This window comes from Manis pentadactyla, chromosome 10 (assembly GCF_030020395.1).
Source record: "Manis pentadactyla isolate mManPen7 chromosome 10, mManPen7.hap1, whole genome shotgun sequence".
Taxonomy (NCBI): Eukaryota; Metazoa; Chordata; class Mammalia; order Pholidota; family Manidae; genus Manis; species Manis pentadactyla.
In genome coordinates, this window is record NC_080028.1 from 25,878,860 (window position 1) to 26,023,038 (window position 144,179).

Sequence of the window (144,179 nt, forward strand, 5' to 3'; positions counted from 1 at the left end):
AACTTACTGTCCATGCGGATACCAACGGTGCTTAGTAGTAAAGAACATTTTGCTAAGTTGTTCTATCATGGGTCCTTGCTCAATGTGTTCATCTTTTTCTTCTAATCTGGTTTTCAGCACTTGATCATGTGTCTCTTCAGTATTATGCACAGGATCTAGCCGAGGGATAGGCTACAAAATAATCAATAATGAACAGCATCAAAATGTAGCAATTTTAGGCAGCATTTGACTGAGTTTACAACACTCAGAAATTCACGACAGTACCTCAAGGCGGGTAAATAAGTTATCAAAAGGGAGTCACTTGGTTGCATTACACATTAAAAGAATCAGAAATATTTTTCTTCTCATATGGTTTTGAGTTTCTTTGCCAATAACAAATTCCTATTTAAAGCTATTTTTCCCCCATAATAAAGTATTTAGTTTCTATTTCTCAAAATTATAAATTGTGCTCATTATATTTTAACTTTAAAGTTTAACTTAAAAGTCTCTACCCTGCATATCATTTGAGATAGAATGAAAATCTTTTCATTGAAAATGATGTTTCTTATATCCAAAGGGAACAGGAAAAATTAGTGTTTTCATTTTAGGTGACTTGAAATGCCACCAAATGATGCTTTTGGCAACGTGAGTAGTTTTTTCCCCTAAAGACATTAATTACTAAAAATCTCACCTGCTCCCCAATACATAAGTTATATGACACATTCTCATTAGTAACAGTGAGTGGCTCACTAAAGGCCTTAATAATCACTGTCTTGGAAAGTCAGATTACCTATATTTTTAATATAAGTGATAATGTATGTAACTCAAGACAGTAACATTGCCTTGTTTTATCAATACCATTTATATGTTTTTGATACCATGAAAATCTGAATTTACAACCAGAAAGATGTCTTCTTTACTTTTACATACTATTAATGACAAACACTACGTTCTACCAGTATATTAAATGTTGCAGCATATACTTACATGTACATGAAAAAATAAAACCTCTTTAAAAAGCATGAAGTGCATGAAGGTGGCACAATTGGTTATGTACTATAGAAATGCAAAGTAACAAGTAGTGGAAAGTAGTACAGGAGCCAAGTTAGAGCTTTGCCACAGGGTGTAGAATGTATTCTACAAGGGAAACCAAAGATGAGTAAAGGAAGGTAGGTAAGCACACACAATAAAATGGTAATCTTAAAAATGATGCTGAGAAACCAGATTATCAAAGGCCTTCAAAGTTAAGCCTCCTAAGTAGCAATTTGACAGAGGTAGAAATAAGGAACCACTCACTTAGTGTGGGTAGAAATAAGGAGGAATCATATTAAAGAGGTTAAGAACTTACGTTTTGGTCTGCTTGTCACTTACTAGCTTTGTGACCTTAGGCAAGTTATTTAAGTTCTTAATTTCCCCTTCTGTAAAATCAGAGAAGCAGTATCTATATAATAAGTGAATTAAGTGAAGTAATAATATATAGTATGCTTAGCTCTAAGAGCTCAATAGTAGGTAGCTACTAGCATTTCTTTAAGGCCTTTATCAGGAAAAAAGTGGTATCAACTCATTTTAAAGAAAAGTGCTTCTTAGCCACTTAATTTAAAAACATCATCTCTTTTATGTAAAATGAAATATTCATAAGTGTCTTTGAAGTTACTATCAGACCCTGATGTGTATTAGCAAACATGGGATGAGAGCCTATAAATAGTTTCCTGTTTTAGGTTATTATACTTGTTGCTAATGATCAAAGTGTTTTAAATATTATCAGAAAGTTATTTTCAAATGCTAATAAATGTTCACTGTCTCTTTTCCTATTCCCAAGCATGCCCAATTCTAATATACTACAAATTCTCTCTGCTTTGTATGATTAAAAACTTTTTTCCAGGCACACAGATAAAAGACATTGGAATTAATGGATTCTTCGAAGACTGTTATGAGCACCTGCAGTATCACAATTGATTTTTAGGTTAGTATTTGATCTCCTTGATCCAACTTCAAAGAAAGGGTTTCAGTAAAAAGGAAAAACGAAAATAAAACTGAATGTCAACTTTAAGAAACATTCATAACTGTCATCCTGAATTTCCCTTGTTTTTCTTAAGAATTTTCAAGCTATGAGTTTTGAAATTTTCCACTAAATCAACCACTAAAAAGAACTGTCTAGTATTTAAATTTTTACTTTATTTTTCCAAGTCATTATTTTTTTGGCCCCTGGCGTAGTATCTTTATTCAGTTAAACTAGAAATCTTAAATTCTAGAAAAACATTTTTAGAATATCAGTACTTTTAATACAACATATACCTGAGAGAAGTGGAAAGAAGGATCTTTTTACCTGGATTTATGAAAATGAATCAACATGTTTTAGATTTAAATGTGAACTACCAGAAAACCAAAAATGCAAATCATCTTAACTTTCTCAAAGCCAGTCTCAGTAGGTATTCCTATATATGGCTAGGATCTTTGTATGCAATATGCTTTCCGGGGCCTAGAGAATCAAAGTGCCCACCAGAATTGCAGCCCTACTTCCTTGGGAAAAAAAAATCAAGTAAATTTTAAGTCATGTTTGAGAATATTTACTTAATTTTATGTACTCTCTTCATAAGATTTGTAAATCTGGATTTATAAGAACATACTTTATTCCAACAGTACTGTGTTTTGATGAATGTTTCTTATTGTATAGCTCAATGTACAATTTATTACTTGAGAAACAAATTCCATCCCTCCCATGTCAATTCTATTAGCCCTAGATCAGAAAACCCTTAAGCATGAAGAGGGAGGAGCAAATCCATTCATGTAATCAACAAATATTTACTGTGTGCCATCCAAGTCCCAATGTTCCCCAAGGGAACGAGAGACAAGGCCCTGTCCTCACAGAGCTTACATTTTAATGGTGGGAGACAGAAAACCAGGAAAATATCCATATGCCAGAAATGATAAATGCTATTGAAAAAAAGTGAAGTATAAAGGATACTTTATGTGCAAGGGTTTATAGGTAACCAGATAACAAATAAGGGAAGATCTAAAGGAAAGGAATCAACTTTGAGATTTCTGGGGGGAAAGCATTCCAGGCAGAGGAGCAAGAACTACAAAGGCCCTGAACCAGGAGCTTGACTAATGTACAGGGAGGCCAGTCCGGAAGCAGTGGAGTGAGAACATGTACACTAATGGGAGTGAGCTTATAGACTATAGAGAGAGGAATGCTGATGGTGTGAGAGAAGACACAACTGCTACAACAAAGGGAGAACAAAAGAAAAAGAGGAGGAAGGGAGTTGGGCATGGATGCAAGGGAGTGATTGTAATGATGGACCGTGGGATCTATGCTAGGTAAGGAGAAAAGTGAGAATATACTATACATGAGGAGCTGTGAAAAAGTGGTTCAGTTGATGCAGGTCTCAATGAGGGGATGAATAATTCTTGGAGTGGGAGACTAGGGGGTGCTGGTAGTAAGCTGGTTGAATTTTTGGTATCTCAATTGTCAGGCAGGAAGAGCAATTATTTGTGATAAGAATATCTCTAGGGTATGACAATGGGCGAGGAAGCTGAAATAGGGAGAAAAGATCAAGAAATGAGAGACCAGGGTATTAAGACAGATCATCTACATGGGTACTTAAAGAATTAGGACAGAAACAGTGTTGGAGAGCTTGACAGTACATCTAAAATCTTCAAGAGTGGAGTGATGGTGAAGTAAAGCAAAAGATGGCAGATGACAACAAACAGGATGGATGGTATAGTTTAATAACACAAACTATAAAGCTAGAAATTATTAGGGAGGAGGAAAGAAAGGGAGAAGCTACAGGGACACCTACTCTACTTCTAGGCCTGGTACTAAAAGAGATACAGGAGAGAAAACAGCAACTATTTAAAAGACTGCTGGGGAAGCAATGGCCCTAGCCAGTATTCCTTCTGGTTCTTTCTGTTAGAACCAGAGGTGAAGGCAACACTCTGGAAGTTAAGGTCATGAGAGATTTTAGTGATGGCACTAAGTTCTAAATGTAGAGTGGAAAAGTTTTGAGAGCTGAAAAGGATAAGAAAAGCATCAGATTCAGAGGGATAAAGAGCCACGTGGGGATAAGGGTCTTGATGTTGAGAAATGACATCGCAGTCTTGGTTTCTTGGTATAACTGCTAAAAGAAGGCTCAGACATGTAACCAGAAATATAATACAAAATAGTAAGGGAAGAAGAGACAATATACTGTGAGCTGGAGGGTTTACAAGCCAAAAATCAATGACTTTCACCTATTTTCTGCACAGTGACCAAAGAAACCAAACACAAGAGGTACTGGATTATTGCCTACAGTATCTGGCTAGAAAACAAAACAAGCAAACAGAATGGTGAGGTTAAAAAGGGAATAGAAAACAACTATCAAAATAACACTAATCTATTCTGTCAAGTTAACCAGTACTCTGGCCCTAAAGATGATTTTTAAAAATAGGTACCACTAGCTGCATCACATGATGACTTGAATTATCGAATTATTTTCTCCTTAAAAAGCAAACCAAATACTACCAAATATAGCAGAACAAGCCTTAAAGAAACAGGAGGAAGCATTTCAAATATAAAATAATAAACAGACTTAGGTCAAGCTAAGATAAATTGAAAACAAAACAAAACCTCCTCTGTCTAGTGCCTGGCCTTTGAAGAAATATGGAAAATGTTAAACTATGCCACTTAAAATGTATACCCATGTGGCACTTTAGAAAAAAATAACTAAAAAAGAAGAAATCCACCAAACATTAAAAGGATTATCAGAATGAATACAATATAAAAGAAATGAAACAGTACTCTAAAATACAAGTTTTCATACTATCTTAGAATACAGTCTAGGGTAGATGGGACAATGTGTTTTATAAATTTATACTAAATGTGTTTGCTTGATTCCTCATCAGAAATCTACCAAGTTTTAGACCAGAAAACTGATGCCATAGTTATATTTAAAATGTTCACCTTGTGTATTAAAAAAAGCCTTTTAGAAAAGACGTAGGCTCCAATCCCTGAGCTGTGGCCAAGGACTCAGCAGCCTCCCCTTTGAGTCCCCTCACTTCCCTATTCTCTGTGCCCTCATCTTCTCCCACCACCACCTTCTGCAGGCCATTTCCACCAAGGAAAAGGAATTGTATCATATGTCCACTACCCAAAACCACTCTTTCTACCCCTGTGCTGACGCAAGTAAAGGTGATGATGTGCTTCCTGCTGGCACTGAGGATTATATCCATGCAAGAATTCAACAAACAAACGGCAGGAAGACCCTTAACTTCTGTCTAAGAGATCACTGATGATTATTATAAGAAGGAACTAGTGATGGTATTTAAGAAAAAATTTGCCAGCTATGGTACTGTCATTGAGCATACAGAACATGGAGAGGTAATTCAGGTACAGGGTGACCCGCACAAGAACACATGCCAGCTCCTGGGAGACTAGACTGGCTAACTACCACATAAAGTTTCCTGGGTTTTAATGTTTTTGGCTGAAGCTTAAGTGAGGATTTCCTTGCAATGAGTAGAATTTCCCTTCTGTCCCATGTCACAAGTTTAAAAACCTCAGAGCTTGTATAATGTAACATTTGGGGTCTGCTTTTAACTTGGGCTAGTGTAACTCCCTCATGCCATAAACTGCAAAGAGCCAGGAAAAAAAAAAAAAGAAATAAAGATGTAAAAGAAATAAGGGAAAACAGAAACAGTAAAATTAAAAAGCCTAAAGATTTTAACTAAATAAAGGAAATCCAACAACTTCCTTCTCTTCAGACACTGTAAGGAAGTGTGAATACTTCTAACAGCAAATTAAAAATCACAAGAGATGTTCTCATACATACTTTGGTATGTTCATATGGAATGTCCACAGAAGGGTGGTAGCACACTATTGTCCTGCCATCAGATGTCAAAGCCAGCTCTACCTTGCTAAAAACAGAAAGTTTAGAAACAGAGTTAAACTGTATTCAAAGAAGGATGATTATTTTTAGAGCCAAAATGAACTGATCATGAATCCCTGAAGAATAAATGCCATAAGACTGCACTGGCAAACCTGGCACCCATATCATAGGAGAAACTCAGACTATCACACAAAAATGGTCACTTTAACTACCACAACACTAAATCCTTAATGCACCATCACACATTATTTTACCTAAATTATTCTTTAACTTATTTGTTTTTAGACTATCCAAATCTTTGGAAAAGATCTTTGCATTTACTTATCACTATTATAAAAACTTCCTTATCTAAAAATGATCTTCCTAAGGATATTACTTGGTTGAACTATTAAAGTTGAAGATGAGCAAAGTACATAATCTTCCAGATAAAAAATCACTTGAATTTCCAATCTTAGAAGACTGCAGCTGAGCACTTTTTCTAAGATCGGCATTTCTCCGAGTGCCTTTGGCAGAACTGTACAACTGTTAAGACTCCCATAAAAAGGGTTCTGTGGTCAAACACATTTGCGAATTACTGAATATTATCCCTTCCCTCCATTAATATCCCTCAAGAGAACACATTTTGGGTAATAGTCCTCTATCTACTTCTTCCAGGAATGCTCTGGCTGGATCTCATTCCTTCAGGTACCAACTAACCAAGCCTGTTTTTCAAAGATTCTGGCAACTACTACTGTACTTAGATCCACATACCCTCTAAAGAACATGACTTTCAGCTTTTATTAAACTTATATGTTCTCTAAATGTCTATAAATTGAAATTTCTAGGATTTCAACACCAACTAGATTTGAACTAGACCAGCAATTAAACCATAAAGTGTATTTTAGCTAACACAGGATAAGGTATTAAGTTGTTTCATTATGATTTGAAGACAAGATACTGTAATATGGCTACAATGAAAATTAAACCTTTCTGATAAAGGATGGAGTTTTATGTAATGCAAAGCACTTATAAGACTCAATCTCTTCATGTTTAAAAAGTGTTACCTATTACCTAATTTCATCATTATCTTAGTACTTACTAAATATACAATTAAATCTAGTATAAAAGGGAAGAAAATGTTTTTCTAAAATCTGCAATAAAAACAACATAGCTTAAGGAAATATGTTGCAGTTTCTGCATATCAGACTCTGCTACAGGGAATAAAACAGTATCTTAGTCATGTTTTTCTGAGTTCTTAGCATAGTTGATTAGGAATGAGTAAATACCAAATCAATTATGGTTGAATTTAAATATTTGTAATTTAGGATTATTCAACATCAAATAAAAGATAGATAACTGCTTAAGCTAAGAGATATGAACCCCAAGAGAAAATTATAAAAACTAACTTTTCCGAAAGGCTAAAGAATGCTTCAAGAAGAAAAGACAGTATTTCTAACAGCATGTCTGTCTCACAAAAAATTAAGTATTCACTGAAACACAATAATGATTTTTATTTAAAATATTTATAAGTCCAAATAATGGGTAAATAAAATCACTAAAATAATTCTTAAAAACAAAATTAAAGAAAGAATAATCAGAAAAGAAAGCAGAAAATACCAAAACAAGAAATAAAATTAAACCATTTCAGATACAAAGCTAACAGACTATTATTTTTTCAATTGAATTTTAATACATACCAATTATAGTCATCTGGAAGAGAAGAATATGTAGATTTATGACTAACACAACATAAAGCTCCATCTGCAAAAACCCAAAAAAGTTCAATGGATTTAGTTAATTTGAACATACGTTCTCACATAAGTATAAGGCTAGTTTTACTCATCCAACCAAAATTTACTGTGTTTACTAGTAAACAGGGCTGTTCTAGGGGCCAGGGATTCAACACAGAAGATTCAGTCTCTGCCCTCGAAAAGGATACAACTATAGTGAAAGATAGACAAGTAAACAAACAATTCCAATATAAAAGATAAGCTCTGTTATAATGGGTAAGCACTGGGAGAAGGAGGGGCACATGGACAGGTTACAAAACACAACCATGCAAGTTCAAGAACACCTTTCTAGTGGTAATGACGTCCTCATTCCTAAAGGATGAAGGAGTAAGTAGGAGTTGATGGGGCGGAGTGCAATGCTCCTTGAAAGAGTAACAAGTGCCAAGAACCCGAGGTAAGAAAGAACATGAAGTATTTGAGTATTGTTAAAACTTTTGTGTGACTGGAGTACATAGTTCATTAAGGGGTAGTGTTAAGGGATGGAATACAAAATAAACTTTCAAAATTAACTTGTCTTAATCAAAATGCTCACATTTCAAAGCTTATTTCCCTTTTTTAGAATACCTGCAAATTCAAAAGCTGTAATTACTTTTTTAAAAGTTTGTGAAAGATTTTCCTATGTTCAGTGAGAGGGTGTTCTTTTAAATGTAAAGAAAAAAAAAAACATAAATGTAGCTTGGTATAGGTTTTCTAAAGTAGTCCTCCCTCATCCAGTTACACCTTCTGGGTCTCAGTTACCAGAGTCGGGAAGCAGATGATCCTCCTCCTGAAATAGCATCAGGTCAACAATAGTCTAATGCTACATCACAGTGTCTACGTCTCTCACCTCACTTCATCTCACCACCTAGCCATTTTCTCATCTCGCATCATCACGAGAGGTGAAAGTACAGTACTTTGAGAGAAAGACCATATTCATATAACCTTTATTACAATATAGTTATTGTTTTACTGTTTTTGTATACAGAGTATTGTAATTATCTTATTATTAGTTACTACTAACCTCTTACTGTGCTTATTTGTAAAATAAACTTTATCATAAGGTATGTATGTGCAGGAATAACACAGTAGAGGGTTTGGTACTATCACTGGTTTCAGGCATCCACTGAAGGTCTTTGAATGTATCCCCTGTGGATAAGGGGGTACTATGTGTATCCTGGCTAAAGCCAAGGATCATATTCTCTCAACTGAGCCTTTTGCACCTCAGTATGGAACACCATCCCCATTTTGCTCAACTACCACTCACCCTTCAAAGTCTACTGCTACTCTTCGATAAAATCAGTGGTAAGAGTTGTCTATTTTACATGTCCCACAACCAGTGTTTCATATGACATTGCTATACCTTCTTTGTGGTCTTTCTTTTTTTTTCACTTATTTCAATGTATCAAAGACATATTTTCCATCTTTTTATACCTCTCCTTTTCCCAAGGGTTGCATATACTTAGAAGTCTAGATATAAATTCTTACTTCAAAGCATAAAAAGTATCCTAACAAAATTCACTATTATCATAAAAGATTGCTCAGGAAAATATCAATTCCAAAATTCTACTGATGTAAGATAACAAAATACAAAGAATTAGAAATTTAACCTCATCTGTCAAAAGATTAATTTTCAATTATCTGTGCTAATACAGAGGAGCATTCAGTAAGAAAAATCCAAGGATAATGAAAAGATCATTTACATGTATTTTATTTTCTTGTTTGACACTGTTGGAGATTTTCCTAATTACACATGTTAAAAGAAGTTTTTACTCTTTGAATCCAAACCAGCTATGTAATGTACACAGTGCTGAAAGAAACAGGTGGCAGAGGCAGGACTGCCAGAATTAAGTGTTCTTAAATAGGCAGGAGGGAAAAACTCAAGACAACAGTATTTCCATTCAACAAGAAACTCTGTAAGATTTCCACTGTATACTTACATAGACATTTGTCTGTACCCTCAGGACATAGATCACATTCTACTTCATATTCTAGGTATTTCGTATTTCCATAGATGTCTGTTTCAACTATAAGTCTAAATAAGTTCTTTAAGACCAGGAACCAAATCCTGTTCATTAATGTGTCCCCATATTGGCTACTAGTAAAAAAGTGACTGCCAAGCTGCCTCTAAAATGTTAATTTATGAATAATTAATATTTGAAAAACTCACCTGACATTTTATGAAGAGAAAAATTCTCAATATGGTAGCAGAGGTTCTAAATATAGAATTAGGATTAATCCCAAAGTTAACATCAACTGGCCCAAGGCAAGGCAATGCGCCAAAAAGAATTTCAGTGAGGGTCAGCTCTCCATAAATAAGTTCTTGTTTTATATATATGTTTAACTGCATTTTGATAAGATCTATAAAAACTGATAGTTCCACTTAATTTTCAAATGCTCAATATTTTCAGTTACTACAGGAAAGAGGTATAGCAGAAAGTGTATTGGACAAAATTAGATGGGGAGACCTAGGTTTTGATCAGAGCTCTCATTTACCAGATATGTGACCTAGGTAGGGGAAATTTCTGAGGTCCAGAGAACGCAAGTTTCTTCAACTTCAGAAACAGGATAATACCATGTGGCATTATCCAAAGTTATAAAGATCAAATGATTTACTATGCTTAAAAAACTAAAATAGTCTACATTCCCATGTTGACTATGTATTTTGGAAGACTTTTAATGTTCCTTCTGGAATATAGGGAGGCTTTTTATTTTGCTCATTGAACTTCCTCCTTTAATCATTGTTTTGTTTGCCTCTAATCTTAATGTCCCTCCTTTTCATGTAAAATACCAATAATAAGAGTAATAATAATACTTTGCCATCAATAATAGCAATAATAGAAATCATGCAGAATGAGGAGCTTCAGGATGCAAGAAGTGAGGTAGTCATATTAGGATGACAGAGTGATAATGGAATAATTTTCTGGGGAAACCTCAATTAATTATTAGTTAACTCTAATCCATTCAATTCAGTTTAACATTTATTTATCAGATATCATGTCTGAGAGGCAGAGGAAACCAAAATAAATTAAGACACTGAACAAATTTGCGATCTAGTAGGTAAAGTAAACATAGACAATTTTCACTTATTCAGAGGCTAACTTGTTTTCAGATTAACCTGAGTGCACACTAATGGGTGTTTCAGGACACTGAAAAGGTAAAAACTGATTAGGTCTGATTTCCTATCAGCCTTGCAGGTGAATGTCTGTTGTGGGTAAAGGGTCTCTCCCCATTCTCAACACAAAAATGCTCCTAAGTAATCAAGAGCTGACTGCAATTTTATTTTGTTTTCACTCTGATTTTAGTTTATATCTAGTCTCTTAGCAATCTCCTCCTCTATTTACTTAATTATACTCTTATACTTTTTACCCTAGTCTTGAAACAACTCTCTTCCCCATAACTCAATAAACAAGTGTTCAATTACAAATGGTAATAAACAGGAAACATGAAGGAAGAGATTAAGATCAGGCAGAGATGTGTAAAAAAGTTGGCTGACATACCTAAACATGAAAAAACAAACCTATTGTAACTCTCTACCATGTCTGGGAGAATAGAGAGTTCACAGAGCAAGATCCAAGTGAAAGCAAGGTTAGTTGGGAAAAAAAATTTTAATAGTCTATTTATATGGGTCAATGTTTTGACTATCAACACATATTAACAGGCTTTGAAGGAAATGTTAAACTATATATGTTTCTTTAGAAAAGAAAGGTGGAAATTACATTTTTAAAAAATGACTATAGAAAAACACAGAAAGAATACACTAAAATATTAATAATGATTATCTTTGTAAAATGGATTATAAATTTGCTATTTACTGATTTTAAGAACTACTAAAAAAGTAATATATCAAAACAGTAAATATAGGTGATTTAAACCAGAGGAAGTTCCTCTTTATCAATCTCTCACTTGCTCTCAGCTAAATCCCACTTGTGGTCTACACAGATAATCTTGCCTACACCTTTTACTCTGCATTTATACATATATACATACACATTTATAAAATAGATCTTTTAAATGCACAAGTGGGAATGATTAGATACTGTGTGATAGATCATGCAATATACATCTGCGATATACTTTTTTCACCCTTGTATTCAGAGATATTTCCACATTTGTATGATACTCATAGTAAAGATACAACCATAACTGATTCATTCCCCTTTTGACATTCTTTCTCTCCTTTTCCACTATTGCATACACTTCTGTTATTAACAGGCATATACAGTAACCAAACACATTAAATTTTCTACAGTGAACATGTACTTCTATAATATTTGGAAAACTTTAAAGTTTTTTTAAACATTAAAAAACTCACTTACTTTGAATTGGAATTAAATGTTTCAAGACAGTCCTGTTTGATATCACCCATTTTGCTGCTGCTAATGCCATGGTGAATCAAGATGTTTATCAGGTGAGAGGAAAGATCATTTGAAGAGAAACTGCTTTTAAAATCTGCTTGTAGGCATACCCATTTTCATCCCTGCATAAGAAATCAAGAAAAATCACGCTACCTGTGGTGAATTAAGGTGACACGATACAACGAACACTGCAAGAACAAGATAGGAATTACTGCCTAGAACTACCAGCACCTAAAGCAAAAGTTTTCAACAACTTTCCATTTCCATTAGATTTAGGACAATGAGCAACATCATATCAAAATATAAGATCAAAACCCTGGAACTATGTCTATTACTATTTCTTACAAATTTCTCAGCACCTGGTGTAGTTCTTTCCACTCAATGAGTGCTCAGCAAATGTGTAATTACCCTAGGAAACAGTCATTCACACGATAAATAGAGCATCCTCATTCATAATGCTAATGTCAGGTACGAGGTACAAGGTCTTATTACGTCTCTTAAAGCAGTATCAAGTTTCTGCTTAAGTAAAATACTAAATAATGCCTATCCTTGTCCGATTAAATACTGATTTGGAGGAACATATATGAACACCTGAAAGTCCCAACTCTCACTCTCTCATATATGCATAAGGCTTTTAAACTTCCAAGGTGCTTTCACTACTTTATTTTACTCTTACATTAATCATTAAGAGGTATTTTTATTTTGATTCATAAAGAAACTTAAGTACAAATTTAAATGACTTGCTTCCAAAAACTTAAGAGTCAGTCAACTACAAACTGAAACTTTGGAAGTCATTAATTAAACCACCCTGTTTCTTCCATAGTAAAAAGGGGAAAACAACCACAGCCTCCATGGCTGTTGTGAATCCGTGATATGTAACCATTGTTACATCCCTAGTTTTTAATTCGCCTCGACGACTATTCATTCCCTTCCCTCAATAAGGCCTCGGGCCGCACAGTCTTACTTGCTTCCTAGTGCAGGTTGATTGCTCCCACTGTCAGTGTACTAGCAGTGATACCCTGAGTTCATACAGTGTGCTTTTTAGAGTTTATAACCCCCTTGCCTATACATTATAGGCTCTTCCACAGATCTGTTTAATACCGTTAAGAACAGAGGTTCAGAGAGGTCAAACGATTTACGTGCCCACTACACCTATACTTAATAGATGGCATGGGTAGAACGCAAACCCGTGTCTTCAGACCACGAACCGAGAAACAAAACATTTGGGGAGGAAGGCAACAGGTCCCTTCTGTCCGAGGCCCAGAGGCAAGGATACCCTCCTGGGGGTTAGGTTATTCACTCCAGGGAGAGAAATAGAATAAAGCCCCTGGCCCGGAATCAAATTCCAAATCAAAAGCTGCGGACGGACTCCGAGGGCGCGAGGTTTGAGGAACAGGCTACCAGGAACGCGGGAACTAGAACCTGGGGACAGAGCGAAAAGACTTCGACACGTAAGGGTCCCCTAGCGATGGGCGGAGGCACGAGGGAGCCCCACAGGTAGCGCGCGGCCACGTGCCGGCCCTTCAGTAGGATGCACCGGGTCTGGCGACGCCTGAGGCTTTATCCTGCCGCGAACGGAAGTTAAGAGACCGCGACACCTGCCAGAAGCCTGCCCAGCTTCTAAGGACTCCCTAACCGGAGGAGAGGGTAGCGGTTACCTTCACCGCTGCTCACCACGAGCCCGCCATCTTGCCTCAATCCGGGTCCTAGGAGACGCCGCTTCACGCGTCTTCCCGGTCCGCGGGGAACTCTGGGAAATGTAGTCTCCACGGAAAAGAGCCGCAACATACCCTACTGTTTAGTTGCAGCAGGTATCCTGCAACTGTACCTAAGTTGCCCCAAGAAACAAAGTCACAGTTCCACACACACAATCTTAGAAAGTAACAAGCACTAATTTTTCTTTTTAAAGTTTATACTACTATTTAGAGGAACTCGAGATCTCCCCTCGGTAAATGTAACGTTTCCTAGGGGAAGAGGCATTTCAGGAAAGCACGGATGTGAGGTGGGGTTGAATTCCAACTCCAAAACCCAGCACTGGTCCGAAAACTGTGCTGGCTATTAATCATGGGAGGAAAAAAAATGTGCAGAGCCCTGGACCTCGCCTTATACAGGAGAGAAAAGACCCCTGTACCTTTGCACTTACCTGCTGTCATTGCCCCCAAAACTCCTCTCCCCTCTTTCCATGACCACTGCCCTGCTCCATACAGGTGTTGCTCAAATTTCATCTCAGAGAGGACCATACCATTAAAACAGCCTCACTCACGCATAGCTCTCCTTTAATTTTCTTCATAACATTTACCTTTATATGACATTATATTATCATTTGTTTTCTTGTTTAATGCCTCTCTCTTATGCTAGAATACAAGCTCCATGAAGTCAGGGGCAAGTATCTGTCTTATTCTATACTGTATGTAAACCCAACTTCAAGAGCTATATTCAGCTTCATCGGAGGGCTCCAGGATTTGTTGAATGAACGAAACAAATAACACTACAGGTATCCCAGATAGTAGAGAATTGACTGCTACAGCAGCAGCTTAATCTGGGAATTCCTTTCCCCTATGATATGCAATATTTTCTGTTTATGTACATTTTTCATACCATTTATCATATATTCAAGAGGGTCAATAAACCCCTCAGAAAGTTAAGGGCCATCGTCCTGAAGTAATTAATACTGAAAATAAGCGAACATAAGTTCACAATAAAGAAAAATAAATGCAGGCTACTGTAGTGTCTCATTTCCCACAGAATATCAGGCTTATTCTGCTGGTAATTGTTGCTCTTGTGGAAGCTCACATTGAGGGCCCATCTCTGTCTTTTCTAATCTTGTCCATCCTTCAAAGCCACCGTTGAACAATCAACGGGTCATGTGAAATATTCACTGTGCATGGTGGAAGATGGATGGATCAAAGAGGACATGTCTTGATGGCTGTGATCAGAGTAGGGACCACTGATCAACAGGGAAACTCACTTAGTGGGGCCAGGAAAGCTTCAAAAAACTAAGAACAGAAAAGAAAAGATACATGTGCATGGGAAAGGGAGTAGAGACTGCTATCGGCTGAGGGAACAGCTTAAAAGTCTAAAGAGGGTGGCAAGAGTTTACCATATGCTGGGTTATAATGTGGAGAAGAGTGGCAGGAAATGAGGTGATTAAGAGCCAGATCATGTTGGGCTTTGTAAATGTTAGTGGTGATAACATGGAATTAGGATGCAAGCCATATGTGTAGATGTCATTCTAAACGCAGTAGGGAATCACTGAAAAGTTTTAACATAAAATAAGCAACATGATATGATTTATGCTTTAAAAAGATGACTCTGGTTGCACTTGGGTGGAGCAGTTTGGAGAATGGAAGACTGCAGGCAAGTCTAATGAGGCTATGGCTGTACTGCAGTCATGTTAAGAGATGGCGATGACGTGATGGAGGGTGCAGCAGTGAAGATGGAGAGACAGGAAGGGAGGTACATTTTGAAAGTGTAAAGAAATGACTGAACTTGCTGATGGGTTGATTGGATGTGGAATTTGAGAGAGAGGAGAAACTCTTAAGATGACACTTTGATGACTAGCTTGAAGGTGGTGTGGTTCATGACAGGAAAGACCAAAAAAAGGAGAACTTGGAGAGGAGGGGGTCTTACAAGGGTGGAAAAGAATAATTTCATATGGGAACTGTTGAATTTGAGATACCCAAGTAAAGATATAAAATGAGGCAGATGGTTGGACAGATGTATCTGGAAAATAAAGGTTGGGCTAGATAATAGATTCAAAGCCATGCGAATGTTGAGTGCCCATAGTAAGAGTGTAGACAAAAAGTAAAAGACCCAGAACCTGGCCCCAGGGAATTCCAGCATTTAGAAATCAGGTGGAGGAGGATAGCCAGCATGGGCCTCTCAGAAGTGGCAGAGAAAGAACCATGGTGTGACAGTAGCTAAGAGAAGTGTGTTGGGGAGTGTTTCATAACTTTAGAATTCAGTGCCAGCAAGTGTAAAACTATAATTTCCAAAAATACAAACTTGAAACACCAGCAAATAACTTACATTGGCCTACATAAAATCAGTTTCAATTCATGCCAGTAAAATGATGAAGCAGACAAAATTGTAGCACTTCAGAGTTGGCTTCAAGTGGCTTCAGTTGAAAGGAAATTGCCTTTTTTCTTCTCTAACTTCACAAATAATCTCATTCTTTATATCAATCAGAAATTAAAGACTCCAGAGAAATCTGTCAAACTATAAGGGATAATCTTTCTAAAAATTTTTATTTTTCATTACATAAAATTAACTACCCTTTTGAGCAATTACTATGTGACAGGCATTGTTCTTGACTGTGTCATTTTTTTTTTCCTATTCCTTCTGATAGCCTTCAGAAATGGTATGTTTATTGTGATTGTCATTGTACAAATGAAGTAGTGGAAGCACAGAGGTTAAATAACTTGTTCAAAGTTATGCAGGATACAAGTGGTACAACTGTGATTTGAATCCAGGAACTGCTGATTGTTTATAGCACCCATGAGCTTAATCACTATGTTACACTGGGCCATGCTCGTGTCCAAATAGTAAATGTAGATTTAAAAAAATAAATACTAATACAGATTTTAAAAAACAAAACCCAAGAGGTAATCACTGATAACATTTTGGAGTATAATCTTTCACTTTGTATTTCTTCTTCTTTTTTTTTTTTTTTCAAGTGAAAGTTGGTTTTTATTGCTTTGAAAGATATCCCAAATACAAATTTATCATAAAATTCCATGCCAAGCTGACTCTTCTTCTGGTCCAAGGAAGAGTTGGACTGCCATGAAAAACCAGTAATTCTATAGTGTTGACATTAATGGGTCTAGAAGTCCCTAACCATGATATATGCCAGATATTTGGTGTGTATTACATGTTGATCATTGAAGTGAATATATATATAAGCTAAATCTGGTTATTTGGTATTTTGTAAGAATCATTCTTTCCTTGATCTTTTGGAATAATGACAATAGTATTGTTTTTTTTAAGGACTTGGGAAAATAGTACTGACTGACATTCTCTCAGAAGAACAAAGACCTAGTATCAGGTTTTCCTTTGGCCAGCTGTTATCATACAGTTGATGTTTCTGACTTTTTTTTTCTGAGAGGGCATCTCTCATATTTATTGATCAAATGGTTGTTAACAACAATAAAATTCTGTATAGGGGACCCAATGCACAATCATTAATCAACCCCAAGCCTAATTCTCAACAGTCTCCAATCTTCTGAAGCATAATGAACAAGTTCTTACATGGTGAACAAGTTCTTACATAGTGAATAAGTTCTTACATGGTGAACAGTGCAAGGGCCATCACAGAAACTTTCGGTTTTGATCACGCATTATGAACTATAAACAATCAGGTCAAATATGAATATTCGTTTGATTTTTATACTTGATTTATATGTGAATCCCACATTTCTCCCTTATTGTTATTATTATTTTTTTTAAATAAAATGTTGAAGTGGTAGGTAGATGCAAGATAAAGGTAGAAAACATAGTTTACTGCTGTAAGAGGGCAAATGTAGATGATCAGGTCTGTGCCTATAGACTAAGTATTAATCCAAGCTAGACAAGGGCAACAAAACATCCACAGATGCAGAAGATTTCTCTCAAAACAGGGGGGGTGAGGTTCTAAGCCTCACCTCTGTTTGTATTTCTTCTTATATCTATATTGTGATGACAGCTAAGACTTATTAGATACCTTACGTGTACTATTTTAAAGTCCTATGGCCAGTAAATGATGGAGCTGAAATATGAAACAGACAGCCCTGTTTCAAACAAACACATTATATTTAGATTTTCTTTTATTCCTGTATATATGTATGTGTATGTATGTATATATACACACATACACATTATATATATGTGTGTATGTAAACACACATATACATCACATATAGATTTTCTTTTCATGAAACTACATAAAATAGGCATAGTCTATCTTTTTGCCCCACTTAACAATGTACCATGAACTTCTTTCCTACGAATAGCCTAAATACTGTCAGTTTCAAACCCCAAGCCTCCTAGAGATTATGAGGGCTTCTTTGGACTATTAAAGATCATTACATAATATAGTTTTAATTTTAAAGTATTTCATTATTAAGTGCTTTCCTGCAGCTCTTACATTTTAAATTTACTTCACTAATTCATCCAACAAATATTTATTGAGCATCTATGAGATGTACTAGGCACCAAACTACAGTTCCTGTCTTCAGAGATTATACATCAAGTGGGCACAACAAATATTAAATGTATAATTATGTAATTAATTATTTTTTACCATTGTGCCGAGTGTCTCAGAGGAAAAGAATGCCGTGGAGCATATAACTAGTCTCTTAGCATCTGATTAGTGTGTTGGGGTTAGGAAAGGCTCCCCGAGGATATGAATTTAAGCAGAAATCTGTATGAAGGTAGAAGTTAGGAGGATGAAGATGGCCAGAGGGCAGCCTGTGTGAGAACCCTAAGGTCGGAAGTAGTATGATTCTTTCAAGAAACAAAAATAAGATCCATGTGACTAGAATACCGAGTGCTGGCAATAATAATGAGGCTGGTGATAGCCAGATCTGCTGTTTGTTTCTAAGAAATATTTCACACTTGACAGGTAACACTTTCTAGGAGACTATACCTGCTTGCAACTTACTTAACCAAAAACAAGACCCTGTTTTTCTAGTAAACATTGAATATTCTCCTTAAAAGTGTTTGCTTTGCACTTTCTCATAAAAGCGTATAGCGTGTGCACCATCTTCCTGCTCTTTGCCCTGTTAGAGACCACAGGGCAGCCTCTGCTGCAGTGCTAACTACACAGCCACCTGCAGAGGCCGAAACTAAGTCATGAGGTTTGTGTTTAAGGGGCCCGTTGAGAATTCTCCTAGGAACTTGCAGTTGGCCAGCCATAGTTTTCAAAAGAGTGAGCAGTTTTCATACATCAGATGCAAAAACCATGGATTGCGATGTAGAAACTGAGTTGAGTGAGGGTGAAGGTTGGGGTGGAGGGCGTGAAGAAAATTAAAAGGGGAAAAAAAGGTAGAGGAGATTGTAGTAAACATGGACACTTGGGTAAAGGTTAAAGGTTAGAGTGTTTGCGGCTATTTCTAGAAACTATGTGGTCTTAAGTATCCATGCTTGAGTATTGTTTTCCTGTTAGAACTACTACCAAGTCTACCAGAGAATAAATAAACATAGGGCTAATTGCTCCCATCATATAATGAATATAATGATTCAGACAAAGGAGAAGCAGGAAAGGAATCACTGAAGACAATGTCAAATTAAAAAATTCAAATACACATAAATTGATTGTAAAAAAAAAAGTGTTTGTTTTGCTTTAAGATACATTTATACCTTTAATCACATTGATAAATGATCCCACCAGAAACTGAGAAATTTATAACAGAAACAGCTAGTTATTCTCCAGTACATGTTTCTCTCTTTCCTCCATATTAACAGAACCTCTCATCTTTGCCTGGATATATGGTTACTCAGAATTTAAAACAGCACATTTCACAGCCTCCAGGACAAACATGCGGTCATGTGACTAAGTGCTGGCTAGTGAGATGTAAGCAAAAGTGTCTTGCCGCTGCTTCGGGGCTCTTCATTAAAGACAAGTAGTCTCTTTACCCCTTACTCCATTCCTTCTCTGGAGTGTGGGTGACACAGTCACCATCTTAGAGCACTCGGATGAGGGCCTTGACTTTGGAATGATGAAACAGTCAGCAAGAACGAGTCTGGGTTTTTGATATCCTTGTGGACCAGAGCTCCCAGCTCCTGGACTCCCTACTTAGTGGAGTTTTACAGAAGGAAGCAGTAAAATTTCGCCTTGTTCAAGTCAATGTTACTTTGAGCCTCTTTTACTAATAATGGAATCTAATCCCCACTGAAATGACAGAATGAAAATAATTCAAATCGTGAATAAGTCAAGAAAAACATACCTAAAAATATATCTAAATATATATATATATATATATATATATATATATACTGTATACATCTAAATATATCTAAAGAATTAGTACTTTAGATATATAAACAATATATCTAAAGATTAAAATATAAAGGCCTCCATAATACTAAGTACCATACAGAATACAAGTTACAAACTACTTTTCCTTTCAAATCTCTCTTATGAATGCTCCAAATGATTTTTATATTTATGTCTTCTCTAGTCCTAGGCTTCCTGCATGCAGGCCCACCTTATTTCTCATCTGTACAGCTCATATGTATAGCATAATGTTAAGGAGACAATAGAGTACAGAAGTTGACAAGTGGATTTTGAGAGTCTCTCTGCCTAAACTTGAATTTTGACCCCCTCACTTCCTATGTTATTTGGGGTGATTTGTTTTCTTAATATTTTTGAGTCTTATTCTTTATACAAAGGGGATAATAATGATATTCCCTACTTTATAGAAGGGGGTGGATTAAATAACAGAAGCTAAATAAAATGCTTACCAAGGTAACTGGCATGTAAAAAGCAATCAAATTTATCAATTTCTGTGCCCTGTAGATTCTTAATAAATACTTGTATAATAAATGATTATAAATATTTTGCCTCAGGAGATTACTTATTTCTTAGGCATTAAAATATTATCCTTCCATTGTGACTCCAAGAATAATGTAATGAATGTAATTATAAAAGAAAAAAATGGATTTAGCCTAAAATGGACAGTAGTGATTTCTAGCTTTAAATTGGTATATCACTTAAGGTCTCAGCAGAAAACAGATGACATACTCAAATTTCTATAATTCTAGGAGGGTTTCTTTACAGAGGTATGAGTGCAATCACAAGAATAGTAGTAGTATAAGCCAGGCTTTGTAGTGATGGCTATTCCTTCCAGGCCAGAAAGGACAAACAGAGGGAGGAGATACTGGACCTCAGAAGGAGAGAGTCCTGTAGTTGACTCCCTTGAGGAGAGCAGCAATCTTCTGTTGAAGAGTATATCCAGCTTAGATGACCTTGCCAGGAACAACCTGGGGTAATAATCACTCTGACCTCCTCATCTTTCCCCTTTCCAATCTCCTGCTGGGGCTCCTCATTGGCCCAAACCAAATAGAAACCAGAAGGTAAGGAACCCTCTCCATGTAGTGTAGACCATCCAGGTCTACTTCCCTGGGCAAAAAGCAGCATGGGCAAGGTAACTAGTGGATGTGGAGGAGCAAAAGAGAGAGAGCTAGCACCATGTCAGAATAAGTACTATTGGCATGCATTTGGTGTTGTGACTGTAAAGCCAGAGATGGGTGCAGAGTCCAAGTGGGTGCCATTTAAATATAAGCAGTGTGACCCTCCCATACTGATAAAATGTGAAAAGAATTCTGAATAGCTTCAAATAGTAAATAGCTTTATTGATGATGTTTATAAGTCAAATAGTGAAAACAACCTGGATAGGAGGTAAGTGGCTCAAATCACACTACAGAATTAGGTAATGTGTAACCTAAATTCAGGTGACATGGGCAATGAGATCACACCATTAGGAGAGTATGGACTTAGAATTCCTATTGATCCAGCAACCATAAAAGAGGGCTCTGCTCCTTCCTCCAAATCATTAAGAAGATGATCCTGGAAGTCTGCATTTCCAGACCTCACTCTCACAGCTAATCTAGGAGGCACCCTCAAATTGCTTGTGTGGGTAACCCCAGATTTACTTGGTGACTTCTAAATTGTTTCCTTGGATATAAGTGATTTTTAGCTCCACAAAGATTTGGAATCAAGTTTGGAAATGATGAAGTAAATCAAACCCCACCTAGTAGTACTGTTTTCCAGTTAGGTTTGAGGCTATAACACACTCACAATCATGTGTGTTCTAGGTTTATATTTAAATATTTAGAATATATAAGAATTTGGACTATTATATTTGCTTTGTAGCCTTTTAAATTAGCTTTGTGATTGCAATTTTAGAAACTTTTTATTGCAGAAAATTTCAAACACACACAAAATTAAAAAGAATAATATAATAAACCACCTTGTACTCCTAATTTAGCTTTGACAATTTTCAGCTCTTGGGCAATTTTGTTTCATCTATACTCCCCTCATGTACCTTCTTCTGTGTTATTTTAAAGTTTATCTCAAGTAGCCTGTAATTTTATCTATAAATATCTCAGTAAGAAATACTAAAAGCTAAGGTCTCCTTTTTTCTAACATAACCATAATATCATTACACAGCTGAACAAACTGACAATAATTACTTTACATCATTCAATATCCAGTTAACATGCAACTGTCTAAATGGCTCTTAAATGTCGTATTTTCTGCTTAGTTTGCTTGTTTGGATAAGGATCCAAATTAGATGCATACCTTTCAGTTGTTCAGTAATGTTTCTTTAATTTGTAAGTTCTTCCTCCATTTGTTTATCTTTTTCATGGCATTTATTTGTTTAAGAAATCTGATTGTTTGTCCTGGAGAGAGTCTCACGACCTGTTATTTGCTGAGTGCATCCCTGGGGCAAACTTTAACACATCTCCAAGTCTCCTGTGATTTCTGTACATTGTGATTCCAGTTTGAACTTGTCATTAGGTAACAATTTAGGCTTATGATTCTATGCTAAAGGGTGTAAAAGAATTGTATTAGGTTTGGAAGCAGTATTAGAATATTCAATAGAAAACACTATATTTAAACTTTTTTATGTATAAAAATTATTTAGGTACTTGAGAATATTTGTCCATCAGGGAATTGAAGGGCTGGAAAAGAAAATGGAATATGTTAAGTTTATAAGTGCAACTTAAAATGTTTAAATGTATTTAATTAATTTTTATGAAAGGTTTCCTTAAAAGAGCCTTGTTTTAGTTGTTAGTCTAATCAATAGAATAATAAGACTTGTAAGTTGAAAGCTTAAGGAAAAACCAGACTTTACTATTACTTCAATAAACTGAATGTTAATTAAAAAATAGTCTGTGAATAACTTTCTTGTGCAGAAAAGCTGCCTCAAAGACACCAAAATACTCATGGTAGCATAAAAGAATCACACCAAACAACAATAGGAACAAAGATGGAAGCCAACAGATGAGGAATGGCACCTGACTTAGCAGAGAGAGAGAAGCTGGGCTGCAGGTTATACCATGACTCAAATAGGTGGGGCCAAGTGCTTAGGAAGAGGAAGTGAAGAGGGGGCTGCACACTGATGGAATAGTTGAAAGTCAGTATAAGGTGCAATTAGAACCCAGACTCCCATACCTATCAGCCCACCCTAGTCAGAAATGGAAATCTGAATCAGAGTCTCTGGACTCAGGAACACCATATCTGGAGGAGGGCAGGGGAGAAGTGTCCTACAGAAAACCGGTAAGGTGAATCCCCTAGCTCCCTTCTTTCCCAGCTCTGGAATTATGTAACCTCTGTTTTCTGAGCCTGGTCTGCAGCCTTCCCTGTAATCATATGAATCACCTGATCCTCCCAATGAATTCCTTTTCTATTTAAGTTCGTCTGAGTTAGTTTTTGTGTCTGCAACCAGGAACCCTGACTAAATTAACATTTCACACGTATCTCATACTAACCTCACTGACATATGACTGCATTCATTCTCCCTGAGGGTAGTTCCATGTCTGATTTGGCTCATCATTTTACTTGCAGAATCTAGTATTGTGCCTGGCACTTAGTAGGCACTCACTAAATGTTTATTGAATAATTGAGTGAATGAAGTCTTCACTGTATATATCTCATTATCAATTTATCACATCAAATATATTAGATTATTTAAAAGACTGTTTCCCCTAGTAGAAAGTAAGTTCAAGATAAAAGATTGTGCTTTGCTCATTAAAAGAAAAAACAATTCCTAGGGGAGGGCTGAGTGTGTAATTGGTGGAGAATGGAGGAGGGCAGAAGGAGGGAATATGTGCCAGGTGTTATATTACTGTTGGACACACAGCAAAGAAAAATATGTTGCTCCTTGCCTTAGATGGATGGACAGTGCGGTGAGGGATATAGGTAAATAAATTATTACAGTGAACATTTGTTAGAAGGTAACATGAAAGGTGTTTGGGGGAGGATAGAGAAGACTTCTCCAGGAGGGCAAGAGACCAGTGGGCAGATGGGGTAGGGAGCCACACATGAAAATTACGGTGTTAGAGTATAGGTATGATTGACACAAGATACTCAAAGCAACGATGAGATTGTCCAGGCTGTGGTCTGAAGTTGCCTTTGGACAGTTGCAAAGGAAAGCAGGCAGAAGGTTCAGGAAATATCAAGTGGTTTTGTGATTAGAAGGTAAGAGGAGTAAGTTTTCTGATACGTGAGTTTAAGATAGAGTTGGATCTGCTTAGCCTTGTCTCTCTCCTTTCTTTCTCTCCCTCCTTTTCCCCCTCTTTTCCTTTCTCCCTGTCTTTCTATTTCTTTCTTCTTCCTCCTTTCTTTCTCTCTTTCCTTCTTCTTCTTTTTTTCAGTGGCCTATCCTCTGCCCTCATATAGGTCGTATCTGCTCTGTTTTGGGTTAAGAGGGCTGCTGTGCTGTGACTTGGGGATCCGGTGGCAGGGGGAATATTAGCCCAAATTACTGCAGACTTGGGGCTGTGTTCTTCAGTCAGCAATGTTTTGACTGCCATCTCTTTCAATTGGTTATAATTTCAGGAGGGGATAGAGAGATGTTATTTATTGGCCTCCTCCAAACCCAATAAGATGGAATACTGAATATTTGGACTAACGGAGTTAGAACAGGCAGGAGGAAAGATATGGGTGCTGGGTCAAAAATCTGGAAGAATAGGAACAAGAAAATTATAAGTCAAAGTTGCTGTTGCAATCTTTGTGTTTTCTTGAGCATATCAGATAATATGAGACAGTGACTCGCAAGCTTTGCACCGTTCAATGGTGTCTGTGGAGCTTGTTAACAACACAGATGCATGGGGTCTGTGACTTGCACTCAGATCTTGGTGGGGCCCCTGTACCTGTATGTTTAACCAGTCTCTGGGGGTGATCAGCACTCCCAAGTTTGAACACCTCTGCTCCAGGGTATATAGCATCCCAAGTCCCTGTACTCAAAAGCAAAACTAAGTTTTCAAGATATTTCTAATCATACCGGGACCAAGAGGGCAGTTTTCTGTAGAAAACAAATTACACAACTGAGAAGCACAGGAGAAATCATTAGGATTTGAGAGAGACAGGTAATAGTTGGGGAAGAGGGTGATGGGTGGGTACTGAAAAGAAACCTGGGCGGCCATGCGAGGTGGGAAGAAGTGAGAGAACCATGTGGACTGGATAGGCTGAGTATGCAGTCATCACAGGTGGGGCTCTGCAGCAACTGAAGCTCACAGACGTGGAATGCAAGCAATTCTCTTGGGAGTCTGAAAGGGTGGCACACAGAGGCAGGGTAAAGAACCCTGCTTTCAGAGTTCCTGTTCTAGCCAGGCTTCTGGCCAACTGTCTTGAATCACCATCCTCTGGAATCCTGTGTCCACTGGTAACTGGTCCATTGAAAGGAATCCCCCCTCTGTCTACCTTTATAGAAACATGGTGGAATCAATGATGGGCTGGCTCTACAGAATGCCTCTAGTGGTACATGCACTTTAAAGACTCTCCTTGGGTGAGATAACATGCTCTGAAAAGTATAAAGCACTAAACAAGGGTAAGCCTTATACTCTGGTTCTCCTCAGTCTGGTCTCATCTTTCTCAAGGCCTTCCATCTTAAGATAGTGCTCCTATGACTTTGGATGACTCTTACTCAGATCCTTTGTACAGGCTGGTATTGTGTTGATTAACAGCTTATAAGTGCTCAGTGATTTAGGCTGAAGTCATGAATATGAGGCGGCAGGCACTTCTTTTATTCTTTTTTAAAAAAATTAGTATGCAGCCTTTTCTTCCTCCCCCACCCACTTCCTCCCTGAGTCAGTGTTCATGAACCCTCTTCCCACAGATACTTCCGTCTTCATTACGCACGAAACAGTTTCCTATGCTGCAAGTAATAATAGGGATACTTGTAAACAAATTCTTCTGCTTGATGACTATTGCTCATGAATTGAAACAGGGTCTCTATTAAAGGTGACTGATCTACCGTTTTCGCAACTTAGCTACTCTGTTTTGTCTCTTCAAAGCACAACGAGAGTTTGTGAAAAAGTTCTGTTGTCCTCCAGGAAGTTGACTTGAAAAGTTTAGGGATGAACATAAACATCCTGTGCTTTCTGTAAGCATTCGCTTAGGGAGCATGAATCTATGGCAACCGTTCTCAAACAGGTGTTTATTTTCAGCCTGCAGTATTCATTCCCTTGACAAATATTTCTGAGAGCTTTCATGTGGCAGGCCTTGCACTAGGCCCCAGGGATACAGTGGTGACCAAGATAGAAGAGATCCATGACTTGAGGAGCTCAGGTATGGATGTCCTAAGGTATTACCTCCATAAATAGTACTTATGCATCTGCTATTTATAGGACCACAGCGGCAAACCTGGGATATTTGGGGCTGAGGGGTGGGGAAGGAACAGGAAAGTACCGTTCTTGGAGTTAGAGGTTTGTATAGTAAAGGATTCCTATAATTTCACCAACACAGCATTCTTGTTCATACTTTCCTCATATTGTAATGCAAAGATACTTGCAGTTTGAGTCCTGGAAGGAGCAGAGCCTAGAAGAAAACAGGACTGGAGGAAGGCCTGATGAAGAGCCAAATAGGACTAATTAGCTGAAAGTTCAGCTTAGTGAAGCTATCTGGTCACTATAATGTATTCAATACCACGGGCCAGCATCTTTTTGCTGTGTTTTGAGAGTATAGTATCATTCTTGATCAGTGGTGAAAGAACTTTCAATTCCTCTTAGATGGAAATTAGAAAATTAAATCCTTATTTTATATTTTAAATAGGGAACACATCACATGATTCAAAATCCAAAAGGACCAAGAGCATAGAGTGAAAAGTCCTTGCCTCTGTTCTTCAGCTGCCCAACACCTCTCCCCTGAAGGAATCGATTCAATTAGTTTTGTGGATATCCCTACTTTACCCATATTTTATGGCTATAGTAAGTAGGATTCTTAACCAGCTTTCTAACTTGAGAATTAAGCTCATCTTGGTCCTGTAGCAACCTGTCCTAGAATATATCCTGTTCTACAGGACTTAACATGAATCAGAAGTTCAGATTTTATTTTCTGGATAACTATAGAGTGAGCTGTTCTACAGGGGGAAAAGATTGGGAAAAACAACTAAAAGAAACACAAAAAAATATATTTTAAAGGTGTTCATATTCTAAGAGAGTTTCATGCCATCAAACCAATCTGTGCCAAACAAAGTTACACTGTCTAGTTTTGAAAATCTCCTGCAGAAAACTAAATCTGGCCTTATAACAATTACAGAAATAATAGTCCTTGGTAAGGGCTATGTAGTGTTCATTTAAACTTCACAACAATCAGATGAAGTATGTATGTTTTATAGGTGAAGAAAATGTAGGGCAAATTAAGCAAACTGTAAGTTTTCAAACCTGGACAGTTGGTCCAGAGTGCTCACCCTTAATCTGCATGCCACTCATTATCCATTCTAGCAAAGAACAGCCAAAAAGAAGGCACAAGGCAACACTTTCTGTTTATACGTTTTTATTCTTGTGTACTCAAAATCTTTTCTCAAATTTTAGGAACTATGAAAATCACCCATGATCTTTAAATGCAGGTCCCCAGGTCTCAGCAATGACCTAGAAAATTAGAATCTCTGAGGGAAGGGCTCCAAGAACGCTTATTTCAACCAGCACTTAGAGTCAGGTGATTCTAAGGTGGCTGGTTTATAAGCACACTCTGACAAATGTCTTATCTGTGGCAGTCTGTGTTTTCCAAACTTGCCCCCAACGATATCTTCCATTACATATACTCTGCGAGTTTCTAGAATCTCACCACTCCCCTTTTAAGAGGTGGAGTCCATGCTGGCTATCTTTTTTTTTTTTTTGGTATCATTAATCTACAATTACATGAACAATGTTATGTTTACTAGACTTCCCCTATCATCAAGTCCCCCTGACATACCCCATTACAGTCACTGTCCATCAGCATAGTAAGAAGCTATAGAATCACTACTTGTCTTCTCTGTGTTGTACAGCCCTCCCTGTGCCCCCCTACATTATGTCTGCTAATCATAATGCCCCCTTTTTTTCTCCTTATCCCTCCCTTCCCACCCGTCCTCCCTGATCCTTTTCCCTTTGGTAACTGTTAGTCCGTTCTTGGGTTCTGTGAGTCTGCCGACTATCTTTTAAACTTGGGTGGGCTTCTGGGACTAGTTGACTAATCGAGTATGGTGGGAGTAATGCTATGTGACTTCCAAGGCTTGGTCAAAAAGATGGTTCTGCTTCTCTTTTGCTAGTTAGAAAACTCACTCTCAGAACCCAGCTACCACAGAGTGAGGAAGCTGAAGCTGCCCCAGGGAGAGGCTCACTTGGAGAGGAACTCACAGCCCCCAACCTAACAACTGTGTGAGCCACTTGGAAGTGGACCTGGCGTCAGGCTGCCCAGGCTGATGCAGCATGGAGCGCAGATTTGCCTTCCCTGCCAAGTCCTGCGCAAATTGCAGATTCAAGGGCTAAACAAATGACTGTTGTCATGTTAAGCAATAAGCTTGAGCTGCTTTGTTAGGCAACAATAAATATCTTGAATAACACATTCTGACTTAATATTCGCTGTGCCTTTTTTCTCCTGGGCCCTTTCTAAAATATTCTGAGAAGTATCCCTGTCCAGTACCATTTCTTTTTGCCAGATTCTTCTGATCACAGAATCACTCATTTCAGATTTCTGGTTATTTGAAGTTCCCATTATAACCTCTGAGGCTTGGTTTCTCAACTAAAAAGCACTGATAATAAGAGAGCCCGATTTATATGCTTTATAATAAATGAGATAATCCATGTAATCTTTTAGCATCAAGCCTGGCACATAATGTTTTCTAGTATTTATTCTTACTAGGTTTCTCACATTCATATTCTCCATTTCTTTAATAAACATTTTTCCCCTTTCTTGGAGCTCAGTGCCATTTCACAGGCTATTTCCTATGCCTGAAATGCTCTTCCCTACCAAGTCAGTTAGACTCTTACTCATCCTGTAGGACCCCACTTCTCTTTGGGGAACCTTCTCTGACTTCTCAAGCACTTATGGCCTCTTCATGCTCAAACAGCACCTTGAAGGAACCTCCATTATAGCCCTTAACACATTGGATTGTGATTGTTTCCTTGTCTCTCTTCTCCACTGGCCTCTAAATTCTTGGGAGGCAGGGTCAGCATTTTTGCATTCTCATCCTGTAACAGCACATGGCACACCTTCCTTCACCACCTATTGTCTGTGCTACTGTGCTAGGGAAACACTGTGGTGAAGCAGTTCAGGGATCCATGTTTTGACAGATCTGCCTGGGAACAAAAGAGTTCACTTTCTCCTGCATAATTTTGGAGAAAGTTAACGTCTCGGCCTCATTTGTAAAGTGGAGACAACACCTTGTTCACGATTGCTGTGAAGATGAAGTAAAATAATTCCCGCAAAAAGTCAGTCGAATAGCAAGCAATCAGTCCTCAGGACGTCAGGATTTGCTTCCCCAATGATCCCATTTTCAGACACTGCCACTCTAATCCTCCTTTAGGGCCCGCACTCTATGGTAATCCCTCTTTCGGGGATTACTCTGGTCTCTGATCTTCTCCTTGGCCATTCTTCTAGCTAGCAACTCTGCGCCTGATCCAGGCACTCATAAGACATTCTCCCCGCCCCCCTTTCCACTCCCCTCACCCCAAATGGTAAATATCTGTAGATATAACCTGCATAACAAAAGCTCTTTGTAATCCTTAATTTTTAAGAATTCAAAAGGGTCTCAAAACCAAAAAGTCAGAATTGGTGGTGAATGATCTGCTGTCCAAACCCTTCCTTTTAGCCTTCCCCAATTCTAAAGGGTGTGTCAAAGAGGCCCGATTTATGCGAAATTTAAACGTCAAAACTCTGGCTAGGTTTTCCTGGATAATTTGCAAGAACCACAGTAGGAGCTTTGCTACTGAGTTTCGGTCTTCCCCTCCCTTTAAGGAGCCAGAAGACGAACTTGGACGGAGTTTCCCGCAGCGCCAGCCCCAACCGCGCGCAACGCTGGAACGTTGAATGAACGAACGAACGAATGAATAGGCTACGTCGGCTGCCGGGCCTCTGTTACGTCGCCCACGAGAGCGGGCGTGGCCGCGGATAAGGACGCCTTCGGGGAGCGAGCCGCCCAGTCCCACCAACGCACGGGAGGCTCGGCCACAAACGCCGAAGCCCAGCGCTGCCTACTCAGCCTCCCCCAAGTTCCTGCCCCGCCGGGGCGCGTCACTTCCGCCGCCTACAGGCCGGGCTGGAGCGCGCAGCGCGGGGGAGGGGGCAGGTCCGAGGAAAGCCCGCCCGCGCTCGATCAGGGACTACATTTCCCGAGGGGCCTCGGTGGCGACGGCGGCGGCGGCGCGGTAACGTCCCCCGGAAGTGGAGCCCGGGACTTCCACTCGTGCGTGAGGAGAGCGAAGCCTGAGACTAGACGAGAGGCCGAACTCGGGATCTGACAAGATGGCCGGGCTGCCCCGCAGGATTATCAAGGTAACCGCCCAGTCCAGCCTCCGGCTCTCTGCTCTGCTCTTCCCGCTCGGCGGCTCGGGTGGCTCAGTCTCTCGTTTCCTACGGTCCGCGGCCCGCGCTGGGAGGCCGGAGGCAGAGCGGAGAGGGTCTGACCGCGCCGGCGAGGGAAGTCGGTGCTGGGGAGGGGGCTCTGGGGAGACTTCCGGCCGCGGGGGGCAGCCGGGCGGTGGGCATCGGGGGCTTCCCGGCGGGTAGGGAAGGCCTGGCCTGCGTCCTGGCCGAGGGTGGGGCCGCGGGGTTGCGGGACTGAGGTCTTGGGCGCGGGCCTCCGCGGCGTCTCTGACCACCCCCGGGCGGAGGCCGAGGACGCGCGGGTATCGCGGCAGGGCCGGAACTCTGGGCGGGGGCTGTGGCCCGACGTGGCCCCTCGGCCCCGGAGCGCTCCCCCGGCGCGGGCAGGAGCGCGGGGGTGCAGCAGCCCCGGGTTCAGAATGAATGAACCGGGAGGGTGAGGTCGGGCGGGGCCCTGTGCTCCGGGAGGCGGCTCCAGGAGGGCCGCGCGTCCTGCTGCCGGTCGCACAGCTCGTCCCTGGCTGCCGGTGCCCGGGGACTTGGGGCGCCTTGTCCTGCCGTTTCTCGCTTCCGCGATCTCTTCTCCCTTAAATACATTTCCGCTGGTTATCTGTGCGAAGTGATTTACTCTCGTTGACACACTCTTTACGAAGTGTTTATGTTCCGGGAATGGGGGCGCTGGTATGGGGGACCTTGTGAAATCTTTTGTCTCTTGATTTTGTGCGCTTTAATTATTAAACCGTTCTTCGGCTCTGTGTACACTGTACTTTGACACACACATATGGAACCATGAATATTCTACATCTTGGTTTTGTAAATTCTTTACATAATGTCAAGTTCTTAGATGCGAAATTTCTTGGAATCCACGAAAACAAAACCTTGACGTTTTTTTTTGTCAGTTTTAATGAAGGTAAGATTAATTAAACCTCTGTGTTGCTCACTGTGCGAGTTGAAGTGACTAGATTGCAGCAGCATTTTGTTCGCTCTAACCTTGTGAATGTATATTTAATGTAGTTCTGAGGTTTTGAGGGCGATGCATACTAAGTGGGAAGTGAATGACCTGTTGAATGAAACATGAAGCGTGTGCTTCGTGTAGTTGCTATTAAATATATCTGAGATGGGGGTGTCTGACCATAAGGTGGCTTGACGTAGAGAAATAAGATGTTTTGTAAGGTGGAAATTCTTAGAAGTTAGAGAAGTAGAACAGATTGTTATTGTGTGCTGGAATCTAATAATGTGAACCTTACATAGAGTGAAATATGTTGTATTGTGGATTTATCTCGGATTCTGTCCAAAGCAATTTAATTGCTGTATGCTTTGGAAGGTCCTCACAATGTGATTTTAGTGACCCCAGTTTTCATGTTTATTGAGACCACAGTTGAACACGAGAGGTGGAGGATCGAGCTGTACACCAAATTTCTAATAATTTTATTTAGTGTTTTTCAGGTTATTGACTGCATAGTGCAAACTGACATTCAGGATAATTCTCCAATACATAATGAATTAAAGATTTCCCATTTTCCCGTTTTTGCTTGGTTCTGAAGATGCTCTGCAGTAATGTGAAAGCCTTGGATGGAAAGGTTTTGTGAAACCTTGTTTAGTAAACGTAAGGAAATGATATAAGGCAGTAAATTGAAGTTGTATTTCCTAATTTCAAAATAACCTTTCATTCGGCACATAATAATTTAGTTTACACTAGGTGTTTACAGTTTAATGTTTAAATCAAGACAGTGATAATTCGCATATAATCTGAATTCTACAGTATCTTGTTAGCATCTTTCTAATGAAAGATGCCGTATTTTGGGATTTATCTTATAAAAGGTGGTTTTACTTTAATGCTAGTTAGAGCTTAAAATAGCTGTTTTCAGTACCAAGGAAGAATTGTTTTTTCCCCTAGTGCCCATGCTTTTATATATAAAATAAAATTTTAAAAAAAGTTTGCCATTTCCTCTGTCAACTACAATGCAAGGTTCTGTGTGGAATATACTGGTAATGTTGGTGTGGTAGCTGTTCTGTCCTGAATTATAGGAACATACTGTCTTTGGGCAATTATGATGCTGTGTACCTCAAACTGGTCATTATTTACATTTGCAAATTCTTCAACCATTTGATTCTTGAAGAAATCTTGTGGAGGACACAAAACCCATTCAAAAAACTTTCCTAGGGTCTTAAAACTTGGATATTATGTTGTGAAATGGCATACTGTATATAAAAGTACCTTGACAACAGTGAACAATACAAATATAAAATTTTTTGAATTTCTATTCACTCTTCAGTTGCTGTCCCAATCAGATTCCCATATCTAATCCAGTAGCAAATTCTCTAGGCTCTACTTTGAAAATTGGTCCTACATCACATTTCCCATCTCTCTGAAACCACTGTTTATTTCCATAATTTGTTGCCTAGCCTACTTGGACTAGTCTCCTCCTAAGGAGTAGCTAGTGTTACTTTTAAGAATATAGATCATCACTCTCCTCAGAACTCCATCACACTTAGAATAACACTGTGACTTTTTCCTCCCTACCTAGCTACAAGACCCTTCATGCATCTGGTACTGCCTACTTCTGAGGTCATCTCCTGCACCTCTCTCGTTGGGTTCCTCCACTGCAGCCACACTGTTGCTTTGTTGTACCCTGAACAATAAGAGGCTAAGCTTGTTCCAGTCACAGGGCCTTTCTCCTGGTCATTGCATTGCTTTCTTTGTCATACTGTTCAGTTCTTGGCTCACATGTCATGTCCTCAGAGAGGCCTGCCTTAACTATGGTACAACACCGCTTCCCGCTTCCCCTCCCTTCTTTATAGCACTTATCACTGCTAGAAGTTATGTGATGAACGATTTCTCTTTATTCCTGCTCCATGAAGGCAGAGTCTGTTGGATGACTTTGGCATTGCTCTAATACCTAGGACACATAGAAGGCACTGAAATACTGATTGAATGAATGAATGTGTTTCAGTCTCCTCTGAAGAAAGTTTTAGGGGAGTTGAATATTATACTTTGACATTGTTACTACTTAGTAGATTATCTCTAAACCAATGAGCTAAAAGGTAATCCCTAATTCCACCCATAAATTCATTAAAAAACAAATCTATCTTTTATTTTGTTAGAGAATACATACATACATAGCGCACAACATTTGAAAGATTCTAAAGGGTACATAGAGAAAATTAAGTGTCATTTATTTATTCTAGTTCTCTTCCCAGACAGCCACTATTTTTAGTGTGTGTCTTTCCAGAAAGACCAAGGAGACTAGTATACATGTGTATATATGTTAGGCTGTTCTCCTCCTCCTCATGCAGATACCTTGATCTTTTCCCCCTCCATTACCCCCAACATTGATTAATCTTTTGAGGTGACTCATTTTTTAAAGGGCAGTTTTGTGGAACCTTGTGGTTAGACCTTAATTTTATTAATTGCTAATTGATGACTTTTAAATTATTCCCCAAATTCTGCTATAAAAACAATGCTTTAATGAATAGTCTAATAGTGGTATTTTGCACGTGTGCGTTATATTGACTCTTGCCAGTTCTATATTTACCTAGAATTTTTAGAATTCTCTTTTTTCTCTCTTCTGGACTGAGAGCTCTTTTAGTCTGTAAAAATGAGCAATTAAGGCTTAAGTTTACATAGGTTAAAAGGTACATCAAATAAGAGGTCCTTCCTAATCCATCTGTCATAAAGAACCAGAGTTATTTTGGGGAACAAATAAATGTAGTTGTGGCTTGTCAAAAATAAATTTATTTCAGCTTTACATGTTACATTGACAGTGTGACATTCCTTTGTCTTCTCAAAATTAATCATGAAAACAGTAAAATAAACAGTTTTAAGAAACAGTAGTTAACTTACTCAAGGAGTTGATTTATTTGATTAAAACCTAGCAAACCAACCTGCTGAGATGAGAATTTCACCAGTCTTTCATAAAATTTATTTTTGTTTTGTAAGGTTTAGTTCCAAATTCATAAAAACCTAATGTGATCTGACTTTGCATTGAGACATGAGTTCTGCTTATTTTTTACTTTAATATAATAATTTTGATTTTTAAAAATACAGGTTCCACTTTTTCCTATTAATTATTAAAAATACAAGCATTTGGTGTGTGTTCTAGTACAGAAGGTAGTTTTTAGTAAGAAAAGTGATTGAGAAAACTGGTCTTTTTGAGCCCTGTAAATCTTTGACTAATTATTTTTTCCCCCTGTTTAAAAAAAAAAGGCATGAAGGTGGATTGTAATTAAAGCATTATTAGTAAACTGATAAACTCTTATAGTGTAAATTTGACTAGAAACAGTGTGGTTCTTAGTTCTTTTGATTGTCCTGGTTTAGGAATTTTCTGACATTCCTAGGACAATTAACCACATTTTTTGCATGTGACTTCTGGGGATTCAGGTTCTTGACAAACTTATTTGTGGACCTCCTTGGTCTCCGTGGATTCCAGGTTAAGAATTACAGGACTGTTTTTGGTAGTGATTAAACTTTGAGGCTATAAGGATACTGTTTAATATACTACCTAACATTTTGATTATGAAATGGCATAATTGAAGGAAAAGTTAAAAATAGCCGTTGGCTGAGTTATTTTTTAAGCTGCTCTGGGTCAAGCACTGTCTTCAGATTAATCAACTCTCACATGACAAAAATTGAGTTTTGGCAATTATCAAGCACTTCCTAAGTATCCACCATGCTAATAATGATGTCAGAAATCTTATGTATTTGCTTTGTGATAGTTCTGAGTCTTTTCACACTTGTGACCATTTAGAGCCGTAGAGTTTTATGCAACAGAGAGCACTGACCTTTTCCTTGTCTGATGAGTCTGTGGGTCAGAGAAGTTGGATGACTAGGATTCCTGACTTGCAAGTCAGTACCTTTGCTTTTTTCCCCGTGTACCTTGTAGAATGGTTTACTTGTGTGTGAGTGGATTTAAAAAGAAGGTAACTTGCACTATAGTTTCATGTATGGATTCTGGATGTACATTTAAATCTCTTATCATGAACTGTGGATGCATGTGCACTATGGAAATAAATACCAGAAATAAGGAAATGGAATAGCATCCAGCAGGAACTTTGGACATTACAACTGTAGTCATCACAGTTCTGATATAGGTGCCTAATGACTGTATTACATAATTTTCCTTTCTAAAAACAATCTGAAAGGCATAGAATATGTAAGAGTGTTATATCAAGAAATACTTTTTTGTATGAAAGATGAATTGGATAGATTTTACACCATTGAAAGTTTCTTTGTAAATGAAGAACACCAGTATGGATATACAGATTAGAAGATGAAATCTTAAAAGATGCTTCCCAAGTGAATATTTTTAAAAAAGTTAAATACAGTCACCTTTAATTTGTAGGTTAGATAGGATGTACTATTACCACAATCTTAAGAGAGTAAGAACTGTGGCCTAGCATATTTGATGGCAGAAATCACTGTTGTAAGTTTGGGAGAACTGGGTAACTGATAAAGAGTCCTCAGAATCAGTGGAAAGAATTCTTTATTACCCATTTTTTTGAAGAGCAATGACATACCATTCAGTGCATTGTATATTTGTTAGAATCCTGGCTGTAGCTATTCTAAAATCCCCTAAGGATACTTAGGCATAGAAATCTGTACAGTTCTGAATTGGCTTGTAACTTAGATATTTACAGATAATTACGATTTGGCTATAATTGAAAGTACTTTTAGACACTGGTTTCAGAATCTTAATTTCAACATTCTTGATTTTTTCTTCCCCTAATTGTCTATTTCCTCTTCAGATTTTCAAACTCCTTTAGTTTTCACTACCAATGGCAGTATCTCTCTCACAGTAGTTTGATCTCCGTTGGGCATATCAGTGTTTATTTTCAAGGTCTTTGCAATCTCATGATTGAAGGCATTGTAGTCAAGAAAATTCTGGAAAGATATATGAGAAATGTTGTCTTTGTGTCTTGAGACTATGGGTGCTTTTTATTTCTTTACAACTTTGTAAGTTTTGGTAGTTTATACTAAGGCAAATGTTATTCCTGTAAAGCCACTGTGTTCTTAGTGACCCTTACGGACAGTTGGGATTACCATTCCCCTCACCCCCTAACTGTGGTGCAGGGGCAAAAGTGACTCTAGTGATCTAATAAGAACCCAAGGCCAAATTTCAATCTTTCCTAATATTGCGATTTGTCTGCCTTTTATTAACCAGCCACAAAGCATGTTTCAGTCCAGTTAAATGGACATTTATTGAATGTGTAATATGTATTCAGCACTGAGCCAGGTGAACAAGAATAAACATCCCTGTATAATAGAAAACAGTCATGAAACAAGAAATTACAATGAAGTGTGTTTTGAAAGAAGAAATGCACAGGGTTTACCATAGCCCAAGGTGAAGGAAAGGTATCTGTTGAGGAAGTATTTTTAAACTTGAAGAGGTAGGAGAGTGAGTTTTGGGCAAATGGAGTAGCAGATATGAAAGCTGGAAGGGGAGAGATCCAGTGTGTGAAAGGGTAGCATAGTACATACCTCCAGTATGAGTGATGAATAGTGTTTTATATAATTATTAGGGTTCTGTCAAGAACAGCTGTTTAATTACTAAGTTCAGAGAGTTGGCATCAAGAATTGTTGGGCAAACAAAGAATTGTTGAGTTTTGAATTGTTAAAATCAGAGTTAGTCTGTGAATCATATTCACCAGTGTTATGTAGAATTGCTCATCAAGTGAAATTGGTCATACAGTTTTTATTATGTAAATAACAGACATTTTTAATTGAGCACTTACTGTGTACTCTAGGCACAGTTCTAAGCATATTACATGCCCTAATTTGTTTAATGCTAACAGCAGTCCTGTGGTGTGGCTATTAGTAGTAGCCCTGTATTACAGAAATGGGAACTTGCTCAGAGGGGTTAAGTAGTTGGTGGAGCTGTGATACGAACTTAGCAGACTGATTGTATAGACTGCAGGTACTGTAGATGGAATATGCAAGAACATATGTGCCCCTAGATAATACTGGCAATACATTTATTTTATATTTTATCATTTGAACAAATGAAGTAGAAACATGTTCATATGCAGGGTTTAAGTGCTTAGCTCTTGTTTTTTTATCAGAAATCTTTTATTGTAGTTTTATTAGATGCATTTGCATAAATGAGCCTGTTTAGTAATATAGTTTGCCATAAGAAGCAATGCCTCTGGTCTGGGGTAGCAAAGTATTCCTTTATTGCCTTCCTGGATTCCTCTATTTGGGAATTTTGGAGTTCTAGTGAGAAGGAATTAAAAAGCAGATAGCTGGTTTCTCTTCTCTGCTATTTCTCACCAGCAAAATACATTTGTGGTATCACTGTATCAGATTATAATCTCTCTGAAGTTAATTTAAAGAATTTTCTTACTCAGTAAGCCTAAAATAGATAAGAATTCTCTTATACTCATTTGTATATTATTAAATTGAATTTTGGGTTTTCAACTCAGGGGAAGGATATTTGTACCTGACTTAAATTTCCTCACTCTCATTTGGAGAGAATAAGGAAAAGAGGTTTTCTGATATAGCTCTGCCTACACCTGTACATATCATAATTCTTGCTTTGGCTTTTAAAAGAAATCATTCCTTTGCATAGTGATTTACAGCTACAAAGCTTTAAGTTTCTTACCTTTAGCTATAAAAGAGTTACTGCCATTTAGTAACTTTTTTTTTTCCCAAATGAAGTACTCTGTCCACCCTGTTTTTATTGTCCTTTAGATAAAGGTTAAAGTAAACTTGCTGCAAGGTCCATTCAGTTACCTGCCACTGGCTGTGATTAGAGATCAGTGAATACTTAGCCAAACCTTGCCTATTTCTTATCAGAATCTTCTCCCAGTTTAATCAGGCAGACTGCTGATATATCGAGTGGTAGAAACTAGAAGATATTTTCTGTGAACACTTGTTTATAATTTGACTACTTAGTTCATGGTTGTGCATCACAATTATCTGAGGCATTAATAAATCTATTACCAACTATAGTGTGTTTTTTTGTTTTAAGATCTCCAGATGATTTTAGTGTGCTCTTTGCAGAAACAATGGCCTTGTGTGTGCTTGACTTTATCGCAAAGATGGGTAGAATGTGGGGGATAGGAGTAAAATCATATAACCAGTACCGCATCAATGGAAACACCAAAGACCAGAGCCTCTGGGTGGGGAAACCCTCAAGGTTGGTTTAGAGAAAGATTTTTAAAGGGGTGACCTTTCAGCTGTATTTTGAAGAATAAGTAGAAAAGTGGGGTGGAGGGGAGTAGCATGTTGTTCTGGGTTAGACATACCAAACTGGAGGAAGATATTTGAGCAGTGCTAAACTGTGACATGAGTCAGCATTGCTTTGCTTGACCCACAGACACTTCAGACGAAATCTTCCAATAAAAAAAATTTTTTTTCTTCCGAAGTGTAGTTTATGAGTATATATTTATTACTAAAAATTCAACTAATATACTAAATATGTTATGTACTAAGAGTAATCAAATAATACAGGTAACTATTTCTCCTTCACTTTCTTTTGCTATTCCAATCTCCAGTTCATAGGTAAAATACCAAAATCTTACTAAAAATGGAAGGAAAACCTAAATCTTCATTTATTTCTTTGAGATATAATTCACACACCACAATTTAATATATTCACAAAGTTAAGTGACTGTCACCATATCTAATTCCAGAACATTCTCATCACTCCAAAAAGAAACCCAGTACCCATTAAGTCGCTTTCTACCCCTGGTCCCTCAGTCTCTGGCAACTACTTACCCTCCTTGCTGTCTGTGGATTTGCCCACTCTGGACATTTCATGTAAGTGGAATCATATAATATATGGCCCTTCGTGTCTGGTTTATTTCACTTAGCATGTTTTCAAGGTGCATCCATATTGTAGCATGTATCAGTACTTCATTCTGTTTTACATTTTTTTAGCTGAAGTTTTCTAAGTAGATACTTTAAAGAAATGCTGCTGCTGAATGAAGTAAAGCAGAAGTTTTAGCAGTAAATAATCTGTACTGATTCCCATAAAACTAGTCACATTTGAAATCTGCATTGCTTTAGAATATTTAAGAAATAACCTTCAGCCTTGTGAGCTGCTATTAGTTTTTGTAATTGTCTAGTGGTAGTTAATTTTAATCTTTAAAGATTCGGTTTGAATCCTGAAGCTGTGAGAAATTTGACCCAATTCTGGTGAATAATGGCTAGGAATCAGCACTCACTTTTATCTCAAGGATTAAGAAATTTTGTGATCTTGGCCTAGTCACTTACTCTCCCTGGGCCTCAGTTATTTCTATTTTAAAACTTGATGATTATATGACCCCTTTGGGCAGAATTTAAAACAATGAGAAGAAGCCCTGATCATATATATATAGTCTTGGAACTCATTTTCCCTTTTGGCTTTTAAACTGGCTATTATACAATTCCAAAAAAAATTGCACAAATGCTGAGTAGTAGCAGTATTTTGAAATAAATGTATAGCTTTCCAGTATAATATGAAGGCTGTATCCTGTAGTTATGGGAGTTTAAAATCTTAAAATGTTCCTGTTCTCCTGGAGTTGAGATTTTGGATCTTTTCTCCTTATGTATTCTCCTGAATACACTTACTCAGTTACTTGGCCTTAGTCCACACTGATCAATGAATCCAAAATCTACCATTGTTTCAGGTCTCTCCAATTGTCTACTTTTTATTTCCTCTCAGATGTGTTGCAGACCTTTTAAAATCAACTTTTTTTTTTTTTTTTTTACAATGGAACATACTCATTTTACTGTCTCCCCTCATGTGCATCAGCACTTCTAGTGTTCCTTCCCTATATTAATGTCAACATTTACCCAGCTTCCCTCTCTCCTCCCTTCCACATTCAGTTTGTTACTAAGCCCAATTGATTCAACCTCAGAAATGCCTCTGCTTCTCCTTAACCCATTCCTATCTCTCTCGTCCTCCCAGTTATTTTTGTGTGGGGGCTATGGCTTTTATCCATCCTCTCCTGGATTTTTTTTTTTTTTCAATAACCTCAGAACTCAGCTCTCTGTTTTCACTTACTCTCCCTCCCTTCCCCTTCGCATTTTCCACACTGCCACATTATTCTAAAAATACATATGTGATCAGTGGCCCTCTACTGTGTATAGAATTGAGTTAAAACTCCTTAACCTGACATATAAAGCTTTTTCACAACCTAGCCTTTTCATCTTAATTATTTCATTGACATCTCCTTCCTTATCTTTCCTCTCCTGTACAAACTTTGATACTGCTTCTGTTGCCAGCCAAAATGATGTGTTTTCCAACTTGTGGATTATGCCATGTTTGCAAGAGAACATCCCTCATGAATGTGACTGCTCAGCACACTCTGTTAGTTGGGTTTATTTCCTTTGCTCTCCAAGGAGAACCTTGGCTGTAGTCTTGTTTATATCCTAGTATCAAGGAGATTGTGGTTTAGGAACTGGAAATACTATTTTCTATTATTGCTATAGATGACATGAAAAGAAAGTCAGGGATAAAATTTAAGTCACTTGCTTTATTTTCTGGGAAACTGTTAAGGCACTCTGGGGAAGAAATGTTGGTCCTATTGTTAATTGAATCATTAATTATAGTGAAAAAATTTTAATTTATTTTTGACAAATGAAAATTGTTATATATCTAAAGGTGTACAATGTGATGTTTTGATATGTGTACGTGTCAAGTGATTACCACAAACATGTCTATGACCTCCCATAGTTACCTTTTTTATTGTGGTGGTCAGAACACTTGAGATCTACTCTTAGGAAATTTCAAGTGTGCAATAATACACTATTAACTATAATCACCACGCTGTACATTAGGTCTGCTGAACTTAGTCATTTTATAATGAAAGCTTTTACCCTTTGATCAGCCCCTTTCCCTTCCTCCTACCCTCCCTTCTGTCAGCCACCATCCTACTCTGTTATTATGAGTTTAACTTTTTTGTTTTAGACTCCACACATAAGTGAGTCCATGCATATTTGTCTTTCTGTGTCTAGTTTATTTCACCTAGCATAATTTCCTCCAGGTTCATCCATGTTGTCACAAATGGCAGGATTTCTTTGTTTTTTAAAGCTGGTGAAAAAATATTTTAATTTGCTCTTTGTAACCATTGGAAAAATATTTGGTGCTCCTGGTCAAAGTTTTGAGCACCAATCCTACACACTATCCTATTGTTTTCTAGTGCTTAACTGATAATAGTGGATTACTTGTAACAGGGCCATAAACAGAGGTGTTGGAGAACTCCAGTGTTATCCCCCTTCTTTGTAGTGATTGCCCTTGCAGGTTTTCCTGTAGTAGGGTGCAGTGGGGCCCTGACAGTCAAGAACCCAGTCCTAGTCAATGAGCTGGCCTTTGCTCCCTACGTCCCATAGGTGTGTATGTTCACTCTTAGGAGTGGTGGAGTTAACGGCAATTTTAATATTCTGAGAGTGTGCATGCACATTCACTCCGAAGTGCTATTTCATTTCTTGAGTTGAATTAGGACAATTATGGTTATGTAGTTATGTATGTAAATATGACCAATCTTTTAAACATTGAGTACTAGCATGTTGAGTATCTACTGTGTTCCTTGTACCGATTATAGACAGTGCCTTCTGTGTTTGTGGCCAACTGAAAAAAATACTAACTTGATTCTTTCTGTGTTGTATATACATCAGCCACTTCATTTTTGCCATTAGCTGGCATATGTAGTCAGAATGATTTAATTGAAATCTTTGACTTAGAAAAATGAAAGAAAATGTAAGATTGAAATAGGAGGGGAAGGATAGTGTAGAAACAAACACACTACAATAGATTGAAGATTGTTTTGAATCCCCAAACGTTGCATTCCAAGTCCAAAGATTCAATTCATAATTACACAATTGTAGTCATTTTACATTATCATGCTGTTTATTCTCTTTTATGTCAGAGTTACTCATACAACTTCTGTTGGAAAACAGATGTCTTAAAAAATGATTAATCACAAACAGAAATGTTGCCCATTTTGCTCATTATCAAGAGTCTTACTGTTACCACATCTTGATTGAAAAGCTTTATAATAAAAGTGAGAAAGATTGAGAAAAGATATTCATATTCTATGGCAGAAGATCCCAAAGATTGTCCCTTTCCTTAATCTTGATTTTTGCAGCTTGCTTTTTTTCCCTTTTAGATTCATTTGACTCCCATGTATGTGAAAGTGTTACTTTAGTATTATGTAAGCTGTGTGCCAAATTGCTGGACCCTAAATCCTCTATTGATTACTGGAGAAGGGTGCTTGGGGAGAAGTTGGTTGTGTTTGGTTGGGAGTCTCACAAATCTTCCCAGAGTATGAAATTATTTTTGGTTTATTCATACTTGGGTATGGCTTGCTTGAGCATTTTATCAGATTGTTCTCTGAAGAGCATCTAGCTGAGGTCTGCTGCTCTGAAAAGTGAGGAAGGGGTAGATCATAGTTGGTATAGGGTTGCTTTGGAAGTACATGAAACTCCCATAGTGATACCAGTAAGCCACCTTTTGAATCCTGAATTTTATTATTTTTAGTTGTTGGATACAGACGTCGTAGCTTCTGCCTATGTTATGTGGAAGGGCTCCCAGAAATCCTGGGGGCCAGAAGTGCTTGTATGGGCACCCTCTAGGGTTGGTATTTCCTTAACTGTCATAACTGCCCTTCTACTTCCCAACTGTCCTTTGTATCTTTTGCTGAATGGAAGGCAAGAGGGGGTGGGGTGCAGGCAGCTGGGCAGATCCTTACACTGACAATTATGTCGGTAGCACAATTAGTTGAAAAGGTAAATCTGGGCCAACTGTAACTTGTTTTTGTTTGCTTCACTGAAAATTTCAACTGTTCGCTTCCATCAGTTTTCTTGTCTGTTAATATCAGCATAGGCCTTTCCTATTAGTGGAGTCCTCAGGCATTTGGCATTTGAATTTTGATTACTAAATTTGAAACCTGAAGTAACTAGTGATCAAGGAGAAGGATTAAGTAAGTAATGGTAGCTGTAGAATCCGATAGCTTGTAGGCCAGGAAAAGTGCCAGTTTATGATGTGGTTTGCAAAAATTAATTTACCCACAAAGCAACCTGGGAATCAGGGTGGACTGACATAGTAGTAAATGAAAAAATGTATGCATATTAAACTGCTTTTAAGGGCTTTTGTTATTATCAGAAAAAAATGTATAAACATATTAGAATATTAACCAGATTTTGATTATTGGGAGAATGGTTAATTTTAAGTTGATTCCTTATTTTCCCTTAATGAGCAGATGGGGAAAAAAAAGACCTTGGGAAAAAAGCAGGTACCATTGGCAACAAATTTCTTCCTTATTTAGATATTGAGCATTAGGAAAGATGCTGGACATACAGTCTGTAATATCCTTCCTTTCAATAGGGAAGATGAAATATTGAACAGTACAAGGTTAAATAATATTACAAAAGGGAACTGTCCACTAGAAGGAAGCATATAGCAGTAAGGTTTAATCCATTCCAATAATAAAATGTCATTCAATTTTAGTCCTAGAGAGAATCTTTGAAATGTTCAAGGGACTAAATTTTTGAAGGCTGGGAGGTAAATGTGTATGGTTGTATAACAAATTAGTACAATTAGAATTGGGATTATATTCAGATGTCCTTTGCTCTGAGTTTTTTCTCTGGTAGGTACACTAGGCTGCCTAGTTGAAGTTAGCTTTCTAGTAGGAAATTAGCTCCCTCTTCAAAGGCTCTTAAAACTAGGTAGAGTTTGATAAAGAGGTTAGCTGACTTTAGTTCTCAACTCCTTTTGAGCCTGTTTAATCCCAAAGAGATATTTAGCTTTTTAACCTCTTTCTTCATTTCCTCTGGTCTATTAACTCTTTCCTTTTCTTCACTTTCTTCCTATTTAATTTAAACTTTGTATTTTTAGCAACTTAGTAGTGGAAGCCAACTCTGGCTAGTTTAAGTAGAAATAGTATGTATTAAGTTATTAGGTACCTCACAGAATCTTCAGGAGCACCAAAGAAAGAGACAGCCAGGAACAAGGCTCAGAACTGCATCACAGTGGAGCCTTCACTGCCAGCTTTGTGCACAACATGCTGTTGCAGTGTGACTGCTGATTGTGGCTGTAGGAGGCGGCACTGGAACCGCTGCCGTGGCCTCCTGGAGGTAACTGCTGCAATCCTTTGCACAGTGGATCTTTCCTTCATATCTTAGCCTCTGATGAACAGGGTTTGACTGAGCCCAGGTCTCACATGCTTAGTTGCAAGAGAGTTAGGAAATAAGACTTATGTTGAGGGAGGTGGGGATCCATAATAGTTGGGGGGTGTTATTCCCAAACAAGGGTGTTACAGCTGTTGGGTGGCCAAAAGGAGTGACAAATGTCCACTGTGAACCTCATTTTGCCTTTCGCTGCCAGGCAGTCCTTTCATGTAAGTACAGATAAGTTTTCTATTTTCTGCAACAGTTACTTCAAATTTTCACATTCTTCTTATGCTCCCAGTCCCCAAATTACACTAAGGAAGGGGTGGGACGATATGAACAAATGGGGGAATTATTACCATTGCTTAATAGTAGACAAATGGCCAAAATTATGCATCAGGGCCTTCAATGGGATTATCAATATCGAATACATTTTAAGGAAATTTAAAGGAAATGAAAATTTAAGGAAGAAAGAAACCCTCAATCTAGGTAATTTCTGATTTAAAACTGAAGTCTTAAAAAAAGTACAAGTTCACTGGTTTTTGCTAATGTATCACTCATAATTTTTCAGGACGAATACAGAAGAGCTTTCCTCTCCACACCTGCTACTAAGTTACATATTCCCTCCCAGAATCTAAAATATGCAAGTTTTTTAGATATGTTTTTTTGATGAGTTTGTTAACAGTACCTTGATGTTGGCACAATAGCAGTATCAGTGAAGTGTTACTAAGCTAGGTCCTCTCTTCATTCAGAGTTCTAAGACATCGTTCCTAAGACACAAAATTTGTTAAGACAGTTAAATTATTCAAATTACTAAAGGCTTATTTTTATTTTTTGAGCTGGTGCTAAAGAAAGTCCAGGTAGTGAAGTGTTACACTACACCATCTATTAAATCAGAAACAGAGAAAATGGGGAAGCCTAGCTTCCATGAGTTTACTAATTATAGTGCTGGGTATTCAAAGGACATTTTTACCATCAAGAATTTCATGAGTGTTTTATGAAGGAGTAGTTGACATTGTCTTTAACTATGATGCCAATATTTAAAATCTTTCAAAAAACAAGGAAAAGAGGGGCTCTCTTGTCCCCTCCTGGTGTGTCCTCTCACTGTATCTCTAAATAAAAGCCTCTCCCTGGCTCTCCTACCTTGGGTGTTTGCTAACTTCATTCTTTGACTCCGCAGACAAGAACCCTGGCATCAATAGCATTACACCTACAGAAAAAAATGTACATACTTTAATTAAAAAGAATCTTGTTGCTGAAAAATGCTAACCATCAATCAATAAATTTTTAAACTTTTAAATCAACAAAACCCAAGATTAAAAAAAAAAAAGGAAAAGAGATGAAGATGTAAAGTTCTTTTATTTCCAGAAAAATATGTCTCTAGGAATAAGAATGTAATATGCCCGCAATCTAGTCCTGTTCATATAGTATCCCTAGCTCACACCTGTACCTTCTCTAAGACCGTGACATTCTAAAGTGCATCTTTCAAAAACTGACTTATATGAATACTATTTATATGTACAGTGAAATAAATTCCTGCAGGGCAAGGGACTCTGTTTTACCCTAATTTCGAGTTCATTTATAACACATTGCCATGTACAAAATAAGCAGTTAACAAACATTTTTTATACATTCACACTTCAAAATCACAAAGACATTTCAGGGCATAATGGCTTAATGCAATATCAAAAATGGGCAAAATGGCTTACCATATACTAGATAATTCTGGGTCAAAATGGTATATACCAATTTTTCAATCAAGTCAGACTTTTTCCTACATCATTATGTTAATGAGACCTTGTACTTTCTCAGTTGCCAAAAGAAAAATGTGACATTATGTCTTAATTTACCTCTTTCATGAAGTACTTCATCATGATTTATGGACTTAAAATAGCCCTTCCTTAACGTCTGTACTATTTACTGTCATGCCAGGCACCTGATGTTTACTGCTTGTACCATTAATTGTCTTTATATATTGAGATTAAGAAAACAGGCTGTGAAGCCAGACTGAGTAGAGCCCAGTAGCCTGGATTTTGATCTTGGCTCTACCACTTGCTAGCTTTGGTTGTACTTAAGTAGTCATTCTTAGTTCCTCAGTTTCCTCATTTGTAAAATGGGTATAATGATTAAGCGAACACTTAAATTGGCATTTGGCACAGTTTTTTTGGTATCTTGAGCTTTTATTGATTCTTTGCCACTCTGGGAACAGTGCTGGATAATTGCATAGAGTCCCTGCCCTTAACGGAATTTTCAGACTAACAGTGGAGGAGGAAAGGAAACAGACTGCTTTGATTATGTTTAGAGGGGCAAAAGAAGTGGGAGGTGGTAGACAAGGAAATCAGGAATTCAGCCTAATGGTTTTCCTTGATGTTGGCACAGTTTTATTAGGACTTGCAGATTTCTGTCTGTTGTCAGTGATTGCCATAATCTTAAATGACATTCCTGGGATGCAAATTACCAATTAATGCAGCAGGTATAAAAAACCTTTTCGTCAACTCTATATGGTACCTAAGCATGTGTATTTATTCATTGAATGAGCGTTTATTTAGCATTTAACCACCACCATTTGCTAGCTGGAGTTCCCATCTTCATATAGTTTAGGGTTTGACAAGTGAACTAACAGTAATTGTGCTAGTTATAGTAAGGCATAGGAAACTGGAATTACAGTAGAGATGATTCCAGACTAACTCAGAGAAACAAGTCGGTCAGATATACTTAGCCTTACAGAAATCCCTCTTTGTCTCCCAGGTTTCTGTTCCTTTTCACTAACGTTCTCAGAAGTATTGATCTGGTATTAGATTGAGGGGAAAATTTAGATCATGGAGATTTCTAGCCCAAGTCATCCTACCCCATCTCTTGGATACTACTCCATGTGGAATACTGAGTACTTCCCTGTTACTTATCAGTCCAACTGGAAATAAAGCTTTTAAACAGGGATAGCTTGGTCTAAGATCTTCTAAGATTTAGTCCTTGGTATCCAGAAACTTTGAAACAGCTTCCTCCAATTTTCCTTGTCTGAATCTGCCACCTAGGAAATTGTGAGGTTTAAGTGTGGGGGAGTAGAGGGAGAAAAAGAGGAAGGAGGAGGGTGTGCCCTGAAAATCATCATTCTCATATGACTTTAGGATATGTAATTTTTTAAAATTTAGTAAATTAGGGTAAAATAATTAACTTTTATGAGTGTTCTTTCATTTGCAAATGAAAAGGTGTTAAATAAGTAGATGATGTCTTATGGCCACTAGGGGGTAGTGTGGACTGTAAAAATTAAAATTATCCCTCATCTATTAACCCTTATTTCATCAAGCAGTTTGCCTTGTTAGAATTAGTTTTTGTTCACTTAGTGTTTTTTTTTTGAAATTGTTACAAGTCATCATTTCCAAACACAGTGGACTGTGTCCAGAATTTATGACTGTGAAAAGAATAATACTTAAACACATTCCTGTTGTTAGTGATTGAGATGTTCTGACATTGCTTTTTGTATAGAATTTTTTGAGGGGAAAATAGTGATGCTTAAGTGTCTCTTCCAAATTTTACTCAGTATATGAAATAAGTAAAATTACTCTTAATGACCTGTAAGTAACACTGTAACAGGAGTCTTTGTGTTTCCCTGTCCCATGGTAGCTACTAGTCCTGTGCAGCTACTGAGCAGTTGAAATGTGGCTAGTTCAGGTTGGTATATGCTAGAACTGTAAATCACACACTGGATTTTGAAGACTCAGTATGAAAAGAGATTGAAAAAGATTATATAATTAATAATTCTATATTGATTACAAGTTGAAATAATGCTGTCTTGAATATATGGGTTAAACAACATTAAAATTAATTTTACCTGTTTCCTTTTACTTTTTTTTTTGTTAAGGTATTATTGATAAACACTCTATGAAGGTTTCACATGAAAAAACAATGTGGTTACTACATTTACCCATATTATTAAGTCTCCACCCATACCCCAATGCAGTCACTGTCCATCAGTGTACTACGATGCCACAGATTCACTGTTTGCCTTCTCTGTGCTACACTGTCTACCCCGTGACCCTTCACACCATGTGTACTAAACATAATACCCCTCAATCCCCTCCTCCCTCCTACACCCCTTCCCTTTGGTAACCGCTAGTCCCTTCGTGAAGTCTGTGAGTCTGCTCCTTTTTGTTCCTTCAGTTTTGCTTCATTATTGTACTCCACAAATGAGGGAAATCATTTGGCACTTGTCTTTCTCCGCCTGGCTTATTTCACTAAGCATAATATCCTTCAGCTCCATCCATGTTGTTGCAAATGGTAGGATTTGTTTCTTATGGCTGAATAGTATTCCATTGTGTATATATGTACCACATCTTCTTTATCCATTTATCTACTGATGGACACTTAGGTTGTTGCTTCCTTATCTTGGCTATTGTAAATAGTTTTGCGATAAACATAGGGGTGCATATGTCTTTTTGAATCTGAGAACTTGTGTTCTTTGGGCAAATTCCAAGGAGTGGGATTCCGGGTCAAATGGTATTTCCATTTTTAGTTTTTTGAGGAACCTCCATATTGCTTTCCAGAATTGTTGAACTAGCTTACATTCCCACCAGCAGTGTAGGAGGGCTCCCCTTTCTCCGATCCTTGCCAGCATTTGTTGTTCTTAGTCTTTTGGATGGTAGCGATCCTTACTAGTGTGAGGTGATATCTCATTGTGGTTTTAATTTGCATTTCCGTGATGATTAGTGATGTGGAGCATCTTTTCATGTGTCTGTTGGGCATCTGAATTTCTTCTTTGGAGAATTGTCTCTTCATATCCTCCACCCATTTTTTAATTGGGTTATTTGCTTTTTGGGTGTTGAGGCATGTGAGTTCTTTATATATTTTGGATGTTAACCCCTTGTCGGATATGTCGTTTACAAATATATTCTCCCATACTGTAGGATGTCTTTTTGTTCTGTTGATGCTGTCCTTTGCCGTACAGATGCTTTTTAGTTTGATGCAGTCCCATGTGTTCATTTTTGCTTTTGTTTCCCTTGCTTGAGGAGATGCGTTCAGGAAGAAGTTGCTCATGTTTATATTTGAGATTTTTGCCTGTGTTGTCTTATAAGAGTTTTATGGTTTCATGACTTAACATTCAGGTCTTTGATCCATTTTGAGTTTACTTTTGTGTATGGGGTTAAACAATAATCCAGTTTCATTCTCTTGCATGCAGCTGTCCAGTTTTGCCAACACCAGTTGTTGAAGAGGCTGTCATTTTCCTATTGTGTGTCCATAGCTCCTTTATTGTAGTATTTATTGACCATATATGCTTGGGTATATATCTGGGCTCTCGTCTGTTCCATTGGGTTCTGTTCTTGTGCCAGTACCACATTGTCTTGATTACAGTGGCTTTGTAGTAGAGTTTGAAGTTAGGGAGCATAATCCCCCCAGCTTTATTCTTCCTTCTCAGGATTGCTTTGACTATTTGGGGTCTTTTGTGGTTACGTATGAATTTTAGAATGATTTGCTCTAGTTCATTTAAGAATACTGTTGGTATTTTGATAGGAATTGGCATTGTATCTGTAGATTGCTTTAGGCAGGATGGCCATTATAACAACATTAATTCTTCCTATCTATGAGCCTGGGATGTGTTTCCATTTATTGTTATATTCCTTAATTTCTCTCATGAGTGTCTTGTAGTTTTCAGCGTATAGGTATTTCACTTCCTTGGTTAGGTTTATTCCTAGATATTTAATTCTTTTTGATGCAATTGTGAATGAAATTGTTTTCTGATTTCTCTGCTAGTTCATCGTTAGTGTATAGGAATGCAAGAGATTTCTGTGTATTAATTTTGTATCCTGCAACTTTGCTGAATTCAGATCTAGTAGTTTTGGAGTGGATTCTTTAGGGTTTTTTATTTATAATATGTCATCTGCAAACAGGGACAGTTTAACTTCTTCCTTGCCAGTCTGGATGCCTTTTATTTCTTTGTGTTGTCTGATTGCCGTGGCTAGGACCTCCAGAACTATGTTGAATAAAAGTGGGGAGAGTGGGCATTCTTGTCTTGTTCCCAATCTTAAAGGAAAAGCTTTCAGCTTCTTGTTGTTAAGTATAATGTGGGCTGTGGGTTTGTCATATATGGCCTTTATTATGTTGAGGTACTTGCCCTCTGTACCCATTTTGTTTAGAGTTTTTATCATGAATGGATGTTGAATTTTGTCAAATGCTTTTTCAGCATCAATGGAGATGATCATGTGGTTTTTGTCCTTCTTTTTGTTGATGTAGTGGATGATGTTGATGGATTTTTGAATGTTGTACCATCCTTGCATCCCTGGAATAAATCCTACTTGATGATGATGGATGATCTTTTTGATGTATTTTTGAATTCGGTTTGCTAATATTTTGCTGAGTATTTTTGCCTCTATGTTCATCAGGGATATTGGTCTGTAATTTTCTTTTTTTGTGGTATCTTTGCCCGGTTTTGGTATTAGAGTGATGCTGGCCTCACAGAATGAGTTTGGAAGTATTCCCTCTTCTTGTACTTTTTGGAAAACTTTAAGGAGGATGGGTATTAGGTGTTCAGTAAATGTTTGATAAAATTCAGCGGTGAAGTCATCTGGTACAGGTCCTTTTACTTTTAATGTGCCTACTAGAAAATTGAAAATTACATATGCAGTTCGCATTGTATTTCTGTTGGGACAGCACTGCTGTAGAGAAGAGCATTCATTGACCATTTTTATCAAGGTACCTCTAGCTGACCTTACAACTAAAGTAGTACTGTAGTGAGGGAATTGAGTACAGTGTTGGTTCTGTTTCTAATCCCAGTTAGAATATAGTAAGCAAAATCATGTGGTAAAAGCCACAAGGCTCATGGATAAAATGTTAGGGGCATGACACTTAAAAATGTTATAGATAACAGTTTGCAAATGCCCACTTAGATGAAGAGGGTGAGCTTGTAGATGCCCTCAAGTAGTTTACAATTGTGTATGTAATGAAAAACTGATTTTTGCTTTGTTAGTAATCTCAAAAAAGGGGCCCCTGATAAAAGACAGAGGTTGGAGCAGAGTAGGTGTTACTGAATTATTTCCCAGTGTTAAAAAACTTACTTTGAGTAAAATGAATAAAGTTATTAAGTACAGTCACATACAAGATGTGCTAAAAGAGCCTCAGTTGGCATTGTAGTCTGTACTTTGCAGTTTTGTGTTTCAGAGATTCTAAGTGGTGGAAAACCTGATCGCTGTAGATAAGATATGTTGGGGGTCTGTATAGATAGTAACTGGGCCACTTTTTCCACGTCAGATTACCACTCTTTTTCTGAGAATGTTGTTTAATTTATTATGTAAAATTTTTACTGTACATAGCTCAATTGTCTTACAAAATCTATAGTAAGACCTTACATTGCTTCACACTGAGCATAAATTATTATTGAACCTAAAAGTGGAAATGGTCCTAATTAGTGGAATTTTGTTGACAGAATGTCAAATATAGTTTACTGTGCCATAATTCTGGGATTTGCTGTTTGAGCCCCAATAGATCCGTTGATAATCAGATCAATTTGATGTTATTTAATTCCTTCTTAAAAGTATGAACTGTTGTACTCATTCTGTAAGATGAGTGGTTTTCTTGAGACATAATCTTGTTTCCACTTAAATCCATCCTCTACTTTTATGTATTTTTCTACTTTTTAGTAACTAGTTTTCTAAACATAATCTATAGTACTTTCTGTTATGCAAGGACTACGCCCAGTTGTTCCTGGGATTCAGTTCTGGGATTGCTTTTAACCAAGTAGGATCACAAAATGCAACTTAAAGAGTTACTCTGTTTTCTTTAAAAACAAATGCTGTTTAATAAATTTTGAAATTTGTTACTGTGTTTTGTTCTTACCCTGCATTCTTTCTGAGTTGGTAATGCATTGACCATGGTCTTTTTATGTGATCTTATTTGTCAAGTCCTCTTATAGTGTTTACCCCATTTAATCTTCTTAGCAACTCTGCATGAGATGTACTGTTAACTACCATATAGATGAGGAAACTGAGGCTCAGAGAACTGTATAGTAGTTGCTCAAAAATATAGTTAAGTGAGTGAGTGCTGCAGTAGGAATTTTAGCCTTTTATTTCTAGACTTGAAGAAGTCACTCAATACTTCACTCTTTTTCTATGAAACAATAGTATAAAACTAGAAGGTGTTTCATGGTTAACTATGTATGAGTAGTAGCTGGAAGGATTATATTTCCTATTCAGATTTTGCCTTTTTAGGGGAAGAAATTGAAACTTACTGTAGATGAGACTTGTTCCATTTGATTTGGATTTTATTATTTTTCCTCCCATAATTGATGCTGTGGGTTTGTTGTATAATCAATGCAGTATAGTCAGACACCTACTCATCTTTTCATTGTATCAAAATCCACTAGAACTTGAGAGCATATGAAAACCATTCCAAAAATTTTCTGTACCTAAAAGCTTATTCTAGAATGTGTTCTGACTAAATCTTATAATTAGGCCACATGATATGTTTAATCTGTATGTTCTTTAGAAAGACTTATCTGATTTTGAGGGTGAACTGAAGATGAGGAAATGAATGTGTATCTCTGATAGTGTGTGCTGAGAGTGATTTTCAAGCTATTTTGGGATGTGATCTTGGAGGCCCTCTGGCAGCTTTTTATAGCTTTGAAAAGAATTGCTACTATTTTGTGTAACCAGGGAGCAGTGTTTTGGGGCTCTTGAACCCCAGCTTTCTCTTTTTCTTCTAGTATCCCTCTTTATGGCTTTCTAAAAATAGGAAGACCTGAGGCAAAATGAAGTAAGAATGGAGGTGAAGAGAGATCAAAATTCCAGGAATTTTACCATCCAATTCTATTCTCATTTCTTTACATCTGCTGTTCATCCTTAATATCTTCTATCCTAAAAATGAAGATCAGCCTCTTTTGTTGTAGAGTAGTTATGTTTTGGAAGTCTTCCCAAGATGGGAGCCTGACTTCTGTATTGCCTCTTGAGAACATTTCATTGAAAGTAGTTTACAGTGTTTCAGCTTCTGATTTGCCTTTGCCATGACTAAAACAGAATAAAACGGAACAAAAAACAAGTCTCAAATTCAAGTACTGAAGTCATTACTTTAAATGGCTATGGGTTTAACATATTTTGGGGAAGGATGATTTTTTATCTGCATTTTACGACTATTTCAGTATATGACTGTGCTTACAAATCTTTTTTTTAGTATATGCACTGTAGGCTGTAGAATGAAATGGTGTAAGATGTATAATTTTTCTTAAGTGAAGGCAGTATAAATACAACATTCTTTTTCATTGTTTTTCATACCTAAAAGCTTAGACATAGCAGTATTCTAAATGTTTTTGACTACCCATACCTATTCAAAATGTTGAAAATGTATTATTAATATATAAAGTTGCACACACTATTGTCAGTTTGTATATAGAATATTACATTTTTCTGACTAAAAATAATTTATAAATAGAAGTTAGATTATTATCTTTCCACATCTGAATGGATCCATTTGTTTTCTTTCTGTGATATGCACATCCTGCTTAAGTAGCAACACTGCTTTAATGTTAAAGATGAAATTCTGGTAGTTTATTCCTTATTCTTTGTAACATCAAATAAATTCATAGTTCAAGTTTTTATTGCTCACCTCTGGTGCCAGGAACTGTTCCAAATGCAGAGTATATAGTAGTAAATAAAACAGATGCAAATCTATCCTTTTATGGCATTCCATTCTGAGCAAAGTGAGATAGGTAGTGTGTCAGTGCTGTGGAGGTACAGTAGGGGAGTGGGGATAGGGAGGGTGTGGGATAGGGTGGAATGCGGTATGTAGTTTCAATTATGGAGGCTTCACTAAGAAAACGCACTTGAATAAAGGTGTTAGGATCTTAGGGAGCAAGCCATATAGAAATTTGGGGGAAGAGCAAGTGCAAAGCCCCTGAGGGTGGAGTATGTCAGGTTGAAGAACTCTGAAGAAGATAGCTAGTCAGGCTGAAACAAAGTGGGTGGGTGGGACTAGGATGGCAGAAGCACAGCTGAAGATGGGTAAAAGGTAGGTGGAGTGAGGGGGTCGTATAAAGCCTCTTTTGAGGGAGCTATATTATAAGGACTTGGGCTTTGAAATGTCTGCGGAATGCAGACCCTGGAGTGAGGTAGCAAGGTTGGAAGCTGGGAGAAAAGCTAGGGGCTGTTGTAGTACGCCAGGTGAGAGCAATTGTGACTTAGATCAGAAGTGTAGCAGTCCAGTCATGGGTAGAGAGAAGATGGGGTAGTTTAAGCAACAATTTCCTGATCAGGTTAGATGTGCAGGATATGAAGGAAAAGGTGGATCATTTGGAAGGATGGATTTATATAGTTAAATGACATGAGGAATGCTTTGGGGAAGGAGCAGGTTGAGAGTGGGGAGGGTTATGCTAAGTGTGGGGTGCTTATTAGACATTCAAGAGATGCTGATGAGCAGGCAGTTAAAGATAGAAGATGCATGATAATAGGGGAAAGATCTGTTCTGGGTATGAATTTGGGCAGACGTTAGCATATACAGAATGTATTTAGTGTTTAAATGCACTGGACTCGATGCGATCGCAGTGGAAGGGTGTATAAAGAGAAGATGCCCTAAAACAGAGCCCTGGTGCACTTCAGTGTTGGGGTGTTGGGGAGTTACAGAGGAACCAGCAAAAGGTTGCTGCCAGAGGAGTAGGAAGAGAGCCAGGAGAGTGGCTGCAGGAAGCTGGGTGAAGCCTTGCAAGGAAGGCGGGTAAGATGTTGCATTTAGGTCAAGTAAGATGAAGATTAAGAATTGGCCATTTGATACGGGACTCATTGGTGACGTCAACAAGCAGCTTAGTGGCTAGGCCTGATGGCAGAGTTGTGTTTAAGATAGAAGGGGAGGAGAGAAATGGGAGGCAAGCAAGTATAGAGAACTTTCAAAAAGCAGCAAAGCAGTGGGGGCAGTAGCTGCTGGGGGAGGGTCAGGTCACAGTCAGTTTCTTTTATTGGGAGAAATGAAAGCAGGTTTGTACAGCCTGGGCAAAGAGCTAATAAGGAGGGGGAAGCTGGTGATTCAGGAGAGGAAAGATGCTAGAGGAGTGTCCTTGAGTAGGCGAGGAGAGAAGATCTCACACTCCAGAGCAGTGGTTGGTTGGCCTTAGGCACGAGTGGCGGCCCTTTCATCCATAGTGACAGGAGACAGACAGAGCACATGGGCACAGATACCTGTAGGTGTACAAATACTGTAGAAGGAACTAAAGGAAGTTTCTATTTTCTCATGAAATAGAAAGCAGAGCCCTCAGCCAAAAGTGAGGATGAGGATGGAGGTGTTGGAGGTTTGAAGAGAGAGAAAGAAAAATGTTAGCTATTTAGGAGAGAGGGAGAAAGATGGAGAGAACTAATGATGTGACTGTTGCGGAGCAGTAAAGGATCTGTTTGAAGTTCAGCATCAGCTAAATGAGTCAGCATAGCTGTATGTGTTTCTCTAGCCGGGTTTAGGTGCCTAACTACTTGTCCTTCCTTCATTCCATTATATTTTTCAGAGGGAGATTTTCAGTGGCTTTAAAAAATTTAAACAGTTTAGTTCAGTAGAATTTCAACAGTAATTTTAATTTGCCTTACCTATGTGGTAATCCTAGTGTTCTTTTCTTCTTGAGCATAAAATCAACTTCATTAGTCTTCGAACTTTGTATTTTATAAGCTAAATAAACACCCATCAGGAGATTGGAGAGGTTCTGTGATGTCCAATTCCAAGAGATGAACCTTCTAATTTTTATTTTGGTGTTTAGTGAAGTGACATTTGTTTCACAAATGTGTTATGTTTTTCTGTTGTAGGAAACCCAGCGTTTGCTGGCAGAACCAGTTCCCGGCATTAAAGCAGAACCAGATGAGAGCAACGCCCGTTATTTCCATGTGGTCATTGCTGGTCCTCAGGATTCCCCCTTTGAGGGAGGGACTTTCAAACTTGAACTATTCCTTCCGGAAGAATACCCGATGGCAGCCCCTAAAGTACGTTTCATGACCAAAATTTATCATCCTAATGTAGACAAGTTGGGAAGAATATGTTTAGATATTTTGAAAGGTAAGTGTTACCTTTACTATTTTATGCTACTAAGATTTTTCCTTTTCCTCAAACTCAATATTGAGAATCTGAACACTGTAATCTTTCCCTTATGTAAAGACCACAGAGCTTTTTGGGAGGGAAATGCAGCAGTTCTGGGGCTGGTATTTCATGCTTGATCACTCTGGGCCTGTTGCCTTTATAGATAAATGGTCCCCAGCACTGCAGATCCGCACAGTTCTCCTATCGATCCAGGCTTTGTTAAGTGCTCCCAATCCAGATGATCCATTAGCAAATGATGTAGCGGAGCAGTGGAAGACCAATGAAGCCCAAGCCATAGAAACAGGTATTTAAAATTCATTCTCCTTCATACTACTACTATTTGTAAAACAAATTTTTACTGTCATTTAAAAAACTTCTTGTAGGGTCTTAACAAGAAAGGTAAAATGTATTAAAAGGAACAAATCAGATCCTTTATGGTACCTAAATACCTGTTAACAAAAGATGTTCAAGTTCCATCTTATGGTCTGCTAGGTGACCCCAAATTTAAAGCCAACCTATAATTCAGAGACCTGGAACTCTTCTATAACCCACATCTGATTTATCAAATGCTGAGTGTCTGCCATACATCTAGCAACACATAAAGACAGTGGAAAATTTGCAGTCTATTAGATTAAATTAAACCATGTATCAGTTTATAGCTGGGGAATGTGAAATCAGTTGGCCTCTTCCTGCTACCAATTTTAGCAAATTTAGTAGGGAACACTATGTATATATCTAGAAATGAAGGTGACAAAAGGAGACAACTTTTCAACTTACTAAAGCTTCTGAATTCCATTGTAGTGGTTTTGGTAATTAGTTGTATAGATGATCTTTCTGGCCTGATCCAGGTTATAGGAAAAGCTTTGACTTTAAGAGATTACAGCATAACATCTCCATGATTAACTATTTAATTTTTATACAGTTTGGAAAGTAACATTTTGAACTAAGTAATAATTGTATGTTTGTTTTTGTCTCCAGCTAGAGCATGGACTAGGCTATATGCCATGAATAATATTTAAATTGATCTGATCGTCAAGTGTGCATCACTTCTCCTGTTCTGCCAAGACTCTTCCTTTTTTGTTTGCATTTAATGGACACAGTCTTAGAAACATTACAGAATAAAAGCCCAGACATCTTCAGTCCTTTGGTGATTAAATGCACATTAGCAAATCTATGTCTTGTCCTGATTCACTGTTGTAAAGCATGAGCAGAGGCTAGAAGTATCATCTGGATTGTTGTGAAAAGTTTAAAAGCAGTGGCCCCTCTCTGCTTTTATTCATTTCCTGCATCATGGTTTAAGTACAAAGCACTGTGAATGAAGGTAGTTGTCAGGGTTAGCTGCAGGGGTGTGGGTGTTTTTCTTTATTTTTTGTTGGGGGTGGGTAGTTCTAATTGTGATGGGCTCCTGTCCCCCCTTTATGGTGATCTAATTGCATTGGTTAAAAGCAGCTAACCAGTTCTTTAGAATATGCTCTCTAGCCAAGTCTAACTTTATTTAGACGCTGTAGATGGACAAGCTTGATTGTTTGAACCAAAATGGGAACATTAAACATCACAGCCCTCACTAATAACATTGTGACTTTGCTGTCAAGTGTAGAATCCTCCCTTCAAGAAAAAGCTTGTGACCATTTTGTATGGCTTGTCTGGAAACTTCTGTAAATCTTATGTTTTAGTAAAATATTTTTTGTTACTCTACTTTGCTTTTGTATAGTTTATTTTACTGTGTTGATTCATTTTACCAATGTGACAATCGTATTTAAAGATAAAACTGATGGAACATTCTGTTTTGGTCTTCACCATCTGACAAATTGAATGGCAAGAGGTGGATTCTGCCAGTTTCTTTTCACTGATGCAAATTTGTGTTAAGATATCACTGGATGGAGTATTTGTAAGCTGGCCCTGAGCATGCATCAGTATCTGACATATTTTTACCTCCTAGAAATTTGAAATAAATGTTTGTGTTGTCTGATTAGTTAGATGATGATTGGTGTCTTGACACAATGTCTGAAAATTACTGTACAGGAGGAGAGTCACAGCAAAGCAGCAATTGTGACTTGACTTTGTGTAGGACTTTCACATGTGCCACATTTGTATCTGGCATTTGGGTTATGACCTTTTTCTTGGTTCTTGTCTGAAAACTTCATGTATGACCATTAGTATGTGCTATTAGGAAACACTTGGGGTTTGCTGAGGCATGTATGAGTCTTCCTTATGGACCTGATGAGCATATCTCAAGCAACCAGCTTGTGTGTCATCAGAAAGATTTCTTCCTTTGAGAGCATCAGACCCTCAGTTAATGGTTCTTACTTTCATCCCTCTAGTATTTTCTGTGGAACCTCCTTTTATTATTTCATTTGATATTCAGCAGTTTTTTCTGCATTGACAGAGTTCCTTCCCTCCACCCAACTGTTCTTTGCTACCTTTCTCCATATATAATTCTTGATTCTTGTTATTTTAAAGTCATCAGTGTAGCCATCATAAGTATGTAAATGTTAACCTGCAGGTTGGAACCTTTGTCTCTTGCAGGTTTTTTTTTTTTCTTGCAGTTTTTAAGGGAATGGATATTGTAGCCCATCTGAATTTTCCCCATTCTTATTCTCGTAACTTCTGGAGTTTCTTCAGAATGTGGTGTTTTTTATTGTGCTCCTATGTAAGATGAAGAGTTATCTATTAAAATTACATTTTCAATATAAAAAAGTTTTGATGACTGGTAACTGGTATCCTTCCCAATAAATTCATTGCTTGGAAACAAATGTTAGTTTAATTCAGAATGAAATTGTTCATAACCCTAAATATTGTAAACTAAAACCTGTTAACAGCAGTTGCCATTTATTACACTTACTGGGCTGTTTTAGAGAGTATCTTGGAGCTAAGGAAACAATCTCATTCTGGGGCCAAAATGAATGAACACTCAAGCAGTTAAGTAGAGATCACCTTTATTTATTTATTGCAGGTGGCACTGCTCATGATGATAGCTAAGTATTACATAGTGATTTATGTTATAAAATTTCCAGATTTAAGTCTTTTGCACTGCAAAAATGTGTTTAAAATACGACTCCAGTGCCTACTGAGTTCGAGTTATAAAAGTACTGAAATGGAATAGTTGTTTTCATTTCAAATACATGAATTCCTAATTTCATGGCATTAGGTTTTTTTCTTTTTAAATTTTGGTAAGAGTCCTCATTGTTTTGATAGGACTTGCTTTCTCAACCAGTAGGTTGAAATGAGCCAGTATGTTGACTGAGCTTGCTTAGGATTTAAGGGGCTATGGGAGAGGCCAAGGTAGAGTTTGAAAACCGGCAGCTACATCTGGCTTTTGGGCCAGTTTTCCTGGGCCCACACAGTGCAGTTGGTTAAAACATTCTTAATTCAATGCCAACATTTTAAAAGTTGGGCAATTTTCATGAAAATCCAGGATTCTGGTAACGTGAATGATCTGAAGTCTGACACCAGTGGCCATGACCCATCTTTGTACATGGCATCTGCTAGGAGGGTAGCAGCCACCCTAAGGAGAGCTGTTACTCTCTTCTTATCCAGTGACTGCAGTTGGCTAGAGTCTCCTCCCACCCATCCTGCTCCATTATTGTAGTCCTGTTGCCTTGTAAGCCTTTGACTTTCTAAGCTTAAGGACACAGTTTATTTGATAAAAAGTGTTTAATATGTTCCCAACACTGTACTACTTGTTGGGGGCAATTAGGTAAATGAGACTGGCCTGGGGTTTTCCCCTGTGGACCTTGCTATCTAATGGGGGAACAGGCATGGACAAACACAACTCCTGTCACGGAGAAGGGAAGTAAGTACTTAGGAGAGGGGCTGCTCTTCTGGATTTAAGCCAGATGCACACCTCTAGGCAGGGGAAGAGATGTGCAAAGCCCTGGGAGAGAGGGAAAGAATCTGAATATATTGATGGATACGTGGCTTGAAAATCGGCTTTGCCCACTCAGAGCTGAGTTTTTCGGAAATTCTGACCTGTTAGGAGCTTTATGTTTTCTATTTGTTTTTTTATTTTACTATAGTCCACTTGGCTGTGATGTGCTTCCACATTTGTTTATCTTGGTCCTCTCAGAGACTGCCTAATAAGATCTTGGATCTGGAATATGTAGAACTTAAGCCCTGATCTAGATAAAAAACATACTTTAATACAAAATTTCAGAAGCATTTGAGATTAAATGCAGATCTATACATAAAAGGTATAGGTGCTATGTATGGTCTAGCACTGTTAAAGAACAGTGCAGGGAAGGGAATACAGTATAGTACAAAACAAACTTTCTAGCTAAATGGAACTAAATGGTGTCATGGGAATGATAGGAACTAGTTTTGTTTTTATGTTTGATGGTTCAAGAATCTTTTTTGGCTATTCTAGCCACATCAGTTTTTTTGTTAGTTGCAGTAGAATAGAGCCCTATCTAGAAAAGCTAGCCAAAGAAGATAAAATGCCATTATAGGACATCTAGTTCATCAGTCTATTTAAGAACAATGTAATATTTCATTGGAATAATGTATTTTGGGGCTGGGGACATTTCATTTTAGCTATTCAGCATGCCGCTTAGTTTAAGGAATTATATCAGGGGTTTATTTTTTAAATGATTTAATGATCACAAAAGCAAAACATGTTCAGTGTAATAACTTGAAATAAAAAGAATAAAAATCTGTAATCTGCCACCCAAACTGGTGATACTTTGTCTCCTTAACTATTCCCCTTGCATTAATTTCCATTTTTATCATTGAGGTTGGAAATTGGATGTGTTCCAAGAGTAGCTTTGCTACTACATCTTTTTATTACAGACAGGACATTGGCTACAAAACTGGAAGTTGGCCAAGAATTTTCCTTATTAAGTATAGAACTCAACATGAAGAGTTTTAGTCCTCCATCCTCCCCCCCGATTTCATCTTAGCCACTCCAGCCGATCTCATTGCACATGTGCCTGTTACTGTGGGGTGTGCCAAAGGTATGAATGTAGACTTGCTACTGAGCTGAGTTTCTACTACTGACTTGATGTAATTGTTTCAGTTGCCAATTGGGTGTGAAGAAGCATATCCATATTGACTGAATATTTATAGACCTTGCTTTCTGCTTTTGTAACAGCAACAACTGAAATTCCATTGTTGTGTAAAAGTACATTTTAGTGTTCATTAGAACTTTAACATTTCTCTGCTAATCATTGTGTCTATAGGACAAAAAATGTTTTAGAAGTTAGAGAATATTATTGATAGCCTCATTTTCCTACTTTGTAATTTTCTTTTTACAAACTCCCAATCCATTTTCACCTGCCACATGACTCCTTTTGAGGTAGTTCCATGATCTAGATTAGTCAAATCCTAATAATTCTTAAGTTTCATTATAACCTAGCAATTTACAAAGTATTTTGGCTTAAGTTCAAAAGTAGACTACTCAAGACTTATTCAGAAGTGTCAAAAGCAGCTTAGATATGATAGATGGTTGCATTAGATTTGAACTTGGTTTTGGCAGGAAGCATTAGAACTTTGAGTAACTAAAGGAGTAGGGCCAGATTATTGCAATCGTATTTTTTCCTACTAAGACAGTAAATATTTGGGGCTTTGCAGGCCATGTGTCTGTCTGAAATACTCGGTTCTGCCGTTGTGAGAAAGCATCCATAGACAATTTTGCTAACAAATAGCATGCTGTGTTGATACGACTTTAATTTTCACATGTCATGAAGTGTTTTTTTTTCAAGCACTGAAAATGTAAAAAATAAGCTTGTGGGCTGTACAAAAAGAGGCTGGGGTTAGGTTTGGCCTGCTTCTAGGCTCAGTTCACCCCTCCTGCCTTGGCAGTGAAGGACTACTACTCACTGCCTGTGTTACAAAGTGTGCCCCTCCCACTCTTAAGACGTTATACTTCATTATTCTAGTAACAATTGGAGAAAAGATGTGTGGTGTGGGTTTCCTTTTCCTCTCTGATGCTACTATATACATACTATGATAAAAGGTATAGATTGAGCATTCGTTCAAGCCCAATTCTTTCATGTAAGATTACTTGACACTTTTACATTGAAAACTCAGAATGTTCTTTTTAAAAGTACAGAAATTTAAGGAAAATCTGAAATCTGTGTAGTGACCTTTGACAGGTTGTGCTGTGCAGTGTTCTTTTTTTGGTGTTACTGAAAGGATGTGGACCTCCACCTATGTCAGTACATTTCTTTGGTAGCAGTATTATTATATGTATTAGATAACCATAATTTAATCATCCTGTCCACTTAAAATGATGGCCAGTTTTAGAAATTCTGAAATATATATATACATCTTTAGCCATATTTTGATTGTGCAACTTTGAAGTATTTTGTTTAGATTCCCACAAGTGGAATTATTGGGTGAAAGGGTTATGTGCATTTTAAGTTTTGATAGGTACTAATCAGTTGCTCTTCAAAAGGCTGTACCAATTTACATGCATAGGTCCTTACCTGAATGTCATTTTTTATGTATAATATCCCATTATATGAACATATTGCTAATTAACCATTACTGCCATAGGCCTGGGCATATTATTTGTATCTCACCACTGTAGTTGCCATATCTTGGTATGTAAGTCTTTGTCCCCATTGCTGGAGACTAGATTCCTGGTGAACTCATCCAGGGCTGTTTATATTTGAGGTTCCTGATACACATTGATAGCCAATACTTTTATCAGTATTCTTTTTATCTAAGGAATTTCAGTATATTTGAGAAAAGCAGGAAGACTTACAGTACTTAATGTCTGTCACTGGTGGATAATAACCAGGAAATGTGATAACCGGAGAGTAATATTCCACACAGTGGAAAGGATAATGAGTTGAAATCACATGAAAGTAGGGGAATTTAAAACTAGTTTCTGGCAAAAAGACGTGGAGCCTTTGAGTAAATTTAAGTCTTTGCTTTAATGCAGTGCTAACAGATAGATCTTGGAGGCCTTTGCATCTTACTACCAGAATTTAGCCAATGGCACCAGTCAGGAAGGTGTTAAAAAATACAGCACCAGGGATGAGATCACTCTCTAACATGTTTGCTCTACAGCCCTGTTGCTAAGTATTTGGCAGGGGATCACATTTAAGAAAAATTTTTTGCTTTGAAGATGGTACATAAAAGTCTGCACACACACAAAAAAGCTGTAACCCTTTTAAAGACTAGCTTCTCATGTATAAGCACCTAGATAAAATCACTTTACTCCACTAGAATGTAAGTTCGAGGTTCTGAAACTTGTTCTACACTGTAGCCCAATGCTGGGGAAAAAGTTATCACTAATTTCATTAAACATTTTACTTGAATAAACTCAGTGTTTTAACTAGTCTTCTGTTATTTTGTCTACACGATTCTTGCCTGTAGGGAATTCTTTATTTCAGTGTGAAGACAGCACTGGAACATGCCAGGTTTTCTCTTCTTTCAGTTTAGCAGTCAAACCAAATGTAACTGGAATATAACTTTTATATGATGATTTTAAAGTTGGTCTGTCTTGGGTTAGAGTACTTTGTATTTTGGGAAAATACAATGGCATGGAAGTGCTGAGCCTGCTAAACCTTTAAACTGAACAGCAGTAAAGTGGATGGCAGTTTATAAAGCACCTATGACATATTGCACAAGGCTTACTACGTCAAGAGCTCTTGAAAATTAGTAATTAGAATACAAAACCCAACTAGGAACAGTGATATGAACCACAGTGGTACACCTTTAGACTGGAATCTAGGAAGATAGAAAATAAGTCCATGGGGAGAGTGATGGCAGCACCTACCTGGTGAGCAACTCCTTTTAACACAGTTACTTCCACTAGTAAGGCTCATAAATGAGAAAACAGGGAAATTGTTACTGTGGAATGCCAGACAAGTTTTCACTTGGACAAAGTGGTGGTCAGTTATGTTTAAAAAAATAAAACAAGATAATTTGTTTCCATTTTTATTTGATGTTTCAAATATAAAAAAATGTCAAGATTCTTACACCAATTATGTCAAACAAGACCATGCGAAGCAATTTAAGTGTATACAACAATCATCCCTCCCTTCAGTTTTGCTGCTTTATACAATTGTGTGATCGACAGAAAATTGAATGGCACTTGCCTGGTTGGAAATTTTTACTTGTTCACAAACAAAACAAAACCACCGAACATGCAGGATAGTGCTGTGTTGCATCTGCAAGTCAATTTACAAACTAGTTATCTTTATTTTAGGAGGCACATGGGACAAAAGTTAGCTGCCCAATTTTATCCAACTACTCCACAGAAAGCACAAGAGTGCACAAGAGATAGTAGACACTATTTGTTAGATTGAGCTGTAAAGACTGAAGATGGAGGCTTTCTCTCTTAAAGAAATCTGCTTAGGACCTTTCTTCTAATTGCTAGACTGGGTTCCAAAATAATGAAGACCTGCTTGTGTGAAATTTAATGTGTGACAACCATGAAGTATTCTGTCGCATTACACGAGTTTTTGCTAGTTGCATAGACTGAAGACAGTTGGTTTGCTAAATGGCACTGAAGAAAATCCTGACCCTGGTGGCACTACTTAGTCCAAATGTTTCTGACCATCAAAGAAAATCATGACATTTTCTAGGCTCACTTTCAGGAGATGGCTGATATTAATACTGTACATATTTTACATGTCAGATACATAGTTCAAGACTTTATATAAAATAAGTTCATGCATTATTACCTCTAATACCATGTACAAGATAACCCCCCACCACCCCCATACTTCTGACAGCATTTCAGGTGGATGCAGTCTTATATACAAAAATCCAGTTTCTCTGTATGTTAAGTATATAATTTAAAGAAATTGTATGGAGATTACTGAGAAAAATTTTAGTCCAAGATTGATAGAAAGTGTCAATCTGTGGGATTTAAAATGTTTCCTTAAAAAAAAAAACAGCCTGGAATACATAAACTCTGTACAAAGAAAAATACAAAAATTCTGGATAATCATGTTTGATCACATTACATAATTTAGAGTGAAATGTCATTGGTTAAGTTTTTAAAAATTTTACCCCTTCCTTTGACAGCATTAATTTGTGAACTAAGTAGTTCAGCTGCATTTACGGTATAAGATCTCATTTTCAAAACTGGCACCAATTTTCCTTAAATGTAACAGCACTATATTTTTAGCAGCATTATATTTTTCAAAGGTTGACAATCTGTAGAACAAATGTATAACTACTTATTTTTCTACTTTATACTCACCGGTTACAATATTTACAAGTCTAGTGTCTACACACAAGATGACGTTTCACTCATTCCCCACCCAGCCACATCTTGCTTTTCCTCCCACCTCATTTCTGACTTGATTGGGCAAAGTACAGGAGTTTCAGACAAGGTGTGTTTAAATGGAATTCTTGATTTTAAGTGAGTTTTAAGAATAAGACAAAATAATTCTTAGTCCAGGTATGTTCCAGTGCCCCAAAAGTTTCTTATAAATAGTACCTATTGACAACTTATAAATGATGAGACATTCTAAGGTGCCCCAACAATCTATGTAACAGCTGAACAGGAAGAAGGCCACTTTATTCAATTTTAATGTAGTGACTGGCTGGCATTTGAGGTTAGACTCCAATTCTGTGGTTACTGGTAAACCAAAAAGTTAGTGAAGAGGTGTTGCTAAATTCAAAAACTGAAAATGTATTTTCATTGAGGGAATTATGGTTCTCAAGTATTCTGTGTGAAGCGAGATTATGGATGAAGGGAATTGGCAACTGAAACTGAGCATGCTCACTTAAATCCCATGAATACAGTTTTTCATGGTAAGATGTTACTACCTGCATTTTGCATACAATACACTTCCTTAAAAATCACCACCTCATAAAGAGTTAAACTTTGTGTTAAAGGACTTAAGTTATAGGGGAACTGGCCAGCTTGGGTAGCTAGTGACATACCAGTTGTGAAAATTGAGACATATGTTGACAAATCCTGAAAATAGCAAAGAAGTCCTCTGTCAAAATAGCTATTGGGCCATACAGAAATAGCCTAAATCTGGAATTTATGAATTAAAATTGTGATCCTATGAAGCAAGTTTTCAGATCAATAGACTTAATATCAAGATTTTTGTAAATTCCCACAACACATGCTGTGAATGAGAAAACAATTTGGGGTTGGGGGGGGGAAATCTGCCCACAAGTTGATACAAGAAAAACTATAGACTGGCATCAAATGGACAAAAAAAAAAAAACACACCAAAAAATGCTGTGGGAGAAAAATGACAAAATAACACAGAAGGGGTGAGGAGCACAGTTAAGGCATCTAAAAAAAATTCTACATGGCTTTGGCTTATTAAAATATTTTACACTTAAAAAAGAAAAAAAGATTTGAAAGCATCTGAAGAACATGCAAATTGTTTGAAAACCCTGCATGGCAAATTCAGACAGTTTGCAAGCGTCATTCAGATGTTTGCCAAGGAAAATAGAGAAATCTCTCCCCATGAAATTGCACATGGTGAGAGGTCCTCCCAATTCTCTCTATCTTACACTAGATGGCAACCCAGAGGTCTGTGCAGCAGTTACAAACAAGGTGGTGGTATCTGGAAGGGAAGGGACTGTGGAATTTCCATTGGCTGGAGAACAGCCCAGCTTTAGTTTTTCCAGATATTCTGCATGTACAGGCTTGTGACACTGGAGAACTTTGATGGCATCTTCTACTTTGAACCACTCTCTCTTCCTTCCTAGAAAACAGTAAGACTTTGGTTACTATACACTAAAGTCAATTATAAAAGGTAAGCCATAACAATGCCCCTCACTCCTCCCCCACAAATGATTGTTTTTTTGGGAATAGCTTAGACAAAAATACGTTGGGGGGAAATGTTGAGATAATTCAATATATGTGTGTGTGTGTGTGTGTGTGTGTGTGTATATCTCCTCTAAAAAAAGATAACCAAAAATAATTTAAGGTGTAAACTGCTTTTAAGTATGTAGTATTTTAATTAAGATGAACCAGATAGCAAAAGGAAAGGGAACTTACCTATATTAACAGAATCTTCCCAATCTTCTAATATTTCGGTGACAGTAAGAACATAAACATAAGTTCTATGCTTTCGGTCTTGATTCTGCTTGAATATAAAAAGCAAAGCATTTTATAATAATAATAATAATAAGGGAGAAATGTGGGATTCACATATAAATCAAGTATAAAAATCAAATGAATAATCATATCTGACTTGATTGTTTATAGTTCATGATGCGTGATCAAAACCGAAAGTTTCTGTGATATGACCGCCCTTGCACTGTTCACCATGTAAGAACTTGTTCGTTATGCTTCTTCAGAAGATTGGAGACTGTTGAGAATTAGGCTTGGGGTTGATTAATGATTGTGCATTGAGTCCCCTATACAGAATTTTATTGTTGTTAACAACCATTTGCTCAATAAATATGAGAGATGCCCTCTCAAAAAAAAAAAAAATTCTTTTCTAGCAAACTCCATATCCAAAGTGTTATAAGATGTTAAGATAAATATGTGGCAAGAAACTACATTCCCAGTCTGAAGACCCTAGGGATAACATAGTTCCTGATCAGAACTAATAAACTGAGCAAGTGGGAAAAAAGAGCAAAGCATTTTAATCTACAGGAGCCCATTAAACGTTTTTGAAAAAATACAGTAATGGTATACCATGACATTTAAATACTATTTGTAAAGCAGTACTATTACCTTCCTATGTTATATAAGATTTATAATGTGAGTTTTCTTCAAAAATCCTGTCAGCATTATTGACAATTGTGCTATTTGTACTGTGGCTACTCTGAACTACAGAAAACCCTCAATGGTTTTCAGTTTAACCAGGAGATGGTGCTATTCAACTGAGTAAAGCAAGTGCTTAATTCTAGAAAAGTTTGAATACCTTTAGAACAATTACTGTATTCTGGGAGTCAATTCCACCAAGTGCTGTCCAATCATAATTTTTCTGAATTCCTGTAATAAGTCTTTAAAAATAAAATTTATATGGTTCAACCAAAAGAACCCTTAAATAGTAACCTAAGAAGTCACAATGTGTCTGGTACACCTGGGTCTGTATTTTGGCTGAAAATATATTTGAAAATAGCTTGGGCCTCATGACCTGGTTCTCTTTTTCCCCTACTTCCATATAATACCTGTCACTTCCCAATTTCCACCCACAAATTCCATTCTGCCTTTAGTAATAACAGATTATGTAAAGGAGAATTCTATCCTTTTAGCATCTATTTTGTGTACCTAAGTTTTGTAACTTCCTTTGTATCAGTTCTCTAAGGATAAAGTCATTCTTTGTATCATTTAATGTTGGGTGCTGAAGGCAAAGGGTACATTTCCAGACAATAAGCACAAGAGACCTAAGCCCTTAGGTAATATTGAGGATATTGTGCCTCCTAAAAAGTCTATACTTAAACAACACAGTGAACCCAAGAGTAGATCTTTTATCAGCTCCACTGTATTATCATATAAAGCAACTGATACGACAATAAAGCTGTGTAACATTGATGATAGATGAAAGTTAACTACCTTTACTTCCCTTCCTCTTACTGCTTATAGACTTACATCCCTATTCACAGTTTTTGAGAAATGTCTAGTTAAGGCTGTTGCCAGATTATGTGGATGGTTAGAAAGGAATTTTTAATATTTTAATCAGCAAGGCGAGAAACTGATGGTTTTAGAGAAATGTCTAGTTCAGGCTGTTGCCAGATTATATGGATGATTAAAAAGGAATTTTTAATTCTTTAATCAGCAAGGCAAGGATTACTTCTATAACTCACCTCAAATATGCCCAGGAGTCTGCCTAATTTTCCCTTGACTCCAGCCTATTAAAAAAAGAGGAAATGTAAAACTTTGATCTTTTCATAACAAAATTTATATGAAAGTTATTTTCTGGCTATTTCAATTTTTAGATCTAAACATAATAGGGCTTCCCATACCAAGCCTGCTTCTGTGAAGTTTTTTTTGGGCTGTGGCAAGATTCACGACATAAGGTTTGCTATAAAGCAGTTTGATTGGTACCACATGCCACTTCTGATTGATCAGATTTATTGTCACTTAATTTCAAAGAATTGGCAAGAAATGACCAAAACTTAGACTTTCTACCATTTGGGACAAACTTCATGAATGAAAAAGCAGAGTTTTCTATATGAGCTGATAAAGTAAATAATCTTCTTTCTTAAGGGCCTTTCTCCTTTTTTCCATGTGGCTCGGGAGGTGTAATTCTTTCTATATGCTACCCTTCTGTTGCACAGTCCTCATTACTTTCACCCATTAATTAATAGACTGGCTGGAACTTCAGTGTGTACCTCATTCAAATCCACACTGCCAACCAACACACTGGCGCCTCCTCTATTAGAATGTGTTCTTCCCCCAGGAAGCTGCTCATCCTTCAAGACCTAGCTCTGTGAAACTTTTCCAGCTACATACCAAGACCCAATGAGAGCTTTAGCATTCACTTCCCACTTACATTCTAACTGCTTTTCAATAACTATTTACAGCATTAAACCTGTGCCATTTTGCCAAGTTCTAACATCAACTGTAAAGACAGGCAAGCTGTGTGTACTTTTGTTCTTGTGTATGCACATTTTATTGAACTTTAAGATAAAAGTAGTGAAATGTAAATAATTTGCTTCTTACTTGTTTGGAAAAGAATTATAGCACATGATTAATGTCTCCGTGCAGTACTAACTCTACTCTGGGGCAAGGCCATCATGTTATGTATAGATCACTGATCAGACTTACTGTTTTATATAACTGCATGTTTTACAATTCTGGGGGGACCTCCACATTGATTTTAGCTCTGTTTTACTAGGCAGAAGGTTATCTGCTTATCAAAACACTAGCATAGCACATGTTAAAAATGTTGAATGAAAGACAACAAAAAAAGCACCCATGTGACCTGTCTTATCTTCTCCTTCAGTGTATGTAGCAAAGTGCCTTGTTTGTGAACCTCACACAGAACACTGTCCTGTAAAAATCCCAAAATACAGTGTGTGTGTGTGTGTGTGTCTGTGCAAGGAAACAAGCTACTAGTTATCTCACCTCTTCATAAACCTCCCTCACAGCAGCGCCGCCAGGCTCTTCCTCTGGCTCCATTCCTCCTCCTGGGACAATCCACTGGTCTGGGTACCGACTGCTACTCACCAACAGCACCTGTAAGGCCAGCCACCAATGAGTACTCCCAGCCTGGGAAGCACTAGATACAAGCAACATTCCCAAACCTTTACCAGGCTAACCCATCTTAAAATTTCACTGAAATTATTGAGTACATTGTACAACAAGAGGCAGTTGTCAGCCTCTGTAAACACATCTTTCTGAATTCAGAATTCAACAACATATCTCATCACTAAATCATTCTATATCTAATGAAGTCATGTCAGTTACCAGATTAAGTTAGTAAAGCTTTCCAACTTCTTGGATATTAACAAAAGATAAAAGCAGAGAATTGGTTTACTAGCCCCAGCACAGTATGCACTGAGGTTTGTGGTCACATGTTATTCTTTAGTTACAGAATCTTCTTATTCCTCCAAATTTAAGGGTATGTGTCCTAAGGCAGGTCACCCTGTTCCTTCACCTATAAAATGTAAGGATACTTAGAAGATAACAGATGCTGTGAGAAAGTATAGGGGGATTCATGTAAAGCTAATGCTTGGCACGTAAGACAGCTTATTTTTACACTCACAATTAAGAGGAGAGAGGCACCCTTTATATTCCAAGCATATATATATATAAATGAGCAAAAGCCACTCCATGTTGATAACTGGCAGGTATAATTTATGATCTAGAAGAGGTTAGCAAGCAATGATTCACTGCCTGTTTTTGTGCAGTATGTGAGCTAAAAGTGGTTTTTATATTTTTTAATTGTATGAAATTCAAGTTGCAGTGTTCATAAATAAAATTTTATGAGAATCCAGTCACAGTCATTCACTTTTTACATGGTAACTATTATGGCTGCTTTTGTGCTACAACAGTAGACCTGGTTGCTGGGACAGAGACTGCATGGCCCACAAGGCCTAAAATATTATCTGGCCCTTTACTGGAAAAGTCTGCAGACCTGGATCAAACACAGCATTAAGCCTGAAATGTGCACACTTTTAAAAAACAAACTATACTGTATTATCAAAAAGCATCCTAGAGGTCCAGTATTTAATAGTACCTGAAACAATGAACAATTATTCCATATTCATCTTATAAGTGAAAATCTGTGGGCTAGGTTTGGTTGAAATTCACCCAAGTTAAAAAAAAAAAAAAAGGCTCTGATAAATAACCGAGTGACAATTATGAAGGTAATAGGTGTCTTAACCAACTGGAACAAAAATGCTTCCAAAATTATCTTAGTATACTGCCTTCAAGTAAACGCAAACAGTCCTTACTAGATAAATTAATCAATTTAGAGCAAAGTTTAATCTCCAATGTCTACTGTGTTTTTGCTGTGCATGCCAGCAGTTCTATCTGCCCAGCTCCCTCCCTATTGCCAGAGGAACTGCTGGCCCTTCAGAGTTCATAGCCAGCACAGAATTCATATCCTACTTGAGGAAGCTGCCAGGGCTCAATATTCCCCAACTGGAAAGTTCCAGACTGACAGTAAGTAGTTCAGCAATGCCCATCTTTTCCTCAAACCTCTAAAACATTGAGTTGGAATAGAAGGAAACCCTTATTCAGGCACATAAATCTCTTGGTTTGAAAAAAAGAGGCACACCTTTGCCTGTGCATGCACCATCACCACAGAACAGTGATCAATTAATGCTCATGGGGGTCTCAGCATGATTTCTCTTGTTGTTGGTCTGGATGGGACTATTGCTCCCACTAGCAAATCCAGAGAAAGCACTGTAAATCAACACAATGGTTGACAAAACCTTAGCTAAAATACTAGTGGCTGATGTGGAGGGTGCCATGAAGTCCAAACACTGCCAAGTTTGGTGATATGAAATATAAGACAGCCTTAAATTGATTTATTTTTTTTTAAGTATTAGCAAATAGTGCCTACTTATATCAAAATTAGGAACTAAAAAGCGAGAATAAGCAAGTCCACCAAGAACTGGAAAACAGGTTTTCAACAGTACAGATGATGACAAAGATGTGTTTCATTCCTTGACACACCCAATGATGGACTAATAATCTACCTTTCAGTGCACCCATTTTCCTCTGTAAAAAGCAACTACTTTGTAGGATTGTTGTGTTGACAAGTATTAAGTATATTTGACCTTGGCCAGCACTCACTGTTGGCCATTACTAGTTTTTCTGCTTTCCCTCTGAGTTTAATCAGCTGACCAAAAATTAGGTTTGATCCCCAGATTATTAGTTGTATTGGTTTTTTCATTACTGAGTTAATGATGAAATGAGAGCAGAAAGGAATTATAAAAGACTACAAAGATTCATTAAAGATGAGTTATATCAAATTAAACATGGATAATTACTATTAAAGACTAGAAAAAGGAAATAAAGTCGAGAAAAGGCCTGCAGGAATCTAAGTTCACTTTAAACAAAGTGAAACTGCAAATCAGATTTCACCATTGTATTTTATTCAAAAGAGGGCTTATCCAAGGATATATGATATTTAAAGGCTTTGGCCCTATATCAAGACAGATTAAAAAAATTAAGTTTTTAAGTTAAAACAGAAATGTTTAAAAGTGCAAAAGCACTGTATCTTGCCTAAGGGAAAAGTAAACAGTAATTACTGGTCTTAACCGGAGAGCTGGAGATCTCTTCCTGGTTACCAGGTGTGGTTTCAGGATAACACAGCTTCTATTGCCTGGATGAAATTCTTACTACACAATTCAATGCTCTCTAAGCAACTTCCTTGATTACCTTCATAATGGGACAGGATAGTTCAGGTGGCTGGGCACCAGAAAAGTACATTCTCATTTTTTTAAATAGGGTATTTCAAAACCACCAATATTCATAATGTTTGAGTCCTGAAAAAATGAAATTCAGTACCACGTTATCTCTGTCAAAAACTATTATGCTCCCATTTGTCCAAGATAGTTTTTAAGAACTAAATTACATATGGTCAGTAATGTAAAAAAAACTCAGTAAAGCTTCTGATTTAAAACCAAATTATTTATCCACAGGACATATTAACATATGACTAAACTTCTTCCCCAAAGTCAGTGACATGGAATCCCTGCAAGGTTCAGTATCTCTCTTCATAAATTACTTTTTTAGACAGCCTTGTGAAGAGATTTGTGTTTTGGACAAATAATTTAGCTGAAACCAAGAACTTACTATACAAGAGTCTCTTGACATTCCAAAATGACTAAATTTGATCAAACCATTAACATCAACTGTATCTTTCCAAAAAATGATCAATTTAAATAAGTAATACTTGTGGCATGGAAATGATCAGGATCTGAACTATTAGCCTAAGAGATGTGATCATCAGCCTTTGGTGATAGCACAGATTTGAAGACTAGTGTGTTTCATTAAGTACTTGCCTACTCATCTTGAGTACTTCACTTGGAGTTCAAATGAGATCAAGGCCAGACTGGGGTGGGGGGAAATAAGGGGAAGAATGGTGGTTAAGAAAGAGCAAGAACTGAGGGATAAACTCCACAGACAAGAGTTAATAGAACTATGGCACAAGTGTGCCAGGGTAGAAGAAATGAATCTGAATAGCGTAAGCAGAGATAGACAATTAGAACCCCTCCTACACACTGGAATCTAAACCTGTAGAACCACATCACAAAGCATATTATTTAATTACCACCTCCCTCCCACTCCCCCCACACACAGTCATTTAAATATTTCAATAATATCCCCCAATCTACCAGATCTGTAATACAGCTTTAGCATGCTAACATAATCTAAAAATGGTTTTACTTAAGTAGAAAAGACAGGCTATAAAAATTCAGTGAGACAATGCACCAACAGCTGACAGAGCATCCACACATGATCATTTTGTAAGTTTTAAATTCCTTTTCAACTACTTTTCTAGGTATATTAGATTTGTGTATGCAACAAGATGACAGTCTATCACATGAGTGACAATAAGACAGATCACTGTTGAGAAGTCATTTCTCACACTTGTCTTTCTCTTAGATACCTAATGTTTCAAGCATGTGGAATAGCAACAGTGTAGTGGTAGTGGTCCGTTTGGAACCAGCCCTGAGTCTTTCCAGACAAAGATTTGCCTTTGGATTGGAATGATCTACAATACAAATTCTATATCCTACACCACCCAAGTCCTCCTCACTGGGGATGTGTAAGAAAGAGCACGTAAACTAAAAAATGCTGCTCAACGTCTATGCAATGCAGGTTTGCCACCAGAGGCTTGAGGTACGTGGGATTCTTAATCTGGTACACCAAGTGGCCCCCAGTTGCACTTTGTGTTTCAGCTGTTACCCTTATAAAACTGTTTTTGGTCATGTTCCTCTGAAATGACTCATTACTACAAATTACTACATCTTTCCCAGAAAAGATGAAGCTATCCAGAGATCCTCTCAAGTGATCCCTAAACCTAAGAATGAAGTTTTATTTTGACAAGTGTAGCTATTTAGAAATTGTTTTGGGGTTTTTCTTTCACACTATCCATATCATGAACCAGGATAGCATGAATGGTTAAAACTACCTCTACCATCATTAACTATTTCACAGGCTAACAAGTCCAGCAGTGTATGTATCAGGAATACCCACTATGCACAATGCACACATAAGTTTTAAAAAGATTGTGAGTCATAACAATGGCTACTGCGTCTACTAACCAGCTACCTACTGCTATTAAGCAAATTAGTGCTGCTTTTTTGAACTACAGAGGCATAGTTAGGAGAAGAAATAACAGCTCATTTTGTAAAAAATGTGTTTAACCCAATTATATTACCAATTTTCCTCAACTTTTGATGGAATAGTATCATGATAAACCTTAAATTGAAAATATCCTAAGTCAAAAATGCATTTAATACTCATAACCTACCAATCATAGCTTAGCTTAGTCTACCTTAAACATGCTCAGAACACTTCTATTACCCTACAGTTAGATAAGATCATCTAACACAAAGCCTATTTTATAATACAGTGTTGAGTATCTCATGTAGTACACTGAACACTGTTATGGAAACTAAAAAACAGAGGTTGAATGGGTGTAGAACGGTTGTTCATGTATTGGTCATTTACCTTCCTAACTGCGTCAGAGTATTGTACTGCATATGGCTAACCCAGGAAGAGATCAAAATTAAAAATCTGAAGTACAACTTTCACATATATTACTTTCACACCATTGTAAAATTAAGTTGAACCATCATGAGTCGGGACTGTATATGGGATTGATAGGTGCATTCCAACAATGGTAAAGGAAGTTGGGTTGATCATGACTTTTCTCCAAGCATGTCATTGTTTTGAAGTGATGGGGTAAAGCTTTCACACAATTAGAGAAAGCCTGGGAGGTATTCCAGGTCCTTAAGATTAAACAGATAAAAATTCTATAGAAATGTCTTCCCTTGAAGGAAGGGGCTGGTGAGTGGCCTAAGAAACCTTTAGGTCTGGGAGAGCTGGAGGCACAAGGACATTTCCCTGTGTTTAGAAAAGGCTACTTTTGGATAGTTACTTAATTTTGATTAAGTGGTCTCCATCTGAAGCAAGTATCTTCAAGGACTTAAATAAATACCTGAGGAAGTACAACACCCAGAGCATATACCTGAGAAAGGTGGACTGCCTGTTGATTCTAAGAGCAAAAATGCCAGCAGAGATTTAACTACTAATATTTCTTATTTAGATGTTTTTGTTTATTAAAGCTCCATAGGTTTTGAGACTACTTTTCTCACCACATGTCAGCTTTAGTGCATGATTTTGTAAACTCAGAGATTCCAGGAATATACATTTAGCATTTAGCACATTACCTGTAGAATGCAGCCCCTGGTCAGGGAGCTTCAAAGCTCATTACAGTAGTAAGTCCAAATGGAAGAGCAGGGGTCAGTTCTGGAGACTATTTTTGCCAATGTTTCTCAGACACAACTGTGCCCGATTCCTCTCAGGATCAAGCCACTTCTATTTCTCCCCGTAGCACATTCTATCCTATTTTGCTGCCATGACATTCTCAAGCTTGAATACATCTAAAATCTAAATGCTCCTTGTTCAAAACAAAAATAATTCCTTTTTCGCCTAGCAACTTCTTAGCCTTACATTTAAAGTGCTCTGTGCTTTTCAACCATTACTTTGTCTATGCTATCCTGTGCTGCAGCCCCACCAGACCACAGTCCCATGTCTTGCTCTATTTGTGATGCTTGGTCCTTCCTTTTCCACTCACGGAAATCCAACTCCTAATGACTCACATTGCCTCATCACCTGGAGCACCTGATGGCACCGTTCCCTTCCCTTCCCTTCCCATCAGTGGCTTTTCTAACCTGCTACAGAGTATGTTCCTTAGGAGCTGATGCTTTTCATCTTTGCACCCGTTTCAATCATATATGCAAATATGTTCAATGGAATCTGGTTTTCATTACCTTTTTTGAATGTACTGTCCTCTGATTTCACTGTACAGGCACAGTATCCTGGCTACTGGATGGGACACTTATCTGCTGAACCTGAATGGTTCCCCACAGAAATGACTAGCTGTAGAGAGGATCAAATGAACATGAGATTTAGAAATGAAGGACCTGGGATCAAAAACATCTGCCAGCTTCTGTGACCTTTGGACAAGTTAACTCTGCTGCCCAATTTCTTCCTATGTAAATGCTAATGCTTATTATTTACCACACAGGATAGAGAAAGATAGAATGGGAAAAAATATAAAGCCACTCCCAAAAGAATAAAGACTGTTCTTAGAACAATGTTCTCTCCTACAGTAACATGTTCTAATGTATTTAAGGGCCACTGAGACTCCTTCAGTACAGGGAGAACCAGATGGGAACAGTGCATAGTTTTTTGGAGTCAAACAACAATTACTATTTCAATTTATACTTAAAGCATAAATTTAAATCTCCCAACCAGGATCTAGAGGTGTCCTAGGGGAAAACATTTCTTGCCTATTAGCTAAAAAGTTGGGTTCAGGCTGGTTTATAGCCTATCCTTATAAGCCTAAAGTGGCTGTGCATCTTAGAGGATTCCAGAGCTTTCCTGGCAGAATTTTCTCTAACAAACTAATTCACTTGGTTTCTCAACCTACAGGTTGTCAGATGAGCAAAGTTTTACATGACCTATTTCTCTAATAAATTCTCCAAATCTTGCTCGTTATATTTCATTTTATCCAATGGCACTAGTGTCCTGACTCAACTACAGACTAGGAACTTAGCATTTATTACAGCAGAAACAATTTTCAAGCACAAAAATAACTGATTTATCTGCTAAAGTAATTTATGAAGCTCTCCTCAGACTTTGCATTACCATTCATATAATACAGATCATTTCAATTTCCTCCCATTTCCCGTATTTTCCCCTGGGAACTTAGGTTTTTACAAAGCCTGAATTCCAAGTTCATGTTATGGCAAGACTTCAAAGTCACCGCTTTCAGAAAATCTTCCAAGCTCAGCTTCAAAAATCCCACTCATTCAGCAAATAGTGTGCACCCAATTGCTATGGGCTGGCCCTGTGCCAAGAGCCCAGCATCAGGAGCAGGCACTGAATCCTGAATTCGACTCTACCACTTCCTAATTATGTCATTTGGGCAACGAACTTACCCTCTATAACTGTCTTCTCACCTATAAACCAGCACTAAAAGGATTAAAAGAGCAAACTTAAAGGTCTTCAGACAGTGCTCCATACATTTTAAGCACTCAACATTTAAGATTATGATTATATAACGGTGAGCAAATCAGACTAGATCCTTGACCAGATTATCTTGATCAGTTTTGGCAGTCAGTCTTTTATATTCAGTGTACTTTGTCCTAAGGTGGCCCCTTCCCTCAAGGACCTTCTAATCTTTTTTAAAATAGAATGCACTCAATGCTTGTTGACTCTGTTACTTTGTAAACGTTGAAAACCTTTCCCTCCTACTTTCTAGCTATCCTAAATAGTTCCAGCTCAACCGACACAGACCAATTTGCTCTGACAACTTCAGAATTCAGGTTTAAACTTAAAGGCTCCCAACTGAGCATTTATTAGCACTAAAGGGCCTGGTTTCTTTAAAAAAAAACAAAAACAAAAACAAAAGCAAAAGAAGAATTTGAAGAGCACCATTTTGAAGCACTTTGATTTTTGTTAGCATAATAAGAACTAAATCATTGAGTGTGCACTATGTCCTACTCATTCTAACTACAGGGACTGGCAGTAAAGAAGCTATTAAATTTTCGTCTCCAGCTTTAGCCTGTTATTTTATTGGACACGGTTGGCTATGGAAGCAGACCTCACAATGTTAATTTTTTCCTTGTCTAATCATTTTAGGAATGGCAGTGCTAAAAGATTTTCATCAGCTACCAATCAACTTACTGCCTTAAGTTTGCATTACATCTAAAAGTTAGCTATTTTTAAATTAAATATAACAAGTAAAAACTGCTCTCCACGCAAACCTCAAGGGCCCCACTATCAACTCAATGCAGATGGATAAATTACAGATTGACTGCTTGCTCTTACAACAAGGACTGCTCCTGTCCAGATGTCACATCAAACACAGCAAAGCAGCTTTGATAAGTAAATATGCTGACAGATTACTGTCTGAAAATGGCAACCTTGCCTAGCTCTATTCCATCTTCTCCCTTTTCTGGTGCTTTTCTACATTTTTCACTAACCATCTTTCTGCAGTCAGAAAACTTTTTAAAAGAGACCTTTTTTTTTTTAAATCAAGAAAAATCAGATATAATTATTCCAAGTGCTTTTGAGTTAAAGGATCCACTTAAAAGTGGAATTGACAGAACTGGATCGCATAGGTTTTTGTTTTAGAGCACGAGGACTGTTCTGGCTATTCCACAAACATGCCTAGATTTAATCCTAAACCGCAAACTGCTGTAACACGGAAGGAAAATGTAAAGGCAGAAGGGCTTGGGCTGCAACACTCACGCCATTTCCACCCCGTTAGCACTCAAGGTTTCTGTGGCTTTACGCTCAATTCGCATGTTAAGATGGTGACTCCCGATAGGCGCGACCTGTACGACCCGGACCTTCCCGGGGGCCAGGAGGCGTCTCGGTCTCCCGTCCTCACGACGGCCCAGGGGAGAACGCAGGGCTGGACGAGCCCCTTTGTCTCCATCAGCCCAGCGACAGGAAGGAAGGAAGGGGGTAAGGGAGGAAGGGGGCTAACCCCCAAGCCCTGCGGCCGGACAAGGGTCCGGCGAGGGCAAGGACCCCGCCCCGCGGGCTGCGCCGGGCCCCCCTCACCTCGTCCTCCTGCTCGCTCCGGAAGCACAGGCACGCCGCCCGCTTCTTGAAGCCCTCGCGGTCATAGGTCCGCGTCTGGTTGGGCTTGAACTTCATCATAGAGGCGGGCTCTCGCGGCCGCTGCTGCTCCGGCCGCCGCCGCGGGGGCCCGGCCGCCGCCACCCCGCCGGGGAGTGGGGGCGCGGGCGCGGGCGGGTCCGGGCGCGAGGCGAGGTGGCGAGGTCGGTCAGTCCCGGAGCCGGGGGCCGCTCGGACGCGGGGCAGGGCGCGTGCTCCGGTCACTGGAGTCCGGGTGCCGGGGAGGAAGCGCCGCCTGTGGCCCGGCGCCCTCCGCTCTCCATGGAGCCCGCTGCCCGCTCGCCTCCGCTCCCTGCTGCCGCTGCCGCCGCCGCCGCCGCCGCCGCCGCCACCGCGGGGGAAAGAGGCTCGAGGCTCGAGGATCGCGCCACGAGGACACAGTTGTATGAACTCGCGCCCACTAGGCAGCAGCGGCGAGGCGGCTCCGCACCGCCCCCTCCGCCCTATTTAAGAGGGGCCGCCCCGCCCCGCCCCTGCGCCCCGCCCCCTGCGCCCCGCCCCGCGCGCTCCATGGCGCCTGCGTGCCTGACGGCTGCGGCGCGGGAGGGAAGGCGGGGAGGCGGGGCGGGGCCTCGGCCGCCGGAGGCGCGGGCGGCCGGGGGGCGGGGGCCGAGCCCAGCGCCGGCTGGAGGAACCCCGCCAATGGGCCTTTGAATGGGAAGAGGCAGGCCCCCGCTCTCTCCTTGTTGACCAGTATGCGACTTTCCCCACGCGACCTAAACACCCTTTCGGTGAGGGGGGCTCTCGCTGCACCTGACCGCAGCAGAGTTGCCCCCTGGCAGGAAATGCCGGGGGTGCCTCACAGCGATTGCAGTCTCCGCAGTGGCTGTGAAGACACGTCCCGAGCTGGCCCGTGGAGTGCGCAGAGAGGAGAGTGAAGGCCTGGAAAGGTGAAGACGTTCGTTAAGAGGATTTCTTTTTTTGTTTGTTTGTTTACCAGAGGAAAGAGAGAGGGCGAATTTCCTTTCTAAAAAATTTGGGTGTCGGGGGGGTGTCTTTCAAGAGTCAGTCCAAGCTTAAACATTTCTCTGAAGCTGTGCGTAACATCTCCCGTTTTGCCCCACCGTCCAGGATATGTTCTCTAATTTCGGTAATGGTAATATTTACTAAGAGTTTTTCATGTGTATCTCATGCTAAGTAACCAAGCACGACTCTGGGCACAACATTTAAATATAATGGGATTTCTGCTATCTGGGAATTCGGGCCAACATTTACATTTCAGAGAGTCATACAAGGGCTGAGATGGGAGCCAGAAGGCCTGGTGTTGAAGAAGCCAACCATTCCATCCTGCCCTTCCTTGGAGAGGCCAGGCTGCTGGGGGCCAGGCACATATGACTGGTTTTCGTTCCTGGAGGGCCCAGAAACCAGCCCTCACCCTTCCAGGATCTTAGCACCTGAGAGCACAGAATCAAGTATTAAACAATCACACAAGTACGTGTAAAAGTGCAAATGTGATAAGGTTGAAAGCGGTAGAGGATTTCACAGGGAGATATGACCAGGTCTGCCGGTCAAAAGGCTTCCTGAGGCAGCAGGGCACCACTGAGGGCTTTAGGAGGAGGAGGGGCTCAGTAGCCCCAGGCCTGGTGAACTTTCAGTGCTGAAGGACCTGGGACTGACACAGAGTAAAGTAGAAGGGGCAAGGTAGAAATGAAAGAGAAAGGCCAGTGTAGCTGGCAGGGGTAGAGTGGGGTGGGTGGGTGGGAGACTGGCTTCCATCTCTGGTCCAGAGGCTGTGAGGCCTGACCATTCAGAGCTGGGGGCCTTGGGAGGCTCAGAGCAGGGCACTGGTCTTTGTGTTCTAGACTTACCTTCTTAAGCCAGAGCCTAGCAGATCCGAGTGTACAATGGGTTAATATTAAATGACATTTTACCAAGGCACAATTGTAAATGTTATCAAGCCTATGCAGAGACATTTTCTTAGCCTTAGCTTTCTTATAGAAGCCACTTGAAGTTTATTTCCAGATTTACAAACAAGGACAGACACATCCAGCTAGAAACTGTTATGGCTAATATGGGAATATTATTTTTAGATAATTGGTTCAAATTGATAAAGTAATTTATCTTACTTCATCTTTCTAAATGACAAAGAAGATGAAGATACCCTGCTTAAAACTCTTTAAAGTTCTGGCTTCTAGTTGGTGTTCAATAAATACTAATTGATTGAATAAATACTAGTTGATTGAATGTTGAATCACTCAAAGCTTTCCCATTTAGTAATTACATGAGGTTGGGCAGAATTAGAATTAATTGAGAAGGAAAAGAGGGAGATGCCTATGTTAAGATGTCTAGAGCCAACTCACTGTTCAGAGGAAAAGCAGCAGCCCAAAACTAGTGAGCATAAGCATGGGTCCGCTAGTTTCATGTTCTAGACCATTGATTGATTTGGTTGAGATATCTTGAGTTCAGGTCTCACTTGTATCAATTTCTATGTAGCTATTCTCACCTCTCGAGTAGGTATAATATGACTTCTACCATCTTGTACAAGAACACAGTGGGTCTGAAAGTGCTTTAAAATTATAAAGCCTCTGAAAAAATACAAGATGTTATTAACAAGGGAATTTTCCCTGGAGATCCCCTCCCTTCCTTCCACAAGGAGTAGAGGAGTAAGGGAGAGCAGAGAGTGCCAGGTTCTTGGAGAGGGCTGTGAATTTTCACACTGTGAGGGAGTGGTCTTAATTTCAAAGGAATTCTGTAATAAGTAATTTAAAGTGAAGAGTGCTTTGATAATATAAATCACCCCTCCCCACCCTCACACATACACATTCTTTCATTAGCTTGTTTATTTATTTGTTTGCAATTATTTGAAAAAGACCTAACAGAAAAAGAAATATGTGTAACTGAAATGAGAAATAGAGAAAGGCCAAATCACAATTCTAGGTCTGCATTTTTCTGTGTCTGTTCCTCAGCATTAGGGTGCACACCCCAGCCCAAAGCTCCCTGCTTAGTATTGTCTAACATGTATTATGCATCTAAAATTCTCTTAAGCCTTGTTCAAAGCTTAGATCGTATCCAGCCAGGTCACAGTTGAGATAGAAGCAAGCTTGTTTTTCCTCTGCAGGGCCAGTAAGGACTGGGCTACACCGGCCAGTTCCCTTGGGGATCAGAGTCCAATTTCAGGTTAATCTCTGTTTAGTTCACTTACTACAGTATTGTCTTACCTAGAACTTGTTATACGCTGAGCCATTTCTTGTCCTATTTTCAAATATTTGAACCATCAGAGAGGGAAACAGTTTAACACCGACTGTGTAAGGCATGTCTTTTCCCTGGGTCGGTTTAACAATGTAGTAGAGTATCTGGGAGGCAGTTGGGGTAGGGGTGCAGTGCAGGAAGTTTGTTGCCCTTTTTTATAACTGTCTCACAATGTTGCCGTAAAGTTAGTTCCTTCTCTCAATGTAAAACTGCTCATGACAAATAATCCTTCCCTATGTTTTTCAAATGACAATAATAGCTAGTCTTTACTGAGTGTTAGCCAGGGCTGAATGCTTTTCATGATGTCATTTGAATGACACCATCATCAGGCCTCTGAGGCAGCTATATTGTCACCACTTTATTGGCAAAGAAACAGGGACAGCATTCTCTCTTTGCAGCCCACATTCTTAATTCTTACACTATATTACTGTGACCTTGCCCTGCTTCTTCTGTTATAGTTGACACTTAAACAACATGGGGGTTAGGGGTGCTGACCTAGAAGTCGAAAATCCACATATAACTTTGACTCCCCCAAAACTCAACTACTAATAGCCACCTGTTGACCAGAAGCCTTACTGATAACACAAACAGTAATTAACACCTATTTGTATGTTATGTGCAATATATACTATATACTTACAATAAGGTAACCTAGAGAGAAGAAAATTTTTTAATTGTTGCAAATCTTCAAAAGTTTTTCCAATATATTTACTGAAAGAAATCCATATATAAGTGGACCTATGCAGTTCAAACCCATTCTGTTCAAGTGTCAACTGTACGTGGTAATTATTATTTTTTACATATTTCATACAAAACACTGAGGTTTCTTTCAATTTTAGGTGAAAAAAGAGCTTTGGGTAAGTTTGGATCTGTAAAAAGCTCTTATGATGATAAATGGAAGTGGAAGTCTTGATTACAATTCCTGGTCATCTGAAGTTATTATTTTTTTAAATAAAGACTAGAATGGAATAAGCAGAGTTTGAAAATTAAAAGTCCTTAAATTAAACTAAAGCTTTAGGATTAAAACTCCTTAAAAAGATTAATCAACCCAACCAGCATTTCCAAAAGTTTAAAAGCAGATTGGTTTGTCTGTTTATAAACTCTTTCAGTGAAATAAGAAATGATTTTCAGATTTACAACTCATTTTCTATTTCCTCAATTCCTATTTCCTGCAGAGCAGTTTGTTTTACAAGCATCATGTTCATATGCAGTTCTCTGTGGCTGATGAAAATGTTACCCGGGAAGCTGAGCTTCTCCCTCCCTTGTTTTATCATTCAGGGAAAGGTGCATGCCACTTGGTTATCTCCTCTGCAAAGGCAGTGACTTGACATTTTCACCGACTTCTGCAAGACAGTATTTGGAATTGCTTCATTTGGAGGTGGCTGTTTTTGCTACATAACAATTCTGTGTTGTTGTTTGAGGATAAAGGCCAAAAAAAAAGAGGAATGTTTGCCCATTATAGGTTAATCAGTTGCAATGTATGGACCTTGTTTTGATCTAGATTCAAACAAATAAATAAATAAATAAAAGGCTTTTATAGGATATTTAAGGAATATGAACACTGACTGAATATTTTATGGTATTATGCAACTATTGTTCCTATGGGGGGGCTGCAATGATGTTTAAAAAGGTGAATGCTTACTTCTTAGAGATACATTTTTAAATACTCAGAAGTGAAGTGGTATGATGTCTGAGATTTCCTTCAAAATAATCTGGATTGTTGGAGCAGGGTAGATGGATGGAAGTGTGGAGGACACTAGGTAGGCCATGACTTAAATTGGAGAGAGGAAGGGGAAAGGATGAGATGAGAAACATTCCATATTTCTTTTTAATTTTAATTTTTATTATTTTTTTATTGAAGTATCACTGATATATAATCTTATATTGGTTTCAAGTATACAACACAGTGGTTCAACAATTACCCATATTATTAAATCCTCACCCCCCACTAGTACAGTTACTATGTGTCAACATCGGAAAATGGTACAGAATCATTGGCTATATTCTCCATGCTGTACTACTATCCTTGTGACCCATTTGTATTTTGTTTGATAATTTTTATGCCCCTTTGTCTCCTTCACCCTCCTATTGACCCACCCCAACCCCTTCCCCCATGGTAACTACCAATCACTACTAAGTGAGTCTACTGCTATTTTGTTCATTTTGTTTTGTTTTGTTTTCATATTCCACAAATAAGTGAAATCATATGGTATTTGTCTTTTTCTGCCTGGCTTATTTCACTTAGCATAATACCCTCCAGCTCCATCCATGTTATCACAAATGGCAGGATTTCTTTTTTTTTAATAGGTGACTAATATTCCATTGTGTATGTTTACCACATCTTCTTTATCCATTTATCTATTGATGGACAAGACACTTGGGTGGCTTCCATAACTTGGCTATAAGTAATGCAGAAATAAACTTAGAGATGCATATTATCTTTTTGGATCAGGCATTTTTGTTTTCTCCAGGTAAATTCCTAGAAGTGGTATGGTATTTCTATTTTAGTTTTTGAGGAACCTGCACACTGCTTTCACCAGTGGCTGCACAAATTTACATTTCCTCACCCCTCTTGCACCCCTCCTGCTACTGTAAGACCCTTCAAACTGCCGCCTCTGCTTTGGGTCTCAGTGGGACCAGCGGAACGTGCCTGTCCCCCACAAATGGCAGGAGTCTCATCCTTACAGAGTGCTCCAACTCTCTCTGGTGTCCAACCCCACTAAGCACCAGAACCCAGTGCAATGTGGGCTCATCCAGAGCAGATCTCCAAGGCCAGGTGTGCAGAGTTCCTGAGAGCTTATTCCTTCCCTGCTCTGTATCTCCTCATCCCGCCTGTGGGCTGGGATGGGAAAGGGCTTGGGTCCCACTCCATTGCTCTGCCCCTTTACCCTTCTCTGTCTAGGCCTCTTTTCTTCCCCAGGTGTAGGTGGTCTGTTCTGCAGCCTTCAGGTCATTTTGAGAGTCAGTTGTAGTTGCTGTAGTTGCTTCCTTGGAGTGTGTGTGGGAGGAGGTTTCTGCCTTGCCTTCTGCTCTGCCATCTTTCTTCCAGCAATCAAGAAATGTTCCATATTTCATGGGGACATGGAAATGAATCTGCACTGTTAGAGCAAGTTGTACATAGTCACAATACAACTATTAGAAGCTTGAATGGTTGGAATAACCAAAAATGCAATCTATGAATTATACAATCTTTTAAATATAAAATATAAAATATAAAAATTGCTCACCAATGCATATGGTTTTAACTGATATTAAGCCATGAATTGAAAACTTATTAACAGTCATTTTCTATGTAAAAAATGTAATGGTGTTTGATTTGGTTACCAGCATTCATCCTTGCCTGGTGAAACAAAATTTCATTATTGTAACTACACTACAAGCCATAGAAGGGCAGGGACTCCCCACTGAGTTATAGGATGGGACGCAGTCCATGGATGTTTGTTGCTGATTTCTTACCCTGACATAGTAACCAAGTCATGTATCATATTCCTCCAGAGCCAATGCAAACACAATTTCTATCTCTGTCTTACTATTTATGCTACTTAAAAAATCTCTCCTTGATTTTTGCTTATTGTTTTTATTCTGTGTTGGGGAATTCAGGTGCCAAGGATTGAGATGATTGTATTCTTTGGATTAATTGTATATATTTTTTGTTCTTATATATTATTGCAAAACTATGTGTTGTTTTATGTGGATGCATTTTTAACTTATGCAAATGATAATTACATATCTTAGTTTTATCACCCAATGATATAATGAATTTAGTTATTTCCTGTTGGTTTCGTTTCTTGCTAATTAAATTGGCTTTCCCTTTCTTCAGTGAAGGATTCCCAGAGAGAAAGGAAAAAGCAATACGTATTCATATAAAGAGGGAGTAGTGCTTAACTGTTCCTAAATGATTAAGTCCCCATTAAAATATTACAATAATCCTAGCTTCCTTGAAACAGAAGTAAAACAAGTTAGAAAAAGGACTTGCATCAATCTTTTATTTTTTTCAGATTTGGCTTAGGAGGATTTTTGCTTCCCTGTTCAGAAGTAAAACAGGCCCTTATATATAGGTCACAGAGGTAGGTGCTCACTGGTGAGGTCTAGGCAACATTAGAAGCAAACTATTAGAAGTATTCAAAGCAACATGGAATAAAAAAAAAAGCAACATGGATAAATCTTAAAGACAGAATCCTTTTGAGAAACCTACAAAGGAAAGTAAGATACATAATTATCATTTGCATTAGTTAAAAATACATCCACCTAAAACAATACATAGTTTGTAGATATATATACAGGAATAAAACATCTATACATTTACCCAGAAGAATGACTGCTATTTGGGTGGAAGAGATTTGGAGTGGGCTATATGGACATAAATAAGTGGGGCCTCTAGTAGACTAGTGAAGACAATGTGGTTGTCTTTGGGCTGTTATAACAGAATACCATAAACTGGGTGGCTTATAAACAACAGATATTTATTTCTCACAGTTCTGGAGATTAGAAAGTCCAAGATCAAGACACCAACAGATTCGGTGGCTGGTGAGAACCCCTCTCTGGTTCAGAGATGCTGCGGTTTCCCGTGTCCTCTTGGTGGAAGGGAGTGCCCCCTAGACTCCTTTACCGGCACTTATCCCATTCACGAGGAATCACCTCCTAAAGGCTCACTTCCTAATACTATTGCCCTGGGAGTTAGGATTTCAACATACAAATTTTGGGGTATCACAACCATTCAGTCTATAGCTAATACCTACAGGAAGAACTCTAGAATTTCTCTGTAGGTGAGACTTTGGGCTAGTGATCTGGTTGGAAAGAGGGACTTTCTAGAAGCATAATTTTTATAGCTTTTGACATAATATTGAAATAAACATCAGTTGTACATATAAAAGAAAGCAGTATGGCTACTCTAGTGAGCATTAGGGGCAGCTGCTTCTCTCTCCAAAATTACCCCTTCTGCTGTTTCCAGCTAAATCACATTTGGCAGGGTCTTGGGCCAGGGAAGGAAGTGGTAGGAAGGGTTAGATGGATTTCACTAATCAGATGGACAGCAGAGTCTTACAGCTTTTGAACTAGAAGGGATCTTAGAGATCATAGTCAAATCCCTTATTTTATGAACACAACCTCTCTCTCTGGCTCTCATCCTCTTTGGCTAACTCCTGCTTCAGGACTCAATTTAGAGAACCTTCCTCTAGCAGCCACTTCCCACCTCCTCCTTCAAAGTCTGGTCGCAGTCCCCCTGTTTATGGACCCTGTGCTTCCTCCATGGTCACACTTATCACTTGGTATTGCAAATACTTTGCATTTTATTTTCTTATCTGTTACTCCTAAGAGACTCCAAATGCTTGAGGGCAGAGGCCTCTGCTATATCCAGGGCCAAGTGTGGGGCCTACACATAGTGTCAAAGGATATCATCTGAATAAAGGAATGCACTTGAAAATATCTGAGGCAGAATCATTTAAATTCAGGGAGAATTTGCTAGGGAGCAATGGCCTAGGTGACTGGCAAGAACCAACAATGACAGCAGAACTAACAAAGCGCAGAAAACATCTTGGGAAATGATAGCAACAATAGAGAAACTAATAATGATAGCTAGCATCCTTTGAGTGCTTATACTTTACAGGTATGTGTTCTCCATCTTCATTCCAGTGTCCCGATGAGTATACTGAGTCACAGATGAGTTAGGTTACATGTCCAGTTCACAAAACTGGTGGCAGTGGAGCCAAGAATTGAACTCAGGAAGTGGGATTCCAGAACTATAATTGTCATCTTCCTGCCAAACACTGATGGCAGAGCTGACAACTAGAAAACAAGAGCCATTTCTGAGGGGTGCCTTGCCTTTAGCTAGAGTTCATTTTGTGTGTAGATGAAGAGGCTGGTGAGTGAATTTGCAGTCTGAGCTCAGAAGTATGTAGGCCTGGGGCAAGTCCTGGGCAACCTGGAAGTTCCTTTAACCCCTGCAGATTGAACTAAGTCTTTGAATGCACAACAGGTTCTTATATAAAAGTGAAGGAAAACTTGAAGGAAAGATGTTCTGGAAATCTAACAAATAGAAATAAAAAAAAGACTAGAAATTTGTACACTAAAATATTGCCAACTGGGTATCTTTAGTGCTGGGATTGTGGGTGATGTAAAAATTCTCATTTATGCTTTTGTTCACTTTCCAATATTTCTATAATGTAGATCTATTACTTTGGTGATTTTCAGAAGGAAAATATTGGAAATGATAAAGATAAGCATAGCTTTTCTCAAGCTCCACTGAGGGTTAATAACATCTGTTTGTAGTGACTAAAGCAGAGGATGTCTTTGAACTTTTCTGGCTATTTAGAAACTTATTTGATCAGGATTAGAAAAGAATCATACAAATTTATTAATTTGGTTTTGGGTAGCTGAGTTTCTTTCTTCCTTCTATTTAGAAGTTGAAAGGAAGTTATTCATTGGTAGATATAAAAATTGATCCTAGATTATATAGGTGTGCATTGTTTTTGTAATTTAAAAAAATACACTATAGGTTACTACCAGCAAAAGCCCCTCAAAAGGGGCTCTAAAAGATCACGAACCCTTTGAAATTATATACAAATACTTGTGTGTTTGTGTACATACATACATTTTTTGGAAGGGATGAGTTCACAGCTTTCATATATTTTCAAGGAACCCCCAAAAGGATTAAGAACCACTACCTGAAATGGATCCATCTATAAGTCCAAACAAAGGCAATAAGAGTCTGGATCTGTTGTTAGGAAGTTAGAGTCATAGAGGGAAGCAGGGGACACTGTCAGTAATCCAGATGCAGGGTTCATGAGCTGGTCATAAGCTTATAAATCAGAATCCAGATGTAGGGATAGAAACTGGAACCAGGAGGAGGAGCAGAAAGAACATGAGGCAGTTTTATTAAATACCTATTGCTTGAGAAGGAATTGATTTTAGACTTGGGTAAAACAAGGAGTTTTCCAGAAACAATTATGTATTCTAGTATGAGTTAATGTGTCTGCACTCCCACATAACTATATGATGACTCCATCTCTTCCTGAGAGGTCTCTCTATACCCTTAGAAACAGTCTACAAGAGATTCAGGGATGATGGACTCCTTGTGTTTTATTACTTACTCCTATTCACTACATTTATAAAATTATGTCTGAGGCTTTCAAATATTCAGGCAGCAAGCACCAAAACTTATTATTCCTTACCATAATAATACTTGCAACCATATCATACAAATGCAGATTATTGTAGGGTCAAGGTGCTCCACAAAATAATGTTAACATTCAGTTTTATAGTTCAGGGAATGAGAACAATTTATTTCAAAGATTGGATGGTTAGTAGGACTAGCCTTGAAACATTGGATGAATTGCTTTCTTTAAATTCAATACAAACATTGTGGTAGGCACTGTGGAGGTTATAAAAGACATAGAAGAAGAGTTAACCTCAAGATACTTGCAGGCTGGTCCTGAACTTTCGGGCTGCCCACTCTCTTCAAGAGGGTGCTTTTCCCTCTGCTAATTAACACTGTCTCCTAGCCTTCTCAGAAAAAAAAAAAAGATACTTGCAGTCTTTTTGGGAAACATGAAACAATATAAGGCAATATAGCAATGTAAAGTGTAAAACTCACTTTGGTCAAGTGCCAAATTATAACCACTTCCAGAGGCTAGTTGAGGGCTCTTGAAAACTACTTTTAAGCAACAATATACATTTACACATACACACACATACTTTTAATACCTCTTGTCATTTTGAAAAAGAAAATCAATAGTACATGAAAGTATGATATGTAGAAGATGTGTTCTATTTCAGTTGTATGTTCTTCAAGAGTCTTCAACTTTCCAGCTTTATCAAAAAGTCTTTATGAAACAGGTTTTACTGCATTTAAAACTCACTGCTCAATAAGACCTTTTACTATTTGATGTCCTTTATCTTGCAAGCTATATAAAAGAAAATATTAACTGCATAAATGAGTTTAAGTATCTACGTTGTAGAAAAAAATAGAATGAAATTAAACATCATTCTCTTGACTGCAAGGATAAGACTCTGTGTCAAGCTGGGCTGAGAAAAAAATAACAAAGAAGGAACACCCGACATTTATTCCAAACACAAAGTTGACATGTTATCACATATTCCCTTTGAATACATTCCTTAGTATTTATGTGTGAAATCTTTAAAAGTCACATTATTTTAAAAAGTAAACATCCATACACAGATTCATTTTTTTATCAATGAAAATGGCTGAGCCTTTATATGTCTAGTCCAAAAAAAAAAAAAAGGAAAGTATCATTCTGTCTATTTGACAGTTTGGTAATATTAAGATAAATATTCATTTATTTAAATAAAACCACACATAGTGTAGATTTTTCTGCATTCAAGAGACACTGACATTTCTTAGTTTTGTTTGCCATTTAAATCTCAATCATAGTTTTTCAAATATGTTACTGTATGTAAAGACCTTTTAACTATTTAGAAAAATGAATGTTAAAATTATCTTTGGTTCCTACTTCAATTGTGGGTCAATTAGATAAGAAATTTTTAAAATACACATTTGAAATTATTTGGAGATGCTCTGAGACAGAATACAGCTGTATATGCTTCAGGAAAATACTCAGGGTTTATAGGCCAGGTTTGAAACAAGTACAAGACTGTTTTGAGATACTCATTCACAGAAGCACAGCCATAGCTCCACAGACTCACACAAATCCACTCGCCAAAGCCCCATCCTGACAGTCTAGTTTGTAGAAGGCACACTGGGCCGAAAGAAATCTGGGTTCTGGGGGCAGCACCTGTTTGCCCTCCATCTGTTTTCTTGTCTCTGAAATGGAGGTAGTAATACCTGCCCGACCCATCTCTCAGAGTTTTTGAAGACAAATTGTGATGAAAAGTAATCTGAAACACTTTGGGCAGTGTGTAGAGTGAATTCAAAACTTTAAGATAACTTTCTATACAAAAACTGATCTAGACTGCCCCTGTAATGTTCACCATGTAACTTATTCACTATGTAAGAATTTGTACTCCATGTAAGAACTTGTTCATTAAGCTTCAAAAGATTGGAGACTGATGAAAATTAGGCTTGTGGTGGATTAATGATTGTGCATTGAGCATTGACCCCCCTATACAGAATTTTATTGTTGCAACAACCATTTGATCAATAAATATGAGAGATGGCCTCACACACACACACACACAAAATATATATATATACACGCACTTCCAATTGTAAAATAAATAAGTAACCAGGATGTAGTGTACAGCATAAGGAATATAGTCAAAATATTGTAACAACTTGGTATGGTGATAGCTGGTACCTGGAATTATCATGTATATAAATGTTGAATCACTGTGTTGTACACCTGAAACTAATGTAATGTAATACTGTGTGTCAACTACCCTTCAATAAAAAAATAAATAAATAAATTAATTAATTAAAAAAAAACTGATCTAAGTGGAAAATCAAATGAAAGTATAATAATACATAGCATTTTACTTCTCCCAGATTGCCACCAAAGTCCAGGGAAATTGGATTTGAGAGAGACTACATTCTACATCACTTAAAAAGCACTGTGTGTGTCTGACCTTGGGGATTCTGTAAAAGAACATCTGGCCACCTACTGTGTTGCTGGTAAAGTCTGAAGAGAATGGGAGAACACAAACGACTTGGTGAAAAGACACTTAGGGTAGGTAGATTACTGTTAGCAAATGACAATTTTTGTTTTAAAAAAAGTGTTCTCCAAGATTTAAGGACTTGTGGCAAGCTCATCAGACAATCTAGACACCATCAAAGACTACAGTGGGTGGAAGACTGCTAAGTATTATAATAAGAACCTGTTTTCTCTTCCCCAATTTCGTGTCTTTATACCACCTCTCATAGATTTGTGCTCCTCATTCACCATTCCTCTCTTCACCCAAAGCCTTAAAACTGGCCCCACTTTCAAGGCAAATGAACTTAAGAAATACATTATTTTTGAGGAAATTTCAGAGTATTTTCTGCTTTTGTCCATAATTCATTGATATAGTACCTCTTTTTCATGGTTAAAGGAAACCAATGACTGAATTGCTTCCTTAACTTTTCTCTACTGCTGTCTACAGCTTCTGTGGGGAGTTCTCATTTACTCATTGCCCATATTGAGAACTTTTACAAGGTTTAAATCCATATCATTATTCTAAAGTATGTATGATAAAACTAAATGCCCTTAGTAGTAGAGAAATGTTTATGTAAATTATAGTGTATACACTTCAAAGAGTACTATGCTCTGTAAAAAACAATGCCAAAGTAGTTTCTAAAAATAAGGCAAGGGCTTGTTAGAGTGTTTTAAGTGCAAAAAGTAAATACAATACAGTTGCAATTATATAAAGATCATTGAGTACAGGTGGAGTTTTTTCTTTACATTTTTCTGTGCTGTTCCAATTTCCTATCATGAGCATGTTCATTTTTATATTAGAATAGCATATCTTTGTATTTTTTTTCAACCAAATATTTTTTCACTTTGGTTAATAAGAATAAAAGCACTTACAATCTCAACACTAATGATAAACAATACAGCATTCTGGGAACTGGTGTGTAATGAATGAGTTCACTCCAGATCACTCACCTCTAACTCCAACTCAGAGCTCAGCCTGTTAGTGTGCAAAGCAGGAAGTGGTGAGGTTAATGTAGCTTTGTGGTTGACTTCATTTAACCTCGGCCACTACAGGCTTAGGTGCCTCAAAAGACCCCATTACTGCCCTCACCTTCATCCTCCACTATCCCCTTTCCAACTTTCCATTTTATTTTCATACCTCCCTGTGGTTTCAATCAATGAACAGGAAGGGAGGAAAAAAAATGAGGCAGGTCAAACTTAAAGGTATAGAAACTGTTCTTTTTTCCTTACTTATATCTCTGCAGGCAGGAGAGGTCCCTTTGCACAAGTTCTGAGAAACAGAACTGTTTCATGTGACTAAGCACTCACCTGCTCCAGCCAATGGAGCTTGTGACCCAGTTATGGGAGTGGAGTTAGTTCCCTTTTATTTCTTAGAGTGACTTTTAGAAAGACACTGAAGTGTGTAACAGTTTTTTCTTTTTCTTTTGAACACTGAAAATTCATGATAATGATTAATATTTCTCCATTAACAGTTTATGAAATTGGTCAAGGCCAAAGCAGAATTTCTGGCATAAGATTGTTGCAATATAATACTCAGTAAACATTTAATGGGCAGAGACTGTCTTAAGGACATAGAGTAGAGCATATTTGGAGGTCCCCTAAAATCTCTATTAGCTCTCTAACGACACCCAAAATTTAAAAAAAAAATTGTTTTCTGTGATGCAAACAATATTTTCTCAATCTTACTTAAAATGTTGAAGAGGAAAGCTTTACTTAGAAAATCTTGCCTTTGCTGTTTATTTTGTAACATGTAATTTGTGCAATTATAAGACAAGGATCCTAAGTACTATCCAGTTGGGAAGAAAAATAAATATTTCCAAGCTGAGAATGAAGAACAATACCCTATGTATGCCCAAGGTATGGCTGTCCCCAGGGCTCTGGGAAGGCAGACAGTAGAGGTCTTGCAATGAGAGTTTCCAGGCAAGGTAGAGAAGGAAGAAAAGGGGCCCAGGCTAACGGAAGGTCACGTTCAGAGGCACTGTTGTGTGAAAGAGAATCTTCAGGAACATGAAAGCTACTTGCTGAGAGTAGATGAAGACGAGACCAAAGAAGCAGGTATCTGCTACATCACACACTTACATGCAGGCTAGGGGGTTTGGGGTCTATGTGCACCAGGAATATCAAAGTAACCACAGAAAGAGTTTTACTGGACTGGCACAGCTGTTTTAAAAGTTTTAGGTTTGGATGTCTTTAACTGGAACTGATCTATTCCAGATCCATACCGCCTTCTGCTTTGATGAACTGCCCCATGACTTCACATATTTAAATGCCTGAAAATGAAGGCATTTGATATTGTCTCAAGAAACCTTCTCTGTAGACAGTGGAGAGCCACAATTTGCAATTTAGGAAGGTCATTTAGGCAGTGCATTGGAGAATAGGTTTTGTGACAGTTGTGGCGTGAACTGGAGGGAAAGGCTGATCAGAAACATATTTGGAAGATAGAATCTGCAGGACCTGGTAACTGATTATATGTGTACAAAGAAGAAGGATGAGGTCTAAAAATAGCTTCTAGGTTCTTCTCTGGTAAAGGGACTGGGGCACCATTTTCTGAGATGGGGTTTTGCAAAAGAAGTAGCAGGGTCGGGGCAATGAAGGGATGTTCCATTTGAGACCAAGTCTGATGGTCCTGTGGGACATTTTTGGCAAGCTGTCCAGTGGGCTAGGGATACAGATCATGTGGGCATTTGGCTTCACCACTGGTCCAGATCCAAGCCAGGTTGTTGGGTTCCAGTCTCTCTTAGCACTGTTTGTTTACCAGTTTCTTTGACTGTAATCCAAGGAAAAGCTGGATTTCTATTCTCACTTCTTCCCACCTACATCAGTTCTCAATTTGTGTTTATCCTGCAGGGGTTTTAAGGAGGAGGAATATAATTATGTTCCATCTTCCTGTGACTCTTCCCTCCCACTTCTGCCCGTCAACCAACTGCCCCATGTCATTGGTGCTGTTATTGTTAGTAGGCAATTGTGCCTGTGTGGTTAACCACCCAGCAGCCCATACTGAGATTTGTGGACTCCATGTGAACATGAGCCTCTACCAGCATGAGATGGCAGACACCCAGCCTTGGCTGTGAGCACACCTGGCACAGAAGGCTTCCTGTGCCGTGAAGATTGGCTGACTTCTCTGTAGTAATCCTGCTGGAAGGGGCAGGACTCAGGCTGGGCTGCTTATGGGGTTGGAACTAATGGCAAAGTCATTCTTAGAAGCTTGGCAGGACATTTGCAAAGGAATAGCTACTTCCAGTGCCATAAAGCATTTGCATTGCCTTCAGTAATTTGAAGCTTTCTCCTGTGGACCTGAGAGGGTTTTGGTTCTATAAATAATATCTATTTAAAGCAAACCTCAAAATGACCAAATTCTTGGTATAATTTTGGGATTGGAAGATAAAACAAATGACCAGTGAATGAATACCACAGAGGACCTCCACAAAGGGTGGGACCCCAGTGGCATCCCTCCAGGGACACGTAGGGCCCTCTGAACCCTGGGGTGCCTCTATGATGTTTTGGTTATCTGCACCTTTGAGGAAGTGGGACAGACTATCTGGATTAAAGGCGAGATAGGCTCACTGATGCACATTTGGACATGTTTGTGTATTTGTGTTTATTTTGTTATAACTTTATTTGACAAGCTAAGAAAAAAAAAAGACAACCCATAATTCCAGCACCCCCAAATCCTCTTCAAATCCTTTTCTTCATGTGCATATATAAACATTGTTTTATTATAAAATTGAAATGGTTACATTTAGGGGTTTGTTCCTTTTTTAAATTGAGGTATAATTTATGTAAAGTATAATATATAGATGTTAAGTATACATTTTGATGAATTTTGACAAATGTATACCTACTCTGTCCCTCCTCTTCCCCTCATGCCATATTGTATGGTTAGAACATTTCCATAACTCTAGAAAGTTCCCTTTATGTCTTTTCAAATAAGTCTCCACTCTTTTCATCTGCTCTCCACCCTCCTAGGTAACCAGTGTTCTGATTTCTATTGCTACAGATTGATTCTGCCTGTTCTTGAACTTCTTACAAGTGGAAGTATACAGTTACAAAGAGTTTTATATCCTTGCTTTTAAAAAAATAACCTTGTAACATATGTGAATGATTTCCACTTCAATAATATTTATACACACCACTTTTAATGGAAAAAATAATATTACATTTTATGAATGCACTGCCCCTTATTTATTTATTTAGCCAATTCCTGTTAATGAACACTTTGATTTAATTCCCTCCCTTCCTCCCTTCCTTCCTCCCTTCCTTGCTATTATAAACATCCCTGTTATCAATACCATTATAGGTAAGTCTTTGTAAAGGAGGCAGTATGAGGGTATATTGCTATAAGTGAAATAGCTGTGTCAAGTAAATGCATATTAAAAAGTGCATATTATAACGTGTATTGCCAAATGGCCTTCAGAAAAGCCATTTAGTTTATTTCTTCATATTGTCAAAACATTATATAAGCTTATTTTTTCACATGCATTGAGCATGGCGCAGGGGGTTGGTGGGGGGGCATTTTTTTATCTTAGTCAATTTCATAATATAAACCTAGTTTCTCATTTAATCTATATTTCTTTTATTGTTAATGAGGTTAAAGACTTTTTCTTTTGAGGAAGATTTCATTTTGTCATTTTATAGTGGAAATAAATGGTCTTTTCTTAAGAAAACAAATTTTCCAAATGATCAATAAACTGGTTATAGAAAAAAAACAATTCTACTAAAGATGGGAAGATAAAAATAAATCAATGAAAAAATCCACAAGCCAAATTTATTGCTTTTGGTCAGTCATTTGCCTTATTCTATAATGAATGACATTGACCTTATTCTTTATTTGGTTTACGTATGCTTTGCTTTTCAGGCAATGCTATTGTTTTTCATTACTTTTAGAAAGGTTTTGTTTCCACTTGAGAAAAAAATTAAATTCATTTTTGGATGACCAGGTTGTTAAATAAAAATTAATCCACTAAAGATACCTTTAAACCAGGACATACATACCTTTGATATTTTAAGAATGATTAAGGGAGAGCCAAATAGCCAGTGTCCAGGAACCTATTTACTTTTTGTCATGTTAACAAAGTAAGTGAGGTCTGAAAAAGTCCAATTTTTTGCACCAAATCCTAATGTAGGCTGATACCATCTTGCTAGTACATCTCATTTTATTTCAAACTGTAATTATCATCAACAAATATTTACAAGGAGGTCCATTTTGTCTTAACATTTTTTAAGAGGACCATTGGTATTGAAATTGTAGCTCAGCTGAACTAGGGATAGTTCAGTTCCTTATTTGTAGAATTGAGGGGGTTGATTCAAAATCCTTTCACATATATATATATAATATATAAAAACAGTCTGTCTTGGTGCCATTCTCCTGGATGTGTGTTATCCAAAGATGTGTTAAATTACTTTTTTTTTTGTCTTTTGGAGCAAAATTTTAATTGTTCTTGGGTCATCATTTAAATAGAAGAGGAGGTTGTTATTTTAAGGAATCCAAGGGAGGAAAAATTGGTATGAATGTTTGATATCTTTATCTGGGTAATGGTTACATTAGTATGTACACATGTCAAAATTCATCAAGCTGTATGCTAAAATTTGTACATTTGATTTTTATGGACCTCAAAAACTTTGTTTTTTGACAGGAATCCAAAGAAGTTTAGTATTTTAATTTTCTACGAGATTCATCTGGTAGATGTATGTTTCGGTATTTTTTTGAGGGCTGCATTTGTGAATTAGAGTAGTATGTTTTTTGTTTGCTTGTTTTTGTTCTAAAGCCATCCATTACTATTAGGGTAAAGCAATGAGATTTCATACTTTTCATTTTTGTTGCTTTAGAATGGTCACAGTAGGCTCAATGAGATATTTCCAGAAAGATATACATACCACATTGAATCTTTCTTAGTATTGTCAAGGTCTTAAAGATTTTCTTTTTTTTTAACAGAAAGATCAAGATAAGAACAAGATCAGTATTAAATTAACATTTATGGGGAAAGAGAGTTTCTTTTATAAGGGCATTAATGATTGGGCTTAGTGGTGTGAGACTCCAAGAAAACATTTTTTAAAATAAGAAATAGCCTGACAGGAGTACAGTACACATCATTAGATGCAATTGCTACATAAATGGTCTTTTTGTTTTAGAAAGTGCAGTTTATAGTAATTGAAAAAAAATCCCATGTGCCATTTTCATTGTTTGCTCCATTTGTTTGCTTTCTATGTAATTGAATTTCACACAAAGGAGAGAATGAAAAGGATTTTCAGGTGCATCATTGTATTTTCTACGGATTCTTTGATTTTAGAGTTTAGCTGATGTTAAGTTTTCTCCAGGGGTTTTATTATATATATGTAGTGTGTGTGTGTATGTGTGTATTTGTGTGTGTTATGAGATTCAAAGATGGAGAATGACATTTCATTGGAAACCAACCTCTGATTTGATTGAATGCAACATTTTTTAAAACAGCATAAATTGGCTTTCAATCACTTTTTGGATTTATTTCTAGCCATTTGCCAAAGCAAGTCTTACTGAATTAGAAGACAAGATTGCATTTCACATTTCCTAGGGCTATGTTTCCAAAACCACAGAAATACAGACATATACCACTCTGTCACACAAACATTATAAAAAAAACAGTATATGTGATGCAGTTTTCTGTCATGCTGCATTTTCCTGTGTCTTTCTGTAAGTGTCTGGGTGTTTATGCCTGGGTAAAATGAATTTGGGGGGAAAAGTCAATATGCCCTCATTTTGAAGCAGCAAATATTTGCTGCTGCTTCATTTTATGAATGGTGCATGGAATTGGCATGTAGGGGTAAGTGGGGAACTATGAGACCTAGATAAGGTTACATTCAAGGGATTTAGGGGAAAGACAATTAAAATGCCTTGGGAGGAGTTCCACTACAAGCCCATGGGTATGGAGAAGAGAACAGTTTGCCTTTAAGCTTAATTGATTGTTTTAATTTTTGTGACTTGGCCTACTATCTAGAATCACAGCAGACAAATACTTAAAAGGAATTTTCTGAACTTAGATCTCTGAATCTCATTATATTAGCTTTTAATTATCAAAAGGTGGTTCTGTGACACTCAGAATTGCATGAACCATTGGGAAGAAGGAACTAGTGCAGTTTTATGAGTGAGGACAGTATTAATGCATTAAAGGGTAGAGAATAGTCTTCCTTGGGAAAAATAGAATAATCAAAGTATAAATGACAGAAAATTGCATTCATTCATTTATACATTATTTCATATGTTTATATATTTATTTAACAACACTGTCTTAATTTTAGGTGTACAGCATCATGATTTGATATATGTGTGTATATTGTGAAATGATCACCACAATATAGTTGACATTGATCACCATATAGTTATAATTTTTTTCCTTGTGATGACAATTTTTAAGATCTGTGCTCTCAGAAACTTTCAAATATTCAATACAGTGTTGTCAACTGTAGTTACCAGGCTGTACCGTACATTCCCAGGATTTATTTATCTTATGCTTGAAAGTTTGTGCCTTTTTTTCACCTTCACCTTTCCCAACCTGGTGAGAATAGTATTGATGGACTAAAGGGAAAAAGAACAGTATTCCTTGGGAAAAATGGAATAAGTAAGGTATAAATGACAAAAGTGTGTTCATTCATTTATACATTCATTCATGTGTTGATTTATTTATTTAACAGCTATTTTACAATTTCTGCTATTTCATTCCATTTTAATGCAATTGTATTATGCACAAAATTTAGTTTGGTTTCAACACAATTAAGAGTCTTTTTTTTTCAATTGGGCAAGCTTGTACAATTTCATAATTTTGGTGTATGATAAAGGAACAATATATTTAGAGTGTGCTTATTTCAGAAGTACTGTGTGTAATGATTATAAAATGTGAGTCTAATTTCCCATTCAAGCAGAGGGTGGGCTGGAGAAATATATCTTACAGCATAAAATTTTGTATTCTTCTAAGAAAACTTGTCCTAAGAGAGAAAAAATCTTTTCCTTTTAATTTACCTCTCACAAGAGATAATGAGCAAAATAGGAATTGAATGTCATCCAATTTAGACTCTAAGATTCAGACTTAAAAAAAAACTCTCATAGCTGTTTGTTAAGATGACTTTGCTATAATATTGTATTCAACCATCTTCTTAGTGTAAATGCCTACACTGTACATTTAGAGCATGTTAACTTTGGGATGCTCTAAGTCAGTTTCCACTTTTATATTGTGTGAAAATATTATTACTAGAATCTATGTTGACTCATATGGATCTTTAGAAAATATGAATGGTATAATGGCACAACTGACTTCTTAAAAAAAGGAATAGTCAAAATATAACAGTCCAATATTTGGATGCCATAAAGGCTGTTCTAAGAGGAAAGTACATAACAATACAGGCCTACCTCAAGAAACAAGAGCAATCCCAAAATAAACAGTCTAAACTCACAATGAAAGAAACTAGAAAAAGAAAAACAAATGAAACCCAAAGTTATTAGAAGGGACATAATAAAGATCAGAGCAGAAATAGATAATGTAGAGAAGAATAAAATAATAGAAACAATTAATGAAACTAAGAGCTGGTTCTTTGAGAAAATAAACAAACAGATAAACCTCTAGCCAGACTTATCAAGAAAAAAAGAGAGAATACACAAATAAAAAAATCAGAAATAAAGAAGGAATACTCACAACAGATACCACAGAAAAAGAATTATTAGAGAATTCTATGAAAAATTATATATGGACAACCTGGAAAAAATGGACAAATGCCTAGAAAAATGCAACCTTTTGAGACTGACCCATGAAGAAACAGAAGATCTGAACAGACCAATCACCAGCAATGAAATTGAACTAGTAATAAAAAAAACTCCTAACAAACAAAAGTTCAATACCATATGGCTTCACAGCTGAATTCTACCAAACATTTAAGGAAGAGCTAATACCTATCCTTAAAAGTGTTCCAAAAAGCAGAAGAGGAGGGAATTTTCCAAACTCATTCTATGAGGCCAGCATCACTCTAATACCAAAACAAGGCAAAGACAGTACTAAAAAGAAAATTATAGATCAATATTCCTGATGAACATAGATGCAAAAATCCTCAACAGAATATTAGCAAACTGAACTCAAAAATACATCTAAAGGATCATCCATAATGACCAAGTGGGACTAAGGATGGTATAATACTCATAAGTTCATTAATATCATACACCACATTAAGAAAAAGAAGGATAAAAACCACATGATCATCTCAATAGATGCTGAAAAAGCAGTTAACAAAATTCAACATCCATTCATGATAAAAATTCTCAACTAAAATGGGCATAGACAGTATGTACCTCAACATAATAAAGACCATATGTGACAAGCCCACAGCTAACATCATACTTAATGGTGAAAAACTGAAAGCTTTTCCTCTAAGATCAGGAATGAGACAAGGATGTCCACTCTCACCACTTTTATTCAACATAGTACTGGAAGTCCTGGCCACAGCAATCAGACAAGATAAAGAGATAAAAGGCATCCAAATTTGTAAGGAAGACGTTAACTGTCACTATTTGCGGATGACATGATATTGCATATAGAAAACCCTAAAGCCTCCAGACTCCACCAGAAAACTATTAAAACTAATAACTGGATTCAACAAAGCTGCAGGATACAAAATTAATACAAAGAAATCTGTTGCATTCATATATACTAATGAACTAGCAGAGAGAGAAATCAGGAAAACAACTCCATTTACCACAGCACCAAAAATAATAAAATAAAAAAATAATAAAAAACCAAGAAGGTAAAAGACCTGTGCTCTGAAAACTATAAGACATTCATGAGAGAAATTAAAGAAGACACCAATAAATGGAAATCTATCCCATGCTCATGGTTAGTAAGAATTAAAATTGTCATAATGGTCATCCTGCCCAAAGCAATTTACAGATTCAGTGCAATCCCTATTAATATATCGATGACATTTTTCAATGAATTATAGCAAGCAATCCTAAAATTCATATGGAACCACAAAAGACCCCATATAGCCAAAGCAATCCTGAGAAAGAAGAACAAAGCTGGGGGTATTATGCTCCCTGACTTCAAGCTCTACTACAAAGCTACAGTAATCAAAACAGTGTGGTACTGGCACAAGAACAGACTGAGAGGTTGATGGAAAGAATAGAGATCCCAGATATAAACCCATGCATATGTGGTTAATTAATATATGATAAAGGAGCCATGAATATACAATGAGGAAAAGATAGTCTCTTCTAAACTGGTGTTGGGAAAACTAGACAGCTATACTATATGCAAGAGAATAAACTGGATTACTGTCTAACTCCATACACAGAAGTAAACTTGAAATGGGTCAAAGACCTGAATGTAAGTCATGAAACCATAAAACTGTCAGAAGAAAACATAGGCAAAAATCTCTTGAATGTAAATATGAGCATTTTTTTCTTGGACACATCTCCTTGGGCAAAGGAAACAAAAAATGAACAAGTGGGACTATATCAAACTAAGAAGCTTCTGTATAGCAAAGAACACCATCAGCAGAACCAAAAGGCACCCTACAGTATAGGAGAATATATTTGTAAATGATTTATCTGATAAGGGATTAACATACAAAATATATAAAGAGCTTGTATGCCTTAACATTGAAAAAATAAATAACCTGATTAAAAAATGGACAGAGGACCTGGATACACATTTCTCTGAAGAAGAAATACAGATGGCCAAAAGGCACATGAAAAGATTCTCCACATTGCTAATCATCAAGGAAATGTAAATCAAAACCACAATGAGATGCCACTTTACTCCAGTCAGAATGGCTACTGTCCAAAAGACAAGAAACAACAAATGCTGGCAAGGATGCAAATAGATAAGAACTCTCCTACACTGTTGCTGGGAATGTCAATTGGTGCAGCCACTGTGGAAAGCAGTATGGAGGTTCCTCAAGAAACTAAAAATAGAAATACCATTCAACCCAGTAATTCCACTTATAGGAGTTTATCTGAAGAAAACAAAGTCCCTGATCTGAAAAGGTATATGCACCCCTATATATATATATATTACTGCATTATTTACAATAGGCAAGATGTGGAAGCAACCTCAGTCTCCATCAGTAGATGAATGGATGAAGAATATGTGGTACATATACACAATGGAATGTGATTCAGCCATAGAAAGAAAAGATATCCTGCCATTTGCAACAACAAATGGATGGACCTAGAGGGTATTATGCTCAATGAAATAAGCCAGGCAGAGAAAGACAAATACCATATAATTTCACTTATTTGTGGGGTGTAAATACAAAGCAAAACAGAATGAACCAAACAGCAGTAGACTCACAGACACTGAGAAGGGACTAGTGGTTACCACAGGGAAAGGGTTGGGGTGAATGGGGGTGGAGGGTGTGAGGGGGATAAGTGGGCACAAAAATTCTCAATCATAATGTAGGTTGGTCATGGGGATAGTAGTACAGCATGGAGAATACAGCCAATAAAAATAAAAAGAAAGAAAGAGACTAGTCTCAAATCCCAGTGAATAATTTTTGCACTACAACATTTATAAAAATCTATGGATCTGAGTAAGATAGAGTCTTCAAACATGTACTCTTCTAACAAGCAGAATGGTCAGTGTTGAGAGACAGTTTTCCATGGGTCTCACATTTCTGCATGTCTTGGGAGCAGAGGCACTGACTATATTTTTTTCAGACTCTTCTTTCAGGGGTGTTTATATAGTGAACAGCCTTAGAAAACAGAGGTAATAATCTTCTAGAGCAAAGGAACAGGTTTATTTGCTGCTCATTATAAAAGACTCCGGACTCCTCTCCTGTAAGCCAGTGCATGTGCAGATGTTGTCTGGTTCCTTTCATGTCACCCCAGGGGGATGGGGACTCGGAACCATGCAAGAAAATGCTGATTCTCTGGCTACTGGTACTGATGTAAGTAATAAAGTCCTTTGTTTCTGACTCAGGAGTATAATGTCTTACCAGCATTCATAAAACTGTGACAGGCTTATTGTAATTTGCTATTAGGGTATAATCTCAGAGTCTTCATAGTCCTTGACAGTCAGTACCATAATTCATACACAAATTTCTTCTTCATGTGTGCCTGTATTTATGGCCTTACTAGATGTATAACTAATAAAAGAAATGAAATGACTGCTCATTTTCTAAAATTATGTTTAAGATTCTTAGTGTCAGCTTTCTTTCCCACACTGCCCCATCTAAATTTTTAACTAGCAGCCAATGTCAATTTGAGAAAATTTGAGGAAAGAAGAAACCAATATAATCTTTTACCTGTATAAATTTCTTGGTTGACAGAACTTTAGACATCACTCATTTCAAAAGAAGAGATGAGAAAGTTAACGCTGGGATCTGCTAAGGGCTGTGGATTAAGTAGGGAGCCAGGCCTAGGATGGAAGGTTCCCTTTAGGTCAGCAGTCTTCCAAGATACTGGTTAATGATGACTAGTACTAGTACATGTTTTCTTTTCCTGTTAGGTGGAAGCATCACATTTTCTCCTTATCATTTAAAAATGATAAAGTAGGCTCTGGAATGGTAGCTGCGGCACACTAGTTAAGAGTTAGACCTTTGGAGTCAGCTGGGCTGGGTTTATGTTTTGGTTCCACCTGTGTGACCTTTGAACAAATGATTTAACTTTTCTAGGTCTCCATTTCCTCCCCTTTAAAGTAGGAATTAGAGCAATATTCCCTTATCACAAGAAGATCTGTGGAACCGTGATAATGCAGTGCATCATGCAAGGCACCTAGTGAGCGCTCATCAAGGGCTGGTTATTACTACTCGATATTTGTTAACTATTGCCTGACAACTAGCAGGTAACTTAGGAACTTGGTCAACAAATAACATTATTTACCTCAAACTGTTTTTAAAATGTTTACAATTACAGACTGGTCAATCAGTAGCTCTGCCATTAGTGCAGTTCGTGTGGTTGCCCTAAGCATCTCTCTGTTCCTTTTGAGGTCTTGCTTGGAATTAATTTGAGTCCTGGTTCTTCCACAAATGGTCTGGCCTTTAGGTGCCCAGGACTTTCACTTCCACTTCAATAACTTTACAGGGACTCCTCTATTAGAATGAAAGTAGAGATGTCAAGTTTCCTGGCCAAATAATGGGTTTTTGCTTCATTTTCATTTTCTTCCAAAGCCATATGTAAGAATGTTTATTTTCCCTCTTATTTGGATCTTGCAAAGCCAATAAAGCTGACCTTATGAGCCTATTATTTTTTATTCACATAGTTCATGAAAGCTTCTGTCCAAATTCTATAATTAATTTTGAAAGTTACAAACATTATTAATTAGTAAATAATAGGAATGTAAGGGCTTTGGGAAATATGGCTGTCCAGTGGTTCTCAAACACAGTGAACAACTGACATGTTCACTGCTCTGTGGAGAAATGAGGAAAATAAATATAATATAAAAAATTCTCTTAAAGCTAAATATAGTAATAAAAATAATTTATTCTGACATGTTCCCCTAAACTTTCAGTATTATTAAATATTTTTTCCTATGAAATGTTGCTGTGTACTTTTAAAGTTTTTATTTGGGAAAAGTAAAAAAAAGTGAACTCACATTGATTCCCTTAATTCTTTTTTTTTTTAATTGGCTTTTGAAGTCCAAAAGTCTAAGAACTAGGGATAGAATTATAATAGTGAACCCTTATATAAGGCTTACCAAGAGCCAGGCCCTGTTCTGAATGCTTTCCAAACAATTAATTTAATTCTTATAGTAATTCTATTAGCTGAGTACACTGATATTATACCCAATTTATAGATAAGGAGACAGAAACAGAAGGGTTAAGTAACTTGCCAAGGTCACACAGCTGAGGAATAAAGTCAGGGCTTAAACCCAGGATTCTGGGTCTAATGTCTTCCTTTTCCTCTTAGTAACTCTGAGAAGAAACCTAGAAACTTTCATTGAGTTAAAAATCTAAATCCAGTTAAGTATTTGAATACCTGGAGGGCATATTGGCAATATTTACCAAAAACTTCAAAAATGTTTCTGTCCTTTGACCTAGCATTTCTAGGAATTTATTCTAGTGAAACAATCAAAGAATTATAGCAAAATATATGTACAAGGGTATTAATTACAGCATTATTTGCAATGGAGAAAAATAGAAACTAACCAAATGCCCCAAAGAGGGATTATTTAAATAATGGGAAAGCTAAGCAAAGGGGTACTAATAAATAACTTTTAATTGAATTAGGTTTTTAAATTGTGTTTCACAAATCCCTGGGGTTCATCTGACATGCAGGAGGGTTTTGCAGATCTTTTATCTGTATTTCATAGATGCTGATGGAGATTGATATATTGTTACCAGTCCACCCCTGATAGAATGTTTTTGTGTTTGTAAAATATTCTGATAAATTTATTTTAAGATGAATAAATGTTCTATATTTGAAAGATAGTCCATCTCTATAAATGGACAGATGACCCTTTATTTGTTTTTTTTAAATGGGAAGATTTTATAGACTAAGACCATTTTCAACACCACCTCTCCAGTTATGGTATGATAATGAGTGTTCCATTAGGGTTTTCTGGCTGGCCAACCACGTCAGCCTGTCCCTTGCTACTAAACACAACCAGACTTTACCTTGCTAAACTAGTCTGTAATCAGCAGAGTTTCTCAGAGGGAGATTTCTTCCTCATATTTTATTTTGCTTTATGTATTGACAACCATGTAAAAATCTTCCTGGGTCTGATCAATTAGTGTTCTTCCTTGAAGCTGCTAGAAGAGGTCAGTGGATTACTGACTAGTGTGAAAAGGTCAAGTAGCTTTTTTTGCAATTAAAAGCTCTTGAAAATGTGACCATCACAGTGTAAGGGGAGAGGCAGTTGCTTTAACAGACAATTTGCTTTGTGACTTTGTTTTAGCTGTTCACTAGCTGTGGGACTGGCTGGCAAGTTATTTTATCTTTCTGAGCATTAGATTTCTTTCTGTAAAATGGAAATTATCTTTCAGGTTGTTTTGAGGATTACATGAAGTACATTTAAGTATTCAACAGATGTTGACTTAAAAGGAATATGGCCAATTTAGATAGGGGAGTTAGGAGAGGTGCCATCGATTTAATTCTCTCTCTGTACTCATCATCCCTAATACCAGAGTTAATTCCAGGCAATAGGGAGATAGGAATGTATTAGATTTTTAACTTAAAAACGTTTCTTATTTTTACCTTCAGAAAATACCTAACTTAACATTTCTTTAGAATTTTGTAACTTACATTAAAGATATTATACTCACCCTTTGCTATATAAATCTTGCAAAGTTCTCTAGCTAAAAGCAATAATTTCTCGCTGGCAAGATCAAAGACTATTCAAATAATGTGAATATAAAATATTGCACAACTTTTTAAACTTATGGTCCATTTGTACAAAGATTCATTGCACCATTTCTTAGCCTTTTTGGCTCTCCCCTATCTCAGCTTTTCCTTGGCCCTTCCTGTCTGAGTCGGGTGTCCCTTCTATAGGCTTCCACAGTCTTCGAATTCCAAATGTAATCTGGGGTGCATTGTTCTGTCACTACATACGTGGGTCTCCCTCAACATTATGAATTTGCAGTGGGCAAGAACTCCAAGAGTTCTTGGCAAATCCTCATCCCCTGGCCCTCAACACCCACAGCTGTGCCACTGCCATTGGCCCTGTGTCCTCCTTTCCCCCAATTCACATCAGCCCTGGTCTCCAAGGTCATCTCTTATCCTTTGCACGCTGATGTCCACATAGCCTTGCATATCCCATTTCTGACCCCCATGTCTCACCCCTTCTTAACTTCTGAAACCCTTCCATGGTGACCTCATAGCATCCCCTCTATACCTCACTTCTCTGAATGTTCTCCAATTTCTTGCTATGTTGGAGACCTGGTTCTCCTTAGGACACTATTCCTTTGCAGGTGGTGGCCGTTTTCTCTCCCACATGCCTCATACCAAAGGCATATGAGCAGGGTGGGTACTGTAGGCTGATTATTGCTCCCCCACCCCAAACTCATACATTGTAACCTAACCCCCAATGTGATCATATTAAGAGGTGGGGACTTTGGGAGGTGAATAAGTCTTGAGGGTGGAGCCCTTAGGAATGAGATTAGTGCCTTTATAAAGGAGACCCAGAGAACTTCCCTGCCCTTTCCACTTCCTGAGGACACAGGAGAAAATGGCTCTCTGTGAACCAGGGAGCTAGTTCTCACCAGACACCGAATCTGCTGGTACCCTCATCTTGGACTTGCAGCCTCTAGAACTGTGAGAAATAAATTTCTGTTGTTTACAAGCCACCCAGTCTATGGTATTTTTGTTGCAGCAGTCTGAATGGACTCGGATAGGGGGAATCCTCATTACAGCTGTGGACCATTTCCCTCCCACTCCTCGACTCTCTATATCAGCTCTGACTCTTATATCATCAGACTATACCCCATCTGCCTCCGTCTAACACACACCCTCATTTCTTCAGACTTTAGCTGCAGATCCCTCTCTCCCATACTGCTGCCATACTTCTTGACGACTGTTTTATTCTCATAGGTTATTTTTTCAATATCTGGTCTTGGTTTTCTTTGGGTTCCCCTCCTCCAGTAACCTTGCCCTGACCCTACCTCCTGCCACTCACTCCCATGGTCAGTCCTTAGACTTGCTCATTACTGGTAACTGTAACCTTCACTAATCACAGTCTCAAGTGCTAGCTATTATTATTATTATTTTTACAGACTTTGTTGAATTGGACTACTCACAAGTTGGATTAACACAGGCAAATGAGTTATATTCTTTTAGTTCCGTTTCCTTTATTCAGGGACTGTTAAGCAGGTAAGTTGAGTTCAGGTATCAGTGACAGGACACAGGGGAAGAGAGGCAAGAGGAGCTGAACAGTGGAGGGATTATGGTTTTGAATTAAGCCATAAAGAAAGAGGTAAAACCTAGGGGACAGGGACATGTACAGCAATATTCTATTTTGGAGGAAAGAGATGAGAGACTTGCATGGCAGAAGGCAAGCTGTTGGCTAAGGAACACTAAATAGATTACAGACTAGAGTCTTTCAGGGCCAGCAAGGATGGAATAGAGAAATTAAAGGCAGCCCTAGGAATTCAGGAAGAAGAAAATGTTCCAGGGCACCCAGTAGGGGCTGAATAAATATTTGCTGAATAATGTATATGACTCCAGGCTTAGGGTTTTGTTGTTTTCTCAACCCATTTTTGGCCAAGAAGTGAAAGGGTGTCACATTTTAGGCAGGTGTGGGGCGGGGAGGGCAAGGCTGCTGCTGGCATATTTCTTGTGCAAATTAGAAGTGGCTCCAGATTTGGGCAGATGGATTAGAAAAGGCTTTCTGCCTTTTCAGGTTCTAAGCAGCTTTGTGTCAGCAATGTGTGGTCTGGATTCCAGCACCCCCGTCTTTGGGTCTAAGTTGGGGCCAGGTGGGTAACAATAATGCAGTAAGGTTCTAAATCTGTTCTTGAACCTCCTCCCCTACCCTCACTACTGTAGTCTTTGTACCCTTTGAACTCCTGCAATCTCTGAAGCTATAACAGTTGCGATCAAGGTCTAGTTTGAAATGAAGAGTTGAGTGAACAGGGTGTTATTAAGAGATTTCTCTTTCTCTTTGCTGGGAAAAAAAGAGAAAACAATGGATTTATGGTGGGGCCCTATTTTCTGTGTCAGACATCATGATAGACACTTATCTCTTTTTCAATCCTCACAGCACTTGTCCCAGGCAAAAATTAATTACCACTATTCTTACTGAGCTCCAAAGAGAGCCTACAACTTGGGCCAGGCATGAAGTGAGGAGTGGAGTGGAGTTATTTAAGATTCAAATTCAAGGTATTCCATTGTGCCATATGTTTGCTGTTTCTTCTTACAGTGAAATATACTAGTAGATGTAAATTCACTAAAGTGAAAATTTCTAAAAAACTTTTAAATTGTTTTATTTTTTCATCTTTGTATCCTTCCCAGAGTTTAGCATCATCTCTGACACTAAGAAGATGCTAAATAAAGGTCGGTGGGTTGGAATTGAACATGGATGAGCAAGGGCTACTGACCAGCAGCCTTCCTATCTCCCTGGGCACCAACCGTATCTTGAAAATTTGCCCCTTCCATCTCTCCCTCCTAAGGCAATGCTTCTCATTATGGGAATTTGCCTGGTCCAATGAGCTGTGGTCATTCGACTCCCAAGGGAGATCTGGAAACTCGCTTCCTAGTGGCTCCCATAGTTACTGGGGGCTAGCAGTTTCCCTTCTTGTCTCTTCTTGTATCCAGAAATATATCCAAGGATACTTAAGAAATGTAACAGTCAGCCCTCTTTTGTTGACTTCAATATACCACACAATAAATACACTCTCTGATATTAGCTTTATTTTGGTTTTCAGACTTGCCTAAACCATAGAGTTGATGAATGGCAAAGTTGGTACTAGAAGCCTTTTAGGATTGTTCTGAACTCTTACTCTATTGCTTGCGAGTTGTCCCAATTTCTTTGCCTCTATAATAAAAAAAAAAAATTTAATTTTTGAGCACCTACCAGTTTCTAGGCCTTATTGTAAGAGCTTTTCTCATCTGTAAGTTAGGATAGTAATAACACCTATTCAATTAACAAGCCTTGTCTTGAAGACGACGTGCATGAGTGTGTTTAATGTCTTGTGGCTGAAAGCTGCTATATTAAAAGTGCTCAATAATGCTCAATTGTGATTGTCAGCAAATCCTTGAGTGACCTAACTTACTCCTCATTTTTCTCCTGTGTACAGGGCCTGGCACAGAGTGACTCCTCCTCAAAAAATGTTAATTATTGCTTTTGTTATATCACTGTGCTTTCCTCTTCAGATGGTAAAAACCAGCCTAGCTCCTGATCCTGCCCATACTTTTTCAATCCTGTCATGTTATCTAAAACGTTACTCAGTTTATTAAATGAGTTCGCTGACTCAGAGGCTGTTCAATTGCCAAAGAAGTTTAAATGCTTTGCTACTTTCTTTTCCTGATTGAAAATTTGGGGAAGTACATAGTACAACGAGAGAGAATCTGAAATACCAGATTCCCAAGCTTTCTTCCAAATGTCTCCCACCCTTTGTTTTGATCTTTCTTATTCCTAGAACTCCCACCATACTGCCTGCAAATAAGAGAAGGCCCACCCATCCATCTGCCCTGAGCAGGGGGGGAAGAACTGGCAGCTGTGGTCTAGGATAAGCGATGCTGAGTACTGGAATCATTCTCTGTGGGATGTGCTTAGGTCACATGGTCTAATCAAGAAATACCACGCAATCTGACATTTCCCATCAGAGTTGCTTAGGAACCTAAGGAAGGCTCTGGCTTTGAATGGCAGGACAGTGATAAATTAGTCAGTCCTGGGCCCAGCCATCTGTTTTAAGTAAATTAAGAGCATAACCCATATGGGATTTATCTAAAATAGCGATTCTCATTTTTTTCCTCTTCTCATTTTTATTCCTCTTTATCCAGGCTCTTTAACTCGGTCTGACTTTGCATGGAATATCTCAGCTGTCTTTATCCTTTGCTTTGTATTATCTCCCCCTCTTCCTCCCCTTTCAGGCAACCAACTTCAGAGTCTCCTTTTAATGGCTGATGATCTGGACATTGTGTTTTGAGAACTGCCTGATTGGAGGTGAATGGATCTTGACTTGGTGTTCTTTAGCTGTGCCTCTGCAGCACCACCCTTCACCCTTGCGTCCTTTTATCACCTTCCTGTAGCCCCTCCCCACCTCAGCCAGTCAGAATGACCCCTCAATCCCCCACCATGGTTTTTCACTTTCACTCTTTGCCCACCAGTAATCTTTATGAGCCATTTTCATCATCCCACTCTCTTGCTTGAAAATCAGCGGTGCTTACAGGATGAGCCAAATATTCTACCTTAAATTCCTCCCTCAAGTTCCAACGTGCCTTTAAATCTCATCTCCTTTTGACCAGCTTTTCCTCTCACTCCATACAGGCTGTTCTTTTCAGTTCCTCCAGAGCATCACCCCTCCCTCGCGTCACCACTTTGTCCTGTTCTCTGAAATTACAGTATTTTAAAATTATAGCCTGCTTTATATCTTTGCCAGTTTGATGTTTCTAATTCAATTGTGGGCTCCTGGAAAGCAGTCTCAGACTTTTGGGTGGTTCCTACCCTTGCTTATCAGAATTCTAGATACCTAGTGATGTTCATTAAATAATGAATGAAGGAAGGAACTTCTTTCTCATGGTTATGTTTCTAGTGGGGTGAGACAAACAGTTAGGACAAATTAGTGAGATATGTAGTTGGTGAGAATGGTAACTGCTATGAAAAGAACCAAGTGGAGGAGGGAGTGGGGTTGAAAATGTAAACATGGTAGTCTGGAAAGGCTTCCAGGGAAGGAACAGTTGGACAAAGATGTCATAGTGGTGACTGAATTCTGTAAGGTGCAGCTGTAATCATTAAAAAGCCAAGCCTTTCCAGGGCACAGCAAGGCCACATGCCCGTGTTTGATGAATCCAAGAGGGATGGCATACATCATGGTGCTGCCAAAGACACAGAATACAATTCAAATGATATTTTTTAGCACGTTATGTTGTACTAAAGGGGAACAAAGCCACCTATTTAAATCCCTACCTCAGACTGCACACAGTATGGAAAAAAAGAAAAAGAAACAGCTTTGTGACACAGAATTTGTTTAGAATAGATATGGTTAAAGAAATTAGGAAAACAGTGAAGACAATGCCTAAGTGAAAATTAAAGGGAATGCAATACCAATGGTCAGCTCTCTCCCCTGAGCTTTTGTGGAGGTCTGGGGCAGCTGAGCTAGAGCTTAATCCAGAGGGGTTTAGTTCAGGGATGGCCCAGAGATGCTGGAGAAGGGAGGTTATATGGGGTCTGAGAGGGTTATGGGGCTAAGGTCCATCAAAGAGGGTTGGCCACTCAGCAGATGGGAAGCAGGCCTCCAGAGAGCTCTCAGAGGTCTGCTTGGGTTTCCAGGTGGAGAATCACTTCCATCTGGAAAGTTCATCAACAGTGAATGACAAAAGGGACCTTAAAAAGTTTATTCTCTTTCACCTATTCATTTTGCAGCTAGGAATCTAGCCTAAGGAAATCCTCGGAGATGCAAACATAGGGTTATGTATTGTATGTTCAGGTCAGTATTATTGCACACATAGTATTTGTGCATTCATAAAAAGTACTTTTAAAGTGCCACAGAGAAAAACACCACTATACTGAGCAAAATTTTAAAAAGCAAAATGCCATATTCCATATTGTATATAAATATTGTTCTAAATGTGTAACAATGAAGTTATATTCATTCATTTATTCATTGAACATTTATTAACAAATCTTTCAGACACTGTGGTAGGTGCTGAAGAGATGAATTTATATATATATATTTATATATATACTTATATATATATAAATATATATAAATATATATGCATTAATATGCTTGTTCATAGAAAAAAGTCCAGAACAAAATACTCTAAAATATTAACAATGGTTTTAACTGATTAATTTATTGTAATTTTTAACTTTGTTCTTTGTATTTCCTCTAATGTCCATATTTTCTGCAGCATGTATATATTTTGGATTGGATAAAACTAATATGATTATAAATAGTGGGGCACAGTTAAACTAGGGGGTTCCCAAGTAAATAAAATGCATTAAGATGCTGTTTCCCTTTGTAAATTGTAAAGTACAAAGTGACCTTACAATAGGTTGCATTTCCCTTCAGACAGTTCACTACAGACCAGCAGAGCATTACCCCCACATGCCTCCACCCGCTTCCCCACCTAATATTTCTCCTTTCTGGAAGAAGCAAGCATAAACTAGCAGAGCAGGTTTGTGGTGGTGAAGCACAGCGTCTTCAGTGCAAAGCAGATGTGATTCCAGGATTAGCACACTTAAAGCCGGGCAAACGACCACTTGAGTGGCCTCACCTTTTCCTGCCCAGATGACAGGCTACGGTTCTCAGTAGAACCATAGGAGAATATGAATTTGATACCCCAGGGTAGAAAAAAAGCAATGCGTGGAAAAAAAAAAAGATGCTTTTGTGCCAAACAGGGTTCCTAGGTAACGACTTGAATGTCCCTAATCATTCAGCTTGCTGACCTTTAGAACCTGTGTGATAAGCTCATCAGATTTCCGCAATGGGAGAGCTGACATATGCAGATGAGACAGAGAACATTTGACTTCTGCTTCCCTTTCCAGATCCATGGGCCATCACTCCTCCCCTTGTTTCTGCCCTACCAAAAACTGTCTTGGTGTCCCTTGACTTTCCCCTCTTTCTGCTTCTGTCCATGCTGGTCCCTCTGGCTGGAATACCTTTTCTGGACCTGGCAGTCTCTTCAAAATTCAGTTCAAGTTTCACTTCCTTTGGGATACTTTTCTTGCACCACCATCCCCTTAACTTTCTCCCTGACCATCCATGCATGCATGCATCCATCCACCCAACATCCCTTATCCAGGGCTTTTACTCTGTTATACTTATCATGACCAGAGATTCTATTTTATTTATATATATATTTTTAACATATAGTTGATATCAGTTTTATATATTTTTGTTTATTGTCTACTTCTGATATCCGCTATTATAAGCTCTAGGAGGGCAGGGACTTTCTCTTTTTTTTGGCTCTGTCCTTAAAACAATACCTGCCACTTTGTAGGTGCTTGATCAATATTTGTTTACAGAATAAACTAGAACTATATATGGTCCCATTTAAAACAAATAAAGATGTGAATTTCTGGTGTGTTTAAAAACATTAAAAACACTCCCTTCAGGACATCTTTCAAATGATAAATGATTAAATACTAAAACCTAATATGATGCAATGTAGTGACAATGATTTATACCTCACTCCTGACCTCAGTTAGAATGTCTGAGAGCTTGACTCAAAGTGACACCTGAGATTTTTGTGATAGAAACTTGATGAGTCCTTTGTAGTTTTAGATTAATTTTGTGATTCTCCTGGTGATTTCAGGGAAAGGATTTATTGGAGAGGCTTTATTGGAGCCTGACCATATGATACAAATAGAGGACACAAAATACAAGGTATTCCATCAGCAAGAATAGCCATGAAAACAGCCTTAACCTGTATGAGAAAGGGGCCTTCTGTACAGGGCATCTGCCTTGCATTACAATTCTGCATCGTTGATAAAAAACAAATCAAAACGAACAGATATGTCTAATCTCCCTTCCCCAGGCACCTCCCTTCCCAAGTGGGGACCTGGGTTGCTGGGCCAGGGTTAGTATGCCAGGAGCTTGGGTTATTGGTGGGAGGGAGGTCTGCCCAGGGAAATGTTCTTCAAGGTGGTTAGACTGAGAGGCTCTGAGAGACTGAGTAAAACCAAAACCAGCCAATAAGCCAGAGAATTTGGGCAGTGCTGTAATCCATGGACACTGACGAGAGAGGAAGAGATTGAGAGAGTGAAACTAGAGGCCAGAGCTGCTGTAATACAGTTCCAAAACTGGGTGGCTTCAATGAGAGAAAGTTGCTCTCTTGCAGTTCTGGAGGCTGGAAATCTGAAGGCAAGGTGTCAGCTGGGACAGGTGCTTTTGAGGGATGTGAGGGAGAATTGGTTCCAGGCCTCTGTCCTAGCTTCTGCTACCTGCAGGTTTCTCTTGGCTTGTAGATGGCATTCTCCCCAAGTCTTCATATTGTGTTCCTTCTGTTTGTCTCTGTGTCCAATTTCCCATTTTTACAAAGGCGTCAGTGGGACTGGATCAGGGTCCACCCTCATGACCTGATTTTGACTTGATCATCTGTCTACAAGGACCCTATTTCCAAATAAGGGCACATTCATAGAACTTCAATATCTCTTGTGGGGATGGAGTTCAACACACAACGGGAGAAAGATTGAGAGAGAGAGAGAGGACAGTGGAGTGGAGGATAACCTGAGAGTTTCTAGAATAGCCAGAACACAGCACAGCACTGCACAGGGGCCTTTTCTAGGGCCTAGGCAGCCTCAGCCAGCATTAGAGGAGGGCAGGGGAGCAGCTCAGCTTGGACACATACCAACAATGAAACTGAAAAAGTCCTTTTGAAATGACTACAGCTCCTTGGAAAGAAACACAATACTTAGCCACAGTACTGTTTTATTACTGGAAAAAAAGAAAAAGAAAGAGATGTCAGATCTGGGGCAAATTACCAGAGTAATTTGGTGGCTTGGGAAGTATATTGGCTCATAGTAGGTCATATGCCACTTTTCTAGTGCTGGCTGCATGACATTGCTTAACCTCTCAGGACCTCAATTTTCTCATCTGTAAAATGAGGCCAGTGAGCTTGAATTTGCAGGGTGTTTGTGAAGGTTACATGAGATTGGATATGAAAAGCACCAGCTCTCAGAAAACACTCAACAAAAGTCAGGTGTCTGTTTTCTAGAGAGAACATCTGTTTAAGAAAATTTGCTTTTATAGTAATGCTAGAGCACAAAATCCTTTTAGATAGATGTGGTAACAGACATCTAAATGCTTTGCAGTTGGCTAGATTTTCTTACCTTATTCACTGCATCAAAGAAAATGATAAGATGGAATGTGGCCAGAACCATCCTCTGTTACTCTAGACATTAGAATAAGAGGCCAGAAGGATGAGATTACAGGGACCTTCTTGATGAGTTACCATTTTTGGATAGAGCCTTTGAATAATCCAACATACAGTAGAAAATCTCTGCCAGATCCATAGAACAGTCATTGGTAAATTGAATAAACTCTGTGGAAGTTTATAATCATAAAGAATACAGTACTACAAACTTTAAATATTTTTATATAATTTACAACATATAATATAGGTTCACTTGACTGGTTTTTGTGTAGGCCTCAAAACTAAGGTTGTTTTTTTACAGTATGGATTGGCTGATTCAAGTTCTACTTTGTCTAAAACACACTGTTTTCATAAAGTATTATCCAAATTTTCCAGTTTTGAGTGTAGAATCTTGGTAGATTTTTCTCTTCCCAAACTTTGAGAGTTTATGAGCTCACAACTAATCTCATAATATTTTTGATGATTTATCTTGTCACCTTTTCCCAATGCATGCAGCTTAGTATTTATAAAAATAACTTGTTTTGCATTCCTATTTCATCAGCTTATATAATATTGAATTGAACTGCAAAATTCTAATAACATTACAGTGGACATAAAGGGGAATGGGAGCAAACTCAGCTGAGTGTTGGAAAGCACGCAGTTTAGCTGGTGGGAGCAGAAGCATCAGACATACAAATGAAGGCTCTTCCACTTGCACTCCTTCAGTGGGTATCTGGTGAAAAGCCAAATGTGTTTTAGAGAGGAAATGGAGACCTACATGAATCCAAAGAGTTGGTTAAGTGTAGATGGGTCGAAGTGTTTTCACTGCATGAGCTGGTACAGAAAATCATAATGGTTCAATAGTTGACAGATTTATCTTTCTGGTAAGGTTTCTGTAAGTTAGAAGCACTACCTCCATCACTCTGACAACAGATCACAGGTGTCAGAATAATCTTAATCATTATCTAGGAGGTAAAGTTTCTCAGGGCAGAGTCAGGCTGAGAGAAACTCTCTGCCCACTGCCTCCTTTGCCTTCTCTAGAGGCAGAAATAGAGGCAGGGGCCTGACTTGTCTGATGCTTTTCTTTGGCTGGATCCTGATAATACCAGGCAATGTAAATTAAAGCATTCACAAACATTGGACATGTTTTTCTAATAAGTGGTGCTCCATTCACTGGCTCCATTTCTAAAAAGTACTGGACCATTTACTGGCTACTGCAAACCCTTGTCAAACATATTCTCCTGAGCTTATTCCAGGCTAAAGAAACGGGACTGATGAAGGCCTCCTCCAGTCTTGGTATTGAAAAGGTATCATTCCGATTGGCCGGAATCATGGTCATGCCAGGAAACCATCACTACTCATCCCTGGAGTGTGGATAATACAACTGGTTGCAGGCCATTGGATGTAGGAAGCAGTTCCTACATTTGAGAAGCCCCCAGCTTGTTTTTCAAATACCCACTGTACTTGAAAACTTTCCGCTATACCACCCTATCCATGGGGGCAGTAGCAATTCTCACAGCAGCATCAAATACTGTCAAAGCTTGAAGTTGCTGGCTGGGAGTTTGCTCCAAGTGACCAGCAATTGCAAGCTAGTCTTTACAATGAAGGAGTCTGAATAAGGTCCCTTGGTTTATAACACTTGCTACTGCCTCTGATCTCATTCTACTCAAACAGTAACTCCATTCAGACTTTCAATTCCTGAACCACCAAAGGCAGCTGAGGTTGGCCGAGGGGCTAGTTTAGGTCAGTTTAGTGTGACTACATGCCACCACCAGCAAGACAGAAAACCCAACCTCTGTGCAACTTTTCTCCACTTTTATGAGAAGACAAACTGCAGTGGGGGAGGCACAGGACTCTGCCTCAGGGCACAGCAAGTTAGGGGCAGAAATACTCCATTCCTTGAGTAATCAGCAAGGCAGATTGTGAGGCTGTTACAGAAAGAGAAAAGCCCTCCTTTTTCTAAGTCGGACACTTTCATATCTTTGCCATTTCTTCTTAAGAATGTTCCTTGTTTCTTCTCCCCAGATAACAACCTTTTCCAAGTCCTCATTGCCATATGTATTCTTGGGAATCCACATGTCAGACCCAAGCTGAATTATGGTTCTAATATCCCATTCATGTCCCCCACATGCCCTCAGCCCAGCCGACCTGGAGGGTCACATTCCATTTCAGAAATAGTATCAAAGAGAAGTCACTTTGGCGGTAGAGGCAGGAGTGTAACTAGAAGTCTAGGACCTCCAAGCAATGACTAATGGGGCAGACAGGCTGCTCTTTGTCCATTGTTGACTGATAATGAATAGATCTCTAGCCCCCTATTTCTACCTCTAGAGAAAGAAGGAGGCAGGGCCATGGTCACAGAAAGTTTCTTTCAGCTTGTCTCTGCCTTGAGTTATTGCCTTCCCCCTCCCAGCTTTTTGAGGTATAATTGACTAAGTACGAGATATTTAAAGTGTTGATTGTGATGATTTGATACACATATACATTGTGAAAGGATTCCTCGCATCTAGTTAATTAACATATCCATCCCCTCACTGTTTATCTTTTCTTTTTTTGGTGGAAACGTTTTGAGTTATTGCCCTTCACACTCCCTGCACCACCCCCACCCCACCCCCACTCCCGCCCTGCCTCAGGTCACCAAGTCCAGTCAAGGATTTTCAGCAAGTGAGATATCTTACAGATCAGAAGTTTTGGCTCTGAGGAGTGTTCTACGGAAAGTCCCACTGGTCTGTATTAGAGGACTTCACGTCTCCTTCTGTCTCAGATGCCTGCCAGCCACATGCAAACATGATCATGTTAGCCTTATGACCTAGGTCATGTTTCCTCTTCTGTGAGATGAGAGTGTTGGGTCCTCATCAGGCCACTAGATGAAGGCCTCTGGGTCATATAATTCTTGAAAGCATGTATTTTGCTATATAGCGATTTTTTGTTCTCTTTTGTTTTTACAAAATTTTAGTGTCTGCCATTTAAAAATTGACTCAAAAACAAACAACCTGATTTTTAAAAATGGGCAAAGGACTTGAATAGACATTTCTCTAAAGAAGACAAACAAAAGGCCATATGAAAAGATGCTGAAGATCACTTATCATTAGAAAAATGCAAATCAAAACCACAATAAGATACTGCCTCATACCCATGAAGATGGCTACTTTTAAAAGAAAAGTTGATGAGGCTGTGGAGAAATTGCAACCCTGGTTCACTGTTGGTGAGAATGTAAAATGCAACAGCCAGAATGGAAAACAGTATGGTGTTCCTCAAAAATTCAAAATGGAATTGCCATATGATCCAGTAATTTCACTTCTGGGTATATACCTAAAAGATTAAAAGCAGAGTCGATAGTATATACATACATTGAATCAGCCTTAAAAAAGAAGGAAATCCTGACACATGCTACAACATAGATGAACCTGGGGGACATTATGTTAAGTGAAATAAGCCAGTTGCAAAATGAAAATCTTTATGATTCCACATATAGAAGATATCTAGAGAAGTCAAATTCATAGAGTCAGAGAGCAAAGTGGTAGTTGTCAGGGGCTGGGGGAAATAGGGAATGGTGAGTTGTGTTATGGGTGCAGAGTATGTTTTGTAAGATGAAAAGAGTTTTAGAGACTTGTTGCACAGCAATGTGAATGTACTTGACACTACTAAGCCGCACACTTAACAGTGACTATGATGGTAAATTTTAAGTTATGTGTATTTTACCACAATTAAAAAAATTGAGAGAAAGCTCATGAAAATCTGTATAGTCATCCTTTTGGGGAAAAAACAGAATGTTAGGCACATTGGGCTCTAGATACCAATTGTCTACAGCCAGCTTGAGCTAAGTGTCTGCTCTTCTTTTCAGATAAGCCTATTTGCTGTTCTCTCAAGCCCTGCTGTGCTATCTTCTTCTAACCTGGTCACAGTAGGCCTTTGAGTTTGCCTGTATTGAATTATCATTATTCTAGAATCTTAGTTATTAAGAGCACTTTAAATAAACAAGGTGAGTGGAGATGTAGACAGAGGGGCATTCGGGTTACCTTCTTGGTGTCTGTTCCCTCAGGTCCATGGAGGGTTAACACCCCTGCCCATAATGGGCAGTAAAAACAATTGGCTAGTAACATTGGTTTAGTCTCTCCCTGAGCTTGGGATAACCCCAGTATGTGGCTAGGGGTTTATGCTCTCACCCGAGCCTTTAATATTGCTCAGGTCACTGTGGCTTGCTGATAACCTGACCCAGGGGAGACTATTGTCACCAAGGTAGATGAAAGCCTTAAATGTCATAAAAATGGATGAACTTAGTGGCATGAAACAATTAATTAGGAGAGAAATGACCTAGAAAACTGGAAGCTTTGCACCCGGAAAAAGAAGTAGTGTGGTAAAGGCAGACAATTAAAGAACAGTTTGTCAACATTTGATCAATAGTTTCCTACAGGATGTTATTTGGTATCTTTTTTCCACCTACTATGTACAAGGCACTTTGGTAGTTACTCTGGAGTCAGCTTAGTGGACCGGACAGGCATTGAACAAGAATGATAATACACAGTTTGGTAGTTTTTATTAGTTCTGACTGCAAAGATCTGGGAAGTTGCTACAGAAATAGTAATGATGTGTGGTCTTGGAGGATGTCTACGTTCTCAGTAGGCAGAGGCTGGGAGGAGAGTTATTCCAGGCTGAAGGCAGAACACAGTCAGAGGCAGGAAGTATGGAATGGTAAAAATGTTTGTGTTAAAAAAAAAAGAGTTTTTGTGGAGCTGGCTGAGCTGTATTTCTTCCAGTAACTGTGAATACTGTACTGGGATATTATTATAGAGAGGGTCATTCCTAGCAGCCACTCATATGTCCGCTACATCAGTTGAAGGCCCATACTTGGGACAGCTATCTTATGCTCTTATCTGTACCAACTCTTTGGACAGTTACTGCCATCCCACCATGTGATCTGAAAAATAAAGATGAATTGGATTTGTGATAATGATAGATTTTTTTCTTTAGAGGGTCAAGTAGTAAATATTTTAGGTTCTGTGAGCCTGATGATCTCAGTCACAACCACTCAACTCAGCTGTGGTACTGTTTCAGCAGTCATGATAATATGTGAATGAGTGCATTATGTTCCAATAAAACTTTATTTATAGTCAATGAAATTTAGATTTTATATAATTTTATGTATCATTTTTTGAAATGTATTATTATTCTTCTTTTGATTTCTTTCAACCATTTATAAATGTACAAGATATTCTTTGTAGGTGTGCAAAAACAGGCAGCAGGCTACACTTGGTCCATGAGGTGTAGTTTTCTAACCCCTTCGATAAACCAGTTCTGGACAACAGAAATGTCCTGGAATATCTAACTTTCTCAAATTTGATAAGAAAGAAATGCAAGCTACCATATTTTTGTGCAGTTTGTAATGAATATCAATGGTAGTATCAATAAACACAAAACAAACTTGAAAAAGTCAAAAGTGCACTTGGTAAATGATAATAAGAATTGAGAGAAGATTAGACCCCTCAATGATTGCTAGTGGGAATCTAAAACCGTGCCGCCAGTTTGGAAAACAGCCTGGCATTTTCCCAAGAAGTTAGCCATAGGGTTACCATATGACTAATAATTTCACTCCCAGGTATATACACAAGAGAACTGAAATTATATGGCCATACAAAACTTTGTACATGAAGCTTCATAGCATCATTATTCATAATAGTCAAAAAGTAGAAATTACTCAACTGTCCATCAACTGATGAATAACAAAACATGGTATATCCATATATTGGGATATTATTTGAGCACAAAAAGTAGTGGGGTGCTAATATATACTATAACATGGATGACCTTGAAGACATTATACTAAGTGAAAGAAGCCAGATACAAAAGGTAGTATATTGTATGATTTCCTTTATGTAAAATGTCCAGAATAGGCAAATGCATACAGAAAGAAAGTAGGTTATTGTTGCAGAGGCTGGGGCATGGAGAGAGGAAAGGGAAGTAAGTATCTTTTTGGGTGGTAAAATGTTCTGGAATTTGGTAGTAGTGATGGGTGCATAACCCTGTGAGTACGCCAAAAACCAATGAATTGTATACTTTAAAAAGATAAGCTTTATGTACATAAGTTTTATGTCAATAAAGCTTGCTTTTTTTTTTTAATGACAAAGGAATCAAATTTGTCAATAACATTTGACCTGGAGAAGTTGACCTTAGTAAAAATAACAGACAAAACAGAAACTTTATAAAAGGCTATAATTGATAACATTTTATTTGGATAAAACATTGATTGATGAATCTTATCTTTATTGATAGGATTTGATTCAACATGTTTATATCTACACTGATAAGATTTTTATTTTATATCTACATTGATAAAAATTGATTTGATAAAAATGACTTTAGCTGAACAAAATTTAAAATAGGAAAAAACTGGAAATGGTTAGCTGATCTCAACAGAAAATGGGCTAAAAATAAAGTTGGCTTAATGCCATTAATCCCCAAATTATTTCTTAAACAAAATTAATAAATATTAGTACTATTTAATTTAAATATTTGTATTAAAAATGAAGAGTGAGACACCCTTAGTCACAATAGGAGAAAAAACACATCATGCACTATAATTCTAATGTTGCCCTAATGTTTGTTAATCACTTGATACATTAATTTGCTATTGCCATCATAACGAAATACCATAGACTGGGTGTCTTAAACAACAGAAATGTATTTTCTCACAGTTCTGGAGCCTGGAAGTCTACGATCAAGGTGTGGGCAGAGCTGGTTTCTTCTGAGGCCTCTTTCCTTAGTTTGCACATGGCCGCCTTCCCCCATAGGGTGTTTCCTCTGCACAAGCATGTCTGTGTCCAAATTTCCTCTTCTTATGAGGACACAAGTCACATTGCATTAGGGCCCACCCTAACATCCTTATATTAACTTATTCACCTTTTTAAAGGCCCTATCTCCATATTCTGAGCTACTGGAAGCTAGGACCCCAATGTAAGAATTTGGTGGGAGGGCACAGTTCAGCTCCTAACATTTGTTTAGTAATAGTGCATGCACTCACTTTCTTTAGACAGCACAGGCTCACAGAATGTTAAGAATTGGAAACCTTAGATGTCATCTAGCATAGCTCCTACCTTCTCTCTTTCAGAAAAAATAGTATATGTAACATTACACAAAGCACATGTCTCTCACTTTGAGCAATCTCTCCTAGGACAGAAGAAGGGTCTGTATTCAGATTTCCTTCAATATATTTTGTCATGAGTGATGTCCTGTGCTGTGACTAAGGGATTGCTTTTTAGGTATCATGAAAAGCTTGTTTGCATAGTTTAGCAATGATGGAGGATTACTTATGAGAATATAATTAAAAATATTATAACCCCAAAGCTGGACTACTCCCAGAGACTGTTTTAAAAAGTGCTTCAGAATTAAATTCACCTTAGGATAGTATTGGGAATCTTGGTTGGAGGCTTTAGCTATCTTCAAAAGTATCTATCAGGTACTATCTGATAACAGGTATTTGCATTCAGAGATAGAAATGGGAAAAAGAAAGCTTCGGAGGTCATTAGTGTTCGGTTCTTGGAGCCTCTTTTCTTAGCTAGAGAAATCTAGGGGCTCCTTAAGTTGCCAAGGGAGATGTCACTGGGGCATTAATTTTTGATGAAATCTTAGAGATTCTTTTGAGCATATCTAAAAAGTGTCCTGTCTGGAAGCATTTATTCAATTCATTTATTTTTATATTCCTCCTTCCATGACATGTTTAATAAATGTCTATCAGATGTCAGACATGTGGTGGGTGATGGGTATTTAATTATGATCACATCGAGGCCACAGTTAGGAGACATGCCATTAAATAAGCAATTACCGTACAGAGCGATAGGGTCTGTACCAGGAAAATCAGAGTGGATTGTGCGAGCACACAGGGAGAAGGGAGCTCAACTCTGACAGGATGGTCAGGAGATCTTTCCCCAAAGCGAGGGCAAAGTTGAGACCTGAAAATGCACAGGAGTTGGTCAGCTGAGGAGGAGAAAAGAGGGGTCTTGGAGGAGGAAACACAATGGATATGGTCTGCAGGCAAGAGAGGTTGGGACCAAGACAAGTTCACTTTGGGGAGAGTGTAGGATACAGATGGGGAGAGGACAGGGTAAGCCTGGGAGAGCCAGTGACGGGGGGTGCGATAGATGGGGTGAGGGGATGCAGGTCCTAAAGAGCATTGTGAGATCTGAGGGAAGGAGGAGCCTATGCTTTATTTACTCCTGCTCTGCTTCTCTGATTCTGAAGTATTCTGAAGGGGCTGTATTATGACCATGGGCTTTAGAGGTAGGCTGTCTGATTTTGAAGCTCCAGTGAGTTGCTTCCTGACCTCATTACTTAACACCTGTGTTCAGTGCCCTCCCTCATTGGTAAAATGTGACTAAAATAGTACCTACCTCAGAGGGCTATTGTGAGAATTAAATAAGATTATGAGTAAACTGTTATAGAATAGTTCTGACAATATAACAAATTCTCACAAAATTGTAGCTGCTAACAAAATCCTTAGTATGAAGACCATCTCACCAAATACTAGCTTCCCCTTTGTTCTAGAATAAAATGAAATTATTTCAGCTGTTAAAGAAATCTTGCCCTTCACACCTTGAGTTCTTGGTTTCAAAATAATGGTAGGAATTTTTTCTAATTGCTTTATGACCCATGCTTGAAATTATGTTCTTCTGACTGTTATTATGCCACAAATGCTTTGAGCCAGGAGCCTGGGATTTATGAACTGGTGAGTCATGGAGTGGTGTACAAGCCCAGACTGCTGTGGGGAACTTCCTGTTGGTCAGTGGCTGCGGAAGCTGAGATGGTCACAGGTGTAGCCATTCCCGTGGCTTAAATTTAAGGAAATCAGGCCATCCTTTGTGCCTTGTTAATTGAGGGGTGATAGTTTCAAATGAATCTCAGGATTTGTGGTCTCCCAGTGGGAAGTTAGGTTAATGAGTTCTTTGTCCTCTGTTTTTATTTCCTTTCCTGGGAAGCCAACAATGATTCCCTGATCTGGTGACTGTTGTAGGGACCAGGCTTGTATAATATTGTCCTAACAATGTAAAAACAGTTAATGAATTCACTTAGTCATTAATTTGACAAGTATTTACTGCTATTGTTTTAAAAATGGGATATAAAATGGCTAGTATATTGTCCTTAACCTTGACAAGTGAGATTGATTTGCCTACTAACAATCGAAGCAGTATAATAAATGCTAACAGAGTTTTATTTGAGATGCCATAGGAACACAGAAGGAAAAATCCTCATCTTGCTCATGGTTGTGATGGTTAATTTTTTGTGTTAACTTGGCCCAGCCACAGTACCCAGATATGTGGTCAAACATTCTTCTGGGTGTTTCAAGGAGGGTGTTTTTGGATGAGATTAACATTTAAATCAGGGGACTTTGTATAAAGCACATTGCCCTCCGTAGTGCGGGTAGGTCTCATCCAATCCAATCATTTGAAAGCCTGAATAGAACCAAAGACTGACCTCCCGTAAGCAAAAGGGAATTTTGCAGCAGTTGGCCTTCACACTTGAGCTGCAGCATTTGCTCTTCCTGGGTCATCAGCCTGATGCCCTTTTGAACTTGACCTCTAACATCCACTCTTCCCTGGAAATCCAGCCTGCCGGCCCACCCACCCAGCAGATTTTGGGCTTGATTTTGGGCTTGCCGGCTTCTTAAAGGATGGATCAGAGGAATCCATGCAGGGTTGGGTAAGGGCATTCTAGGCAAAGGAAACTGCAAGCACAAAGGAGACTTTTAACATTATGGGGTTGGGGGAAAAACTAAATTTTTCTGCTTGGTTTTCTTGAACTCAGGATATTTGGGTGGCATGGAGGGAGATGAGGATGGAAAAGTAGGCAAGTCATGAAGGGTGTGTATAGGTATTAAGGTGAATATGCAGTAGTCACTCAGGTTATGGGAATGGAGAGGAATGTTTATAAAGAAGGGAGGTAGGGTGGAACTTAAACGATGGAATTCAGGCAAGAGATGATAAGGGACTGAATAAGGTAGTGGTGGTGAGGGAGGGGCAGTAGTGGATTTGAGAGTTCCTTGGAGGTAGGATTCATGGGACTTTGCTGATTAGACCCTAGGTAGAGATCATTAGAGAAAGGGTGGAGTAAGGGAAGACACCTAGTTTCTGGCTTAGACTTATTGGTTGGGTGGTGATCCTATGACTCATATATTACAGACTTTATAAGATTGGATTACCCTGGACAACTTCCAAAAGGGCTTAACTAAAAAAGTGCTAAAAAGGAACTAAACTACAACAACAAGAATAGTAGGCTAGTGGGCTTCCAGAAAATGAAAGAATTAAAACATATATTATAGATCCACAATGCTCATCAATTTTACTGTAAGTTATGTAATTTACCACTCAAGGTGGAGTCTGTGATTCCAAAAGGGAAACCTGAGCCTAAAATAAAGAATTTTTGATGCCAGCTTCTATGATTCCAAGTATGTAATTGTCCTCTTTGCCTGTGTAACAAGCAGAGTATGGGTTTATGTAATGTCCTAGAATTAAATGTAGTAGTTCCATTGGGATAACATCATAAAACTGATTTTCCTGTAACACCCTTCATCCTTCTAATGTATGTAATTCAAGGGCCAGCTCTCATCTGCCTTTGGGGATCTATCTCATATGATGTCAGCCTGCAATTAGCTTGCTTGCTCCCATATTCCTTTGCAACACTTTGGAATTTGTTATAGATTGCCTTGAATATCTCACTTTCACATTCTATGAGTTCCCAGACCTCATCTTATTTACCTACCTTTTTACATGTTTTTCTTAAAGTTTCAAATTTCTTGGCTCTACTTTTATATTCTGGTCACCTGCATTTTTGCACGAGGCAGCAAGAATTATATGCCACCTGCCCCTATAGCTAACATGTACCTATTGATTGATTCAACAAATGTTTATTGAGTATTTACTATGTTCCAACATATGATCCTGTCCAATATATGTCCTTGACCCCATCTTCTTATTCCACTCCAACCATAGAGAAATATTCCTACCTCAGGGCCTTTCCACCAGTCTCTGGTTGCCTAGAGTGTCCTTTGCCCTAGAACTTCCAATATTCAGGTTTCCTTAATCTCATGTCCTCAGAAAGAGCTTCTCTGATCAGCCTCCCATGCATTTGTTCTGTATCTCCTTATCCTTAGCTTTGTGTAGAGCACATATTACCTAAAACCAGTTGGTTTGCTTAGGTGTTTATGGCCTATTTCTCCATTTTTGGATGTAAGCTATAGGAGGGCAGAATTGGTTTGTTCTCAGCTTTAACCTGTGCACTTAGCATGGTGTCTAGCTCTTAGTAGGTGCCCTATAGGTACCTTTTGAATCAATGAACCAGCTGTTAGGCAAATAGGCATCTGCCCATAGGCACCTGACCTGCTACTATTTATAGCAATGACAGACAGTAAGTACATACTTGTGGTGAATATACCAAAGGAAACATTTGTAGAAGTATGGCAACTTACAACAGGGGGAGTAAACTGAGATGGATCATGGGCCAGAAAAAGGCCTCCCTGAACCCAGAGAAGTTTGAATAGAGACCTGAAGGACTTCACAGCTTCTTTTACTTACTGCTGAATATGTCCCAATTTTCTTGTGCTTTATGTTACCCAGAAGCTCTTTCAGCTTTGAATCCTGGGACAAGACGTTTGATTATTGATAGGGTAAGGACATAATGGGCCCCTCTAGTTGTTGCAAGCACTTAGCTCTTCTAAGATCCATCACAAGTAAACAGTCCATTTTAGTACATAATAAATAATAATATTCCACTCCAGCCCATTTCACCATCCTATTTATTAATGGTATTCAGCACTCCAGCTATTCATGCATTCACTTAACTACACAAACGTTAGCTGATGCCACCATATGCTTGACAAATCTCCATACCCCATCTCCTCTTTTATGCAGAGGCAGTTAACCTTCATGCTGTCTGTGGTTGTGTATTCCCCCAGTAAAGCACTGATGTGTTAGGATTTAACTGAAGAGAGTATTTCTGCCCTTCGTACTGCAGCATTGCTAGTGAAGCCCTCACTAGTATGCATTTGTGGGTTGCTACACTGAGGATCTATGTTTTTACAAAGGTCCCTTTGGATATCATTACTTTTATCTTGCCCTTGATATAAAAAATGTCACTGCCACATGGCTGATGGGAAATGTTTCATTGCTGGGAGCGGAGTCACATAAATACTTAATCACTGTTTTCCTTTCCCTGTTTTATAATCCACCATAACCATAACTATCTCCCCATACATTTATTTAATTGCTGCAAAATTTGATGTGTTGTTTGATTCAGTGGTTAGTTAGGGCTCATTTCCATAGTCAGCTGAAAAGGTCTTTGTGTTTGGGGAATCAAATAATAATTTCAGCCCATTTCTCCATCTCTACAGCAGAAAATGGGTATATGACCAGAATGTACAATAAGTAATTAGACTGGCAGATGGGACCTGTTATTCCAAAGCCACAGCCAGGTGCCAGAGGATGAGAATTGGAGAATTGAAGGAGGACTAAGTATTGCTGGAGTTTTCTGTTTTCTAACCTTTTTTCTTTCTCTATGTGACTTTGGACAAATCCCACCTCTCTACACTGCAATTTCTTCCCCTATGAAACCACAAGATTGTATTGTATTGTCTGTGGATTCCCTTCTGGAAGACAGCCAGAGGATCTATTAACAAGGAATGGAAATCTCTGGCTATGGAAAACTTCTGTTTGGTAGGGTTGCTGGAATGCTCAGGGGGCAGGGTGACTTGGTGGCCTCTGGTTGCCTCTTCTAGCTTTTAGTGTCTTTGAAACCAGCTGGAGAGAGAAAGCGGGGAGAGGGAGAGAGAACAGAAAATTGTGCTTACTGTGTAAATAGTTAATAATGCTATCAATTTCTACCTCATTGCCATATAATGGAGATAGGAATCTCATTATTCAGAGACATGCAAATGTAGCAGTTCTAGTCTTTACATACAGCCGCGTAATCACCATGCCACTCACTTTATGTAATTTGCTCTGTGAACTTGGGCACATAAAAAATGTCACCCTCATCACTGACAGTCATGGCACCACTGAAGACAGACCCAGAATAATGGGTATGTGAAAGAGGTCATGCTGAGCACTGCACTGCTGCAAGGCAAAAACAGGTTGCCAAACACAACGGCTTCTGGTTGGCTTTGCAGAGCTACTTGCTGGAAACTGATGCAGCTGTTCTCCAAACCGTGGCAAAGTTTGAAGTGGCTCTGAAAGACCTGTCTTGAAACTGAAGTAGCCAAATCGGAAACAAGGGCTCTTTGTGGCCTTAAGAAATGCTATTGGATCTGGCTTTCAACTACCTCACTTAAGTCCACTATATCTAGGAATAAAGACTTTAAGGAATTTCTTTGGTCTAGATATATGTTATCCACTATGGCAGCCACTAGCCCCATGTGGCTGTTGAGCACTTGAAATGTAGCTCGTGCAACTGAGATGAGCTCAAGTGTTAAATACATACTGGATTTCAAAGACTGTACAAAAAACCAAAAAAGAACATGAAATAGGTCATTAATAATTTTATATTGATTTCACATTGAAGTTATATTTTGGATATAATGAATTAAAATGTATTATTTAAGTTAATTTCTCATTTCTTTTTACTTTCTGAATGTGACTACTTAGAAAATGTAAAGTCATTTATGTGGCTCACATTTTATTTCTACTGGACAACATGAGCCTAGAGAAATCAGATGCTTATTTACAATAGTTGCTGTAAGTCCACCTTGTTTTCCTTGCTCTCTTTTCAAAGTCAAGTTCCTTTAAAGACTCCTCACATTGATACAAGGAGCCTGCTTTCTCACTGCTGTTTGGGTGCAGAGTTCCTCCTGTCAGCCTGCTCACCATACTTCCTGGCACCCCTTTGTTATAACTGCCAGGGTGGACAGCTTGGACAAAACATGTTCTCCTAGTTGCAAAGAAGGCTCTGTTTCCAGGAGCACCTGACTCAGAGTTCTAGATGGACTATGATCCATGGCAGTCATTGGAGTGTAAACCTGACATGGGTTTTAACCTCTTGATGGGGTTTGGGTTTTGTTCCAGTAAAACTATGTCCAGTAAAAGGACAGCAAGAGGTGCAAAGAGAAGCACAAGTCCCGGATGATGTTAGAAGATTTGGATTCAAATCCCTGGCTATGTTTGATTTGGACAAATCACTGTATTGCAGCCTCAGTTCCTCTTGCTGTCAGATGCCTGTAAGGTGAACTTAACAATGCTTACTTGAGAGGACTGCTGAATTATGAAATGAGATAATGTATAAGAATATACTTGTGAATGGTGAAGCTCTGTTTTTGGTGGCAAATTTATGACCAGAGGGGCAGATCCTGTGGGCAGATGGTTTTGTTTGGTCAGTAAGTGTGTTTAGTTAGATCAGAGTGCCTGCAGGGGGACACTCTCCAGGCTGTCACAGACCTTGCTGCTCTTGTTATCTTAATTCAACTGATTTGTGTCACCTGCTTGGCTGCTGGAGATGGATGTGTTTGTGTACTTTACAAAATGAGAGGGCAACACTTAGTAACGTAACCATGCCTGTGCTGGCTGACGTGGTTCCTGTCCCTGGGAGCTCATGCTAAGCATGTAAGTTACAGCATAACCAAGCCTGGGTGAGCATACATTTACCAAGCACTTGATCACTGCTCTAAGTTCCAGGGATAAAAATTGAGAGAACAAATCAACTGTGTATACAACAAGAAGGACGTGCAACTGAGTCTGCCTCTTGGGGAAGAATACTTCAGAGGAGGTAGGGTATAGAAAGGAGAAAAGTAACATTTTGTTGAACCAAGACTGGGTCATACATTAGATAGGCACTTCCCATCTGCTATCTTATCTACTCTTCAGAAGGGCTCTCAGAGCTGGATATTGTTATCTTTATTTTGCCAACAAGGACTGGAACCTGCCCAAGGTCACATACAATGGACAGAGCTAGGATTTGCATCTAGGTTCTGAGTGGGTCCAAGGCCATGGTGTGCCTGCTGTCCTTTCCCTGGGGATTAATGAAGGCATGATTCATAACAATTGTTTGATTTGTTTGCCAGGCCTCTCCCACCCCCCCTGCTTACCTTTCCAAGAGAGTTGTTTTTTAACCCCAAATTCATTTATTTATTAAAATTCCATAAAAATACTGCTGAATGCATACAAAATTACAAAATAGCTGATGCATTTTTCAACAAAGATTCCATGTATATTTAATGATAAAGATATATGTATAAAGACTTTTATTCTATTCTAAAGCCATCATGAAATCAAAGTTGTATGTCTAGGAAATGGACCAATGGAGTTCTCTCTCACTGATGTGTCTATCTCAATTGGTCTCATGGGGGTGTCACTTCTGTTTTGGTGATTAGCTAGAATCCAACGGTGTTTGGACGATGGCACTTGGAGTTCACAAAGCATTGCTAACTCTTCCAAGAATAGATGGGACTCAAATGTCAAGGAGAGGCATAAAAATGTTAGGTGCTAAATCCATCTTCTTGTGCTTGTTCATCCCCTGAGGAGAGGTTCTCTGTGCCTGTCCTGTCTCTCCTTCAGCCTACAGAGGATGTTTATGGACTGTTGTGGTTTGTTCCCCAGAGGATCTGACCAGCCTGCAATGCACTCTGATCCTAGTAAGTGACCTGGACTGTTTGATTATAAAGCCCGAGAGTTCTGGTTCTTGACTGTGTAGCCTTTAGCATCGATTTTTTTAGTGATAAACAACTCCACCCCACCCTGACCAGGTGAGTTGGCTTGACCCCTCTCTGTTACCATCCCAACCAAAAGGCCTTTGTCCCACCCCTCTGCCTTGGAATTGGCTCTTCTGGTGGGCAAAGGTCAGGGTTGGAGCATTGCAACTGAGCATGCCTGGGAAATGGTCTTGTTTTGGCTAACTGTGCAGTGAGACAACAACTTTCATCAGCCTGTATTGACTTTCTTCTGCTATAAGTCGGGGTAAAGGTCACCATGGGCTCACTCAAAGCCCAGACTCTGAAATCTGACACACCTAGGTTTGAATCCTTACCCCACCATGTTCTGGGTGAGTCACCTAGGCCAAGTCGACTTAACCACCTATGCTCTATTTCCTTATAGGTAAAAATGTATAACAAGTCTGTGAGATTTTAATAATAACAGCAAGCACTTCTATTGCTCTTACTAAGTGCTAGGTACTGTTCTGTTTTACATATACTAAATTTATCTTACAACAACCCTATGAGGTAGATACAGTTGTCATCATCCCCATTTTACAGATGAGAAAACTGAGACACAGAGATGTTAAGAAACTTTCTCAACATTCCATAGCTACTACGTACAGAGATATCAAAGCAGTGTGAGCCCAGAATCTGTCTGTCCCTAAGCTCTAGGCTATGCACAAATATTAAACACATACAGACTTGGAACCCAAGAGATGTTCATTAACTGTATTTATTAATCCAATTATTATCTTTAATGGTTCTGGTTTTCATGCTATGCAGGGACCAAGGGCAGACCAACCCAAAAGGTGCCACTGTGTGTAGAGATTATGTCAGAGCTGAAAACAATCCAAAGCCCAAAAGACTCAGAAGGAAATTTGGACCTTCCCCTGCCAGCTGCATAAAAAGAATCTAGATGGAGGAACAGCTCCAGAAGGAAAGTTATTACCATGGATAACTACATTATAATATGAGCTAGGGGTGGGAGGCAAGGAGGAATGTGGCTACATCTGTTAACATTCCTTTCTATGTCCCATTACTTCTGTGTGGCCCAGAAAACATTTATTTACCAAATATCTTTTATATTCCTGAGTTATGTTTCCTTTCCTTTCAAGTCCCAGCCCTCTCTATCCCTCCTCCTTAGTTCCTGTATACCTTACTGTCCCTGATTGTCTTTGGAATCTCAGGTCTATGGACTTCCTAGGCATACATAAACTTTGTTTTTTTTTCCCTGTTAATCTGTCTCACGTCAATTTGGTTTTAGACCAGCTAGAAGAACCTTGAAAGGTAGAGGAAATTTCTTCCTCCCCAACAGCTTCAAGTGAGGCATTTTAGAAGAGGCATTTTTGTGAGATTTTGCCTCTCTTTTTCTTAAGTTTGGGCTTAGATGAGGGTATTGTGTCTGATTTCATTTCCTCTGTCTTTTAACTCTAACTTACTAAGCCTTAATATTTTCATTCTATTTTACAGTTTACATTTTACATTGTTCTTCGTGATGAACACCAGCATCTCACAGGCTTCTTATAAGCTAAAATGAGTTAATATGTGTAAAGTACTTAGACAAGGGGTTGGCATTGGTTATGTGCTATAGAAGGGAAGGATATATGGAGGGTCCTGAAAGTGTGAATATGATTTTACCAGATCCTCCACTTTGATCTTCCTTGTGGGGATGTGTCTGTTTCCAGGTCATCTGGCACAAATTTGGACAGTGTACAATTGTTGTACATTGTGTTGTGTTAACCTGAAAAATAAAACAGTCAGTAATTTTACCAGCAAAGATGGGTTTATTCAAGAGTAGCAAAGAATTACAATCTGGGACAAGTAGGCTGTGAGAAAACCATAGGCAAGTCCAGAGAGCAAAGGAGAGGAATACTCTTTTTTTTTCCATGATGAGATATTCATTTACTTATTTAGGTATCTTGATCAAATAAAAAAAAAACTAAAGTATAATTGATATACAGTCTTTTATATTAGTTGCAAGTGTACAATACAGTGGTTCAACAGTTACCCATGTTATTCAATCCTCACCCCAACTGGTGTAGTTAACTAATGTGTCAACACAGAAAGATGTTACAGAATCATTGCCTATATTCTCCATGCTGTACTACTATTCCTGTGACCAACTTTTATTATCATCGAGAATTTTTATGTCTCTTTATCCCCCTCTCCCTCGCCACCCACCTATTCCAACCCCTCTCCCATGGTAACCACCAGTCACTTCTCAGTGTCTATGAGTCTACTGCTATTTTATTCATTTTGTTTTGTTTTCATATTCCATAGGTAAGTAAAATCATATGATATTTGTCTTTCCCCACCTGGCTTATTTGATTTAGCATAATACCTTCTAGCCATCCACGTTACCACAAATGGCAGGATTTCTTTCTTTTTTATGGCTGAAAAAGATACCATTGTGAATATGTACCACATCTTCTTTATCCATTCATTTACCAGTGGACACTTAGGTTGCTTCCATATCTTGGCTATTGTAAATAATGCACCAATATATATAGGGGTGCATGTACCTTTTCAGATCAGGGATTTTGTTTTCTTCAGGTAAAATCCTAGAGGTGGAATTACTGGGTCATATGGTATTTCTATTTTTAGTTTTTTGAAGAACCTCCATACTGCTTTCTACAGTGGCTGCACCAATTGACATTCCCAGCAACAGTGTAGGAGGGTTTCCTTTTCTCCATATCCCCTCCAACTGTTGTTATTTCTTGTCTTTTGGATGGTGGCCATTCTAAACTGGTGTGAGGTGATATTTCATTGTGGCTTTGATTTACATTTCCCTGATGATTAGCAATGTGGAGCATCTTTTTCATGTGCCTGTTGGCCATCTGTATTTCTGTGGAAAAATGTCTGATTCAGTTCCTCCACCCATTTTAACTGGGTTATTTGTTTTTTGGTGTTGAGGCATATGAATTCTTTATATATTTTGGATATTAACCCCTTTTCAGATAAATCACTTATGAATATATTCTCCCATATTGTAGGTTGTATTTTTGTTTTACTGATGGTGTCCTTTGCTGTAAAGAAGCTTTTTAGTTTGATGTAGTACCACTTGTTCATTTTTTATTTTGTTTCACTTGCCTGAGTAGATATGTTCAGAAAAAAATTTCTTATATTTATGTTCAGGAGATTTTTGCCTATTTTTTCTTCTAAGAGTTTTATGGTTTCATGTCTTACAATCAGGTCTTTAATACATATTGAGTTTGCTTTTTGTATATGGAGTTAGGCAGTAATCCATTTTCATTCTCTTGCATGTAGCTGTCCAGTTTTCCCAACACCAGTTATAGAAGAGACTGTCTTTTCCTCATTGTATATTCATGGCTTCTTTGTCATATATCAGTTGACCATATATGTGTGGGTTTATATCTGGCTCTCTATTCTGTTCTGTCAATCTATGGGTCTGTTCTTGTGCCAGTATCATACTGTTTTGGTTACTGTAGCTTTGTAGTATAGCTTGAAGTCAGGGAGCCTAATACCCCCAGCTTTATTTTTCTTTCTCAGGATTGCTTTGGCTATATGGGATCTTTTGTGTTTCCATATGAATTTTAGGATTATTTGCTGTAATGGGCTGGATGACCACTTTAACAATATTAATTCTTCCTATCCATGAGCATGGGATAGATTTGCATTTATTGGTGTCTTCTTTAATTTCTCTCATGAGTGTCTTATAGTTTTCAGAGCACAGGTCTTTTACCTTCTTGGTTAGGTTTATTCCCAGGCATTTTATTCTTTTTGATGCTATGGTAAATGGAATTGTTTTCCTGATTTCTCTTTCTGCTAGTTCATTGTTAGTATATATGAACACAACAGATTTCTTTGTATTAATTTTGTATCCTGCAGCTTTGCTGGATACAGTTATTAGTTCTAATAGTTTTTTGGTGGAGTCCTTAGGGTTTTCTATATGCAATATCATGTCATCTGCAAATAGTGACAGCTTAACATCTTCTTTACAAATTTGGATGCCTTTTGTATCTTTACCTTGTCTGATTGCTGTGGCCAGGACCCCCAGTACTATGTTGAATAAAAGTGGTGAGAGTGGGCACCCTTGTCTTGTTCCTGATCTTAGAGGAAAAACTTTCAGTTTTTCACCATTTAGTATGATGTTAGCTGTGGGCTTGTCACATATGGCCTTTATTATGTTGCAGTACATACTATCCATGCCCATTTTGTTGAGAATTTTTATCATGAATGGATGTTGAATTTTGTCAAATGCTTTTCAACATCTATTGAGATGATCATGTGGTTTTTATCCTTCTTTTTGCTAATATGGTGTATGATATTGATTGATTTACTAATGTGGTACCATCCTTGCATCATGACTTTACATATTTGGATGACTTTTATCTCTTTATGTTGTCTAAAAAAAGCACTTTTTTATTCTTCTAGAACACTTTATGTTTTAGATGTCATAATCTCATTTTCTTTGTGTATCCCTTGCCTAATTTTTGTGTATAGTTATTTTACTATTTTTTTTAACTTCATACCTGCTCAGTAAGTAATTTGTCTACTATGTTTACCCTGGGTTTATTTTTGCTGATGAAAAATATTTAGACTTAAGAACATTTCCATCTGCAGAAGTCTCTTTAACATATCTGTAAGGCCAGTTTAGTGGGTGGTGAATTCTTTTAACTTTTGTTTGTATGGGAAAATTTTAAACTCTCCTTCATTTATGAATGATAACTTTGCTGGATAGAGAATTCTAGGTTGTAGGTTCTTCCCTTTCAATACATTATTTAAATATTTCATGCTACTTCCTCCTGGCCTTTAAAATTTCTGCTGAGAAATCTGATAGCCTTATAGAGTTTCCCTTATAGGTAACTGTCTACCTCTCTATTGCTGATTTAAAAATTCTATCTCCATCTTTACTCTTTGCTATTTTAATTACTTATATCTTGATGTTGTCTTCCTGGAGTTCCTTTTCTTAGGGGCTCTCTGCACTACCAGGACCTGGGTGCTTACTTCCTTCCTCATATTGGGACATTTTTAGCAATTATTTCTTCATAGAGACTTTCTACTCCTTTTTCTTTCTCTTCTCTTTCTGGTACCGATATTATACAATATTTTTCATTTGGAGTTGTCACACAGTTCTCTTAGCATCCTCTGATTTTTAGAAATCCTCCTTTCTCTCTCTTCCTCAGTTTTGTTGTTTTCCTATTCTTTAATTTCCATCTCATTCATTTCCTCCTATACTTGTAGCAATTGATTGATTATTCATTGTATTTTTCAGCTCTGAGTGGCTCTTTTTCAAATTTTCTGTATTTTCATTGAAGTTCTCACTGAGATCATCAATTCTTTTCCCCAGTTCAGTGAGCATCTTTTTTAAATTCAAAGATTTACTTTGAAATCTTTATCAAGATAATTTGTAATCTCCATTTCATTTACCTCTTTTTCTGGTTTCTTATCTTGTTCTTTTGTTTAGAACATATTCCTCTGTCTCTTCATTTTGCCTGGGTTTCTGTATTCCTTTGTTTTATAAAGATCATCTCTGCCTCCTGTCCAGAAAGTAATGGCTTTATGAAGAAGGGGTTCTATGGTACCCAGGAGCTCAAGACTCTTTTCTCACCAGTGCATGTTTCTCCTTTGTGGTGGAGCCCCACAGTTGGTGTTAGTGGGCTAAGGGTGGGGCTGCCTTTCTGCCTGTCTGCTGGCAGTGGCTGATCTCTATCAGCAGAGGCTGACATCTTGTCTCAGTGGGGCCTTTGTATGATGTGAGGCCTTCTGCTGGGATCACTGGGATCTGTCAGCAGTAGCCTGTCTCAGACCATCCTGGCAGGCAGCTCATCTCTGCCAGCCCTTTTTGAGCTGTGTAGCAGTGCTTCTGCTGGGATTGTTGTGGGCAGGGTTGTCCTCTTCCAAGTTGGCAATGATTGGTGACACTACTGAGTGATGGGGTGGGTGGAATGGATGCACTGGGGAGCACAGGCACAGCTGGTTCTCTAGCACGGTGGAAGGAGTGCTTGGTATAGGTTTCCACAAGCACCTCCCCAGTTGGGCTGAGAGAGGGCTGGGAAAGCTGGAAAAGCCTCTATCTGCCAGGCAGCAAAGTCTGACTGCTGTGGGCTGAGTGGCTGGGTGGTCAGGTAGGTGCACAGAGAAGTGCTTTAGGGATGAACTTCCAGGGAGGGGGATGGAGCAGATCGGGCTGGCTCTCACAAGCACCCAACCAGTTGGGCCAAGAGAGGGCTGGGGATATGTTGTCCACCTGCTCTTTCTCCTGCAAAGAGAGCTCCATCCAACCCTAGCCCCTCTGGTACCATTCCCGCTGCTGGTAAGTCTTTCACACTGTTGCCTTGATGTTGGGTCTCAGTGGGGACCAACAGAGTGTGCCTGTCCTCCGCACGTGGCTGGAGTCTCAGCCTCCCAGAGTGCTCCAACTCTCCCTGGTGTCCAGCCCCCTTAGTTACCAAAGCCAGATGCAGTGTGGACTTGTGATCCCAGCACAGATCTCCAGGGCCAGGGTGTGGTGTTCCTGAGTGCCTTTCCCCTACCCTCTCCATCCCTCTCTCTACTGCTGTTGGCTAGGTTGGGGGAAGGGCTTGGAGGCTCTGCCCCATTAGCTTCCTCTGTGTGGTCCTCTCTCCTTTCCTAGGTGTAGGTGGTCTGTTTTGCAGCCTTCAGGTAATTTTCAGGGTCAGTTGTATTTGCTGTTATTGTTCCTTGGTTTGTGTGTGGGAGGAGGTTTCCACCATCCTTCCTTCTATGCCGTCTTTTTTGCTGGAAGTCCAGAGGAACACTCTTTTATAGAGGAAAATGTCCAAGTTAGGAGGGCTGTTCTAAGCAAAGAAGCCCACTGGAGGAAACTGGGAGTCAGGTATCATGGCTTCTTATTGGCTGAGTTGTGATAGTCCCTCCTTGGCTGGGCTGCTGTGGGCAGGCAGAAGGTGGAAAACTTCCTTCTTCCTTCTGGGTAGTAAAATAGCTAAAACAGTACTGCATGCATCTCCCTAGGTGGGGCCTGAGGTTTATGAGTGGTGGGTGTGAGAGCTTCCCTGTCAGGCTTCCTGTTGCCATGTCAGTGAGGTTTCCCTTCATTAATTTTCACAGCTGGCAACTGTCCGATTGGGAGTTCCTTGAGGTGTGAGGTCTGGCTTTATTCCTCCCTAATCACCAAGGCCCACCACATTGACTAGTGCACTGAAAAGAAGCATGAACTGGTGAAGAAAGAAATGCATTCCTTTGTGCCAAACTACAGTAAAGAACAAGGCAACCCCTTTCCCCCCGCTGCCCCAAACCCCAAGAGGAATGTGTCTTAATTTCCCAAACTGCTATCTAACTTCCCTAGGTCCTTGATTTAAATTATTGTTGCATGACATGGGGAGTTAATAACATCCTTCAGATGAGTGAACATTAAGCCAACAAAATCTTACCCAAATTGCCAGGCATGGGAACTATGTTACAGTATGTGGAAAAGAAGGTTAAGGAACTTCAGGTACAACTAGGAGAAGATTGGTTTTCTCCTCATATTGTTTCTGTAACTATAAAGATTCTCTGTATACAATTTCTTTTTTATGCATTTTTTTAATGTTATATATAATATTTGTTGAGATTCAACTATGTACCAGCTTTTTTTTAAAGCCTTATATGTATCAACAGATTTAATGATAGCCCCATGAAGGAGATACTTTTATGATCCCCATTTTAGGGGATAAGTGTGCTTTGGTACAGAGAGGTTAGGCAAGGACCCACAACTAGTAAGTGGTGGAGGTAGGATTTGAACCCAGGAGTCTGACTCTGGCATCTTATATATCACACTTAACAGATAATTCCTTATTTTTTTTATCAAGTCCTTCATTTACTAATATGTAATTAACATAGAAAACATTGCATTAGTTATATTACATAAACACATGACAGAGATTTCAGAAGGACTTGTAAACCCCTTTGAGAGAGTTCCCAGAGTGTGGCCTCTACTGGGTGGTCAGCAACTGCATTGCACCCTGTGAATTTTCTCTATAATGGCAAAGGGCTAGGAGGACTGTGGCTTCCTGGGAGAAAATGACACCCTCTGCTATTTAATTAAGTGGCTTTTACTATAGATGTGGTACCCTTCCAAGTGGTCCATCAGAGAGATCTCTCTTCATCTGCCATCTCCCATCTCTGCCCCAATGACCTGGCCTGGAAAGTGAATCCGCTGCAGGTCTGACATTTCTACTCTCCCCTTGTCTTAGTCAAAGGCTGCTGTAGCATAATACCACAGCCTAGATGGCTTAAACAACTAACATTTAGTTCTCATAGCTCTGGAGGCTGGGAAGTTTGAAATCAGGGTGCCAGCAGATGAGTTTTTGGTGAGGACTCCCCTCCTGACTATAGACAGCTGCCTTCTCACTGTGCTCTCACACAGCCTCTTTGTGTGCTAGAGAAGAGAGAGAGCTCCTCCTCTCTCTTATAAAGGCACTAATCACATCGTGATGCCTACCTCCATGACCTCATCTAAACCTAATTACTTCCCAAGGGCCCTTCCTTCAAATTCGGTCATACTGGTTAGGACTTCAACATGTGAATTTGGGGGGAATACAAACATTCAGTTCATAGTGCCCCTTTTCTTCCCTGCAGGCTGTGGGCCCCAGAGCTGTCAGTTCCAGTGTAAACTGAAGTAACTACTAGATACTCAATAAGCACATGTTGAAGTGGAAGGAGTTGAATGGTCCCCTGGTATTGAACTTAATGAATTAAATTATGCAAGTGAAACATAACAGTACCTGGAAAATAATAAACACTCAGCAGAGAATTGCTATTATCATTCTAGTAGTGGTATTTTTACAGACTGGGAAAAACCAGTGATCTTTCATTCTTTTCCTTCTCTGAGCCTGATGATTGTGGGTTGGTGGAGAAAACCAGACCAATGGATGCCTCTGCCACTAACCAACCTTGAACAAGCCAGGGACCACTCAGTCTCCTCTCCAAAATAAGGTCAAGGATCATGCTTACCCTCACTAGACTACCGGTGTGCTGGGAGGTGTGTAAGGCACAATGCCATTTAAGTGTTCAGCAAGGCTGTGCAGGGAGAGGAGATGGAAGATAATATCATCCACTGTTGCCTGGCAGTCCCTCAGTGGTTCTCCTTATGTGGTCCTGTAACTCCGGGGGGAAAATTCCGGGGCAAAATACCTTCTCTCTCTTGACCAGGCTGTAGCTGAAGAGAGTCCCACCCAACCTCTCTTGTCCAGCTAAACCCTCCCACGCACACGTAATTACCTACTGATATGCAGATGCACTAAAACCAGGTGAGAGATTCTAGAAATACTACAATTGTACACACAGGTTTACAGCACCCCTGCTAGATATGCAAATTCTTAGGCCCCACATCAGACCTTGTAAGCCAGTAATTTTGGGGGTCTGGCAATGATCTGTGTTTAGCCAGTGGTCCAGGTGACCGTGCTGCACCCTCGAGTTTGGGAATCACTCTGTTGTGGTCATTCAGAGATGGGAAGAGATGAGTTGCCTACAAGAAACCAACTTTGTACTGAGTAATTCTTCACTTTGAAGATATTTAGAAATGGTAAAATGATCTTTCCCCCTCTCCCTTCTCAGGCAGAAGGATTTTTAAATGCATCTTTTATTTAGCCAGAGTTATGGGTGAACTGTGTCCTACCAGAATCTACATGTCGAATTCAACCCCACTATCTGTGGAGGCAACTGTTATGTAAAGAGGAAATTAAAAGAGGTCATATGTGTGACCCCTAATACAGTATGTCTGGCATCCGTGTAAGAAGAAATCTGGATACAGACAGGTACAGAAGGAAGACGATGTAGAGGCACGGCCATCTACAAGGCAAAGAGAAGAAACCAACCCTGTACACACCTTGATCTTGGATGTCTAGCCTCCAGAATTGTGAGATAATAAGCTTCCATAGTTTAAGTTGACCCCCAGTCTGTGGTATTTGTTATGGCAGTCCTAGCAGACTAATACAGCCAAGATGGGACCCTAAGAAAAGTAGAGAGTGAGCTTTGTATAGTTGGGGGTGGAAGTTGCAGGCAAGAGGTGAATGTTTCTGAGAGCTTTGGACCCATTTAGGACTGTGAGGGGAAAGCCATTTTTAGATGCCTCTCTTGATAAAAACAGAGAATAGGCAGGATGATTGCTCATGTTAAAAAGAATTCTTCACTTTACCAGTGACTCACTTGTCACAGGAGATAGATTAGGAGCAATGATAAAAACACTGTGGAATTTCAATAAAAGTCAGTAGAAAAGCATTATTTGTTGTGCAAACATCTCATTCATGTGTAACCTTTTAGGGATGTGCTTACCTCAGGAAGGCAGACCCCTGAGACCATTGCAAGGGATCAGATAGAGCCCCTGGGAGAAACTGGTTGGAAGGGCTAGAAAAGTCTGGCCATTTTCAGCCCATAAACCTGGGGTGGGGGTGATGCGGGGAGAATATTATATGTAAGCCCCAGGGATAAAGAAATGCAGGACCTTGATGATGCCTGACTGCCAACTCCGTTTCCTCCTATCTCTGAGTTTCACCTATATTTAAATCTTTTTTTTTTTTTTTAATTTTCCTTGGAGATTTAGACTTAGAACTTCTGTGTGGCCAGGTTCTAGCAGGGGTTGGTAAGCCTGGGACTGGCTGTGTGGATGAGACCAGGAGATTTGAGAGAACACCTCAAATAGGTTCTGCAGTCTTGCCGCCTTCTCTAGGGTGTTACCACTGGTGTCACATCAGACAGACAGACAAGATGGCCTTGCTTTCACAGGGCTTCCTATGAAGTTATTATCCTAGTGTTGACATTTGACCGATGAACATTTTATTTGTCCACTTCTGAAAACTCCTTATGAGCAGCAAGCCTTACTCCTTTCTCCCCCTCCCCACTCCAAGTTTATACTGTATATTTTTTAAATGTAATTTTAAATCATACCAGAACTAGGCAGAAGGCTGACCTTTCTCATTTTAAATGAAGAGTCACGGTTTTTTAACATTCAACATGAGATGCAGAAGTTATGTCAAGCCCTGATGATTTCTTTCTTCCACTGGGGAGTCCTGGTGAGTCTCCAGCATGGACAGAGCATGAAGACTGCAAGCTTGAAACAAGGATTTGACCTTGAGCTGCGCTGAAAGAACATATCCAATGATAGAACATTTGTCTGTTGTATAGATTTCCACATTAAACTTCTCTTGGTGTGTATAAAACAGGACTTGATGTGTATTGCTTCTCAGAGACTTTATTTATATGGGATTTTTTCTGTGTATGCAATGGGTATATAAGAACTGAAAGTGTTTTGAACTCTACTGGAACAAAATAGCAGTGAGGAAGCTCTGGTTAACCCTGAAGTTTCCATCATCACATTTAAATTGACTGCCAACTGCATAGCATGGCCGTGTGGTGAAGGTGAAAGTCTGAGACCAGTCCTTGTTGAAACAAGCCAAGGGTCAATCTCCTTATTGTTTGGTCTGTTTCCCATTGTTTCCTGGTCTCAACCTGTTCTCTAGCCTGACCAGTCATAGTCAAAAGTGTTCTTTTGACCTGCCCTTGGAGCAGGCAAGAGATCGTAGACAGCCACTGCAAATCTGTCACC

The 144,179-nt window shown here is 38.5% G+C and overlaps 3 protein-coding genes across 5 annotated transcripts in view; 1 reads left to right on the forward strand and 2 right to left on the reverse strand.

Moving 5' to 3' along the window:
• MRPL42 (mitochondrial ribosomal protein L42) overlaps positions 1 to 13,683 on the reverse strand; it is a 25,879-nt gene extending 12,196 nt beyond the window's left edge. Inside the window, exons 1-5 of the mRNA XM_036891511.2 lie at positions 13,602 to 13,683; positions 11,905 to 12,065; positions 7,517 to 7,580; positions 5,784 to 5,868; positions 8 to 171 (exon numbers count right to left, since the gene is read on the reverse strand). Of these exons, the coding sequence (XP_036747406.1) occupies positions 8 to 171; positions 5,784 to 5,868; positions 7,517 to 7,580; positions 11,905 to 11,974 (383 nt within the window). The 5' untranslated portion in view covers positions 11,975 to 12,065; positions 13,602 to 13,683. The remainder of the gene's footprint in view (positions 1 to 7; positions 172 to 5,783; positions 5,869 to 7,516; positions 7,581 to 11,904; positions 12,066 to 13,601) is intronic.
• A 16,413-nt stretch (positions 13,684 to 30,096) lies between these two features.
• On the forward strand, positions 30,097 to 63,651 carry UBE2N (ubiquitin conjugating enzyme E2 N). The gene is made up of 4 exons (XM_036891225.2): positions 30,097 to 30,400; positions 56,297 to 56,543; positions 56,728 to 56,868; positions 57,543 to 63,651. The coding sequence occupies exons 1-4, from the start codon at positions 30,371 to 30,373 to the stop codon at positions 57,581 to 57,583; spliced, it is 459 nt and encodes a 152-aa protein (XP_036747120.1). The 5' UTR covers positions 30,097 to 30,370; the 3' UTR covers positions 57,584 to 63,651.
• Positions 63,652 to 64,432: 781 nt separating this feature from the next.
• NUDT4 (nudix hydrolase 4) lies at positions 64,433 to 80,185 on the reverse strand. Of its 3 annotated transcripts, none has more exons than XM_036891274.2 (5): positions 79,711 to 80,185; positions 70,513 to 70,623; positions 69,249 to 69,293; positions 67,489 to 67,573; positions 64,433 to 67,192 (listed from the first exon to the last, which is right to left on the reverse strand). In XM_036891274.2, the coding sequence occupies exons 1-5, from the start codon at positions 79,807 to 79,809 to the stop codon at positions 66,990 to 66,992; spliced, it is 543 nt and encodes a 180-aa protein (XP_036747169.1). In that variant the 5' UTR covers positions 79,810 to 80,185; the 3' UTR covers positions 64,433 to 66,989. The 3 variants fall into 3 exon arrangements, with proteins under 3 accessions (XP_036747169.1, XP_036747168.1, XP_036747170.1); XM_036891273.2 differs by having other exon boundaries at positions 67,489 to 67,576; XM_036891275.2 differs by lacking the exon at positions 69,249 to 69,293.
• Between the last annotated feature and the right edge of the window lie 63,994 nt (positions 80,186 to 144,179).

Coding starts and splice junctions, on each gene's coding strand:
- UBE2N (XM_036891225.2), top strand. CDS start 30,371: ATGGCCGGGCTGCCCCGCAGGATTATCAAG. Junction 56,544..56,727: donor ATGTTTAGATATTTTGAAAG/GTAAGTGTTACC, acceptor TTGCCTTTATAG/ATAAATGGTCCCCAGCACTG. Junction 56,869..57,542: donor AGCCCAAGCCATAGAAACAG/GTATTTAAAATT, acceptor TTTTGTCTCCAG/CTAGAGCATGGACTAGGCTA.
- NUDT4 (XM_036891273.2), bottom strand. CDS start 79,809: ATGATGAAGTTCAAGCCCAACCAGACGCGGACCTATGACCGCGAGGGC. Junction 70,624..79,710: donor GGAGCGAGCAGGAGGACGAG/GTGAGGGGGGCC, acceptor CTGGCCTTACAG/GTGCTGTTGGTGAGTAGCAG. Junction 67,193..67,488: donor GGAAGATTCTGTTAATATAG/GTAAGTTCCCTT, acceptor ACTGTTTTCTAG/GAAGGAAGAGAGAGTGGTTC.